Raw genomic sequence first — 109186 nt, forward strand, 5'->3', positions numbered from 1 at the left:
AAACGGTACGAAGAATAACTGATAGTAAATAAAACAAATAATATAAAGACAGCAAATAGAAATGAAGAAGATTCTAGTGATAGATAATACATTGAAAGTATAATTGAGAGGGGTGGGGTGGGGGCATCAATAAAAAGACAAAGAAGAAAAAGTATAATTGAATCAATGAAAGGTCCAATTAGTGGACTTGAAGACAAATCTGAATGCTAATCTGCCAGGGCAGTGGTTCTCAACCTTCCTAATGCTGCACCCTTTAATAACACCTCATGTGGTGACCTCCAACCATAAAATTATTTTCCTTGTTGCTTTATAACTAATTTTGCTACTGTTATGAATCGTAATGTAAATATCTGAGCTGCAGGCTGTATTAGGCGACCCTATGAAAGGGTCATTCTACCCCCAAAGGGGTCGCAACCCCCAGGTTGAGAACCACTGTGCTAGAAAAGCAGTCAATAAAAAGAACCAGAATATCCAAGGAAAGACGCAGAATTATCTGACGAATCATGAAGATTAACTTGGGTTTGGAATTCCAGTAAAGAAGCCTACCAAGGGGAAAAAATTCCGCTTGGGAGAGAAAACATCCCTGCCATCATAAAAGATGTGAAGATATGCATTCAAGAAGCTGAACAAGCCCCAAACAGGATAGGCCCCGAGAGAAACTCACCAAGACATATTAAAATCAAACTTCCTAAAACCAAAGAATCTTGAGAGCAACTCTGAGAAAAATGGAACGTTTCTTATTAAAGAGAACCAATAAGAGGAACTCATAATTTCACAGCAGAAAACGTGTGGTTAAGTCAATTGGTAACATTAAAAAACTTGGGGGCAGATCGGGGGCTTTTACAGCTCATCACAATGCATACATACATATATACATACATACATACATTGTGTCAAACACATTTGTACATCTGTTGCCATCATCATTTTCTAAGCATTTTCTTTCTACTTGAGCCCTTGATATCCGCTCCTCATTTTCCCCCTCCCTCTCTCATGAACCCTTGATAATTTATAAATTTATAATCCCCCCTCACCCCATGTCTTATGCCAACCACTGTCTCCCTTCACCCACACCAGCCAAGAATTTTATAACAAGCAGAGTTGTCCCTCAAATGTGACGGCAACATTAGGGCACTGCCAGATAAAAAAAGAAATTAAAGATGATTAGAAAATAGGCAGACCAACCTTACAAGGAATACTAAAGGGAGTTCTTTGGACAAAAAACCAACAGCAGACAACAAATTGTATGTGAATAGTGTACATGAAAACCATACCCACAAGTCAACCGAAATATAGACGTATTCATACTAAAATAAAAGTACAAGACTGAAAATAGGGAACCAGAGAGCTCATTTTTTAACATAGACAATTAGAAAGCAAAAAAAAAGGTAATAGCATAGAGAACTTCAAAGTGGAGAGAAAGGCAAGTTGATTTACAAGATAAAACACATTTAACCCTGGGAAGAAATTTCAAATTACAGTGTAGCCTTGAACTAACTTCATCAAAATGAGAAAAGAATATCATAAAGGGATTTAGCAATGAAGAAAATGGCAACCCACAAAAAATTAATTCAGAAAATTACGCAGAACAAGAAACCAACAGCACTGCAAAAAACCAGCACAAAATACAGCAGTAAGTTTATACCTGATCATTACACGGAACGTAAATAGATTAGCTGCACTGGGTAAGAGATACATGTTACCCATAAAGACAAAAACAAAGGATAGAAAGAAAGAAACCAAGCTAATGACAAAAAGAGCAGGAGCGGTGATAGTAAATTCTGATACCGAATTAAGGCAAAAACCGGAGAGACAAAGGAGGGCGCTAAGGATTAAAGGGTCAACAAAGACATCCAACAAAAGTTCTCCAAAGCACATCAAACCCTCACAGAACTGAAGCAAGTAAATTACACCACTCCCAGTGGAGGACCAGAGCCAAATGCATCAAACCCACTGCCACTGGGTCAGTACTGAGTAGTAGTGACTGCATAGGGTTCCCAAGGCTGTTCATTTTTACAGGATTAGATAGCCTCATCTTTGGCCTGTGTGGTGGCTGCTGGGTCCGAATCGCAGATCTTGTATGTAGTTACTAGTCTAATACCCACCCATCAGGGCCAACAGAGCTCCTTTCAATGAAGGACAGAAGAACTGAAAAATAGAACCAGAGCCTCTGGGAACAACAGGCTTCAGTGTAGACATGGCGCCACACCTTGCACAACTAATCCTGGAAATGGCACCAAGAAAACTGAGTCAATGCTAATAATCTCTTCTGAGGGTGGACTCCAAGTTCCTGAGGTGCATGTGCTTCGCCAAGAAGCACAAGAAGGGCCTGAAGAAAATGCAGGGCGATAACACCAAGGTGATGGATGCTCATGCCGAGGCGATCAAGGCTCTTGTGAAGCCCAAGAAGGTCAAGGCTAAGATCTGGATGGATGTTAACCACAAGCTCCGTTGACCAGCCGACATTGCCCGTCCCAAGTTTGGCAAGCAAGTTTGGGCACATATTGCCAAGGGTCTGAGGCTCTGCTGGCCAAAGCCCAAAGCCAAGGCACAAAGCAAGCCCAACACTTCAGCCAAGTCCTCAAGCTCAAGCTTCCAAAGGTGCCCAGACCCCTGGTCAAGCTCCGAAAAGCTCCCACAAAGTAGACTTCTCCATATGAAGATGAGAGACTGGTATGACCCCTTGGGCTGCCGATCTGCATGGAACTGATGTCTTCCTGTTCTGTTCGTACAAATAAAACCAAGGGGCTGGGGCAGTTCGGAACCACAGAACCAAACAAAACAATCATCTAACTTTTTGGATATAGATACAGAACACCACCCAACAGCACAATAAAAATTCTTTCTCAAAGTACATAAAACATTCTCCAGAATAGACCTTTTCCAGTGCACATGAAACATTTGCAAGGATAGGCCATGTGTTGACCACAAAGCAAACCTTGATAAATTTGAAAACATCAAAATAGTGCAAAACATCTCAGATCACAATGTTATAGAATTAGAAGTCAACACTAGGAAGGTCGGGGGGAAGGTCAGATGCATGGAAATTGAAAACTATTGGATGATAGAAAAAATATAATTCTTTGTATCAAACAAGAATGAAAACAATATACCAAAAACCTTTGGGACACAGCAAAATAGTGCTCAAAAGGCAAAATATAGCAACAAGTGCACACATCAGAAAAGAACAAAAGACCCAAATCAACACCTTAATCCAACATCTACAACATTTAGAAAAAGAGCAGCAAAGTAAGCCTTCAGTCACCAGAAAAATACTAAAGATTCGAGCAGAAAAAAACCAAAATAGAAATCAATAGAATCAGCAAGACAAGTTGGTTCTGTGACAGTATTAATAAAATTGACAGACCCCTGGTTAGAAATCAAACAAAAAGAGAACATGCAAGTAGCACAAATAAATGAAATTGGTGTCATAACAGGACCAATGAAAATTAAAAGGATAGTACCAGATTACTATAAAGAACTGTACTTCCAATAAATATGAAATTTAAAAGGATAGTAACATTACTATAAAGAAATGTACTTCCAATAAATATGAAATTGTAGGAGAAATGGACAATTTTTTAGAAACACACCTGCCTAAACACTGAATTAGAAAATCTCGACACAACAGCTGGAGCCAAAGTGGGTGAACAAGTAAATGTGGTGAAGAAAGCTGATGGTGCCCGGCTATCAAAAGAGATAGTGACTGGGGTCTTAAAGGCTTGAAGATAAACAAGCGGCCATCTAGCTCAGAAGCAACAAAGTCCACATGGAAGAACACACCAGCCTGTGTGATCGAGTGGTCCCAAAGGGATCAGTTACCAGGCATCAAAGAACAAAAAATCATATCATTGACTGCACACCTCCATGATAGGATCGCTGAAGACAGATGGGTGCATAAGCAAATGTGGTGAAGAAAGCTGATGGTGCCCGGCTATCAAAAGAGATAGTGTCTGGGGTCTTAAAGGCTTGAAGGTGAACAAGCGGCCATCTAGCTCAGAAACAAATAAGCCCACATGGAAGAAGCACACCGGCCAGTGCGATCACGAGGTGCCCAAGGGACCAGATATAAGGCATCATGCAAAAAAAAAAAAAAAGATATGTGTGTGTATGTATGTGTATATGTATATATGTATGTGTATATATATATATATTATATTAAATGAAGGGGGAAGTGCAGAGTGGAGACCCAAGGCCCAAGTGTCGGCCAATGGAGATCCCCTCATAGAGGGGCTTAGGAGAGGAGATGGGTTAATTAGGGTGTGAGGTAGTATCGATGAAGAACACAGCTTACCCCCAGATCCTGGATGCTTCCTCCCCCCAACTACCATGATCCGAATTCTACTTTGCAGGGCTGGATAGGACAGAGGCTGTACACTGGTACATATGAGGGTTGGAGGTACAGGGAATCCAGGGTGGATGATACCTTCAGGACCAAGGGCGTGAGGGACGATGCTGGGAGAGTGGAGGGTGAGTGGGTTGGAAAGGGGGAACTGATTACAAGGAGCCACATGTGACCTCTTCCCTGGGAGAGGGACAGCAGAGAAGGGGGGAAGGGAGACCCCGAATAGGGCAAGATATGACCAAATAACGAGGTATAAATTACCAAGGGCATATGAGGGAGGGGGGAAAGGGGAGGGAGGGGGGGGGGAAAAAGAGGACCTGATGCAAGGGGCTTAGGTGGAGAGCAAATGCCTTGAGAATGATTGGGGCAGGGAATGTATGGATGTGCTTTATACAATTGATGTATGTATATGTATGGATTGTGGTAAGAGTTGTTGGAGTCCCTAATAAAATGTAAAAGAAGAAAAGAGAAAAAAATGATTAGGGCAAAGACTGTACAGATGTGCTTTATACAATTGATGTATGTATATGTATGAACTGTGAAAAGAATTGTATCAGCCCCAATAAATTGTTAAAAAAAATTTTTTAAAAAAAGTTAAAAAAAAATAATAAAAAAAAAAAGAAAGAAAATCTCTACAGACCCATAACAAAAGTAATTGATCAGGTCATTAAAATGCTCCCAACAAAGATGTTTGGACTTCAACAGTTTCACTATTGGCTTCACTTGTAAATTCTACCAAACATTCAGCAAAGAACTGGCACCAAATCTACTCAAACAAACTCCCAAACCCATCTCATGAAGTAAGCATAACACTGATATCAAAACTAGGCAACGGCATCACTAGATTCATACCAGGTATGAAGAATGACTCAACCTTAGGAAACAATCAACATAACCCACAAAAAACAAAAGAAAATAAAATAATCCCATGATCATATCATCCATTTGCACAATAAAGGCATTTGACAAAATCCAGCGCCCACCACTCATGATAGCACTCAGCAAAATAGAAATAGGAGGGGCATTCCTGAACATAGTTAAGAACATATATAGAAAACCAAGAACCAACATCACCTTCAGTGGAGAGGAGAGACTTCCAAATGGAAACCACCAGTACCCTTTGTCACCATTCCTATGAAATACTGTGCTGGAAATCAGAGCTATAAGACAACAAAGGGAGGCGCAAATTGGCAAGGAATAAGTAAAATTCTGTTTGCAAATTATTTGATCCTATATGTCAAAATCCCAAGGATAATTATTGGAATTTTATTTTAAAATTCAGCAAAATGGCAGGGTACAAGATAAACATAAAAATCATTCTAATGTCTTTAACAAAGAGCTCTGAAGAGAAAATCAAACAATACCCATACAAGGAATGATTGTTACAAAATTTTATGTCAACTTGAAAATATATAACAGTGCAGGGGTGGGGTTGAACATGTCAATCAGGTTGTAGCCTGATGACCTCACTAGAAGGGGCAAATGAGTTACCTAGCTCTCTGAGGCCAGCCTCTCTGCCGTGATCTCCCTGCTTGAGAGCTGTCAAAGCCCTGTGATGATTCAGCCGCCATTGAATTCACACCACTTTGCTCACACTGGCCTGTGGTCTTCCTACATTCTGCCTCATTGCATGTGGTTACGGGAGTCTCCAGAGGGACTTATAGACTATGGACTTGAGTTGGATGGGACTGAGATGTTTTCATGAAATATGAAGGAGTATCCCCCCAAAATGGAATTTTCCCCCGCCAAAGCTATGTATTTTTTTTAACAAGAAAACACAACCGTATCACCTTCAGAGTAGTATCCATTACACTTAATACATTTGTCAAATCTGCTATTCCATTCTTGGAAACGTTTTCAAACTCATCTGTTTGGATGGCTAATGGCACCTCCCTTGTTTTTTCTTCACCTCTTCCACGTCATCAAATCGCTGTGCTTTAATGTCCCTCTTCATTTGTGGAAACAAAAAGAAGTCTCATGGAGGGAGGTCAGGTGAGTCAGGTGCATGGGGCAAGAGAGACATGCTGTTTTTTGCCCAAAACTGGTGCACTGAGATGGCTGTGTAAGCAAGTGCATTATCATGTTGGCAAAACCAGTCTCCTGTCTGCCACAGATGGGGCCTGTTTGTTGCACGTTGTTATGCAATCTTTTCAGAACCTCTAAATAGAAAGCTTGATGAACAATCTGATCTGGTGGAATGAAATCCCCTATCCCCCTCACGTCAAATAAAAACAAATGAGCATCATCTTGACCTTTGATTTCACTTAATGAGCTTTTTTGGGGTGAGGTGACAATGACGTCTTCCATTGGCTTAGTTGATGTTTGCTTTCAGGGTCGTAAGCATAGCTCTATGTTTCATCACCAGAAACGAACCTGGGGCGGGGAAAGTCAGGATCCCTTCAGAGCTGTTCTTTCAAAGCACAGCATGTTTCCACTTTACGTTCTTTTTCCTGGTCAGTCAGAAGCCAAGGCACAATTCTCATTTCCAAATTTTCCATTAAAATCCACTGATCCAAGCAAAAAGATAGTCCAGATAACTTCCCCATCTCTTCAGTGGTCCGTTGTCGGTCTTTGAGCCCGTGTACAAATTTTGTTGACATTTTCAACCATTTGGGAAGTTGATGGGCGTTCTGAACGAAGTTTATCATCAATTAACATTTCACCTTTTTTGAAATGAGAAAACCACTCATACTCGAGTTTTTCCCATAGGGCTGTCCTTGTAAGCTGTGTTCAACATCACAACAGTTTCTGTGGCATTTTTCCAGAGCAGGAAACAAAATTTCACAGCCGCACGCTGCTCTCTTAAATCAGCCATCACAAAATATGGAGTTCAAGAGAAACTACTTTTATGAAAAAAAAAACCAAAAAATCCACTGTGACCAGAGAGAACTTTCCCAGGCGATGCCACTGGGTGCACTAACTCAGCAAATGGGAAAAATGTGTACTACCAAAGCTCCACCCAGCACAGTTTTTTCTGTTTGTTTTTGGGGGAATACTCCCTCCTATAATTACTTAATATAAAGTTCTTTCTTACACATATATGAGTGTCAATGGATTTGTTTATCTTGTCAACCCAGTCTAACACCTATGCCAATAAAACTTTTCAAAACAAAATAAAAACCCCGTACAACCATTATGGAAATTTATATGGTGCTACCTAAAACAACTGAGACTAGAAATCCCATACAATCCAGCAATACTTCTGCTGGATATGTACCCTAAAGAAGTGAGAGACGTAACATGAACAGAAAGATGCACTCCCATGCTCACTGCAGTGCTGTTCACAATAGCAAGCAGTTGGAAATAGCTCAAATGCCCATCAGGAGGAGAATGGATAAAGAAACTTTGGTACATATACGCAATAGAATAGTATGCATAGCTTAAAAAAAACTAAGTGGTTAGTCATTCACACACAAAAAATAATATTATATGAGAACACTACAGACAAAACCAAGACAAAGACTTGCATACTAAAGGGAACAGGTTTTAGAAGTTCCCAAAGGAGGGAGTGCAAGGAAGGGAAGATGAACAAGTACACTAGAAGGTGGTCAGGCAGTGATTTGGGAGAAAGTGAGGATAGAGGTCTACAAGAGAGACCAGGGTGGGAGGTGGTACAAAATACTGGAATGGAGGATATTGAAAGGTTTGAACTGTTGAATGCGGAATTGATGGTCTGAAATGTCAACCTAATTCATAATTAAAAGTTTATTTAATAGAAAATATACCAAAAATCAAAGAAAGAAATATTTTGGAGTAAATTTAACCAGAGACAAAAAAAAAAAAAGATTAACTAGAGACATCAAATAAGCCAAAAACTGCAGGAAACCTACAAAAATGGAAGAATGTATAATGCTCTTGGATAGGGAGACTTAACATTCAAAATATTAATGCTAGTACCCAAAACAATCTAATGCAAGCCCAACTCAAATCAAACATTTCTTAAAGAGATGGAAAAGCTCATCACTAACTTGATACAGAAAGGAAAGAAATCCTGAATAAGCAAAACACAACTGACTAAGATGAATAAAGTAGGAAGCAGAGGATTCTAAACCTCAAGACCTACTTCTAAGCCACAGTGGTCAAGACAGTCTCGTACTGACACAACAACAAACAATCACACCAATGGAACAGAATTAAGAACCCAGATATAAATCTATTGATCTTCAGTGAGATCTTTGATAAAAGGCTAAAACACAAAAAATAAGGAAAAGGTAGTCTCCTTAACCAATGGTGCTGGCAGAATTGGCTGTCCATTTGCAGACGAATACAAAAACATAGATCGTTCAAAGACCTAAATGTAAAACCTACAGTTAAACCACCATTCATCTGTCAGTTTGTCATGCTGGGGTGGCTTGTGTGTTGCTGTGATGCTGGCAGCTATGTCCCTGGTGTTTCAAATGCAGTAGGGTCACACAAAGTTACTCATATGTAACTACATAGACCAGGAAATTTGGGAGACAGTTGCTTAGCCAACTGACTGGGAGAGATCCATATTTGTACCCATTCCAAAGAAACATGACCCAAATGAATGCTATAATTATAGAATATTATCACTCATAGCACATGCCAACAAAATTTTGATGAAGATCAGCCAACAACGGTTGTAGCAGTACATTGACAGGAAGCTAACAGAGGTTGAGGCCATATGCAGAACAGGACGTGGAACATCGGTGCTGTCAGCTAGATCTTGGCTGAAAGTAGAGAATACTAGAAATGTGTTTACTTGTGTTCTATGATTATACTGTGTTCTATGACTATACCAAGGTACTAGACTGTGTGGATCATCAACTATGAACAGCCTTGAGAAGAATGGGAATTCCAGGCCACATTGCTGTGTTCATGTGGAACATCTACATGGATCAAGAGGCAGTGGGGTGAACAGAACGTGGTTTAAAATCTGGAAAGGTGTGCGTCAGGGTGGTTGTATCCCCTCACCATTAATATTCAATCTGTATGTAGAGCAACAATCAGAGAGGTTGAATTATCTGAAGAAGAATGCAGTATCAGGATGGAAGGATGGCTTATGAACCTATGATATTCAGATGACACGAATTTGCTCGCTGGAAGTGAGGACTTGAAGCACTTGCTGATGAAGATCAAAGATTGCAGGCTTCGGTGTGGATCGCAACACAATGAAAAGAAGACCCAAATCCTCACATCTGGATTTTGGTAACAATAGGCAACATCATGATAAATGGAGAAAAGATTGACGTTGTCAAGGATTTCATTTTGCGTAGCTACACAAATCAGGGCTCGTGGAAGGAATGGTCAAGAGATCAAACAACACACTGCATTGGGTAAATCTGCTGCACAGGCCCTCTTTAGAGTATTGAAAAGCAAGGCTGTCCTTTTCGAGGACTGCTGTGCCATGGTATTTTCGGTTGCCTCGTGTGCATGTGAAAGTTGGACATGGAACAGGGAAGAAGACCATAGAAGAACAGCTGCATTTGAACTGTGGTGCCGGCAAAGAACTACCGGGAGTGCCAGGGACTTCCAAAAGGACAGACAAATCTGTCTTGAGAGCAGTACAAGGATGTACTGAAGCAAGGATGGCAAGGTTTTGTCTTACATACTTTGGACATGGTGTCAGGAGAGGCAGTCCCTGGAGAAGGACATCCTGCTTGGCAAAGTAGAGGGGCAGCGAAAAAGATGGCCCTCAGCAAGATGGATTGACACAAGTGTCTGCAACTAAGGGCTCAAGCATAGGGACGCATGTGAGGATGGCACAGGACCAGGCAGTGTTATGTTCTGTTGTCCATATGGTCACCATAGATCAGAACAGACTCAATAGGTATTGTTGGCACTTAACAACAACAGCTGTGAAGATCATCAGTGAAGAAATAAGAACAAGCTTAAAGGCCCTAATACATGATGTAAATACACTATCAAACATAACCGAAAACACTCAAATGACCGAGACCTCCTAAAAATTAGATATTTATGTGCAACAAAATATTTCCTCAAAAGAGTCAAAAGAATCCGCAGACTAGGAAAACATGTTGACAATGACATACTAGACAAGGATCTGGGTTCTAACTAAATCTGAAGGAAATGTTAACATCTCAACAAGAGAAAGTCAGTCCCATTTTAAAATGGTCAGAAGATGTAAGCAGACAATCCACTAAAGACATTCAGACTAAAATCACGAACCACTGCCTGTAATCGCTAGCATCATAAAGTGGACTTTAGCGGCGATACTTGTACTTAGGCTCTGGACCCAATGGGAATTTACTCTAGATCTTTACTATTCTCTTAGACAGATGTCTTTCTCAGTTTTGCGTGGTTGTCATTGCTGGGTCCTTGGGCTGATGCTCGCCCTTGTTTTGTGTGTTGATCTGCATAGGGAAACGGACAGGAGTAGATGTACAAAGAAAGTCGCTGGATCAATAATTATCTGGTGGCATGCAAGGAGAGGATAGGTGAAATCTGGGGTCAACATGGGTACAGGAGGAAGAAAAGTTTCCAAAGTTGGTGGTGGCCAAGATGGCACAACCTTTCTTGATATGATGTGAACCCTTGAATTGTATGATATGTGCATTACAACTCAATTAAAAATCACAAGGCTTACTTACTGGTTGGAGAGAGACTCGTCAAACCAGCGAGACGAAACCCCTTAATTACCCTGCAGGTATGGAACTAAACTCGCCCCAGTGGCTTCATTGACAGCCAAACAGCAGACAACTCTACAGTGGGAACGAAAACACCGGAGAGGTCTGCAGACCTTGGAATAAATGATTTGATATCAAAAGAGCAGCATTTCCCTAAGGACAATGTTCAGAAGGGTTAGGGCGGAAAGAAGCGGTGTACTATTAAATGGGGATAGTACTAGGAGGTAAAGACAAAGCAGGGTAGGAGTTGGGCCAAATTGGGAGAGTGCGATTGCCATTTTTTGAAAGGTGGTCGGGATGGACGTCATTGAGCAAAGACCTAGCGGTGAGGGAATGAATCCCGTGGATCTCTGAGGAGATCTGCCAGCTCAGCTGCTCATGCCAGAGGAAGGGTAAAGCCACGGCACTGCGGGGCTATGTAGACTGGGGGCAGATCCTTTGGGCTCTGGAGGCTGCTGTCACACTAAGGGAAGAACTAGTACAGGATTGAAGCCAAAGAGCAACGCAGTCTGATGAAGTTTAAACTCACCTACAGTTGATCACGACTTATCGTGGCTCTGTAGGACAGGGTAGTACTGCCCCGTGGGTTTACAAGACTGTAACTCTTCCTTTTTTTTCTTTTTTTTTAAATTTAAAGAGAAGACTTAAAGTCTCAAAAGAGATAAAGAACCTAAAGATACAGACACCACCTGGACGAGGGGGCCACCAGCACAAGGTTTAAATGGCTTCCGAGGATTCACAGTTGGGAAACAAGCTATGGCCATAACTCTTTCTGGGTGTAGAAAGCCTCATTTTTCTCCCTCAGAGTGGCTGGTAGTTTTGAACTACTGACCTTGTGGTTAGTAGCCCAATGTGAAACCCACTACACCATCAGGGCACCAGGATTTGATTTAAAGAGGTGGTTCTCAAGCTTCGTAATGCCACAACACTTTAATACAGCTCCTCATGTGGTGGTGACCCCCCCCCACCATAAAATTCTTTTTGTTGCTACTTAATAACCGTAATTTTGCTGCTGTTATGAGTCGAGCGACCCTGTGAAAGGGTTGTTTGACCCCCCCAAGGGGTCATGACCCACAACTTGAGAACCGCTGGTTTAAAGGATTGCTGCCAATGTGTGACAGGAGGAAAGCCTGGGAAGAGGGCCCGCAGAGCTGGGAAGAAGTGGTTCAGGGAACACCAATCTAAAGGGAGAGCCTCAGGGTTGACTGACAGGCTAGACATGACTCCAACCGCAAGGGCAGTTAGGGGATTCCAGGACTTGAGCCTTGGCCCCTGGAAGGTTGGGTTGTCACATGTTCATGAAGGTTATTGCAGCCATCACAGGAAGAAATCCCTATAGCAGTGACTTTCCCTAATAGAAACTAATTTCTCATGTTCATCAAGTCCAACTGACTCATAGTGAGATTGGAACTTGGGCTAACCAGGCTCCCAGGATTGCAGCTTCCCAGAGGACTTGGGCAGAACATTTAGCAGAGGACACCCACAATCCATTTAGAGGTAAACTAGGAAATGAGAACGTGGCCACCCAGGGCCTGTTCCACTCTACAAAAGTGGTTGCTGGAAGCACCTCTACAGAAGACCACCTTGCTCCTGCCTATCCTGGACCCACACCAGCAAGGAGCTTGGAAACATGACCTGGCAGGGACTGGATGGTTTGGACAGCAATCTTGGAACACAAACTGCTGGTGTCTCTTCCCTTGTTTAGAAGAGTGTTGAAAATCAACACAGGAAAACAATTAGTCATGGAGTGCATGCACAGTAGCTGCCATGACTCTAAGACCAGAATAGATGGTGGCTGGCTACCGCTACCTGAAAGGATCACATTAGAAGGTGCTGGGTAGAGCGGGAGGAAAAAATATAGAATAGAACTCAGGAAAAGACCAGGTTTGTGGGTCAAATAGAGTCTGATGGATCATTACCCACTTCCCCTCCAGATGATGGCCCTCAGTCACTCCTCAGGTGTGAAATGGAACCACCTCGTTAGTTCAATTTTCAGCCAAACAATAGCTCTCTATAAGGGGAGTGATAACGCTAGGTAGTCACGCAGACCTTAGAATCATCAACCATTTCCGATCAAAGGGGCACCATTTACACAATGACAAAGTCCAAAGCTTTTGGAAAGAAGAGGAGGTGGAAACAAGAAACACTGGAAGAAGTGGGATAAGCGGTGTTACATTGTGGGGACTTCAACCAATGACACGAGACAGAGTATGTATGGCTGGCTGAATGAAAAGCTGATTTGTGCTGTAAACCTTCACTTCACAATGAACTTAAAAAAACAAAAGCATCAGTGGGTAGGCCAGGGTGGAGGGGAAGAGCCGGAGTCTGGCTTTGGGCATGCCTGGCTTGAGATAAGTCTTCCACATCAGCATGCAGATGGCCGTATGAATCCAACATTCAGAAGGGTCTAGCTGGAGATAAAAATGTGGGAATTACCAGTATAGAGAGGGGTATTTAAAATCCTGAGACTTAGATGAGACTGCCAAGGTGTGAAGGGAGAGAGAGGAGGCGTCCAAGAATCTGACTCTGGGCCATGCAAAATTTGAGAGAAAGAAGACAGAAAGAGAGTAGCTGGGACAAGATATGGGGAAAGCCACTTGGTCCTAGCAGTGAAGTAGCAACCGTGTCTCCAGAGGGCGGCTGTGTCAGTTGTACTACCCCAATGGATCGCGCAGGAATGCTGGCTTCCATTGGATGCCAGGAAACCTGGAAGAGGAGGAAGAGTAGGAGTAGAAGGCTCAGAGGCGGTGATAATAGATGGTGTGCAGGATTTTGCTGCAGAAGGAAAGCAGTGGGGGAGGAGGAGCACTGTGGGGGCACGGTGGCTCCTGGTCAGCTACGATTCACGTGAGAAACCATCAGCTGCTCTGTGGGAGTCTGCTTCTGTACAGCTTACAGCCTTGGGAAAACCCTACAGGGAAGCTTGATTACACGTCAAAACCAATCCAACACTTACGAGGCTGGCTTTGGTTTTTGTGGTAGGAAGGGTTTATTGTTTGTTTGGGCAACTACTTGTGCCATTGTTTGTCCAGAGTTTCAAAATCACTGTTCGAGGTAATAAAAATAAACAGTCTCGTAGCCAAATGTTGACATTGTTGTCAGGACTATTGGGTCAATTTCTACTCATGGCCTCTTGTCAGAACTGCTCCATGGGGGTTTCCTAGGCTGTAATCTTTAGGGGAGCAGATTGCCAGGCCTTTCTTCCGCAGAGCCTCTGTGTGGGTTAGAACTACCAACCTTTCTGTTAACAGACACGGGTTTTACCATGGCACCGCCAGGGCTCCTTCTATAGTGGGAGTCTACTCAGCAACACGAAGGAATTAGCTGAAGGTACACACAGCAACATGGATGAATCTAAAAGCAGTATGTTGTCCTGAAGAATCCAGGCAGAAAGCTATATGGTATGTCCAAACAAATACACACACACATGCACACACACACACACACCGCAACCCACTACTGTTAATTCTGACTCATAGCAACCCTAGAGGACAGAGCAGAACTGCCCCCCAAAGTGTTTCCGAGGCTGTAAATCTTTCCGGAAGCAGAGTGTCACATCTTTCTCCTGCATTTCTTGGTTAGCAACCATGCTGTAGCACCAAGATGCTTTATATATGTCATGTGATTCCATCTCTCTTCCATTCTAGAAAAGATAAGTGTCATCGGTAGTGTCAGAGATGGGAAGTAGCCAGAGCCGGGTGGGTGGGGGCGCTTTCTGGAGGGATGGAAATGTTCTGTAGCTTAAATGTGGAGGGGGCTGGGCTGTATGTCACTGTCAGAATTCATAGTGCACTTAAGGGTACATCCATTGTGTAAAAGGAGCCCTGGTGGAAGAGGGGTGAAGTGCTCAGCTCCTGACTGAAAAGCCGTACATTTCACCCACCAGCTGCTCCCCAGGAGGATGCCGCGGCAGGCTGAGTAGGTGGGGAGATCTAGAGCCTGAGAAATCCAACGGGACAGTTCCACTCAGCCCTGGAAGGGTCACGATGAGCCTACGACCACGATGGATTTTTAGTCAATCATGAAAAGATAACCATTTATCAATTTAGATGCAATATAATGCATAGTAAAAAAACAAACCAAAAAACCTAGAAAATTCTGACAAGGACCTTTGCTAATCCTTTAAATGGGAGGAGTGGCAGCATGTTTGCACGTTGTTGGAGGGGATGCCGTAGCAGGGACCACTTGGCTTTCGGCTCAGAGTCTGTTCTCCCACGCTGCTCTCCAGGTCCCGGGGACCTACAGTTTAGGGCCCAGAGGAGCCTTCCCGCACTGCTCCCCCAGAGCACCTACGGCGCCCCGGTGGCACACAGAGGTTACCCATTGGGCTGTTCACTGCGAGGGCAGTTCGAAACCCAGCTGCTCTGCGGCAGAAAGCGGGGCTTTCTTTAGCCCCCTAAAGGCTTAACGTGTCCGCCCCTCACGGGGGCAGGTCCACCCGTCGCACAGGGTCCCGGGCACTCAGAAGGCCTGGCGCGCCGGCGCTCCCAGGACGCCTCCGCCAGGGGGCGGAACGGAGTGCGCCCGGCGTTGGCCGCACGCGGCCCGCCCGGACGCGGAACCCGGGAGCACCGGGCCGCCGGGACGCCGTTTCCGGAGGGCTTCCGGACGCATGCTGCTTCACCACCACCTTCCGGCCGGAATTAGCTGCGGCGCCGCCGTAGCTGGAGCCGCCGCCGCCGGTGGGCCCCCCCTGAGCCGCCGCCATGGGGATCCTGGAGAAGATCTCGGAGATCGAGAAGGAGATCGCTCGAACTCAGAAGAACAAGGGTGAGGGCCGGCCCCAGCGGGCCTGTCTTCCTTTGGGCCCGCCTCAGTTTTCCTGTCTGCAAAATGGGAGGGCAATTCCAGCTTGGGCCGGCCCCGAGGCCGGGAAGCGGTTCCAGAGAAGCGGCCTGAGGCAGGGCCAGGCGGGTCCGGTGCCCCGGGAAGAGCCCCGTGCTCACCGAGCAGGCAGCTAACCCGGTTCCAACCCAGTCGGGCCCCGGAAGAGGCCTGTGTCCGGAGCCGCTGGGAGCCCTGCAGGTAGTAAAGGGCGACAGGACGCCTTGACAGTCGCGAGGCGGACTCCCATCAGTGCAAGCACGGAGTCACTTGCCTCTTTAAGACTCCGATTTCTTGTCTGCAAGGGGGGCAGGGTCATAAGCCTTGTCCACCTTAGCGCACAGCACCGTCCATTTAGGGGGCAAGTGCTGGGTTCATGACAACCCCAATCCAGACTCACTGCCACCGAGTGACGCCAACTCACAGCGATCCTAGAGGACGCGGTGGGACTGACCCTGTGAATTTCCCAGCCTGTAGCCCTTCACTTGTCTTTCTCCTGCGGAGGAGCTGGCTGGTGATTTCGCACTGCGGGCCTTACGGTTAACCTGTCATCGCGGCACCACCAAGGCTTCTTGGTGTAATGAACACTCAATATTTAAAGTAGACACCCCAACAGAGAGCACAGCATACAGCCCCAAAAGTGGACTCCGCAGGTTCTAAAGACTACAGGAGTCCAGAGGAAAGAAATAAGAGGAGTGCACTGGAGCAATCCAGGAAGCCTTCTAGGAGGAGGCCAGACTTGAGCTGATTGAGGGGAGGATAAACCAGGTGGGGGTCCTGCTGAGGAAAGATATGGGAATCAGGTGTGTGTGATGTGTTTATGAGTCAGTGAGGGGAGCCATACCTCAGTAGAGCCATCTGTAGGTCCGGTGTGGAAGGTACCATGAAGCCCCATGTCTGACTAGCCCTTGCTATGAGGTTCAGCCTTATAGGGGCAGGGAGCCTGGCCTCAACGTCTGTCCTCCTGTTCAAAACCGAGGAGCTGAGAGACTGAAGTTTTGGTGTCTTCTTCAATCATTCATTCTTATATAAATATTTACCAAGGACCAGGCACCTTAGTGACAGCAGTGTGAGCACAGCCGGGCTGCCAGGGAACCGTCTGTTAACTAGGGACCAAATCCTAGATGATTTCACAGTGAGAGTAGAGTGAGGCGGTAGTGCAGACCTAGAGAGCCTCACAGACCCAGGGAAGATTCTAGGCTATGTTCCAAGAGCTGTGGGAGCCAGTTAAGGGTTTTGAGCAGGGGACCGGCAGGTCTGATATGTTTTCAATCTCCTTTGTGCCGTGTGGAGTGTCGTCTAGGGGGACTGCGGGTGGGGCGGGGCAGGGGCAGAGCTGCTGCAGCTTAGGTGTAGGTAGTGATGGTGGTAACAAGAGGGGATAGAGAGCTCATTAAGACCCAGTCATGTCCCTTAGAGATGCTTGGGCTCTTAGGAACTGAGATGAGAAGGGCACCGATGGCCTTTACTGTTGCCATAGCTGCCTTGGCATTCTCTTGCTAAAACATCTCCTGAGCTCAGCCCTGGGCCAGAGCAAACACTGGGAACACGACTCTAACTTCAACAGCCCCGACTCCTGCCGTGCTAAAGACAGCCACATAGAGAATAAGAGTAGTTCCGATAGTGACCGGTGCCTTGAAGACAGTAAGTGGGATCATGGTCCCAGAGGGGCAAGAATTATGGTGGCTGCCAGGTGGTTGTTAGCTGCCATCATGTGGGCATGTCCTTCGGTTGGCCCCTGAATAACAGAAGGAAACATTGCCCGGTCCAGTGTCATCATCACAGTTGTCCTTATGCTTCGGTCCTTTGTTGGGACCACCCTGTGAGAACACATCCAAAATAAGTCAGCCTAAGTCTCTCCATCATTTCTAGGGAGGTTTCTGGCTGTATTCTCCTGAGTGTTGGTGTGAGATGCTGTTGAGTTGGGTTGGACTCATAGCGACCCCATATGACAGAGTACAATTGCCCTATAGGGTTTTCTAGGCCATAATCTTTATAGGACCAGATCCCTAGGCTTTTCCCAGCAAACCATGGGGTGAATTCAAGCTACAAACCTTTTGGTTAGCAACCGAGTGCTTAATTGTTGAGCCTCTAGGGCTCCTTATTGATTACTGTAGGTAATCAATAGTCTATAAGGTACTGTTCTTATAAAAATTCAGAAAAGTAGAAACTACCCTTAGCATTTGAGTTTTATAGAAATGGAGGCACAGGGAAGTAAGTAGCTGTTCCGAAGGAAAGGGGCCAGCCATAGTCGGGTGGGATTCCAACAGGCTGATTGCAGAGCACAGGTTTTTAACCTGGCATGACACTATCTCCCCACAACCTCGAATTAGAAGGATCTAGGTTGAAATGGAAAGAAATGGGTTACCTGTTGGGCTGCTCACTGTAAGGTCAACAGTTGGACCCACCAGCCACTCTGAGAAGGGCTGTCTGCTTCCATGAAGATTGACGCCTTGGGGGCAACAAAGCCCACGTGGAAGAAGCACACCAGTCTCTATGATCATGAGGTGTAGATGGGAATAGGTATCAGAAGTTCAAAAACAAGCAATCAAATTGACATGAAGGAGCAGGGACAAAATGGAGACCCGAAGCACACCTGTAAGATAATTGGACAGTCCCTCCCAAAAGGGCCACACAGAAGGGATGATAAATCCAGGGTGCAGTATAGCATTGATGAAACACATAACTGTCCTCTAATTCTTTAATATTTCCTTCCCTTACTATTATGGTCATAGTTTTACCTCATTAATCTTGTTAGACCTGCGTATGTTCATTTGTATAATTCAGATCGCTCAATGAATGAAATCCGAGATAGATAAACCCTTCCGAAATAATAACCAGAGTAATGATTTCCTGAGGGTACAGGAAGCAGGGGGTGAGGGGGGGGTCAAGGGAACAAATGACAGAATTTCAAGTGAATGGATACATTGGATGGTATAAGATACAGAAAAATATTATATATACATATATATATATATATATAAGTGCTCCTGGAGTGTAGAGTGGGGAGGGAAGGGAGAAAGGGGAGCTGATATCAAAGAGTTCAAGAAGAAAGAAATGTTTTGAAACTGATGGTGGCAGAAATTGTACAATTATGCTTGATCTAATTGAATTATGGATTGTTATAATATCTGTAAAAGCTCCTAGTAAAATGATTTTTAAAAAGGTAACTCGGAAATCATGTGGAGGGTTAGAATCAACTCAGTGGCAGTGGGGTTGGTTTGGGTTTAGTTGGAATGGTTTGCAAAGGTCCCGAGGCAGTAATGGGGTTGGCATGTTCTGGGAAACGGGGCCACTGTGGCTGGAATGTAGTGGACCCAGTGAGATGGTAGGAGATGTGTGTGGAGAAGTTGGCAGTGGCTCACATAGGCCCTGCTTCTCAGTCTTGTCAGACCAGTGCCCATCCCCTTAAAGCGAAGATTTTCTAACACCTCTGCCCTTCTGAAATAAAATGCCCAATCAATAGTATAATTTGCACATACGGCTTTTTAAAAATCAATATAGTGCACTAATTGAAAAAGAGAATTTATAATAACATTTTGCTTCACACTGGGGCATATAATGAAGCTGTCAGATAATTCTTCCTGCAAGGAAAACCACTAGGTGGGTGGCAGCCCCCCAGCTGGCCTATGCCGGCGCTCAGGCTCCCTGCAGGAGCCTTCGCTGTCAGTGTGCTGGTCCATGCCGCTGAGCTGCCCGGGCCAAGTCTCAGACAACACCTAACAGGCTTCCCTGGGCATACTCCTGGAGGCAGCAGAATAGATTAAAACTAAATAATTTTTTTAAAAGTCCTGTGTTTACATGTAAAATACAGTTCGATTCTAGACTCTACTGATCTGAAACCAGGCCCTCCCGCTGTACTCGTGACTTGTTGGTTGCTGTTGAGTCGGCTCCCACGCCCACGAACCCCAGGTAATCCAGAACAAAGTAGTGCTCAGCCCGCCGCCATCCCCTCATCGTTGGTGTGCCTGGGTTCATTGTGACAACTGGCTCGGTCCACCTCGGCAAGGGCTTCCCTCGTTTTCTCTGCCCTTTTTCTACCGAGTGGCCTTTCCGGGTGACCTGTCCACCTCACATGTGAGCCATCCTCACGTGTACGGAGCATTCTGTCTGGATGTCTTGTCGTCGTCGTTAGTTGCCGTCAGGGTGGTTCCGACTCGTAGCGATCCAGTGTGCTAAGAGAATGAAACACCGCCCGGTCCTGCACCCTGCTCACTGTTACTACGGTGTTTGAGCCCATTGTTGCAGCCACTGTGCCAGTCCGTCTCGTCGAAGAGCTGCTTTTTTTACCGTCCCTCTGTTTTACCAAGCATAATGTCCTTTTCCAGGGACCAGTGTCGCCTGATAACATGTCCAAAGTCTGAGGTGAAGTCTTCCCGTCCTTACTTTTGAGGAGCATTCTGGCTGTCCTTCCAAGACAGACCGATTTGTCCGTTTGGCAGTCCATGAAACTCCCACTCTTCTCCGTTAGCACCGTCATTCTTCTCTGGTCTGCTTCATTCCCTGTCCAACTTCCACAGGCAATTGAAAATACCATGGCTCGTCGTAGGCACATCTTGGCCCTCAACGTAACAGCCTTGCTTCTCAACACTTTACCAGAGGTCTTGTGCAGCTGATTTACCCTAAGCAATGCATCGTGCATCGTTTGCTCTTGACTGCGGCTTCCCTGAGCATTGATTGGGGATCCCAGCAAGATGAAATCCTCGAGAGCTTCAATCTTTTTTCCATTTATCATGATGTTGCCTGGTCCTGTTGTGAGGATTTTGGTCCCCTTTACATTGAGTTGTAATCTATACTGAAGGCTGCAGTTCTTCATCTTCATCAGCACACGCTTCAAGTTCTCCTCACTCTCTGCAAGCAGAGTTGTGTCATCTGCATGTTGCAGGTTGTTAATAAGCCTTCCTCCAATCTCGATAACAAAATTCTTTATACAGTCCAGCTTTTCTGTTTGCTCAGCACACAGACTGAACAAGTCTGGTGAGAGGTTACGGTCCCAGCGCACACCTTTCTTGATTTTAAACCATGCACTATTTCCTTGATCTCTTCATATAACGGACTCCTGACAGGTTCAGCATGAGCAACAGCGAAGTGTTCTGGAATCCCCGTTCTTTCAAAGGCAATCCATAGTTTGGTATGGCCCACACAAACAACTGTGTTTCCATGTCATGGGAGACATGAAAAGTCATAAGGGATTTGGGATTTGGGTGTGCAGGACGGACTCAGACCTCGCAGGCAGCCTGCTTCCCTCTCCCCCTGCCTGGGAGACGTCACAGAAAACATACTCTGGTGTCTACAGCATGCCATGAGAATGGCGCTGCCCGGCCCAAGGACCAAGGATGTGGGACAGAAAGCCTGGGCTTACTCTGAAGGGGCGGTTCTCAACCTGTGAGCCGGGACCCCTTTGGGGATCGAATGACCCTTTCATGGGGGTCACCTGATTCATAACAGTAGCAAAATTAGTTATGAAGTAGCAATGAAAATGATTTTATGGTTGGGGGGGTCACCCCAACTTGAACTGTATTAAAGAGTCACGGCATTAGGAAGGTTGAGGACCACTGCTCTAAAGGAAATGAGAAATGAGGCTTTTTAAATCGAGTGTGTCACCTTGACATGATTGTTCCCTAGCTCCTGGCCAGACCCCGGCTCACATGTGGGCCTCATGTGCCATGAGGACACTGGGTGCTTATGTGCCTCTCTTGCTTTCTGCCCTTCAGCCACTGAGTATCATCTGGGCCTGCTGAAAGCCAAACTCGCCAAGTATCGGGCACAGCTCCTGGAACCTTCCAAATCAGCCTCATCCAAAGGAGAGGGCTTTGATGTGATGAAGTCAGGCGACGCCCGGGTGGCGCTGATTGGATTTCCCTCTGTGGGTAAGGTCAGTGATGGCTATTGACCCCTTAGTGTGGGCTCTGGGGGGGAAGGCAGGAGGGCATCCCTTCCACACAGTGACAGTGGGTTGGGCAGAGGGGTGGGATGAGCATGGAGCCTTACCATGTCCGTAAGCAGGTCCAGGAAGCTTCTCTGAGGTGGTGGAGAGGGGGCTGCAGGAGGTGAGGGGGTGGGGAACATGGCAGGCCGAGGGCAGAGGGAATGCAAAGACCCTGGACAACAGCTTCCCCTCATGCAGATAGGCGTTGGAGGCACAGGGAATCCAGGGTGGATGGAGGCCCAGAAACTTCAGAGAGTGGCGTTAGCGCCATACTGACTTCGCGTTCATCTAAGGGTCATTTTAGGGTTTTGAGCAGCAGCGGGCCATGAACTAACGTACAACAACGATGACTTTATTTTAGAGCAGTTTGAGCTTTATAGAAAGAAAAACCACTGATGGGAGGTGCATGAAAGGCAGAACCCATCACAAGGTTGGATATCTAGCCCACCCCCCAGGGAGACGAGTAACAGAACTGCGTGAGTGAAGGGAGACAAAGGACAGTGTAAGACACGAAATAACAACGATCAAGGATTCACAAGGGTGGGGGGAGGGGAAAAGAGCTGATATCAAGGGCTCAAGTATAAAGAAAACCTTTTGGAAATGTTGATGGAAGCACCTGTACAAGTGCGCTTAATACAATTGAAGGATGGATTGTCGTAAGATTTGTAAGAGCCCCCCAAGAAAATTATTAATAAAAAAGGAAAAGTTACAAAGTCCTTTTCTGTAAATCTAAGGCGGCTCTGATGATAGTTCAAGGGCATGCATTCTTCTCTGCTTTTCCTTATTCTTTGTCCAGCCCTCACATGTATAGGAGGCAATTAAAAAATTGCATGGCTTGGGCCCAGGTGCGTCTCAGGGAAACATCTCTGCTCTTGTAACCCTTTAAGAAGAAGTATTTTGCAGCAGATTTACCCAGTGAGATGCATCATTTCACTCCTTGCCCGCTTCCACAGTGTCATTGTACCAAAAAGAATTGTTTCCAAAAAAAAGAATTGTTTCACATTGAATCATTCTCAGGAGCGAGCATAGGAGCAAGAACCGGTGGCGTTGAAGGAGGGAATCTGAGCTTCGCTGAAGACATTGGCAAAAAATAATAAAATAAGGCTCCAGGAACAGACAGATTACGAACTAAATATTTCAGCAACCAGATGCTACACGGAGGTGCTCACCTTCTCCATGCCGAGCATGGTGTTGGAAGCTGCAACTAGCTGGCCAAGCCACTGGAAGAGGCCCATCTATTTATGCCCAGTCCACAGAATATGGAAATTATCCAACAATTTCATTAATATCACTTGGAAGTAAAATTTTGCTGAAGATCATTCAAAGATGATTGCAGAAGTACATTAATAAGAACTGCCAGAAACTCAAATCAGGTTTAGCTGGATCTTGACTAAGAGCAAGGAACACTGGCGAGACGTTTACCTGTGTTTTGTTACCTGTTCAAGAGCATTTACTTATGGATCACAACAAACTAGGGGCCACGTCGCAGAGAATGGGACTATCAGAACGTGAATTGTGCTCATGTACCTGTACATAGACCAAGAGGCAGGTGTTCAAACAAGGGGATACTCACATGGTGGACACTCAGGAAAGGTGTGCATCAGGGTCAAATTTTCGCAGTAATCTGGCAGGCTGAACCACACGACAAAGGACAGCATCTGATACACACCTGACACAGCGAGAGCCTTCACTGTTGACGGCACCTCAATGGAAGGAAAAGAAAGCTTCCCACAGGTGAGCCGGTATCATGTGTGGAGGCAGGACAGCGCTGGTCAGGGTTGGATTTCACTTGGATCCATCATCAGTGCCCATGGCGGCGGCAGCCTGGAACTCTAACTGTGTGCAGCATTGGGCAGCGCTCCTGTAACAAATCTGGAACTATTAAAGAGCAGACCACTTTGAGGACCAAAGCCTGCCTAAGCTCAAGGGCCCTCGATGCATGCAGAAGCGGAGCGGTGAATAAGGACGACTGGGGAAGCATGGGTGCGGTTGCTTTGTGGTATTGTTGACAATTCTGAAGATGCCAGGCCCTGCCAGAAGAATGAATGGATCTGTGTTGGGCGAAGTTCCCCTGGGGTGGGGTGGGGTGGGGTCATTGCGGTCTGGGGGCTGGTCCATCGTGGGTGCCATGGGTTCCTCTGGAAGGTGGAACAGAGACTTAGGTCCTCCCTAAAAGGCCCTACCTTCTGGTGCCTCCACCTCAGCGGGTGACAGGAGCTTTCCGTTTCTGTCAGTGCTGTTTTACTAGTTTGGCCTTTTCTTTAGGAACTTGCCTCCAGCCTGCACAGGCCTTTGCTCAGGTGAGAGGCCACCTGGAGGAAGCCTGTCTGGGTGCCGAGTGCTGCGAGGCAGGTGGGCCATGCGGTGAACGTGGCCGTGGCCGTGACCCACAGGGGGCCAGGACCTAGCCCACAGGGAAGGGACCTCAGTGCCTCTTCATGCCCTTCGACTGCAATGACACGTCATCGGTCTCAGGTGTCCAGAGTACTCAACTTCTGGGTTCTGGAACTGCGGGCGTGTGGCCTAGGAGCCCCCAGTCATGCTGGCCCGGTCCCAGCTCAGTATCTTGGACTTTTTGTACGAAGCCTGCCAACTAGGCCCTGGCCATGGCTCCTGTCTGTCTCCAACCTCTCAGTGTGCTCCTGGTCTTGACCACAGGGATGCTAGAGCCTGCCTGGATCTGCAGACGCTGAGACTCACAGGGTATCTTTCCAGCCCAGTGCACCTCCCCTCCTAGCCAGGCTATAGGCGTAGTCCTCCAGGAAGCCCAGCCATCGCCCAGTTCTCCCAGCCTCTTCCTCTGCCCTTGCCCACCTCACCTCCCTGCTCGAGGTGCCAGTGTCCTGAGGGCCGTCAGGCCGTGACCTCTCTGCGCCTGGGAGGGGTGGAGGTTCTCTGGAGTGAGAGAGAGGCCCTTGGAATCTCCTTTAGCAACCGGTTCCTGTCCACCAGGAAGGGCCCCAAGGCTGCGGAGAAGCGGGGGCCTGTGGTGCAGGGATGTCTGTCCTCTTCGTGCTCGCTCAGTTTGCTGGCCCAGAGTGAGGAGGGCACTTGTTGCCGCACCCCCCGGGCACCACCTGAAGGAGGCTGGAGCAAGAGTGCTAAAGGGCACCACCTCCTTCCTTCCTAGTCCACCTTCCTGAGCTTAATGACCTCCACCGCCAGCGAAGCGGCGTCCTATGAATTCACCACCCTGACGTGCATCCCCGGAGTCATTGAAGTAAGTCGGGGTTCCCCAGTGGGGGAGAGGGAGGGTTCCAGCACCCATAGCCAGTGACTATACAGCTAGCTGTCCCATGTGACTGGGGGTGGGGACATGTCTATGTAGGAGCAGCACTGAAGGCCACGCCTCACGTCCCCTGAGCTGGTCCATCAGGTGCGTGGGTTCTGACAGGCCCCTCCTGGGGGCCTCAGCCAGCGCTATCCTTCCCCTGCTCTCTGTGTCCCAGTACAAAGGAGCCAACATCCAGTTACTGGACCTGCCTGGAATCATCGAAGGAGCAGCACAAGGTACCAGTTGGGGGAGGGCAGGATGCCGGGAGGGCAGGGCCAGAGTTCAGCACCCAGGCCCTTCCCGCCCACCGCCCCCGGCTTGCGATGTGCGCATGTACTGGTGTCCACGTCGTCACAGCTGAGTGTGGCTGTTGAGGCCTGGCTGATAGTGAGCAGGGTGTCCTGACCCCACCTCACTCAGTTTCCACGTCCCAGAGAGGCCGGCCAAGGTAGGTGTGGCAGCCCACCTTATTCCGGACAGGAAAGCCCGGGCAGTGAAATGGCCCACTCAGGGCCCCACAGCTCCTAGCGCAGGCCGTCTCCGCTCCATCCATTGTGGCGAGCACCAGTGGATCCCAGCGAGGGGGGGAGGGGTGAACACGTTAGCCCTCCCCTCAGACTGTGCTCCCAGCCTTGTCATCCTGTCTGTCCTAACGTCAGCATGTGGCCGCAGTGGGTGAGAGACTTCGCAAAACAGCTTCTGGCAGCTTCCTGCTAGTTACTAGCACTCAATGGTCTCAGACCTGCCAAGTGGCCGGCCTAGTGCTGACCCTCCTGAGGGCCCAGTTTTGGTTCCCTCTCACTGTGGTACACCCTTGGGGCAGATGGGTAAGGGCTCGCCCCGCACCACGGATGCTCCGCTGAAGACGCTCAAATCCAGACTCTCGAGCTCCCGTCTTGTCTCCCTTCACGTGCTGCCCAGTGCCCGAGGCCTGGCATGTCCTTCTAGCCTGCACTGACCCCGCAAAGCAAGGCCACTAGGGCGGGCGTGGGGTGACACCGGTCTCAGTGACTTGGAACTGGTTGGGGCACCGTGGGGGTGGAGAACACGGCTGTCCCAGGCAAGCCAGACCCCTCATTCTCAGATGTGGAGAGTGGATCCTGGTTGAAAAGCAGAGCCTCAGGTTCTAGTGCCGCAGCTTCAGCCCCGGACTCACTGTGACCCTGGGCAGCTACTGACTTCTCTGGTTATCTCATAATAACCAGGCCTGACCTTTGTGCCATTTCCCAAAGCACCTTCGGAGTTGACTTGGGTGACTCAGTCCCTGGCCCTGGGTGCAGAGGTCTCTGCATTTCCCAGTAGAAGCAGGCTCTTGTTCGAGTCTCCGAATCACCCATCCTGCTTGGTGTGGTCAGGCCTCATCACGCCTGCCTTCCAGGAGGGAAGCACTGGGTGAGGGTGTGTCCCGGAAGCGCATGGTGCTCCAGAAGGCCGGTTACTGCTAGCCTGATCTCGGTGCCCATGTTGCATCTCCTTCTAAGCCAAGTCCCCATAAATGAGATGGGCAGTGGTTAAGAAAAACCCTTAGGAAATCACAGCCCCTGACAGCACACGGCAGAGACCCTGGCAGGCCTGCGAGGACAGATCCCCGGAGCTGTGAGTAAGGTGGGCGTGAGGTGTCCCGGCCTCCCCAGCATGTAATCACATCCCTTCTGCCTGTCCAGGGAAAGGCCGTGGCCGACAGGTGATTGCCGTGGCTCGAACCGCCGACGTCGTCATCATGATGTTAGATGCCACCAAAGGAGAGGTGCAGAGGTCAGCAGGGGGCCAGGCAGAGGTCACAGGGCTGACCACAGGCCGGACTTACCATGGTCTGGCCTCAACAACCTGCCCTTTCCACCAGGCATTTGGGTGGTTTTGGGCGCTGAGGCCCAGGCAGGAGCTCCTTGGCAGCCTGGGGCGGATGGGGACTGGCCAAGGGTGGGGGTGGCTGGGGATGGAGTATAGAGGAGGGCGCTGGTCTCCATCTGCGTCAGCAGGCAAGACCTTTGGTGAGGCCAGAGCAGGAGGGGCTCCTGTTCTGCATGGGAGCCAGCCCTGAGGGCGATAGCGAAGGGCTCGTGCGGGTCTCTGCTTAGGGCACTGCTGGAGAAGGAGCTGGAGTCGGTGGGCATCCGCCTCAACAAGCACAAGCCCAACATCTACTTCAAGGTGAGCCCCCGCCTGTGGGCCAGAGTTGCAGGGTAGTCGGCGGCCCCTCCGTCACCGGCTTCCTTCCTGCCTTCTCCTGCAGCCCAAGAAAGGCGGCGGCATCTCCTTCAACTCGACCGTCACGCTGACTCAGTGCTCTGAGAAGCTGGTGCAGCTCATCCTGCACGAGTACAGTATCCTCTGAGAGGAGGGCAGACACTGGCCAGACAGAGCGCGGGGTGGGGGGACATGACTCCCAAGCCTGCCCCAGAAGCAGAGCTCGGCTGCTCATTCCAGGATGGCTTCCCCGATGCCCCCACGCACTAAGCACTGTGGTGGCTGTTGAGGCAGTGACCACATCCCCGCCCTCAAAACTCAGCCTGGCTCAGAGGCACCTGCGGAGAGCCACAGAGCCATGTCAGCAACAGGTGGGTTGCCCTTAATCCCAGCCCTCAGAGATCTTCAACGCGGAAGTGCTTTTCCGGGAGGACTGCTCCCCAGACGAGTTCATTGATGTGATTGTGGGCAACCGCGTGTACATGCCCTGCTTGTATGTAAGTAGAGCCTGCAGGGGGGCGAGGGGAGCGGCTGGGCACAGATTTCAGACAAGTCCAGAGCATGGAGCCATGGTTCCAGTCTTGCCTACTATTCTGGGGAACTGGCACCCCAAGTCCCTCAGCCCTCCCTAAACTGTAAATCAGGCAGGGTGGCCTGGCCTGGCAGGTCCATGACTGTCAAGGGGCCTTTCTGACCACTCTGTCCCATTCCTCCATCACCTCACTTCTACCTTTGAAAAACTAGGTGTACAACAAAATTGACCAGATCTCCATGGAGGAAGTAGACCGCCTGGCCCGAAAACCCAACAGTGTGGTCATCAGGTAAGGGATGGCACCCTGCACACCAGCATCCTCAGCCACCAACAGACTGTCTCCGTGGCGGGACTCGAGCCTCCCCACGCTGTGGTGTGCCGGTGTGCTGTGGACGGTACAGTTGAGGGTGTGGGTCTGTCCAGCCCTACTCTGTGTGTGCCGGCGAGCCATCGGGCTGGGCTGGGTGATGTCTTCAACAAGGTTAGGGTGGTCCAAGGACCAGAAAATCCGGGACCACAAGTGCCCTTCAGGCATCTGGCTGAAGTTCAGGGTAGAGAGAGGGGTGCTCTTGGGCGGTGGCCCTACCAGGCTCAACTCCTTTCCTCTCCTTGCAAGGTGTGTGTGCACTGCAGCATGCTGCCCCGTCATGGGTTCCTCTCCAGGGGTACATTTTTCCTAGTCTCCTCTTGGCTGACATCTGGCCCACACAGTCTCTTTGCAGCTTCTCTGTGAGCTCTGCTGACAATTCCAAAAGGATAGCAGCTGCAAGAATTGATTTCCTGAAAAAAAAAAAAAAAAGAATTGACTTCCTGTAGCTTAGCATTTGTGGAGAGCAGCACTGTCCTGTGGGTGCCTCTGGCCCCGCCCTGCTGCATCCCAGGCCCGATGGGCTTCTGCAGGGCTGCCCAAGGGCATGGCTTCTCTGAACTGAGCTGGACATCCCAGCCCCTTACCTTGTTCTGCTGCTCTGCAGAAGAGAGACATCTGCTCGGTCCCAGCTGTAATAGTCAAGCCTGGAGCGCCTGCAGGGCCAGGCTCCTCTGCGTTGCACTGGCAGCACTGGAGCTTTGGGCAGCAGTGGCAGCGGTGTTGCCCAGCTTCTGCTTAGGGCACCTGCCACAGCCCTTTCCATTGTCCCCGGCAGGTGCCAGATAGCCTGTGCCAGTCACAGAGCCACGCCCCTGCCCCACTGGGGGAGAGATGGTGTGGAGGCATGATGGTGACTGGGGCCATCAAGCTGCCCTCACAGTAAGGGGCCACCTTCCCTGGGGTGCCCCGTGGGCCGTACTGCTCAGTTAAATGGCAGCTTGTCCTCTCGTCCTGAGAAAGGAGAGCCTCGGCCTCTGGTCCTCGCGTCTGTCTGCCTGAGCTGAGCCTTGCCTTGCCTTGCAGCTGCGGGATGAAGCTGAATCTGGACTACTTGCTGGAGATGCTATGGGAATACTTGGCCCTGACCTGCATCTACACCAAGAAAAGAGGACGTGAGTTGAGAGGGCAGGGGCCCTGACTCTCAGATCGTGCCCGAGGACCCCTGGCTCAGGCCACTTTGCACCTTGTAAGGAGACCTGGTGGCACCGTGGTTACGGTGCTAACTGTCCAGTAGCATTTTGAAATCACCAGGCACTCTGCAGGAGAAAGATGGGACTAGTCTGTTACTCTTTCCTGTAAAGAGTTGAAGTCTTGGAAACTGACAGGGGCAATTCTATCCTGGCCTTGGGGTCACCATGAGTCCATTGAGTGAGCTGTGCACTACTATGACCCCAGGCTGGAAGGAGCCTCTGCTCAAGTCCTTGGGGTTCGGAATTCAGTCTTCAGGGCTGCTGGTTTTCACGGTGCCTGGAGGGGACAGTGCAGAGGGCAGGTGACACAGCCTCCTCTGAGTTCCCCGCAAGGACAACAGTAACCCTCATTCGTGTTACCTACCAGCAGTCAGCCCCGGGCTGGAAGCTTTAGGGAGTGCAGTCCACAAGGACTCAGTTTCTTGGCTCAGCCTGCACCACGCCACTTCACAGCTGTGTTCTGCAGCCAGAGCCTTCTCTACACCCCTCTGCACATGCTGGATCACCCAGGGAGCCCGGGGGCCACGTGTTAGCCGTCTGCATCAGCCTCGACCTTGCTGACAAGGCTGGAGGACAGACTCCCCAGCTGGAGCAGCTGCTGGGGTGGTCTGGTTGGCACCACCATGGTTGCTAGAATGCCAGCAGCTTTAGTCCAAGATTTGGATCATCCGTTTCTGTGTTTGAGGTCAAGGTTGCAGGTGCTGGCCTAGGTAGACTCAAAGTGTCCTGAATAGCGGGGCAGCAGAAGGTGCAGGGGAAGGTTAGGTTGGAGCTCGGGGGCCCTGTATGGACCAAAAGAGCCTCTGCACCTTGGTAGCCTTGTCTAGAGCCGCTCACGAGTAACGGCCATGCACTTGACCCATCCCCGTGTCTCTTCCTCCCTTCCCCTCCCTCCGCACAGAGAGACCTGACTTCACAGACGCCATCATCCTCCGGAAAGGGGCTTCCGTGGAACACGTGGTGAGTGAGCATGTACCCTCTAGGCTTCGCAGGGCGCTGGCCACCTGTGGTCACCTGCTGAGGCTTGCTTCCCTCAGCTGGCCCTAGCTGGAACCCACTATGGTGGCATAGTAGCCAAGAGCCAGCGATGGACCTGGCTGTCGTCTGCAGGCCTCTCCTGTAAGCAAGAATAAAGCTTCCATCCTCAGGGGGTGGTTATGATGGCATTAGGATCAGAGAAATCACAGAAAGCGCTCAGCTGAGCCGAGTGTCAGTGACTGCAGACACTGGAGCTAGGGGTGAGATGAGGCTGGTGGGGTACAGGGGACTTGGGGTATTTGCTCTGGAGCCTGGACTTTGTCCCAGGGAAGCCTGGGTCTTCCAGTAGTCATCTCCTCCCAGGGAGCCCCCTCCCACAGTACCACCTGTGTCCCAGAAGACAAGCAAAAGGCCTGTCCTGCTTTGGGTCCTTTCTGCTGGTAGCAAGTGACCCAGACCCCAGCTCCTCCACCCTGTGTCTCAGCTTCCTCCTCTATGGGCAGGCGACCTCCAGGGCTGTGGGCATGTACCCAGTCCAGTGCTCGGCAGCTTGGTGGTGACCTTACCAGTGAGAAGGCATGAATGTAAGGGCAGCCGAGGTTGCTGCAGGGCTTGGCAAGGATGAGCATCACCGTGGACTGTCCCCAGAGGATGCACTCGTTCTTGGTATTGGAAAATGGCCTTGTAGGACGACCTCCCAATCGCCTTGCATTGCTGGAAATGTTAATCCTGGGGAATGTTCTCTCGAAGCATGATTGGCCTGGTTTCAAGGGAGCACCAGCTCAGTGCTCAAAAGGATTTAGGGCTTCCAGAGAAGCTGCAGACCCCTGTGACTGTGACCATTGGCAGTAGGAGATATATATGCACACATTACATTATCATTTGGGTATATTATATGTGTGTGCCTATGTATAGATATACACACACATAAACATACATAAATTATATTGGGCAAACGGAATAGAACCTCAGATCCATTTGCAGACTAAGACCTGACCCTTGGCCCCAAGTTTTCATTCTGTGATGTAGGGCAGGTGAGTGCTAGACTTGGATTTGTGGGTCTCTGGACTGGTGTGGGTAGCAGTACCCCCTTCTCAGGACCAGGCATTCTTGGTCGCCCAGCAGGGACTGACCCATCAGGGTGATTGGCCACGTGTGCTCGACATTCTCTGCCCCAGGGCAGCTGGGCTGGTGCTTTCTCTCTGGCACAGGGGGATGTGTTGTCCAGGGCCTGTACAGCTTGTGGGCACGTGGCAGGGAAAGCTGGTGGAACTGTCCACCCAGTCCGCTGCTCTCACCTACCACCATTATAAGCAGAGGTCGCCATTCTCTTGGGGCCTCTGAGGGTCCCCCTGGGATTCCTAGGACTTAGCCTTATCCAAGGAAACTGAGGAGCACCAGCTACCCTGTGGGGGCTGGGGGGTGGGCTTGGAAAGGTGAGCAAGCAGGCAGATGGCCAGTAGTAGCCAGGCTGCTGACCTCCCTCTTATGGGATGTAGAACACTCTTACCCAGGCAGGCCTGGGGGTGGTGTCCTTAGAACCACATGCAGCCACGGGCCAGGCTGTGCCTGAATCCAGCAAATGCCATGGCTGGGCCTGGCCACAGGCTGGGCCACCTTGCTCTCAGCAAGTCGTGTTTTTGAGCCCCTGCCTTGTGAATCAGTACCTCTTGGCAGGTTGTCAGGGCTTTGGGCCTGTGGCTGGGTTTGGGGTGGGGTTGGCCCATGCTACTTCTCCAGCTAACGCTCTTGTCCACCAGTGCCATCGGATCCACCGGTCGCTGGCCAGCCAGTTCAAATACGCCCTGGTGTGGGTGAGTCTGGGTGGGGAGCTGGGAGGGGTGGTTATGATGTTCCGGCCTGCACATGTTCCTGGGCTCTGCAGGGACTGGGGGGAGTTGTGGTCATACCTGAGTTAGAAAGGGAGAGAGGTACAGGGGAGGGAAGGTGTAGAGGTGACTATTGCCCTGGTGCGTGTGCCCCTTTCTATTGTATGTATATGCAGTCAGCCTCCCCCTGCTCTCCCCTACCCCCCCTCCCCTACCCATCATACCCACTCTCCTCTGGTGCTAATTCCCCAGGGTGGGGCCTGCCCAGGGCTCCTCATTGGTTCCCCTCCTCCCCCCACAGGGCACCAGCACCAAGTACAGCCCACAGCGGGTGGGGCTGTCCCACACCATGGAGCATGAGGACGTCATCCAGATCGTCAAGAAGTGAGGGCAGCGGTGTCCCCCCCATCTCCCGAGGGAGGCCCACCCCTGAGACACCAGCGCCCAAACAAGAAAATACAAATAAACACATCCCAGGAGGAGCCTCAGTCTCTGCTGTTTCCAGTAGCTGACTATGGGACAGAGAAGAGTGGAGGCCTTGGACTTGGCTTTTCCTGAGACTGACAGTCACATGAGGCAGCCCTGGGCTTGTTCCCAACTGCATGCCTCCCTCGGGCACTGAGGGAGCAAACTGCCCACTTGTCCTGTCTCCCCAGCGCTGGTCCTAATTCGGACGCTTGGAATAGGGGGCTGGGTCCCTGGAAATGGGTTGCTACTGTAGGTACTTCCTTCCTCATTCCTGTTAGCTTCTGTGGCTTCGGGGTATGGGGCTTCCCAGGACCAGACCCCTTCAAGACCCCCACCTCCATGGAGCTACAGAGGTAGAAACCAGGGCAGAGCTATGGCTTTGAAGGTTCAATTCACACCCTCCCTGGCTGAGAGGTATCCTGAAGTGCCTCCCCTCTGGGCTCCTCCAGGCCAGCCCCCACCCTTACCCTGCACCCAGGCCCTTGCTCTTCCCTCCTGTGACCTAGGCAGCCAATGGAAGACAGGACCCAGGGCAGGCTGCCTCCCCCTCGCCCGTGGCCCACTTCCTTTCTGCACGTGGTGACACAGGGCCGAGGACTGGCCCAGGAGCACAGCAGCTGTGGAGTTTGGGTTCTGTGTTTGCTCCTTCAGATTCCCCACCCCCACCTTGAAATAAAGGATGACTGACTCCTGTCCAGACTGAGGGGAAAGAGGCTGGTGCTTCTGTGGATCGATGGCCTTGCTGGTGGGATGAGCCTTGAGACCGGAGCAGGGGTGATCTGGGCCCATGGAAGCAGACCCCCGCCTGAAGTGACAGGAGAGTGTGGGACAGAAACCCCAGGGAACTGATCTCCAATGGCAGGCTGCAAACTGGAGGCTAGCACCTGAGGAGGCTAGGTGCTGCAAAGAAGGGCCTCGCAAACAAGGTGGTGTGGGTCATTCCCTGCCCGTCTCACGGTTGGGAGTTGGCATAGTGCCAGCACAGCCTGTAAGCCAGGGGTATACTGGGCTGCCTCTCCTGCCTGCAGGGTAGACCTCGGGGTGGATCAGAGCCTTTAAGCCCAACAAGTGGCAGGGCAGGCTTCATGAGGGACCCTCTGGGGCCAGTGGTAATGGGCTTTGGGAGTTGGGAATGGAGAGCTCCTTGGGACCCCTGGCCAGTCCAGCATGGAGCAGGCCCCCAGCTGTCCAAGCGATTTCCAGCTTCCCTGTCAGCTGCTGAAGCTCCTTTCTGGAGACAAAACAGGAATAATAGCATCATTAAATATACATGGGGCCCCAGGCGGTCGGCGTGGTGGGCTGGGCCTCCGTTCCTGCAACGCGGAGCTGCTCTGCTGGGCCGATGTGCTCCTAGGGCCAGTCCTCGGGCCCTCTGGTACTGGGATGCAGGCAAGGAGCAGGCCTCGAGAGCCAGGTAAGAGCAGCCCGGCCCCTGGGTGCTTAGTCCTAAAAAGGCTGCCTAGTTGGAACGGATGAGAAGGTGGCAGAGCTGGGGCCTGCACTTAACTCACTGCCAGGCCTGGGGTACAAAGTTTGTAGCCCACCCTTGGGTACAGGGCTATCAAGACTGGTAACTTCGGCCCACCAGGCCTGCTGGGGAAGGTCCCCATGTGAGCCTCTTCCTTTTCAGCCTTACACATGGGCCCTTGATTCAGTTACTGGGTGACTCCAGATCTCAGACTAGGCTGGGTCCAAAGTCTGGCTCGTGGCAGACAGCATCTGAGGCTCCAGTACTTGTGGGCTATAGGTTCCTGCAGTGTGAGTGTGTGTGTATCCATGCACTGTGTACATTGGTATGAAGTCAGCGTGCTGTGGGAGGAGACTATTGCTGGAGTGTGTGGAACTTGGGACTGGGAAAGCCTAAGGAAGGCCAGACTTCACCCCTCCAGGTGAACTTGGAGGCTCAGACTTTGGCCCCTCTTGGCTCTTCTGGCCACCCTTCACGAATGGGCCTCCGAGACCCTTCTGTGGAGGGAAGTGCTGACCTGCGGAGGTCACCAATATCTCCCTACTCAAGGATCCCGCACTGCAGGGTGGCAGAGAGCCCTGGCTGACAGACTGCACCCCACAGGCTGTCCACCAGCAATGTTGGTGGCCCGAAGAGCCAAGGAGCCATGAGTTGAGCATGTGTTCCTGTGTGCAGGCTTCTCCACACATCCCGCTTCATCCCACCAGCCTCATCCCCTTTGTCACCATAAGCCCAGCAGACCCAGTCCCCACCTGCTCGAGTGATACTGAGGGACACCCTCGCCCCCCAGCAGCTCTTCCCACCTGGTCCCCTCAAGCCCCACACCACCTACCTTGCCACAGGTGGAGGCCCAACTAGAAAACCTCTCCCAAGGCCCCACCTCCAAGCCACCCCTTCTTCCAAGATGGAGGATGCTGCAGGTGGGCCGCTCAGGTGGGTTCTTCCCACCACAGGTGACTGCTCTCTCCCCCTTCTGATTGGTGGTGTTCACCTGCCAACACAGGGCTTTCCCACTCAAGCTAACTCAAAGCCACCTTCCCTCACCCATCACCCCAAAAGACCAACCTGCACTCCTGCCAAAGCCTCCCTCCCTCCCTATTCTGTTGGTAACTGAGCAGCCTTGTCTACCCCACCTTCAATTGGCAAGATGACTCTCCTTGGCTCCTAAGGGGCTGCCCCCACCTCTGGCCTTCTTTTACTTCTCACGGGATTAAAAGCAGGGCCCCTCGGACCTTGGTCTGCAGCTGCTCACACCCTATCCAAGTTCCAGGCCTGTTGGTCTCAACACCCCGAATCTCCGAGCCCACCAGGCTGAATGTGTCACTTTTCTACCACCTTACCCCTTACCTCAGTGGGTCATTCACTCCCTGTCTTAGAACTGCATCAATCCCAACTCCACCCTCGCCCTCAGCCTACCAACCCCTCACAGGTCTTGCCATTTCACTTCAGACGTGTCCTGCTGTATCCAGTTAGTCTGGCCCCTCTCCTTTCTCTCCTCACCCCCATTCGGCACCCTTCCCCCGTACTCTACGCAACGGCCCACAAGAGCCTTGCGAGGCCACTTTCTGATCAATGATGTCATGGGCACTTTGGAACCCCAGCTTCCTCATCTGTAAAATAGGTCTGGCGATGGCCTCTTCTTCCCAAGGGGTAGGGACTGCATAGCGCAATGCGGTTCGGTAGTTGGGAACACAGGTGTTGTGGTGTGGAATCCGTCCTCTCCAAGCCAGCCCTTACTTGTAAACTGGGAATGACCACCCCTGCCTTAGGTGCTAGGAGAAAAAGCATTCTAGTACCAATCTGGCATGCAGCGAACACTTGATAGTGCTGGCTATTTGTATTATTTCCAACGCACCAATCTGGTGACAGTACTTCTGCCTGCTTCAAACCCTTCAATGACGCTCCACTTCTTGAGAGGCCAAACTCCTGTCCCAGCTTTAATGGCCACCACAGGTTGGTCCCCTGCCCTCACCACCATACAACTTCCCTTCGCCTCTTCCCATTCGGCCTTTGCACACACCCTTACAACTGCCAGGGTGCTGTCGTCTCCTGTGTTTGATGAACTCCATCCCCTCACGAACGTCCCCCGGGGGGCCTACAATGGTGCCTTGGCCTCTGCATCCCCTCAGCAGTTTTCCACCGACCGTCCTCCGTCTACGCTGTGACACTGGGAAGAGGTCTGTTGCTGACCACCGCCATCTCGGGGTGAGCATTGCACTGCTAACCGCAAGGTTGGCAGTTCTGGTTCAAACCCACCAACCGTTCTGCAGGAGAAGGCTATGGCTGTCTGCTCTTGTAATAATGATTTGTGGTCTTGGACACTAAAGACCAGTTCTGAGTCAACATCGACTTCATGCCAATGGGTGAGCACACAGTGAGCATACAAAAAATACTTAAGGAATGAACAAAAAAAACCAATTTGCTCGCAGACACCCACTCTGCTGGCCCCAGAGTGGGAGGCGGAACCCCACAGCAGCCATAGAAGGGACTGCCTGGATGACCTATGGGGGAATATGCTCCCCAAGGCCTGGGCCCCAGAAATGAGACCCTTGGCTGGGGAAGGTGGGCATGAGTGCCCTGACCAAAGTAGACACAGCAGCTGACAGAGGCATGGTCAGCAGCCAAGACAATAGAAGGCCTGCTGGAGGGTCCACACAGCTGGGCTCCACCCCTGCGCCCCTTCAAGTTTGAGTATGCCCCCGGGGCTCTAGTCCCAAATCTGCATCAGGGCAAAGGATGGACCCAGAGGGTAAGGTGGGTACTTTGTGATGGCTGATGACCGAGACCAGTCCTGTCCTGCCCAGAAGCCTTTGACCCTCTCTGGCCTCCATTTTCTGGTGCAGGGGAGGGGCAGCGTTAGACCCTGCAGTGGGGCCCTGCCATCCTGTGGGCTCCTGGAGAGGGGTTTTTCTGTCCCGGCACCTATTCCTTTCCTCCCAGTCTCGGGTTGGTCTTTGTAAATGTTAGATGTGTTTGTTAGCTTGAATCAGCCCCGTCCTCCCCGATGCATTATTCACATTCTGTGAGCGGGTCAGCTCCAGTTACATGGCCTGCAGCCTGCCCGCCCACTCCCCTTCCCAGGGGGCCCAAGACCTGGAAGGTCGAACGCTTTCCTCCAAGGCCATTGGGCTGGCTTTGAGCATCCAGGCTGGGGCTCCCCTGCATTCCAAGCTAGATATACGGGTGGCTGGGGCAGGTGGTTTCCCTCAGAGGGCCCAGCATCTTCCTGGGTGACAGGGCAGGTGCAAGCTCAGTTGACTTTACTGTTTGAACCACTTCACGCACATGACCCGTCCCGGCACACGTGGGCAGGCCACCACTGCCACCAGGAGGGACCCTGAGGCCGGAGCGCCTGCCCCACGGCGGGTCTGGGTCAGGTGTCCCTGCTCCTGGTAAACAATACCACCACACCTTCCACCACTGCTTGAAGGTGAAACCCAAGTCCACCTTGGGAGGAGATGAATTATGGATTTGCCCCCAGAAATCCCAGCCCCCCGCCAAACGGGCGTGCCTTTCCGTACCAGCCCCGGGCAGTGTCGGCTGTGCCACACCGGAGGAAGCAGGTCCCCACTGTTGTGTCTGCGGAGGCCTCGTGTCCAGCCGTGGACAGGAGACTGCGCGCTTCTCAAAGCCGTCCGGCCCCTGCGTGTGTGACCTCGGCCCTGCGCGGGGCGCACAGCCATCATGGCGAAGGATGAAGACGACGAGAAGAAAGCCAAGAAAGGGAAGAAGGGCAAGAAGGGCGCGGAGCCCGAGAAGCCCAAACGGAGCTTGAAGGGGACGTCCCGGCTGTTCATGGGCTTCCGGGACCGCACGCCCAAGATCTCCAAGAAGGGGCAGTTCCGGAGCGCGTCGGCTTTCTTCTGGGGTCTCCACACGGGCCCGCAGAAGACCAAGCGCAAGAAGAAGGCACGCGCCGTGCTGCAGTCCACGTCGAAGCTCATGACGCAGATGCGCATGGGCAAGAAGAAGCGCGCCATGAAGGGCAAGAAGCCGTCCTTCATGGTGATCCGCTTCCCCGGCCGCCGCGGCTACGGCCGGCTGCGGCCGCGCGCCCGGTCGCTCAGCAAGGCCTCCACGGCCATCAACTGGCTCACCAAGAAGTTCCTCCTCAAGAAGGCCGAGGAGGCTGGCAGCGAGCGGGCCGCGGTCGACGCCTGGCTCCACCGCTCGGGCTCGCGGGGCTCCCGCAAGCTGCCCTTCCCCTCGGGCGCCGAGATCCTGCGCCCCGGAGGCCGCCTGCGCCGCTTCCCGCGCAGCCGCAGCATCTACGAGGCCGGCGACGCCGTGGGCTTCCTGCCCTTGGAGGACGAGGCCTCCTTTAGGCCCTCGGGCTCGCGCAGGTCGCTGTACGGCCTCGAGGGCTTCCAGGACCTGGGCGAGTACTACGACTACTACCGCGAGGGAGACGACTACTACGACCGGCGGTCGCTCTACCAGTACGAGGCGCGGGAGCCCTACCTGGCTGCCCACGGCCCCTACGGCCCCGCCTGGCCCCCCTGCGGCAGCGACCCCTACTACGGATACCCGCCCGAGGACCCCTACGACTACGACGCTGCGGACTATTACGGGGACGTCTATCCCCCGTACCCCTTCGGCTACGGCTACGACGACTACCAGCCGCCCTACGCGCCCCCGTCCCCGTCGGGGTACACCTCCCCGCTGGGGTACGCCTCGCCCTACAGCTACGACGACGGGTACGAGGGCGAGGCGTACCCGGCCAGCCGCTACCTGGACCCGTACGCGCTTTACGACACGCCGTACCCACCCTACGACCTTCCTCACGACGCGCCCTATGAGGTGCCCTACCTCGATGCCTACGGGGTGCCCTACGGCCTCCCTTACGGCGCGCCCTACGCCCAAGGCGCCTACGGCGGCGCGGCCGGGGCCATCTACCCGCCCGAGGCGCCCTACCTGTACCCGGAGGAGCCGGCCTTCCTGTACCCCTGGGCGCCGCCACCCGTGACCTCTGCCCACAACCCGTACGCCCACCCCATGGACGACATCGCGGAGCTGGAGGAGCCCGAGGAGGCGGCGGGAGAGCGGCAGAGGACGTCCTTCCGCCTGCCCAGCGCCGCCTTCTTTGAGCAGCAAGGCATGGACAAGCCGGCCAGGTCCAAGCTGTCCCTCATCCGCAAGTTCCGGCTCTTCCCGCGGCCCCAGGTGAAGCTGTTTGGGAAGGAGAAGTTGGAGGTGCCCCTCCCGCCCTCCCTGGACATCCCCCTGCCCTTGGGGGAGGCGGACGACGACGAGGAGGACGAGGGGCTGCCCCGGGTGGCGCCCTACGACCACCTCTACTGGCGCTTCCTCACGCCACGCCAGCGCAACCTGCAGCGCGCCCTGTCGGCCTTCGGGGCCCACCGCGACCTGGGGCTGCGGGCCGAGCTCGGCCACCCGCCGGCACGACCGGCCACCTCGCTGGCGCGCTTTCTCAAGAAGACCCTGTCCGAGAAGAAGCCCACCCCGCGGCTTTGGGGCAGCCAGAAGGCGCGGGCGGGCGCGCCCGCGGTCCGGGAGGCGGCCTACAAGCGCTTCGGCTACAAGCTGGCGGGCATGGACCCCGAGCGGCCGAGCACGCCCATCGCGCTGCGGCGCGTGCAGCCGCGCACGCGCAACAACAACAACTCGCGCGCGCCGCCCGCGCACGCGCCCTGGGGCGCCCTCCTGTCCCCGCCCGCGGCGCGGCGCGCGCCCCCTCCGCCGCTCCCGCCCCTGGGCGCGCTGGGGCCCCTCTCGCCCCCGGGCTCCCTGCGCCGCCACCCGCCTCCCTGGGCCGCCCCGGCCCACGTGCCGCTGCCTCCGCAGGCCAGCTGGTGGAGCTTCGTGGAACCCCCGCCCATGTGCCCCGAGGACACCTCGGACGTGCTGGCCTTTCCTGGGCCCCGGCCCTCGCTCAGAGGGTCCCGCCGCCGGGGCTCGGCCTTTGGCTTCCCGGGCTGCTCGCCGCAGACCTCCCGCCGCCTAGGGTGGCCCCCACTGTCCTCCTCGCAGCCCTCCCTGCAGAGCCTGCGGGGCCCTGGCTATTGCTCGCCCCTGGGAGGCCTGTCCCCACAGCCATCCATCCGTTCAGGCCCCTTCCAGCCGCCCTTCCAGCCGCCCTTCTCGCCCCCGTCCCGCCGACGACCTCGCTCTCTTCGGGAGCCGCTAACTCCACACCTCGGCTCCAGGCACCTGGGCCCACCCCACTCCCAAGCCCTGGGCACCCCCCGGCTGCCCCCGAGAGCTTTCAGCCAGAGGCTGCCTGGGTCCCCACCTCTGCTGGGCCCTAGCCTTAGCCGCCGCTCCCTGAACCTCCCCCTGCGCCGCCTGCACTCTTGGAAACAGCTCAGCAAACAGCAGCCCACGAAAGGCGTCAAACCTCACGTGCGCTCCCCCTTCCAGTGGCCGAGGGCCACAGGGTCCTGGCCGGTAGGTCGTGCTGCCCCTAAGCCCCGGGAGCCAGAAAAGGAGGACTCAGAGACTCTCTGGACCGTGCCACCACTGGTCCCAGGCTGGGACTTGGACTCACCTCCCACCCAGCGTCCATCCTCCCCCTGGCCAGGAGGTGTAAGCACCCGAAGGGGCTTGTCCAGGCCACCCGTTGTCCCAGAAAACCCTTTCCTGGAGCAGATGGGCCCTGTATCATCTCCTTCGCCCCTGGTGGAGGACCCAGTCTCTGACTCAGCAGGTGTCTTCTTGAGCAGACACAGTGAACCAGGACCAGGACAGCTCCTCAAATCTGCAGGACCGAGCCCTGAGAAGCAAGAAGAGGGTGTTCTGGTTGACCCCCAGATACCAGCCAAGCTTGAACCTCCAAGCCCAACTCCCCCCAAGGATCTCAATACAAAGCAGAAGGCACTAAGGCCCAGTCTATCCTACCCTCTGGCGACATGTGACCAGAAAAAGGCTCTGTGGCCACCGTGGCGTCATTGGACAACAGGGCCCAGAGCCCTCACTCCTTTGGCACCAACTGGTGCCCCGGAGCCCCTTCCTGAGTTGGGTAAGCGGCGCCAGGTAGCACCTGGACGTTGTGCAGTGGTCATGCCTTGGGTGCAGAAGCTGAGCACCCTCCAGCGAGGGGGTCCTGCCACCACTGTGCAGCATGCTACCCGGCTAGCCCGGGAATGCCAGCCCGGCCAAGAGCCCAGAGCCTGGAGCCTGCGCTGGGCCCACCAGCCTGCAGAGACCCACCAGCCTTGGCCAAGAGCGAGCACCTGCCCTCCGTCCTGCCGTGTGGGCCCTGGAGCCTCCTGCCTATCCTTCAGGGGATGCTGGGAAAAGCTTGGCTCCCAAAGCTGGCAGAACAAGGTATGGGCCAAAGAGGGAGGGAGAGCAGAAGGGGAAATGGCACAGAACAGCTTCAGGAGACCCTGTGGGTCCTTGGTGAGCTGCTTCCTGCTTGGGCTGCAGTCAGCCCGTCTGTAACCTTGCGAGAACAGCCGTGGTCTCTCTGGCCCACTGGAGACATGAGGTGACCAAGGGGATGCCCCAGGCAGGACAGAGACATAGAAACTTCCAAGGCCCGCTATGGGAAGGGATTTTTTTGTCTGTGAGTCCCAGCCTGGGCTCTGGACAGCTACCAAGTGCCCCTGTTCCTACAGCTCTGTGCTAGTCAGCTGCCTAGTGTAAAACCCATGATGTCCCTGCTGTACTATGGTCTTCCTACTGACCCTCCCCCAGGGGGATGTTTTCACCGGCTCAGGTCCAGACTTCCTTCCTAGCCCCCTGGGCTGCGGGCCTCTGGCTTAGTTGAGGGCAAGGTGCTCCCTGCGGAGTGGGGATCCAAGATGTGTTTCTTGGTCCGTGTCACACAGGGAATCGGGCTGCCTGCGCCAGAGACGGCCTCCCTGTGGGGTATGGTGCAAGGCAGCCGGGCTGAGGGGTGCCTAGTTGAGCTTGGCCATCACATGCATGGCGGAATGTGAGCCTAGCACTGGGTGGCCTTCCAAAGAGGGGGGTAGTCACTGGAGACTCCCCCGGGACACAGAGTAGGCGGGGCAAGCAGGGGCGGTTGGTACCTCAGCCTCTGCAGACTGTGCCCGGAGGAGTGGGCAGTTGGCCGGCCTGGCCCAGCCATGGCGACCGGGGCGGCCTGGCTGTTGGGGGGGCCTAGGCCCCGCCGGCGGGTGCCCCATGCCGTGTGGGTTGCAGCATTGCAAGAGCGGGGTGCAAGGCGCCTAGGGGTGAGGGGCAAGGATGCCTGGGCCCTCCTCACCCTGGAATACGTGAGTGGCTGAATTATTTAGGGTCTGACTGCCAGTGAGCACTGGGGCAGGTGGTGGTGGGCAGGAAGCCAGGGTGATGGCCTACTTAGCGCCGGCGCCCCTGCCTGCCCAGGCTCACTCTTGGTGTCTCCTTTCCTGACTCTCGGGGGCTGGGGGTGGGGGTCTGGGATCTGGGCAGGCTGAAGGTGCCACAGTGGTGTTCAGCCACACGATCCGAGCAGGCTGAAGGTGCCACCATGTTCAGCCACATGGCCTGCATGCCAAATGAGGAAGGCCCTTGTGGAGGCGAACATACTTGATCAGGGCATGTGTGCACACAGGTGGGCATAGAGGACATCCTGCAGCACAGGTGGGAGCAGAAGGAGCTGCCTGGCAGCCACAGCGTGCACTGAGTAGCTCCGGCTGTGCACAGACCCCTGTGCCTGCTTGCCGATAGCCTGTCTCCAGCTGAGCACTGGGGCATCTTCTGAGACTGGATGCCCAGGGGAACAGTATGGGCTGTCAGTGCCATGTGTGACTGCACACGATGTTCCGCTGTCAGGACACAGATCTTCCTAGAGTTGTCATGCAAGCAGCCATGATGGACACGCAGGGTCAGCTGGGTGCCTGAATGTCCAGAACTGTGAGAACAGCACACGGACCTGAGGTTGGGAGAGCTTTCCTGTGGAGAGGGCTTCTAGGACCCTCAGGAGGATGATTACATGGGTGGGTGCTCACCCATCTAGACATTGGTGAGCACACGTTGCCACAGGGAGAAGAGCTCTCCGTGTCCACTCGGTGGACCCCCCAGCTTGGCCTTGGGTTTCCTCGACAATGAGAACAGGTCAGGAGCCACCCTCTAACCAGGCCAACTCAGTGTCCCATTTCTCTCGCAGATGCACTCCATCCGCAACCTGCCATCCACACCGTTCCGTGAACATCGAGGGGAGGATGGTGTGGAGGACATGACGCAGCTAGAGTGAGTGGGCCAGGGTGGGGGCACTGTGGGGTCATCATGGGGGTCACAATGGGGACACCACACTCTTCACCATAGAACCTCCTCCATTCATAGCAGGGATACCTTTTCCCTCCCAGGACATTTCCAAAGCCTCAGTTTCCCCATCTGAAAAATGGGTTGTCTTGAAGGCCAAATACGTATGCATCAAACTCCTGTGGGCCAGCCAAGCTTGAGTTCAAATTCCAGCCCCACAACTTGCCAGCTGGTTGACCTTTGGCAAATCACTTAGCCCCTCGTTGCCTCAGTTTCCTCCTGCCTAATATGGAGTGCTTATAGTCCCTCCCTTTGGCTGACGTCCTGTGAGTGCCGGCACATTGGAGGTGCCTCGGGGTGTCACCACAGGCCCCACAGGGGCAGTAGTACAATTATCATCATTACTATAGAGAAGCTAGCGGCTTGGCCAAAATCTCACAGGGATAGACCTTGAACTCAGGCCTGCCTGACCTAAAGCCAAAGCTCTTCCTTAGCCCCGGCTTATCACTGAGGTGGAAAGTGGACATGTTCCAGCTTGGGCCCAGGCCCTGACCATCCTTCCCCCTCCCCCGCCCCCACCTCTGCGCCCTCCAGAGACCTGCAGGAGGCCACTGTGCTGGCCAATATCAAGACTCGATTTGAGCGGAACCTCATCTATGTAAGTGGGGCTGGCCCTGCCTTCCTGCCTGCAGGAGCTCTTGGGGTGGGTGAGCGCACAGCTTCCTTCTGTGGCCACTGATGTGAACTTAGAGGTTTGAACCTTTTGAGCGCAGAACGCTGAGGTTCCGAGGACGTGGACTCAACAGTGGCAGTCAGAGGCGAGGCAGGGACCTGGAGTTGGGGGAACCCAGAAAAGTGTGCAATTGCCACTTCCTTGTGGACGCAGACTCTGCAATCCCAGAATCCCCAAACTGGGGAGGCCACTGTGGTAGGCCCCAAAAGATAAAATGGAAGACCAGGGGCCTACGGCCATCTGGGGGAAGGAAGGCCAGGACCATGGAGGGTTACTTGTCCCCATGCTGTCCTGGACTTCCTACATCCGCTCCACTAGAGGGGCAACCTCAGATGGTCCCGGAGCCCAGACCTGCCTTGGTGAGTGAAGGAATAAGGCAGTAGTTGATGCGGCACCAGGCCTGGTCCTCTCTCCAGAAGGATCGCTGTGGGGCCTTCTCCTTTCAATCCCTCCCCTCCTGCAGCCTGGCCAGTGCCTGATCACACTCGGCCCACGTCATCCTGGGACGTTGTTAGAGAGCCTTGGGTTTGAACACTGAAACCAGGCCACTAGAGCTTTGTCCTGATGGAAGGGGGACCCTGGTCTCCAGCAGCGGGGTGGTGGGACGCAGAGAATCAGGAGGTACATGGGCACTGAGGCCACCCACCCCCTGTTCTGCAGACGTACATTGGCAGCATCCTGGTATCGGTGAACCCGTACCAGATGTTTGAGATCTACGGGCCCGAGCAGGTGCAACAGTACAACGGGCGGGCTCTGGGAGAGAACCCACCGTGAGTGTCCTGGGGCCCAGAGGGTGGGGCTGGGTGAGGGGGTGAGGGTGCAGGGTGAGCAGCTGCCCTGAGCTCTCCTGTGTCCTCTTAGCTTGACAAGCACCCGAGGGTAGTGGTTACAAACCTACTCCACTGCGTTGGCCCTTCCCAGGCCTGGCAGCACCCTTGCTGCACCCAAGGCTCCTCCCCCAGGGCTTAGCAACTAAAGCAGGCTGGAGGGGTGGGGGTGGGGAGTCAGAGCAGGATTGACCAGCCCAGGAGGTGGTACCTAACAGCCTGTCTCCCCAGACACCTCTTTGCAATTGCGAATCTCGCCTTCGCCAAAATGCTCGATGCCAAACAGAACCAGTGTATAATCATCAGGTGAGCTGTGGGTCAGCTTGAGGGGTGTCCCTGTTCATTGGAGGAGGGGGCTGTCTTCGGGCAGCGAACTATACATCAGGCCAGACTTGGGGAAACCCCAGCATCTCTTGTGCAGCCCCTCCCTCCACCTGGCCCCATGGCAGGGCTGGGCGACCCGGGAGAGGCAGGAAGCAAGAAGAAGCTCACTCGGCCTCTTTGCCAACAGTGGAGAAAGCGGCTCCGGCAAAACCGAAGCCACCAAGCTGATTCTGCGCTACCTGGCTGCCATGAACCAGAGACGGGGCGTCCCACAGCAGGTGGGTCTGTCTGCCAGTCTGCCTGTCTCCCCAAGACCCTCAGGCAAGCTTCCTCATGAAACATGTCCAGTGTACTTCCTAAGCAGTCAGGACCCATGGCCCTACTTTGAGGATGGGGAACCTGGCCAGGATTTGCCCAGAGAGGGTCCATTGGACTCTGGGCTCCTTCTGATGTCCGCACTTGAGGGAAGTGCCTGAGGGTGGAGTCCCCTTCTGTCTGGTGGCCACTCTGGGTTCCAGGGTCAGAGTGGGGGTTAAATGGACAAGAGGCTTGCCTGCTGTCTTCCCGTGTGCAAATCAGAGGTGTCATCGTCTCCCTGTTTCCTTACCCAGGGGTAGCACAAGCTTGGGGGGGGGTGCTACCCCGAGAGCAGCCAGGGAGGCAGGAAATGCTACGGGGAGCCTCTGGGCACTAAGGCAGTGAGACAGGTTCTGGGCAGGCCGGGAGGCTTGCTATGTAAGTGAGTACTAAGTTCTCATTCCTGAGAGTGTTAGGGCTTCAGCCGTCTCCTAAGGATTGACTGCGCACCAGGCCTGTGTGCCAGGCACCAGGGAGGCCCGCCACAGCAACCGGGCAAGAAAAAGTGTCCACCATGTGGAGATGGCAGTCTGGCGAGGAGACGGAAAGGAAACAAAAGATCTAAGTAACTTCGCTGTGTGACAAGTGCGGTGAGCTGTGGAGGAAATGTAGGGCCTACAGAGAAGCCGAGGCAGTGGCCTTGAGGACATCTAGGGAAAAGGCGAGCCAGAAAGTGGGTAGAGCTAGTGCCAAGACCCTGCCTGGACTGGGAACAGGCCTGGTATGGCTGGGGTGGAGTCCAGGCTCAGACAGGGAGGTGGTCGTGGCAGGGCGCGGAGTGGTTGAAATCCACACTGACAGCTGGCAGGTGGGCCAGGTTGGGCTGTCAGAGAGGGCAAGGGAGAACCCAAGAACCAGGCCTGAAGCACCAGGGTGGAAAGGGCTGCAGGGTGAGCAGATCTGGAAAGAAGAGAGCAACCCGCCGTCACCACTGACCACATGCCAGGAGCTCAGGAGAAGGTGGTATTGGGAGCCGACTCCCACCGGCTCTGACTGCAGAACCACATTCTCAAGCTCCCCAGCACAGATGGCCACGGAGGCGTTGATGTGTCTGCAATGTCCCAGTCAATGGAGGCCTCACAGGGGTGGTCTTAGGGGGATCAAGGGTGTAGAGTTGGCTCAGGAGACTGCTTGGCAGGCCCAGTTGGATCCAGCCTTCTTGAATGCTTGCCTTGACCTGCCAGCATCTTCTGGGCCTCCAGGTTAGACTGGGGAAAGACTGCTGAGTGCTGCCAGAGTCCCCCAGCATTCTTGTGAGGGAGGTATCTTTGGATTGTATTATAAATGGGAAACTGGGCAGGGCTGGTAACTTGCCTAACACCCAACATAAGATGGGGATGGGGCTGGCCTGTGAAGTTCGTAGTCAGGGAGCAAAGATCTGGGTCTAGGCAAGTTTCTTACCAGCACAGAGCCAGGTTGAGGGCATGTCTGCCAGTGGGACTGAGCATGGGACTCCTTTCTCAGCTACGTCTCTGCTTCTGCGCATCAGGTCAAATAGTCCAGAGTTAGGGTCGGTTCTAGGCATGGCTGGATCACAGATCTTAGCCAACATCCCTTGTGGTGACTCCTCTCCAACCTGTAGAAGATGATCCTCATTCTCATCCTCCCTCCCATTGGTCAGCAAGCTAGCACCATAATGACAGGGCTCACACCTCCCAGTAGTTCAGAAGTCTCAGGACTCTCTCTCACTGGCCTGACTTTGCTTACGTGTCTTCACTCGAACCAACCATGTAGCAGAAAGTATGCCCTGCCCTGATTGGTTGAAAACCTGGGTTTCAGATTCTGTCCCTTGGGGTGGGTATGTGTGAGGGTGTTGGATGCTGGGCATTTCCTGACACAACATGGGGGTTCCGTTGGAGGCCTTGAGGTGCCAGGTGCACATTGAGTCTTTCCCCCAGCCCCTGGCTCTGTGCTCACCCGGTGCTTGGTACAAGAAGCAACCGGTCCACACTCCTATGCCCTGAAGGCCTTCCAGAGTAAAGATAGGACAGAGCAGCCTCAAGGCAGACCCTGTCCTTCATGACGCAATGTTAACCAGGCAAACCGTGGGTAAGGCTCAAAGGAGTCAGCTGGCATCGTCCCCGAGATACCACGTGCTATTTCTGTGGTGATAGAGCCCCCCTACTTCTGCCCTAAGTACGGGTCCTCGAGACTTGACTTAGCAAGTGAGAAGGCTGTGTGCACGGTGCTGCTTGCTGCCATTCTGGAACTCTCCTTGTTGATTCTGCAGCTGAGCTTGGGGCCCAAGCGTGGCTCTAAGCCTCCATTTCCTCAGCTGCAAAATAGATGAGATGATAGTACTGGCCTTAGAATTATTGAAACGTGATATAGAATCCCTCCACACGTGTCAATGACGTTGTGACCCAAAGACCAGGTCCTTAGGCGACAATCCGTGTTATATGAAAATGGAGAATGATTCTATCAGATCACAAGCAGGAGGCTGACTGCATCGTTACACTAAACGCCCAGATCAGTCATTCTGTAACCGCCGAGAATCACGGTCCACTCTACCTGACACATGACCTGAGCCATCACAGCCAGGGTCTCTAACCTCACACCTCGGAGCTCATTACTGCCAGATGTAGGTAGTTACCCACAAAAGAGCCAATCCGTGGAGTTTTTGCTCTTGTCGACATGTTGAATAGTGAGATAGTCCCTAAGTAAGGAGTGGGTGCACTAGGGTAAAATGTCTCGTTCGCATTGTGGTTCAGTGGCAGCGAGTCTGTTTTTCACTCTCAGTGGCTCCATGTGACGGAGTAGAATGCCCCTTAGGGTTTTCTGGGCGGTCATCTTTGAATGGCCGTGCGTGTCCAGGGTTTTCTCTAATGGACTCACTGGTGGGTTTGAACCACAGACCTTTGGGTTAGCAGCTAGGTGCTTCACCATCGTGTCACTGGGACTCCCTCTGTGATCCACAGGAGGTGTGACTAAGTGGCAGCTCTCATTAGCTAACTTGGAGTTAAAAAGCCCCAAAAAGAAGAATATGCCGCATTTCTCACACTGAAAGAACTGAAGAAAAACCTCAAGCCCCAAGTCAAAATCTTGACGGATCCTCTGGCAAGAATATTGACTGATGCAGAGAGCACCAGAAGACCAGGTGGAAGGAATGCTCAGTCGTGGACCACAAACAACTGGTGGACATTCGGGCTTTCCAAGATAGCACGTGACCCAGACTTGATGGCACTGAAGGAAGAAGTCCAGGCTGCCCTAAAGGCATCGTTAAAAAGATAAGAGTCCAGGAATTAACAAGACCAATTGAAATGTTTCCACAAACCGATGCAGCACTGGAGACACTCGCTAGTCCATGCCAATAAATGTGGCACCCTCGCCTACTGGCTGGAGATGTGTAACTGCGCCGTCAAAGAGAAGTGAGCCAACAGAATGCAGAGCTGAGTCTTCAATACCACTAATGGCGCCTGCAAGTAAGACTTTGCTGAAGGTGATTTAAAGGGGTTGCAGCACCTGGATCCAGAAGCGGGTGTAAAAGGAGGGCTGTCGGTGCAGACAGCAGATGAACCATAGCTGACAGCAGAGAGCACTAGCAAGATGTTTACCTGTGGTTTGTTGACCATGCAATGCATGTGACTGTGTGTCTCGGAACAAACTATGGATTATGTTGCTGGGAATTCACTGTATTCGTACAGAGCCTGGTCACAGACCACAAGGCAGGCAAGAACCAGGGGCCACCACATGACCTAAGATCCGCACGGTGTGTGTCAGGGTGTACGCTTGGACCGTACTTACTCAGTCTGCGTGCAGAGGGATCCGCCAGGCTAGGCTACCCGAAGGAGGACACTGACCCTGGGCAAAGGAGGCAAGGCGAAAGCTGCCGCATGCCCATGACAGTCCCTGGAGGGCTGGAGGCACTTGCTGGTGACGGTCAAGGATCACAGCCCTCAGTAGGGAGGACAACTCACTGTAAAGAGTGCCCAAACCCTCACAGCATGGTGAGTGGAGACCAAACTGAAATTGTCGAGGGTTTGCTTTTACCGGCAGCAGCAAGCAGCCAGCACGAACCCAAAGAACTTCGTGCCCTGAGCCGATCTGCTCTGAGCACAAGAGCTCGCTCCGTGTTGACGAGGAAGGGGGTGGCCAGGCCGGAACACTGCCACGGGCCTCCCAGCCTTGCGGAAGGTGGACATTGAACACGAAGACCGCGGAGCAATTGGGCCGTTCCACACTGGTGGGGGAAGAATAGTGAAAGGGCCACGGACTGCGGGAGGAACAACAGCTCCGTCCCAGAGGAAATACTCTCAGAGGCGGAATGCTGCTGAGCCAAGGGTGCTGAGCCTCCACCTCACGAACTGTGGACGTATTCTCGGGAGGGACGGGTCCCCTCGAGGAGAGCCCATCCCTGGTAAAGTGGAGTCTGCAGAAGGACAGGAAGACCCTCACCAAGATGGCTACACCATGGGGTCAAACAATTGTGAGGCTGGCGTGGGACCGGGCAGTCCGTCAGGCTGCTGTGAGTCAGACCGACTTGCTGGCACAATAACAACCCTACCGCCCGCTGTGAACCCCCTGGGTGGTGCCCTTTGTGTGCTTACCGCAAGGTTGGCAGTTTGCCGCCTCCTCAAGGCAGCTTGGGAGAGAGACTTGCCATTGACGTTCCTGTGGAGCCCAGTGCCGCCACACGAGAGAGCTCCTGTGTCACAGTCGGCTCCACAGCAAGTGGTCATGTGACTGTGAGCTGCTGCTTCCTTCATCACTGAGCAGATGTTTTCTTTCTTTTTAATCATTTTATTGGGGGCTTGCACAACTCATCACAATCCATACATCCATTGTGTCAAGCACATCTGTACATTTGTTGGATACATCATTCTCAACACATTTGCTCTCCACTTAAGCCTCTGGCATCAGCTCCTCGTTTTCCCCCTTCTTCTCCGCTCCCCCTCCCTAACGAACCCTTGATAATTTATATTATTATTTTGTCATATCCTACACTGTCTGACGTCTCCCTTCACCCAATTTTCTGTTGTCCGTCCCCCAGGGAGGAGGTTATCTGTAAATCCTTGTAATTGGTTCCCCCTTTCCACCCCACCCTCCCAGTATCACCACTCTCACCACTGGTCCTGAAGGGATCATCTGTCCTGGATTCCCTGTGTTTCCAGTTCCTATCCATACCAGTGTACACCCTCTGGTCTAGTCAGATTTGTAAGGTAGAATTGGGATCATGATAGTGTGGGGAGAGGAAGCATTTAGGAAATAGAGGAAAGTTGTATGTTTCATCGTTGCTATACTGTACCCTGACTGGCTCATCTCTTCCCCGTGACGCTTCTGTAAGGGGATGTCCAGTTGCCTACAGATGACCTTTGAGTCCCCACTCAACACTCCTCATTCACAATGATATGATTTTTTGTTCTTTGGTGTCTGATACCTGATCCCTTTGACACCTCCTGATTTCACAGGCTGGTGTGCTTCTTCCATGTGGGTTTTTTTGCTTCTGAGCAAGATGGCCGCCTGTTTGCCTTCAAGCCTTTAAGACCCCAGATGCTTTATCTTTTGATAGCTGGAAACTATCAGCTTTCTTCCCACATTTGCTTATGCATCCGCTTTGTCTTTAGCGATCGTGTCGGGAAGGTGAGCATCATGGGATGCCAGTTTAATAGAACAAAGTATTCTTACATTGAGGAAGTACTTGAGTGGAGGCCCAGTGTCCATTACTGAGCAGATGTTTTCTGAGTGATTACTCTGTACCAGGTCCTGGACAGGCTTTGGATGGGGAGGGGGCGGTGCCATTGTAGTGACGTAGAGAAGACGCACAAGTGAATCAAGGGACACAACATGTAGCCAGTGGTACAGAGGGCTGCTAGGAAGAGAAAGCTGGTGATAGCTGATCTAATCATCGTCAGGAAGGTGTCACCCGAGAGTAACAGGTGGACAGTTTTCTGAAGCAGATGGAGAGTATGAGCCAGGGCAGGTAGATGAGCACCTTAACTTCCAGTCAGAATAAAAGAACCAATATCCAGAGGTGTTCGGGGTGAACAGGGCAGTGGGGTGGTGAGAGGTGTGTATTCCCAGATGGTTCTGGCAGGTAGAGCCACCAGAACACCCTGGAAGCCTTGCTGCAGACCATATGGGGGCAATAACTGAAGCCCTGGGGGAGTGGGTGTCTATGAGGTTCCAGGTCTGTCCTCAGCTGTCAGCTCTGTTCTCTGCCCCCAGGAGTCAGACAGGTTCCCCTTGTCCCACCCCATTCTGAGACTCCCGATGGCCTGCTGCCCAGTCTGCTGGTGGCTCACTTCTGTTCTGAGTGCTCTCTTTCTCCTCCCTCTCTGTGCTCCTCAGCTGAAGGTACTTGGCGCATGTGTGCACCCATGCACGCCCCCCTGTGTCCACATAGACACTGGTGCGTGTGTGTGCACGCTGGTGTGTGGGTGCTGCTGTGGTAGGCAGATGCATCCAAAGGCTGCTTGGGGCTGGAACTATGGCTGGGGGATCTGTGCTGGGGGCTGCCCTGTGCGTGCACCGAGGGAGCTGGGAGATGTGTAATGTCCCACGAAGGGTGGGGTACAGTGTAAGAGAGGGCTTGAGGCAAGGCAGCAGGGGGCACTGTGGGGACCCAGGGTTTTATGGGGAGCTGGCCTCACAGGAGGGGCTTTAAGTGGTCTGTGGGAACCACTGGGGGAGGGGCAGGGCACACTCCCCACCCTAGGCCCCCACAATAGTGTGCAGCCCTCACACCCGTCCCTTCTGGATCCCAGATTCTAGAGGCAACACCGCTCTTGGAGTCCTTTGGGAACGCCAAAACCGTCAGGAACGACAACTCCAGCCGCTTTGGGAAGTTCATGGAGATCTTTCTGGAGGGGTAAGTAGGTAGGAGAGGGGTGCTCAGGGAGCTCTGGCCGTTCCTTGGACCCCAGGCCTAGTCCCAGAGCCAGCCCCCGCCCTCCCTTTCCCTCCTCCCACCCATTCCCACAGGAGCTGACCTGTGCTCCTCCCTCCAGGGGTGTGATCTCTGGTGCCATAACTTCCCAGTACCTGCTTGAGAAATCCAGGATCGTGTTCCAGGTGGGCCGGGGCCTCCTGGGTCCTGCATGTAGAAGGGGGTGGTGGTTGTAGCTGGTGCCACTCTGCAGAGTTGACACATGGGAGGCTTGGTAAATGCTGAGTTCATGGACAACCATGTATGTGTGCACGTATACATGTGAACACATGACTTCCTCCTCCCCCACCCCACACCACACACACATGCACATACACACTCCTCCCACCATACTGGGCTCCTTGAAGTCCCTGAAACAAACCTGCTCATCTGTCTTCCTGATGCTCAACGTAGCCACAATGACTTGCTGAGTGTCTCCCGCTAGCAGGTCACATTCTTGGTCCATGCATTCTTACACAATCCTGGCAGGTGCATGCTTTCTTGGGGCTCTTGCCTGTCTTGCTCCCTGCCGTGTCCAAGGACCCAGGAAGTGCTCCACCTACATGGCTGCGTGGCCCATGGGAGCTCTGTGTGCGCTGTTGGGCCTGTGAGCACATGGGTGTGTAGTAGGTATGTGTGGCCAGTGCGCCATTTTCCAAACAAAGTGAAGCCTCTTCCCTACCACTTAGTACTGGCACTTCCCCCACCCCCGTCTCCTGCCAACCTGTTGACCTCCAGCTGGTGCCACACAGGGTGCTCTGCTTCATTGGCAGCGTATGTCTGTGCACGTCTCTGTGTCTGAACGTGAGCATCCTCTCTTGACCCACTCACCATCCTGCAGGCCAAAAATGAACGGAACTATCACATCTTCTACGAGCTGCTGGCTGGGCTGCCTGCCCAGCTCTGCCAGACCTTCAGCCTGCAGGAGGCCGAGACCTACTACTACCTGAACCAGGTGGGTGCATCCAATGGCCTCATGGGGGTTTCGGGATTCACGGAATGCCAGGGAGGCAGGGCCAGGCTTCCAGGGGCAACAAGGAGCAGAATAAAGGCTGCCCTAGAGGTCTGGTCCTCCCACCCCCACTACCCCCTTGGACTGGCTGCGCAGCCGTGGCGTATTGTCCTCATGGCCAGCAAAGGGCATGGACATTGGAGGAGGGGGAGTCTGGAGTTAAGTGTCGCATGACGAGGGGACCAGAAGCCTGTGGTCCATCGTGGAGGGCACAGGAGGCCTGCTTGCGTTCTCTGTTGCCTGGAAGGGAACTAGCCAGCCGACTGCACTTGCCTTCTCTGTGCCTCCACCTCCTCGTCTGAAAACTGGGCACTGTGTAGTGGCAGCTGCCCAGGACCATCTTGAGCGTGAGCCTCAGAGCACGGCACACATGCGCTGACACACTAAGTGCTCAGTGAGCGTTGACTGCTGTGCTCCGTTGCCATTAGTGGCCTCTAGGCCAGCTCCAAGCGCAGTGCCCCCTGCTGTCCGAAGCCCCTCCTCACCCATGCTCGGAGCCTCCAGCGATGGGAATTGAAGGCCCTGTCAGTGCTGAGAGCTTGAGGTCCTGGCTCAGGGCAGAGCGGGGTCTTTGAGGGTCCAGGTTCCCCTCTTAGAGCCCCCACCCTGCACCCCTGTCCTCATCCAGGGTGGAAACTGCGAGATCGAGGGAAAGAGCGACGCAGATGACTTCCGGCGACTCTTGGACGCCATGGAGGTGCTGGGGTTCAGCGGGGAAGACCAAGACAGCATCTTCCGCATCTTGGCTTCCATCCTACACCTGGGCAATGTCTACTTTGAGAAGTACGAGGTGAGAAAAGGCCGCTCCGTGGCTCTCCAGGAGCGAAGGGCTAAGGCCGGCTGCTCGGGCTTAGCTGGTGCCTCCTTCGCTCCCAAGCTAAATGGTACTTAGATATTTGTCTGTTTTATGTTTGTTTTTCCTCTGGTGGTGGTTGACTTTTCCTTGCTACTGTGCAAAAGCTCTGTTATGTGTTAAGGACATCAGTCCTTTGTCTCTTATATGAATTATATAGCTTTTTTAAAAATGTACTTTATTATTTTTTAAAGTGTCATTGGGGTATACTGCACATGTATAATTTAATTGTTCGGTCATCTCAGGAAGATCTGTGTAATCAACACCACAATCAATTTGAGAGCTTTTTTTACGTAGCTGTCATCTTTAGCTCTCCACATCCCTCCATCCTCCCCTGCCAGACCCAGTGGCGTGTCTATTTTGCATTTCGTCATTGATATTTTTACTTTCTTTATAGTGTTTGTTTTGCGTTGTCATGCAGATTAAAAAGGGTTTTTTTAATTTTAACAATTTATTAGGGGCTCATACAATTCTTATCACAGTTCATACATATACATTAAAAAGGTTTTTTTAACAGTTCATTTCTTGATCTTGCATGAACTTTGAATCATTTTGAGAGAGGCTGCCTCATTTTGAAATTAGTAGTCTTCTCTTGTTTTTTTAAAAAAAGTTTTATGTGAAAGTAAGTGGGGGTGGACAGATCAGATCATCTTTGCACCCAACAACTTCTCAGACTTTCCATGGCATGCTGTCCCACCCCCTCGCCCGCCCACCTTCCCTTTATAGACGACTCCCTGCCCCTTTACAAACCCGGTGCAGGCTTGTTTGCCTCTCGTTCCCGTCTCATCCCTGGTAACCACCAACCATTTCTCTCTTCGTGATTTCTGTTTTGCATCAGTGTCTCATACCCTATTTACACTTCAGCTCTTGGCTACCTTCACTCAGTATCACGCCCTCCAAACCCATCCTTGTCAGGGCGGTTTCATGGCTCCATCACCATTGGCTAACACTAAGTAGTTTCCACTGTGTGCCGCATGGACCGCAGGTTAGCTACTTGTTGGTCCCCGGGTGCTCAGTCGGGTGTGTCCGTCCTCTCACTCTTGTGACTCATGCTACAGCCAACGCACGTGCGCCGGTGTCTCGTTCCGTGTGTCCCTTATTTCTGCGATTCTTAGTTTTCCTCAAGACCTTTTGTGGTCTTGTTTTACATGTAAATCTTTTTCAAAATTGTTTTATTTTTTTACATGAGGGGAATTTATATAGCAACATAAGAGTACCCATTGTAAAGTGAGCGCGTCAGTGGCATCTAGTGCGTGCACCATGTTATGCCACTGTGCCACCTCGACTTACCCCACGCCATCTCGTTATATCCGAAGGACACTCCATTCCCCTTTCCCCGCCCCAGACCCACTAACCACCAAGTTGCTTCTGTTTCTACAGATTTGCTTGTCCTGGGTATTTTGTCTAAAGGAATCATGCCATATGTGTCCCTTTGTATCTGAATTCTTTCACTTAGCATAATGTTTTCAAGGTCATCCAAGTTGTGGCATGTGTCAGGACTTTATTTATCTCTGTGGCTGAGTAATTCCCATTGAGTCAGTGCCTGCTCTTAGCGATCCTATAGGACAGATTAGAACTGTTCCTGTGAGCTTCAGAGTTGAAAACCTTTCTCCCGAGGGTAGGCTTGCAGTTGTTTCGAACAGCTGACCTTGCGGTTAGCAGCCCAACACATAACCATTACATCCACAGGACTCCTGCCTGTAGAACAGAGTTTGTTTATCCATTCATCCAGTGATGGGCATTTGGGTTGTGTCTACCTTGTGGCTGTGGTGTATAATGTCCTGTGAATACCCATGTATGTGTTTCTGTGTGGGCACAGGTTTTTATGCTTTGGGGGATGATTCATAGGAGTGGAATTGCTGGGTCACACGGTAGGTCTATGTTTAACTGTTTGAGGAACTGGCCAACGGTTTTCCGTAGCCGGTGTTACATTTTACATTCGTGCCAGCTTTCTCCCCATTAACACTTACTTTTGCTCCAGGCCTCATAAGGAAACTGAACCAAACCCACTGCTGCCCGGTGGGTCCCAGCTCATAGCAACCCACCCTGCAGGACAGAGTCGCAGTCCCCTTAGGGTCCCCAGGCACCTTTCTCCATTGGTGCCACGGGGTGGGTTCGACTTGCCAGCCTTTTGTTCAGCAGCCTGTGCTACCACAGATCCACTAGACATTTAAGTGGGTGTGGAATGACAATTCAGTGTGGTCTCAGTTTGCATCTCCCTGGTTACTGGTGATGTCTCATGCGCTGTTGGCTGTTTATCTTCTTTAGAAAAAGATCTATTTCACCAAGTAGTACTTAACTCCTTTGCCCTTTAAGAAAAAACTAGTTCCTTTGCTGCTGATTTATTCCCCCCCCCCAAGATTGTTATTGAATTGTTCTAATCTTCCATTTAAAAGTATCTCATCTACAAAATCCCTATATATGTGAGGCTTCAAAATATTCATAAAATAACAAAACTGGAATGAAGGATAATGGAATTGCTTCACAAACTTTTTTGAATCCTTCTTGGATGTATTTATGTCTAATTATAGAATGTATTGCGTGTGTCACATATAGATTTCTGTATTCCTATTGTACCATTCTAATTGTTGTGGCTTTTAATATGTTTAGTATCTAGGTGGGCGCTGTGAAATGGCAAGGAGCGCCAGTGACAGTGTGGCCTTGGCATTGGACCGCCGCCACAGGCCATTGGTTCAAACCCTCCGGTCACTCTGCAGGACAAAGACCAGGCTCTCAGTTCCCTTACAGATGTATAGACTTGGATCCCTTCAGGACCTTTTCTGCTCGGTCCTGTGCAGGGTTACTGCGAGGCAACATGGGCTCAACAGCTGTGGATTTGGGGTTTATAAAGTCATGGTGGTAGTAAGTCACATCAATAGTAGCATTAACCAAAAGCAGACTCACTGCCATCGAGCTGACACTGACCTATAGAGATCCTATGGGACAGAGTAGAACTGCCCTTATGGGTTTCTGGGAGTAGAAAGCCCCATCTCTCTCCCAAGGAGGGCCGGTAGTTTCAAACCACTGACCTTGCGGTTGGCGGCCCACAGTGTAACCACCACACCAGGAGGCCTTCAAGAGTAGCATTAGAACCGGAGTAACTTCATGGGTGGTAATGACAAGGATTAGCCCACAGCTAATCCCCTTGAGGTGAGGTCAGACACACCTTTCTCTAGACATTTCATCAATTCGGACACCAGCTGCCTGCTGAGTTCAGTGATCCATCGCAGTGTCCGTCTGCACACAACTGGCAGACCATGTTTCCAGGGAAGTGGTCTATGAAGGGAGTGCCAGGGCCCACGTCTACATCAGGATCAGCAGACTGCAACTCAAGATCAGAACCTGCAAGCATGTAGGCAAAATCTGACGGTTCCCCCACAGTGGAACGTGTGCCTCTCCTTTCTTAGTGTAGGAAGGTCTCTCAGCTCTTCTGGTCCCTGCAAGCAAGCAGCCCTTCTCTCGCCAAGACTCCGCTCTCCAAGCCTGTCTCTGAGGACAGGCTCCTCTGCCTGGTGGGAACAGACTCATTTTAACACTGCCACCTGGCGTCCCCAGCTCTGCTGCAGGGCCGCTTCCAGGTTGTCCCCATCGGCAGTGAGGGTGGTGCCCTTCCAGACCCGGCTCTGTTGTCACTATCAGCGCTTGACCCACGGCACCCTCTTTTAGGAGGTTCCTTGACTCCGTTCTGTCTGCTGCTTTTTACTTCTCATTTGCCTTTTCTCCCATCCCTTTCTTCCTGCTTCCCGTCTTCCTGCCTTTTTCTGTCGGAAACACTTTTGTCAGGTGGTCTGCCTCCATACACAAACCCCACGTCAATGCCAGGGCTTGGTGACCCATCAAAACCATGATCTGGCCAATTCCCTCACACTCCGGTTGCATAGTAGACTACAGGTGTTTGTTTACATAGTTTGTTGACCGTTGCCTGCAAAGTGCATCTCAATCAGAGGGCAGACTGCAGCCAGGACCAGACAAGAGCATCTAAGGGTACGGCATGGGAGTCATGTCTGTCCTCCTCTGGCTGTACAACAAGAGGCAGCCAACTCCACACCAGCCCAAGGTTGTTACCACGAGCAGAGGTCAGACACGCTCCACCCTTCACCCTTCTTTCTTCTGACCCCACCTCCCCTCCCTTGGCACTCTGCCCTGCTGGGTTCCGTAATTTGTTGCTATGGCCACACAGAACTCACAAACAAAACTCACGATGATGAGGTTTATTAACAGGTTACAAATGGTAAGATGAAGTTATGTGTCCGCACCACCTCTTTTCAGCCACGTCCGCAAGCATGCCTCTCTCTGGCCCTGAGTGGCTTTCGGCCTTAGTTCTACTTCTCCAGCGGTGTGGACCATACACAGCATGTTTTTTGATAACACTACACACAACACCTGCTTTTGCTAGCAAAGATCAAGGGCAATGTGATTGTCGAGGACCACCTCAGCGAGTGAGCTCAGTGAGCAATGTTGTGCGATGCAGGCTTCTCCAGTGCCCACAGATGCTAAATGGATGGTGTCAGATAAATTCTGGAGAGCAACTTTCCTATGGCAGGCATGTAATAGGCCCGGGATTATAGTTCTAAGGAAATACATTCCAAATCCTGATTTTTTTTTTTTTTGAGGTTAGATTAGTGTTTGTTCATGAAAAGCTTAAAGGAGTTGGGCTTTGGAGAACAGGTCTCTTTTTACTTTGGATGGGGGCTGAGAGCTTGTCTTCATTTGTTATTTTATGATATGTTGGGGTAGGAAATGTTTTTGTTTTTTTTTAAATCATTTTACTGGGGCTCATACGACTCGTATCACAATCCGCACAGACATCAGTTGTGTAAAGCACACTTAGACATTCGTTGCCCTCATCATTCTCAAAACACCCGCTTTCCATGTAAGCCCCTGGCATCAGCTCCTCATTTTCCCCTCCCTCCCTACTCCCCCTCCCTCATGAACCCTTGATAATTTTATACATTATTATTTTGTCATATCTTACACTGTCCAATGTCTCCCTTACTCACTTTTCTGTTGTCCGTCCCCCAAGAGAGGAGGTTATATGTAGATCCTTGTAATCGGTTCCCCCTTTCACCCCACCTTCTCTCCACCCTCCCAGTATTGCCCCTCTCACCACTGGTCCTGAAGGAAACATCTGTCTTGGATTCCCTGTGTTTCCAGTTCCTATCTGTACCAGTGTACATTCCCTGGTCTACCCAGATTTGTAAGGTAGAATTGGGATGATTATAGTGGGGGAGGAGGAAGCATTTAAGAACTAGAGGAAAGTTGTGTTTCATCGTTGCTACACTGCAATCTGACTGACTTGTCTCCTCCCCACGACCCTTCCATAAGGGGTTATCCAGTTGCCTACAGATGGGCTTTGGGTCTCCACTCTGCACTCCCCCATACTCACAATGATATGATTCCTTATTCTGATGATGCCTGATACCCGATCCCTTCAACACCTTGTGATCACACAGGCTTGTCTGCTTTTTCCCTGTGGGCTTTGTTGCTTCCGAGCTACATGGCCACTTGTTTACCTTCAAGCCTTTAAGACCCCAGACACTGTATCTTTTGATAGCTGGGCACCATCAGCTTTCTTCACCACATTTGCTTATGCACCCACTTTGTCTTCAGCGATCATGTCAGGAAGGTGAGGGTCATGGAATGCCAGTTTAATAGAATAAAGTATTCTTGAATTGAGGGAGTACTTGAGTGGAGGCTCAATGTCCATCTGCTACCTAAATACTAAACCTATAAATATATGCACATAGATCTATTTCCCCATCCTAATATCTAAATATATTTACATATATAAATGCCTCTATTTAAACCTCAATAAATGCCCTTTGCCTCCTAGCTCTTTCCTCTATTTCCTTTTACTTTCCTTTTGTCCCACTATCATGGTCAGCCTTCATTTGGGTTACAGTAATTCCTCTCAGTTACATTACCCTTGATCACACCCAACCAAGCCTCCTACACCCTCCTCACCACCAATTTGGATCACTTGTTGTTCCCTTGTCCCTGGGTTTGTTAACACCACTTCCTTTCTCCCCACCTCCCCCTTTCCCATGATCCCCTGGAACTGTCGGTCCTGTTGTTTTCTCCAGATTGTTCATCCAGCCTATTTTATTTAGACAGACCTGTGGAGATAATAACATGCAAAAAACAAGACAGAGCAAAACTAAGCAGCAAAAGAAAACAAAACAACAACAAGCCTATTTTTATGACAACAAAACAAAACAAGAAAAGCCTGTAGTTAGTTCAAGGACTGTTTGTTGGTCTTTATGAGTTTTCTGGTCAAGTCTGATGGGGTGCCAAGCCCTGGCCCCAAAGTCTATTTTTTATATTCCCTAAGGACTTCGTTGCTCTGTTCCCCTTGCTGTTCTGTTCCATGCCTTTAGTGTTTTGCCTTGGTGTGGTGGGGACAGATCGGGTGCAATTCCAACACTGTGTCTCCAATGTTGTCCATTGTAAGGCTGTGGGTCAGTGAGGGATGTTGTGTCATAGTGGGGCCGACCATATGGTCTTCTCTGGATTGGCTGCTCTGAGCGGAGTGGGGCTGTCTTTTAAACAAATATTTTAAATTTGAGAGACTTGCAAGTATGTGAGGCTAGACACTGACTGATGTCTGGTTCTGGGTGAGCTGCCTTTGCTCAGGTGTAATGAACTCAAGCTAACTTCGGAGAAGGATAAGTTATCAGGAAAACGTAGTAGGGTTCTTCCCACTATGTGGGGTCAGCTGGTCTTGTGGATGCTGATTCTACTTTGCAAACGTACCAAGCTGAAGTGGGATTGGAGGAAAAGTCAAATGAAGGGAAGCATATTATTTAGTGTAACTTAGACTTGGTCGAACTCTACTTCTTTAGGATTGGTTTCCCATACACAATTTTATGGGGGGGTAAATGAACCTGCTCGGGGGTGGGGCTTCATATTCTATGTAAGACAATGGGCAGGAGCTAGTTGAGGTTGGTCTCTTGGCAAGGCTTGGCGAATGCCCAGTTCGTTGGATGACTTGTCCTCCTGGTAAATCACAGTGTCCTGACTAATGTTAACTTCCAGGTGATGTCTAAAGCTTTGGTGCGTTCCTGGGTAATCCAGAGAGCTTAGCACTTTGGGCATGGGGAGGCAAACCTGCGTATGATTTCTTTTAATAAAGCTTCGACTACTTCTAACACTAGTCCAGTTCTACTAGAGAAGGCTTCTATCCATCAGAGTGTGTGTCCATGTGAACTGGTCAGTACTTGTCAGTTCCCGGGAGTTGGTGCCTTACTCGGAGGTTCACTTGCCAGCCTTCTCCTGAGTTGACTGCTTTGTACCGTGAGTTCTGTGGGGTGAGGTCTGGCTTTGGGGTTGTTCTCAGCTGTGGTAACTTCCGGGGTGGTTTGCAGTCACCTTTGACCTGCAGTCATTTGTTGAAGTCAGGTGAACATGGCCCGTTTTCCATCATGGGCGCCGTCATAGAAAGCAGGGACAATGTTCTGAACCCGTTCTTTTGCACTAGTATTATCCTGAGCAAGTTTACATTCCCCTTGGTCTCTTCTCTGTAGTCAACTACAACCCCCACTCTTTCAGGATTTATATCTTCTTTGGGTGCAATAGGGTCTCTAAGTCCTTTGTGAACTCGGGGGCATCAAGGCAGCCAAGCCTGCCAGGGTTGGGTTACAAACAGGAGATGGGGTAGCAGCCTGCTTGGCCTCAGTACCTGCCTTTTGGTTTCCCGGTATCTCAGAGGTATGATTTCTCTGGCATCCAGGACAGAATACTACTGGCTGAGGATCTTTGACTGCTTTGAAGAACTTAAGTATTTCAAGAGACTTTCTTATTTCTGTTAACTGAGGTTAAAAAGCTTTGTTCTTCCCAAATAGTTCTGAGTGAGTGACTAAGCACACGCACTTGCTGTTTGTGTGTCCAGTGACGTGCTTCCCAGTTCCATGTCAAGGGCCCTTCCTAAGGCAGTCGGTTCTGACTGGGAGCCGATATTCATGGAGGCATTACAACTGATTCCAGTGGGGACCAGCCCACCACCAAACTGGTCCTATGGAGTGCTTGTGTCATTGAAAGGGAAAATAGAGACACAGACAAGGCAAACAAAGGCTTGCTCTTCCATGGAGTCAGGGGAGAGAGAGAGAGAATTCTCCAGCTGATTTCTATAGGGGCTAGCAAGCCTCATCAATCACAGTCAGTCACGTATGTAACAAGGTGCGCAGTGTCTTAACCCTAGACATCCCTGGGCTCATTGGAGTGTTAGTACCACTAATACTAGTCCTGGGGCAGGCAGGTAGAAGGGCGTCGGCTGCCCCTTGAGCCGGGGGAACAAAAGAAACATGTCTGCTCCTGTAGATACTGGCCTCCTTCCGTCCAATAATCGGCCATGTGCTTCTGAGAGGGAACATGAAGGTAGCACTCTTGTGGGAGGACATTGTGGGGATGGTGTTTAGACAGGAGAATGTGACTGGGATTCTTCTCAAACTCACAAATGTGAAGGCCTCCCTCCACTAGAATCCTGGCCTCCCAGGCTTCTTAATTATGAGTGTGGAGAGTTTGTCCACAGGCACTCTCTTCCCGGTCCTCAGTTTCCCACATACTCACATTCCGGTGAGTGTCAGCTAGCATGTTGTTGTTAGGTTCTGTTGAGTCAGTTCCGATTCACAGTGGCCCTGGTGCTGTACCATCCTCACAATCGTTCCTCTGCCATCCATCTTGTCCAGGGCCCTCCCCTTCTCCCCTTCCAATGTACGAAGCAGGATGGCCTTTCCCAGGGACTGGTCTCTCCTGGGCGCGTGTCCAACACACACGGGACAAGCCTGGTCACCCTTGCTTCTAAGGAGCACTGTGGCTGCACTTCTTCTGAGATAATCTGTTCCTTCTTTTGGCAGTCCACAGTGCTTTCAGTGCTCCTCTCCAGCGCCACAGTTCAAATGCATTGATTCTTCTCTGGTCAGTGCCTGACTTTCCCATACATATGAGGAGACTGAAAAGACCATGGCTTGGGTCAGGCGCACCCTAGTCCCCAAAGTAACATCTTTACTTCTCAACACTTTAAAGAGATTTTGTAGCAGATTTACCCAGTGCAATAAATTATTTGATCTCTCTTATTTTTAAAATAATTTTATTAGGGGCTTATACAGCTCTTATCACAATCCATACATACATCAATTGTGTAAAACACATTTGTACATTCATTGCCCTCATCGTTCTCAAAACAATTGCTCTCCACTTAAGTCCCCAGCATCACCTCCCCATTTTCTCCCTACCTCCCCGCTCCACCTCCCTCATTAAACCTTGATAATTTATAAATCTTTATTTTGTCGTATCTTACACTGTCCGATGTCTCCCTTCAACCATTTTTCTGTTGTCCATCCCCCATGGAGGAGGTTATATGTAGATCCTTGTAGTCAGTTACACCTTTCCACCTTGCCCTCCCGTTATTGCCACTCTCACCACTGGTCCTGAAGGGATCATCTGTCCTTGATTCCCTGTGTTTCCAGTTCCTATCTGTACCAGTGTACATTCTCTGGTCTAGCCAGATTTGTAAGGTAGAATTAGGATCATGATAGTGGGGTGGAGGAAGCATTTAGGAACTAGAGGAAAGTTGTATGTTTCGTCGTTGCTACACTGCACCCGGAATGGCTTGTCTCTTCCCCATAACCCTTCCGTAACAGGATGTCCAATTGCCTACAGATGGGCTTTGGGTCTCCACTCTGCACTCCCCCTCATTCACAATGGTATGATTCCTTGTTCTGATGATGCCTGATACCCGATCCCTTCAACACCTCGTGGTCACACAGACTGGTGTGTTCTTCCATGTGGGCTTTGTTGCATCTGAGCTAGATGGCCGCTTGTTTACCTTCAAGCCTTTAAGACCCCAGACACTGTATCTTTTGATAGCTGGGCACCATCAGCTTTCTTCACCACATTTGCTTATGCACCCACTTTGTCTTCAGCGATTGTTTTGGGAAGGTAAGCATCATGGAATGCCAGTTTAATAAAACGAAGTATTCTTGCATTGAGGGAGTACTTGAGTGGAGGCCCAATGTCCATCTGCTACCTTAATACTAAACCTATACATATATACACATAGATCTATTTCCATATCCTCATATATAAATATATTTACATATGTACATGCCTTTATTTAGACCTCTATATATGCCTTTTGCCTCCTAGCTCTTTCCTCTATTTCCTTTTACTTTCCTCTTGTCCCACTATCATGCTCAGCCTTCATTTGGGTTACAGTAATTCCTCTCAGCTCCATTACCCTTGGTCACGCCCTACCAGGCCTCCCCTCCTCACCACAGATTTGGATCACTTGTTGTTCCCTTGACCTTTCCCCCCACCTCCCCCTCTCCCATGTCCCCCCGGAATTGTCGGTCCCAATGTTTTCTCCTCCAGATTGTTCATCCAGCCTATCTTATTTAGACAGACCTGCAGAGATAATAACATGCACAAAAACAAGAAAGAGCAAAACCAAGCAACAAAACAAAACAACAACAACAAACCAATGACAAAAAAACACAACAAGAAAGACAAGCTTTTAGTTAGTTCAAGGATTGATTGTTGGCCTTTAGGAGTGTTCTTCGGTCGAGTCTGATGGGGTGCCAAGCCCTGGCCCCAAAGTCTATTTTTGGTATTCCCTGGGGACTTCGTTGCTCTGTTTCCCTTGCTGTTCTGTTCCATGCCCTTAGTGTTTTGCCTCAGTGTGGTGGGATCAGACCAGGTGGAATTCCTACACTGTGTCTCCAGTGTTGTCCCCTGAAGGGCTATGTGTCATTGAGGGATATCCTGTCTCATAGTGGGGCCGGCCATGTGGTCTTCTCTGTGGATTGGCTGCTCTGAGCAGGACTATTGTCCTCAAGGCTTGGTGGGCCAGGATGTGCTCCACTCTCTCTTCCTCTCCCTTCATTTGTTCCTGTGATCAAATCTTAACAACTTCGATATTTTCTCCATTTATCATGATGTGATCAGTTGTGAAGGTTTTGGTTTTCTCTATATTGAGTTGGCTACTAATAAATCATCTACATATAAAAAGAGTCTCATTTTCTAAAAATTTTTTGTAAATTTCATGCTAAAATTTGTTCCAAAAATCATTGGTAATTTAAAAATTTCTGAGGGAGCACTTGACAGATTTAATGAGTCTTGGCCCTCAGATGTGTCCATCCAAATGTGAAACGTGTCGGGAGCCCAGCTGTGGTGGAACACAAACAAAACATAATCTAGTAAAATCTGCTGCCGATAACCACTTGTCCTCTTGAGGCAGTGTAACTAGGCAGGTCCAGGAGTTGGGGACCACTAGGTGAATGTCTTTTGTGATTTGGTTTATCTTCCAAGGGTCATGCATAAACTGATATTCCTTGGTCTCAAGTTTTACTGCAGGCAGCATGGGGTTGTTTTAAGGCAGTGGTTCTCAACCTGTGGGTCATGGCCCATTGGGGGGTCAAATGACCCTTTCACAGAGGTTATAGTAAAGTTATAGAGAGCATGATAGAAGTATTAAAATAAATGGAGTCAGACTCAATTCATGGTAGCATGCTCACCTCAGCCCCACTTGGTGGTTCACGTGGAGGAAGAGAGAGAGTCTTTAATGCTAGCCCAGGCTTTTATATTCTCTGGGGACGTGCAAGCCCCCTAATTACAGGTGAGGACATACGTCACAGGAAGGGGTTGTACTGTAGGTAATACAGTAATGGGAGGGGGTGACCTAGGGGTATCCACGTAATAGGAAGAGGAGGGATTGGGGGTATAAATGCGGCAAGATGGGATCCTAGATATAGGATGTCAGCCTAACTTTGGATGTCACAGAGCCGGTTTGGTCTGTTCCCTGACTCAAATGATAGAGACCATTAATCCATTGTCTCCAGCAGCAGGGAGCAGGCCCACCCCTGTGGTGTGTGGAGACAGCAGTCTGGCAGTGATTGCCTTCAGAGATGTCTGTAAATATCTGACCTCCCCCCACATTGCCCGATTCATAACAGTAGCAAAATGACAGTGATGAAGTCGCAACAAAAATCATTTTATGGTTGGGGGGTCACTGCAACATGAGGAGCTGTATGAAAGGGTCGCGGCCTTAGAAGGTTGAGAACCCCTGATTTAAGGGGACTAGTGGAAGTGCATAGTCCTGCCTTTCGATATCAGTGAATTCAGGGAGCTGCCCAATTCGTGCCTCTTTCCTCCCTGTTTCTGGCTGATAATTAGTTGCTCTTTTAGCGTAATCACCTACTGATTTGAAGTGGCTGAGCAGTTGAGGGGTTACTCCAGTTGTCATCTCCTTAGGAACTAGCCGCCCTTTGTGCCTATAGATGGCCTTGTCTGCAGCAGTGGGCATGGGCATTCTCCAATCTCTTCCCCAACAAAGGGACATGGCACTCGGGAAGGTGTGATGTAGCAACTTCTCTCCCACTTGGTAATCTGCAAGATATAGGAAACGCAGGACCTAGAAATGGTGAGGGGTGAAAGGGGCACAACTGCTGTGTGAAGCGCCACAGGAAGATCGATGGGGTGTCTTCCCGCTTTTGACATAATCCAGGGCTCATTGTGGGAGAATTTCCTAAATTGGTTTAGTGCCCCTGGGTCCCGTCAGTTCATCTTACATCATATAAACTTGCAATCAAGTATCTTTAAATCTTTTGTTTTCTTTTTCAAATACATACACAAACACACATACAAACACATATATGGCTTTATATAGTGAAAAAGAACATAACAGCAAATTTGTCCACACAGCAGTCCAGAGCTCCGTCTCTGTCACCAGTACAGAGAAGTCACGTTCATGGGACACTTAATATACTGAAGGTCCTTCCAACTCACGCAGCCGCTGGTCCAAGGCTGAGGATGCAGACAGTAGGAAGATGAAGTGGTGAGAGGAGCCCCGGTGGTGTAGTGGGATATGAGTTGTGTCCCTAACCACGAGATCAGCAGCCTGAAACCACCAGCAGCTCTGGAAGTGAAAAACGAGGCAGTCTGAACTCATCAGACCTTTATCTTAAAGAAAAAAAAAGATGAAGTGGTGAGGCAGACCAGAGGCTGGTAACGCAGCATCATGAAGCAGGTCAAGGTGGAGCCTCATGGTGGAGCAACGAGAAGTGGTGGGAGGTATGGCATCTGGCGTGGTGGCAGAATAAGCGGGGTCAGCCCGCAGGCAGCAGACACAACAAAGTGGGGCGGCACCCCCACCGCTGTGTGGAACAGCATAGCAGCGTGGCCCATGGGTTGGCTTGTCCCATAGGACGCGCAGTACACAGGTAGAGGCAGATAGCTCCAGCAGCACACTGATCCGACCGCCAGAGAGAAAGGGTTGGGCCCCTCTGTGGCAGCTAACAGGGCTAGTTTCTGCTGCTGCTCCTGCTACTTTTGTTGTTGTTTTCACTTTTCTTTTGCGTGCTCATGGTTGTGGGGTGTTTTAAAAGCAATTTTGAATAATTGTGTCACAGGCATGCCTAAACTTAATTGTAGCTTTTATGATTTTCTTCTACTGTTGGGGGCCCTCTGAGAAATTGATGTCATGTTAATCCACCGGGAGTTGCTCGGTCTGTGGTGGTATTCTCGCGGTACCGTCTCTGACTCTCAGGGAAGGAGGTGGGGTTTTAGTCTTTTGCCTGAATTTTTTTTGTTGTTGTTGGCGTTTTTGCAAGCCCTTGGGTCTCAGGGGCCATTTCCTTAATCCTGCAAGTACATGAGTTTTGTACAACTAGAGTTTCACGAAGTCTCTGGCCTGGTTAGGGTCCCCTGTCCAGTCGTGGGCCCAACTTGCCTCTGCTCCATGGCATCTGGTCGCTTCATTTGGGTTGAGTTGGCAGAGGTGCTCTGCCTCCTCCCTTCGGAGGCGAGAGGAGTTCTTAGTAAAGCCTGAGTGGCTACTCGGGTGGAGCCAGGAGTGTCCAAAGTGGAAGCGAGTTGCTCTCCCTTGGTGGAGGGGTCCCTGTTTTCAGCTGCACAATCTGGAGTGGCAAAGGGCATGTGCACCAGGAAAGTTCTGGGCCAGCCTCCTCTATCAAAGCACCCATGGAGACTTCTAGTAGCAGAATCAGGCTGCCTGGGCTCCGGTGGCCGCCTGCCTGGTTGAAAACAGTTCCTTGTCTGTTGTGAGGCAGTGCATATCCTTGGGGTCCCTGCCACTAATCCAGCAACAGCCTCCACTTCCCCTCTACATGAGAGTTTGTGGCTGGGAAACCCTAGAGAACCCGTGGATCCTTGAGAACTAGTTGAGTCCCGTAACCCCTTCCCCGGCTCATGAGCAGCAGTTTTCTGCAAGGGAGCTCTAAGGTACTGAGGAGAGGTGATATTTTGCTACGGGACATACGGGCGCGCGCATAGGGTGCTTCAGCCCACCTGCGGTTTCTTTCCCGTAGAAGTTGAGATTGCAGCCTTAGATGATAGTTGGCAGACCTGTTGATCACTTTGCTGGCTGTCTTAGGTCCTCTTTGTCCTCCCCCTTCATTGGCTCATAACGGCATCTTTTCCCATTAGCCGGCATCCACCCTGGAGGGGAGTTCTGTTGCAGACTGCCTCCCTGCCAGTGATCGTCAGAGAGCCCGGCGGCGGACAGAGGAAGGAAAAGGGAAACCTCCTTCCTGTGCTTGGCACGAGCTTAAGCAATGCAGCAGTGCTGTCTTTCCACTAGAGGTCACCCGTGCACTGAGCCTGGCTGCGCAGCTTCACCACGCCCGGGACCCCGCGCAGGCCCAGGGTTCTAAAATCCAGGTGAAAAACATGGACTCAGCTGAATGGGTAATCAAAGCAAAGGAACACAGAGGAGCTGGGGGACACAGAACCACACCCGCACAGGAACCATTCCCACACTGCACCCTGTAAACCAAAGAGCACACTCACGGCCAGCACCTCCATGCCGCGCCATGGCGGCCCTATAGGCCAGACAGAATGGGTATGTGCGTTTCAGAGCCTGCAACTCTTTATAGGGAAAGAAAGCCCTGGCCTTCTCCCGAGGAGTGGCTGGTGGTTTTGAACTGCTGACCTTGAAGTCAACAGCCCAATACAGCTCACCGTGCCACAAGGCCCTTTATCCAGACAATGAAACTGTCTACGTGTGGAACAGAACAGTGCGTGTTCCTCTCTGGCTGGTCAAGGGTGTGGGGGCGTCAACACCTTTGTCGAATCTGCCAGGACCGTGAGGTTTTGTTAGAGGAAACCAGCCTCCAACAACCCGAGGGCCACTAGGCGCCACTGTACAGCGATGCTGTATGAAAATTAAAATCAGAGAGGATGGGAAAGCGAGGAGAGAGAATAAAGTAGACACATTGTATGGTAGCATGCTCACGCTGCTCTTGAGGGACCACGTGGAACTTAGAGAAGAGAGAGGCCTTTACTATCTTGGGAGATTTATAGGTAGTCATAGGACGTGCATATTCAGTAATTACATGTGTCACAAGGCGGGCGGTATCTACATTAAGGTCCCTGAGCTCATAGGTGAGGAAGTCTAATACCTGCATTGGGGGAAGGTCTGAGGAGGCTGGGTGCCATGGGGGAAGAGACAGTAAAAGGATGTCTGCTTCTCTAGGGAGATAACATCAACCATGTGCTCACTTTAAGGCAGCATAGCTGTTACGAGAGAGTCTGTGGGAACGATATTTAAAGAGGGATAATGTACTTGGACTTTCCCTCTAACTTACGAAAGTGGAGGCTTTCCTGCTGTGGAATACCAGCTTTCCAGATTCCCTCTGTTATAAGTTAGGGAATGTAGTCCCACAAGGTGTCTCTACCATTAAATGACTCCCTCCCTCCCGCAATCTGTTCTGGCTTGAGGCACCAGAGAGGGGTCTGCTTACCTGCCCATCCTTTCCCTGGACAGCCTTTCCCTACCCGGGTTTGTCTGTTCACCACGCATTAGTGGGAGAGGGCCACGGGGCTGTAATGGCCCAGCTGTTCGTGTCTTCCCCCAGAGAAATCTCCAAGCCCTGGCCTAAGGAGACCAGCACTGACTTTCCCAGCCTCTGCCAGATCAGGGTGTCTCAGGCCACCCTACGAGGCCCACCCGGGACACCACGCCTGTGACCACAAAATCCCAGATCCAGCTGCCTGCTTGCTGCAAAAGGAACCGCCACATATTTCAAGACAGGGATGTGGTTAAATGAGCAAAGTTTAAGATGTATCTCAGTACATCGGCGTTGGGGAGAAATGTGCCCCCTAAAGGGGAAAGGAGTTTTGTGGGCCTCTGGGCCAAGGAGAAGGGGGTGTTCCGATATCTCGTGGTCTCTTGCTTAGTTCTTACCTCCCCTGGCGCTGATTCTCTTATAGCTCAGCTCTGGTCCCACTACTCTGCATACTTTGTCTCCAGCTCAGACACTGCGTGTGTCCTGACTGACGGCTTGCTCTTGACGAGGGTTTCCTGGTTTCTGTATCACACGGGGGTGCCACAAGAGATAGACCCATCGTCTTTTTGTCCCTCAGCAGTAGCCGGTGGTGATGGTGGTAGGTAGTATTGTTAGAAATGGAGTTGTCCCAGCTTTCCACCGGCATCAGGTGTACCTGCGGGCACACCTGAGAGGAGACTGTCCTGACTGGAGGGACCGTGTCCTGCGCGTTTCTGATCCTTCATTGTAACCTGGTAACGCCCTAATAAACTCTGTGACTGTGGGTCCTGTGTGGCATTGCAATGAATGATCAATCCCAGCCAAGAAGTAGCGAGTGCTTGGCGGCGGCGGGGGTCAGGGGGGCATTTGGTGTCAGAACTGGTCAAAGAGGGCGGAGGTATCTCACCTCAACCTCCTAGGAATCAGCTCTGAACTGATGTTGACTTTTATTCTCCTTTCTGCTTGTGACATTATGTGAGGTCAGACACTGCCCTCTCCCTGCCCCCCACCCCAATGACCCTTTTGTAATAGAAACCAACATTTATTAACAGACTGGGGGGTAAATAAAATATGGCACACATCTGCAATGGACTATTTGTCAGCCACAAGCAAAACAGAGCCCTGATACGCACTGCAGCCTGGAAACCATTATGCTCGGAGAAAGCATTTAATCACCAAGGCCCGCTATTGTCGCGTTCTCTCATGGTCTGCTTCCGGGACAAGCAAACACAGGAGACAGAAATAGATTAGTGGTACCCAGAGGGAGGTGCAGGGGGCGTGGGGAACAGTTACTTGATGGGTACATGGATTATTTCTCAGGGGTGATTTTAAAAAATTGAAACTAGATAGAGGTAGTGCTTGTACAACCTTGTGAATGCACTAAATGCCAGACCATTGTATGCTTTAAGATGATAGACGGCAGGTTCTGCGACCTTGACCTCACTTTTCCTGGAGCACACTCACGCACTCCAGCTGTGTTTGTCACAGACGGACGCCCAGGAGGTGGCCTCGGTGGTGAGTGCCCGGGAGATCCAGGCCGTGGCAGAGCTGCTGCAGGTCTCCCCCGAGGGCCTGCAGAAGGCCATCACCTTCAAAGCCACAGTGAGTCTGCGGATACTTGTATCGCCCACAGAACTTTCTGCTGGGCCCTGGACAGAGCTACTGCAAACCTCCCCCTTTCTGTGGGGCACCTCTCTGGGTCAGCCCACTTTGAGGTGACCTCACACTCTGAAGGCATCGGGTGGGTTCTCCTGTCTGGCAGCCTTGGCATAGGCAGTGCCCTCAGCCTGCAGTGCTCTCCCCTAGACCCAGCTCAGCCATCCCATCCCTCCTCCAGGGAGCCTCCTGTGCATCCGCCCAGTCCCTCCCCTCTCCCCAGCTTTGAGCTCACTGTGTTGCCATGGCTGCTTCTGCTTCTGCCCCTCCTTCTACCTGTCCCACCCATGGAGCTGGGTAGAAGGGGGTGGAGGGGGGCCCCATCTGTGCTATCTCAGGCCTGTCTTAACCTGTGCCCCCTTCCACCCTCTGGGGGCTTTCTGTAGGCAGTGGCTGCCCCATTCTTTCCCCAGGAGACACTGCGAGAGAAGATCTTCACACCTTTGACGGTGGAGAGCGCTGTGGATGCCAGGTGAGCCCAGCCCTGCCAGGCCAGACCCCTAGGCCCTCACCCCCCACTGTGCCTGGTACCCCACATAGCACTCTTTCCCCTGCAGGGACGCCATCGCCAAAGTCTTGTATGCACTGCTGTTTGGCTGGCTCATCGCTAGGGTGAATGCACTGGTGTCCCCACAGCAGGACACCATGTCCATCGCCATCCTGGACATCTATGGCTTCGAGGTGGGGGCCGTGTGTGGGCAGGGGCAGGGATGTACTGGCTTATGGCCACCCCACTCCCAACTCTATCGAATGTCCCCTCTCGCAGCACCCACCTTCATCCCTTGCTGGTCCCTCCCTCACCCTCACACCTGGCCCAGGAGGGTGGGGGGCATTTGTGGCAGGCAGCCTGCCGTGGGGCTCCCAAAGGGAGGGGTCAGGAAGGCTTCCTGGGAGAAAAGGAGACCTCTTGAGCTGTTGCCCAAAGAGCCAGTGTTGGCAGCGTGAACCGAGGCCCGGAGGTGGGCTGGGCAGATGTCTAAGGAGTTGGCAATCAGTGACAGCTGGGTGGCATGCATGGCAGGGGACTGTCAGGCACAAGGCAGGGTTGGAAGACTGGAGATGGAAGCTAACCGGTGGCACCTACTGTGAGCCCAGGTCTGTTCTGTGCACTCTGTGCTGATGGATTTCTCAATGCTGAGAATAGTTACCCCGAATGTGGGCTTTCAGGATCCCCTTTTCACAGAGCGGAAACTGAGGCACAAAGTCGTTGCCCAAGACCACACAACTCAAAAGGGGCAGAAACCAGAACTGGATTTTGGGCAGCCCCTCTTTCCTGCTTGGGCCATTGAGATGTTTCTACAGGGTTCTCGGGGCGTACCGGTGGCCATGCACTTCATTCTCTCACCCTGCATGTGCGGGCCGGGCCGGCTCTGCTGCCCTTGGGTGAGGCGGCCTCAGACAGCCCGAGGGCTGGGCATTCCTCACCCTCGACTTAACCAACCGCTCTGTGCCCTTGGGTATCCAGCTGTGCTCCTCCGGGTGCCGAATGCTGGGTCTGTGGACAGGCAGGAAGGTCGTTGGCTGGGCCGGCGCAGGAGGAGGTGGACAGAGAGCCCGAGGCTGCCAGCCTGCCGAGGTGGGACCAGCCGACTCTCACTTCCCTCCTGACAGGACCTGACCTTCAACAGCTTCGAACAGCTGTGCATCAACTATGCAAATGAGAACCTTCAGTATCTTTTCAACAAGATTGTCTTCCAGGAGGAGCAGGTGTGCAGGCCCGAGCCCTCCCATCCCCATCCTGACGGGCCACATTGGAGATAGATGGGGTGTGCTAGTTCCCAGAGGGAAATTGGAGGTGTCGGCAGGCCAGGGGAGGAGGGCATTCGTTCTAGGCTGTGGGACCAGCCCACGTGAAGGCGTGTGATCCAGAGGATAGCCACCTGGGGGGGGGGGGTCCTCCCCACGCTCTGCAGGGCTGTCCGAGGTGGAGGGAGAAGAGGGGCCCGGAGATGGTTCCTGTTCTCTTGCTAGGGCATGAGCTCCGGGTTCTAGGAGGCATGCAAGCTGAGGTGGCCTGACAAGGCTCCCCCGGATGTCTTCAGCCTGGGTCATCAGGCGGGTTGGTGGCTGCGGGTGGGCAGGGAGGCAGGGCAGGGGGCTGAGTGGCTGCTGCTGCTGCTGGCGCCCTGCAGGAGGAATACATCCGGGAGAAGATCGACTGGCAGGAGATCACCTTTGCCGACAACCAGCTGTGCATCAACCTCATCTCCCTGAAGCCCTATGGCATCCTGCGCATCCTCGACGACCAGTGCTGCTTCCCGCAGGTGCGCCTGGCCAGACGCCCCTGCCCCGCGGAGCCCTCCTTTCTCTCTGCTCAGACCTGCGGCCGCCCCCCTGCCACTCACCCACCACTCACCGCCCAGGGCACTGAGAGTGCAGTGCACCAGCCTGGGAAGTCAGAGAGGTCTTCCTGGAGGAAATGACCTTGGGGGTGGACCTCCGATCCTGATCAGAAACCATGACAGCCACCAGGGTCATGGGATTAGAGAAGGCAAGGGCAGAGGCTGCCAAGGGCTGAGTCTTGAGTGTCTCTCTGCAGGGTCCACTTAGGCCCCAGGCTCACTTGCTCCCACCCTCCCTGCAAAGGGTCACCTCAGGAAGGTGTGATTTGCTCCTCCCTAATGCCTGCTTGGTCCCTTGCCACCAGGCCAGGAGCAGGGAATCCCCACTTAGTGCCCAGCCCCGCCCCCCACCCCCACTGTCCTTTGCCCGCCCCAGGCCACCGACCACACGTTCCTGCAGAAATGCAACTACCACCATGGCGCCAACCCACTCTACTCCAAGCCCAAGATGCCATTGCCTGAGTTCACGGTCAAGCACTATGCAGGCAAGGTCACCTACCAGGTGAGTCCCAAGAGGCTGCTCACTTGGCCTTCCAGCACCTCAGTTCTGTCTGTTGGAGACATAGCAGCACAGCATGGACCCCAGATACTAAGGTGTGAATTCTAATTCCGGCCCTGCCACTCCCTAGCAGTGTGACCTTGGACCTATCTTAACCCATCTGGGCCTCTCTTTCCTCATCTCATCCAGAAAAGAGAAATAATAGTGCCTTCTGGTTATGCTCTGGTCTGCTAACCACAGGCCAGCAGTTCGAAACCACTAGTCTCTCTGCAGATGAAAGACAGGGCTTTCTATTTCTGTAAAGAGTTACAGTCTTGAAATCTCACAGGGACAGTTCTACCCAGACCTATAGGGCCCCTTTGAGTTGGCATCAAATTTAGGGGTTTTTTTTCCCCTAATGAAAGCCTCTGGTGGGATTGAAAGTGTGCTTGTTTTCCATCAGTAGTGTCACTGAGGTCACCCTCGTCCCTGTGATCTGAAGTACATCCCTGCCCTGGAGTGGTCTGGGGCCAGGATTCTCAGCCTTTGTTCCCCCTCTGGGCTTCATTATCTTCACCCATAGAAGGGACACAGAGCAGACTCCTCCACTGAGGATGGGGCCGAGACGCAGGCTATTCATGGATGGGAATCCCTGGTTAATGCCCACTGGGAGTGGGCAGATGGGTGGGGAAGGGATCCTGCTAGTAGGGAGCATCCAGCCCCTCCTGGAACAGACAGGGAGACAGAGACCCAGAGGGGGGGTCTCCTCCCCACCCCACTCCATGAACCTCTGACCCTCTAGAGGGTCAGAGGCTGAGAGGAAGCCAGCTGATGACAACTGGGGTGGAGAGTCCCCTGAGGCTGCTTGGTTGGAGGTTGTGGTCTGAGCCCCTGCACTGCCATCCCCCTGTTGAGGTGCACAAGTTCCTGGATAAGAACCACGACCAGGTGCGGCAGGATGTGCTTGACCTGTTTGTAAGGAGCCGGACACGGGTGAGCCCCCCACCATACACACAGGCCCCTCCCCCAGACCCTACCACCTGGGGCTCCCCGGGCCCTGCTCTTCCTGGCTTCTCTTTCACCCTGGAAAATGGTCAGGCACTCCAGCTATGGCCCCCCAGCCTTGGCTCAGCCCTTTGCCAATTCTGCCCTCTGCCTGCCCTGTCCACCTTGCTGCAGCCCTGCCCTCTCTCCCTCACCATCCAGCAGGGATGCTGTGAGGGCCCAGTCCAGGGTGGCGTCCGGACCCCCTGCCCCCTGACATGTGCTCTGAGGACAGCCCTCCACTCTTGGGGCCTCATGCCCCTCTGTCGGATGTGTGTCCCTCTGACCATGTGCCCGACCGGACTGCCTCAGGGCCGGGCACTCACTCAGTGCCAGGGCGCAGCCCCCCGGGGAAGGAGGGCAGGTGTCCAAGCCAGGAGGCCTCAGACCGGGCATATGGCGGGCCAGCCTTCAGGCCCCTGGTCTGGGAATCCCTTTGTTGACAGCATTTCCCCCTCTGCTTCTGCCTTCTCTACTGCCTGCCGCTTGCCCGACCCCCACCTGTGTCTCCGTGGCCTCGTGCTCTGACTGCCCCCTGCCCAGGTGGTGGCACACCTTTTTGCCAGCCATGCTCCACAGGCGGCCCCCCAGCGGGTGGGCAAGAGCAGCTCAGTCACCCGGCTCTACAAGGCACACACAGTAGCTGCCAAGTTCCAGCAGTCTCTGCTGGATCTGGTGGAAAAGATGGAGAGGTGGGTGTGGCTGGGGGGGAGTGGGGCCCCCCCACTCTAGTTCAGCATGCCGCATCAGCCGGGATGCTCCTTTTGCGGAGGTCTCACGCCGCTGCCTCCCACCCCTGCGCAGGTGTAGCCCCTTGTTTGTGCGCTGCCTGAAGCCCAACCATAAGAAGGTGGGTGAAGACTGAGGTCCCAGGGAGTCAAGGCCCCTCCCAGGCTGGGCGACCACAAGCAGGGCGTGGCCCTCACTGGCCCTCCCTCTGACGTGCACGCCCACAGGAGCCAGGCCTCTTTGAGCCCGAGGTGGTGATGAACCAGCTGCGCTACTCGGGGGTACTGGAGACCGTGCGCATCCGGAAGGAGGGCTTCCCCGTTCGACTGCCCTTCCAGGTGTTCATTGACAGGTACTTCCATCAGGCATCCCTGGACGCCACAGACTCTACCTGGCCCCCATGCTTCTGGAGCACGGGCTGGGCAGAACCACGCTGGGCTCCGACAGTGCCCTTCCTGTGAACATCACCCAAGCTGTCCCTTGGCCAGCCATTGCTGTTCTGTGTTTTTAAAAGAATTTGGGGAGGGGGACTGTGGAGGGAGGGGGAAAATAAGTAGCTGATGCTAAGGGCTTACGTGGAGAGCAAATGTTTTGAGAATGATGATGGCAACGAATGTACAAATGTGCTTGACACAATGGATGGATAGATGGATTGTGATAAGAGTTGTATGAGCCCCCAATAAAATGATTTTTAAAAAAAGAATTTTGACTTCAAGGAGGTGGGTTTTTGGTAGTTTTTGATGACAAGTGTCCAGCAGAAAGTGCCTTGTCCTTCAGACGTCCATGTTAGGACAACTCTCCACACCCAGAAGGGTCTGTGGACTGGGCATGTTTTCGTTGTTTTCTGATTAGGAGACAGTGGGGCTACGGCAGGAAGACCGGTAGGTCCTGTGGTCTTTCAGAGCCAAGTTTGGTCTCTCTCTACAGGTACCGCTGTCTAGTGGCCCTCAAACACAACCTGCCAGCAAGCGGGGACATGTGTGTTTCCGTGCTGAGCCGCCTGTGCACCGTGATGCCGAACATGTACCGTGTCGGAGTCAGCAAGGTGACCCCACCCTTTCATCCCTGGCAGGTCCCGAGCTAAGGCATCCGGACCAGCTGGGTGGCGGGCAAGCTGATCCCACCTCAGAGCTCTGCCCAGAGGTGCTCAGCTCCCACGGCCTGGCTTGCCATCGCCCTCTTTCCCAGCTCCAAACCCCAGAGACCATCCAAGCTAATCTGTCTCCATGCGCTTCTGTCTCCCACCCGGCCCCCTGGCTCTGACCGGCCTGGCTTTGGGCCTCCTGTCCCCAGCTGTTCCTTAAGGAGCACCTGTACCAGCTGCTGGAGAGCATGCGGGAGCGGGTCCTGCACGCGGCAGCCCTCACCCTGCAGCGCTGCCTCCGCGGCTTCTTCATCCAGCGCCGGTTCCGCTCGCTGCGCTGTAAGATCATCCTGCTGCAGAGCCGGGCCCGTGGCTACCTGGCCAGGTGGGGCCCTAGAGCCGGGCATAGGAGGGGCTGTGCTGAAGTTAGGAAGTGAGCTCCCTGCCCCTGCAGGTTTGCAGATGGAGGCGTCCGAAGGCCAGATGACCAGATTCCCTGTGCCTCTGCTTCTGAATGCCCTTGTGGCATTCCTTCAGCTCAAGGGTCCTGGGCCTATTTCTCTCAGAACCCTGACGGAGATCCCAAACCATAACCACACTCATGCTATCACGTGGAGCCCCACACGTAGAACTGCCCCTGTGGGTTTCCAAGACAAACTCTACGGGAGTAGAAAGCCTCAGCTTGCACCTTCAGAGCAGCTGGTGGTTTCAAACTGCTGACTGCACCCTACGCTCTCGGTCACCTGCGACCCCAATCCCTGGCCTCCCTGCCACCCACAGGCAGCGCTATCAACAGATGAGGCGAAGCCTAGTGAAGTTCCGGTCCCTGGTACACACGTATATTAACCGCCGGCGCTACCTCAAGGTAGGAGCCTCCTCTTGCTCCTCAACCAGGAGCCAGGAGGGAGGCACAGCACCTAGCACCCAGATTTTAAGCCCTCCCACGGCTTCCCTTTCCTCGGTTTCCCCACCTAGCCGCGGGGTTCTAGAGAGGCTTAAGAGTCATGTTGCATTTCCCAGTGGAGTCTCCAGTAATTGGAAGTTATTAGACAAGGGGACTTCTGCCCCTGCCAGGGTGGGGGTGTGGGGGGGGGGTGAGCCACCAGGAGAGAAGACACCATTTTGAGGTCCACAGCTCTGAGGCACCATATAGCTTTCACAGAAGCTTCACGGCGTCACTCAGCCACCTCTAGAAATCTCCAGAGCTTTCCTCCCTCCTCCCTTGCCGCCTATGTTTCCCCCTGGTTCTGTCTTTCCCTCACTGTTGTCTCTAAACACACATCACCTGCCCTGCCCTGCCCTGCCTAGAAAGAGGTGCCATGGCTGCAGCCCCATGAGCAGGGCTCCAGCCAACAGGCCTGCAGCCCCTTCACCCTTATCCCAGCTACCTGTGAATACTGGTCTGGGCCTGCCCAGCTTGGGGGCTGCCATCGCCCCTCCTGCCATGCCTGCCCTGACCCCCTCTGCTCTCCTGCAGCTGAGGGCAGAGCAGAGGCACCAGGTGGAGGAGGTGTGGCTGCGGGAGCAGGAGGTGGGTGCAGGGGCTGGGTGGTAGCAAGGGATGGGGTGGGGAGGCAGGCGGGTGAGGCTGGGGCAGGCCTGCCCCTGACCAACATTCTCTCTAGGAGCTGAGAAAGCGGGAGGTGGTGGCCGTGGGACACCTGGAGGTGCCCGCTGAGCTGGCTGGGCTCCTGCGAGTGGCAACAGGTAGGGCTGTACTGGATGGGGAGGGCAGGCTGTGGACAGGGCAGGCTGGGTGTGGGTGGTCACCATCACCAGGCCCTAATCTCCTCTGCAGGGATCAGACTGGCCCCAGTGGGCCCCGTGCGGCCTCCTCGCCTGCAGGCTGAACCCCGAGTCACCTTGCCCCTGGACATCAACAACTACCCTATGGCCAAGTTTGTGCGGTGCCATTTCACGGTGCGGGCTCTCAGGGACACATGGGGCCTGGCTGGCGAGCACCGACCTGTCTGAGCTGATGGGCCCTTACCCTGGGCCAACATCCCGGCAGCACCTGTGGTGTTAGGGGTGGTCCCTGGGTTGATAGATGGCAGAGTGCTCCTTGGCACCCAGCTCTCGAGGAGCTTAGACAGCTGGGGGAACACAGCACCTCGCCCAGGCTGCCTGCCCTCCAGGAAAAGGCCTATCTCTACCACAGCCTCATGGAGGCCCCTCTCCTAGCCTCAGTCTTCCTCTCCATACACTGGGGACAGCCTCAGCCACACAGCCCTGTGTTTCCCCCTGGCTGAGAGTCATGGATCAAACTGCCCGCCCTGTGCCCCCAGGAACCTGCCTTTGGGATGCTGACAGTGCCCCTGCAAGCGCCTCTGACATGGCTTCCGGCCGAGCACCACAGGGAAGCATTGAGCATCTTCAAGCTGGTATGGTACCACCATCACACCTCGAGTCCCAACCCTTGAGGCCATGCCACAGAGACCCAGGCCAGCCCTCCACTACCCCAGTCCACAAGACCGGGAGTTCTCTTTGGGAGAGAGATTCTTATGTTTTTAGTGTGGGGCTCTAGCCTCCTCTCTGGGCTGCGGTGTGTGGGTTCGTAGTCTTTATTCAGCTACCTTCCTGACCAAGAAAAGCTTGCCTCCTGGGAACATGGAAATTAGGACACAGGGCCTCTCTCAAGGACTTCCAGTCTGAATGGCGAAGGCAGAGCAGACTCCTGTAGACAGAAGTTAAACACAGAGGCTGGGGGTGTGCAGACAAGACCCCAGGCCAGCCCTGAGCACATCAGAGAGGGCTTCCTGGAGGAGGTGTCATTTGTGCTACAGTACGGGGAGGAGTCAGAATTTGACAGGCTGGAAGAGTGGAAAAGGTACAGAGAAAACAGGATAGAATCAAGTCAGGTGCATGAGGTGAAAGGGGTCCTGTATTAGTCTGGGTAGACTAGAAAAACAAATTCATAGAAACCCATATGTATATAAAAAAGAGGTTTCTATACAAGAGCAATTGAATATTGAGAAAACATCCCAGCCCAGTCCAGATCAAGTCCATAAGTCCGATATTAGCTCATATGTCCAACACCAATCTATAAAGTCCTCTTCAGACTCATGAAACACATGCAATGATACCGAAGGCAGGAGGATCACAGGCCAGTGGGTTGGAAGTCTTGTGGATCCAGTGGCGTTGTAAGCATCTCAGTGCTGGCAGGGTCTCCACATGGCTTCTCCAGCTCCAGAGGTCTGGTTGCATCAGGGTAGGTCATGTGGCTTCTCAAGTTCCCGAGGCGTAACGCCATGTGTTTTGTCAGTAGAGTGTCTCTCAGGTAGTGAGCAGAGAGAGAGTCAGTCTTTGGTATCCACGGAGGAAAAATACAGGAGTTCCCAGAATTCTCAGAAGGCCACGCCCACACAAAGGCCTCACTGGTTATATCTTGATCGACAGGCCAGACTCCACCCCTTCACTCCTAATCCTCTCAGATTGACACTAGATTATGTAATTACCACAGGTCTGCAAGGCCTTGAACAGACCCAGAGCTCAGGTTTTATCCCAAGTTCACTAGGTGGCCTTGCAAAATGCTTGGCACGGCAGGTGTGTGGTCAGATCTGGATATTAGAAAGGACCTCGAGGGCCTGATTCGAGCAGGTGATGAAGGGCTAGCAGGAGGCCGGGGCTGCAGGGAGGGGCTGGCCCTGCAGGGGACCCAGAGAAGGCTCGTGAGCAGGAGAGAATGGATGCTTTATAGCCGGCCCTCCTCTGCAGGTGGGCTAACCTGGTCATCTGGCATGGAGTGTGGCAATGCCATTGTACTTTATAGGTAGCTTGATGTGGTTATGGGGACACAAGTGAAGGCCACACATGAGGGACACCAGCAGGCCTCCTATAGCTTGGGTGAGACCTGGCAGGAGCTCCTTTCCAGCAACCCAGAAGAATCTGTCTGTGTCCCAGGTCCTGCGCTTCATGGGCGACCCCCACCTGCACAATGCCCAGGAGTGGGTCTTTGGGAACTACATTGTGCAGAAGGGGCTGGCCTCACCTGAGCTTCGTGATGAGATTCTGGCACAGCTGGCCAACCAGGTGTGGCACAACCCCAATACCCACAATGCCGAGCGCGGCTGGCTACTGCTGGCCACTTGCCTCAGCGGCTTCGCACCCTCCTCGCGCCTCAACAAGTACCTCCTCAAGTGAGTGGGTCCGGGTGGGGTCAGGACTGTGCAGGACAGTGACACTGGCAGGAGAGCCCATTGTATGCTCTTAGAGGTCAAGTCAGGAGTGAGGTCTCTGTGCTTGGAAACTCAGGCCTGGCTGCGGGCCTTGGTTTCTCCACCCTCCACTGGACATGGAGCAAAAGAGAAGGGGAAGGGTACTGACATGTCATAGGAGTATAGAAGAGTAGTTAAGAACATGGACTCTGGACTCAGACAGTCTGAGTTCAAATTCCAGGTCAGCCATGTAGGAGCTGGGCTGCCCTGGACAGATTACTTAACCTCTCTAGGCCTCAACACCCTTGTTCCGCAGTGATGATAGTGCAGAATCGACAAGCCTTACCAACTCTGAGGACTAGATATATAAACCCAAGAAGCTTGTAGAACAGATCTGCGTACTGGGTGAGGGCATGGGCTGCCATCGCCACCTTCGCCACCATTGGTTACTGGGTCACCCTTTGGTGAGATGCATGAGTTACAACAAAGGCATATTGGTGGGCCACGGGTTCAAACCCCAGCTGTGTACGTTTCTCATCTGTAAATGAAGGACGTGAGGTGGCCTGAGCGAGCTACTGCCGTTCTCTGTGCACAGCTCCTCGTCTGTAAATTGGGTATGTGTGGCATAGTTAGTATGCAGAGCCTCACTGGGGGAGTCTGCTGATTGCGGTGGCAGCTGCGGTCAGCAGAGTAGAGACACCTGCCTGCCAGTTTCTGGTCTTCCTGTGGGCATGGTCTCCTGACCAGGCCCTGCTGCAGGTGGGATGGAAGCAGAGGGACAGGCCTAGCTCGGGCTCCCCAGTTCGGGGTTTAGAGCTGAGCCCTTATGACCTGGCTCAGGAAGGAGGGCAGGTAACCCAGCCAGAGCTGCCTGGTGGAATCGTGGAGAGCAGAGGTGCAGGCCCAGGTGACTGTGGCTCCAGAGTCCAGCTCCTGCCCACCCCCAGTTGCAAACCCCACACCAGCAATGACATTTGCCTCCTACAAGCTTAGGTGGGCCCACCTGCCTCCTCTTTGGTTTGGGTTAACTTGGGGAGCTTTTAGCCTACCTTGAAGCTCAGTGTTGTCCTATCGCACTACAGCCTAGTTTCTGACCTAGCTTGAGAGCCTAGTGAATTAGACCAGAGTGCTTACAGCTGCACCTGATAGCTTTAGGCTAGCCTGCTGCTGCTCCCTGTTCCCCCCACCCCCCACCACCATCAAGACCCCTCTTGATCCTGGCTTCAACCCCTCCCACCAGGTTTGTGTCTGATTACGGCCAGAATGGCTTCCAGGCCGTGTGTCAGCAGCGCCTCATGCAGGCCATGGGCCAGGCCCAGCAGCAGGGCTCCTGGGTCGCCCGTACCTTCCCCCCAACCCAGCTTGAGTGGCGAGCCCTCCAGGAGAAGGCCAGCATGGTGCTGGATGTGGGCTGCTTCAATGGTGAGCTTCCCTCCCTACCCTGGGCACTGCCTGCCCGCAGCTTGGGAGAAGCTGCTCGGGCTCGTGAGCTGGGGAGGAACACACCCAAGTGTGGCTTTAGCCCTGGGTTCGCAGGTGGGAGGCTCTGGACCTGGGCTCCAGGAACTTTAGACATGGCCAGACTGAGCCGAGCACCTGCTCCCCACCCCCACCCCCACCCTCACCCAGGGGACCAGTTTTCCTGCCCGGTACACTCCTGGAGTACAGGGGAAGAGGTGGCTGGAGACATCCTAAGACACAGGTGGGCTCTTGGGTACTCCTCTCAGCACCTCTTGTACACCTGGGAGGGGTGGACCAGGAGGCCAGAACTCCTAGGGCCCCATCACATCCTCTTTGGTCCTGCCTGGGGGTCTGTCTGTCTCCTGGGGGGGGGGGGAGCCCAAGGCAGTGCCTGACGACTCCTTCCCTCACTCCCATCTCTCCTGCATGGTGTCACCAGAGGACTGACAGACGGCTGGCGGGGCTGGTCAGTGGCCATGAAGAATGGGGTCCATTGGGCAGAGCTGGCTGGCCACGACTATGTGATGGACCTGGTGTCGCACCTTGAGCTACTCAGGGGCTTCCCTCGACAGAAGTCCTACTTCATCCTCAGCGCCGAAGGGCCTGTGGCTGGCCGGGGCGGCCCCAGAGTGTACGCAGGTCCCTGGGCACTCCCTCAGAGAGGTCTTCCCTAGGCAGAAAGAAGGCTCCACCCTGGCCAGCTCCGGGCTGAGGCTTCTGGTGGAGGCGGCGCTCCCCAGCGAGGCCTTCCTTTTAAAGATCGTTATGCCGGCACTTCAGAGAGACCCCTGGCAGACGCGGTCCTGGTGCTGCCCAGGCCCTGCTGATAGCGTCACCTGGCTGCCCCCACTGCTGAGGACAGCTTGCTCTGAGCCCCACCGTGGGCCCCATGTGCCACATCCATCCTGCCTGTCCCTGTGCAGCCGAGACGCTGCGTGCTCACTGGAACCCACCTGCTGCTAGTGTGCCCACCGTCCCCTGCACCCTATTTAAGGACGCACAGCGTCCAGCCTGAAACCCCAATAAACATGAGAATGGCAAAAAAAAAAAAATCGTTATGCATGCTCCAGGCACCAGGGAGACTTTGGGGGCGGGTGCCGTCTGTGAGCAGTGGACTTCTCTGGGGTCAGCTGCTCCTTGTCCCCTTTCCCACAGTGTATTTGGGAGCAGCTGGGACTCAGATGAGGACTCGCCCACGGGACCCCAGCCCCAGGAGCACGTGTCCCAAGGGCCTGACTCCTACGGGGACTACAGCCACAATGAGGAAGGTACAAATGGGGAGACTGAGGCCCAGGAAGGGACAGAGGCCCACTCAGGTCAACCAGCAATGGCTGTTGTCTCTGGTGGGGAGGCAGTGGGGGACATGGGCTGGAGACCAGCAGAGAAAGGAGCTTGATTTTCTTGTGCCCTTACTGCCAGCAGACTGGGACGGTCATGAAAAACCTGCTGTGCCCACCAGGGGGCTGGACTGCTACCTTGACAGCCTCTTCGACCCTGTGCTGTCCTATGGGGATGTGGTATGGAAATGTGTGCCTGAAACCAGCCTGGCCTGGCAGGCCAGGACCACAGGGTAGGGATGGGGGGTGGGGGAGAACAGGGGAAGCATGCCCTTGCTGGTCTCTGCTAAGAGGGGGGCAAAAGATGGGATGTTCTTCCGGTTAGAGCTGCTCCTGGCTAACCTCACAGCCCTTCAGACCCCTGCCTTGCTATTGGGAGAGCTAGCCCTGTGTGGCTACTGAGAGCTTTACTGTCTGGGTGGGAGTGACCTTGGGCCTGGGTCCTCCCTCCTGCCCCGGGCTCCTCATGCACCCTGGCTTGCTCTGGGAGCTTCCAGGAGCCCCAGCCGTGCTGTGCCACACTGATCAGGGCACAGCCTCTCTGCAGCACCAAAAGGGGAGTCGGGGTCAGGAGCTGACAGGGTTGTGGGCAGACTAACTAGTGTCCCCGTGGGCAAAGGCTGGGTGCACAACAGACACTTGGCCAGTGGAAAAGGCAGAGGGAGTGCTGGTGTCGGGTGCCCGTTGTCATGGAGCAGGGACGTGCAGCATTGAGGCAGTCACCCTAGCCACCTGCTCCCCCAGGACCTTGAGAAACCCACAGCCATCGCCTACCGCATGAAGGGTGGTGGTCAGCCTGATGGAGGTGGCGGCAGCAGCAGCAGTGCTGAAGACACCCCTGGGAGACCCCCAGAGCCAAAACCAAGTCAGTGTCTGCCCGGGAGTGGCTCTAGGATGGGGTGGGCTGGGGCTACCCACTGCCTCTTGCTGGGAGGGGGACAGCGCCAGGGAGGCAGGAGTGAGGCGCTGGACAGGGGCATTGTTGGGAACCCCTGTCTCTCTCTCTGCCCCATTCCTTTCCCTGCCTCTGTATGTATATCCCTTGCCTGACCCACAGTTCCAGGCCTGGACACTTCCACGCTGGCCCTGCAGCAAGCCTTCATCCGAAAACAGGCTGTGCTACTGGTGAGGAGGGAGGGAGGGAGGGAAGGAGAGCAGGCCCGCTGGGGGGAGGAGGAGGGGACGGGGGTGGCAGGGCTGATGGTCCCAGCCATCCCTCTTTCCCAGGCTCGGGAGATGACTCTGCAAGCCCTGGCACTCCAGCAGCAGCCCCCGGGCCCAGCCCCCCGAGCCCTGCCCCCTGAGGTGAGCTGTCTCCAGGGAGGGGGGCTGTGCCTGCCCTCCCTGCGCATCACTGCCTGCCCCTTCCTGGGCATCACTGCCTGCCCTTCTCTGAGCCCAGCAGCTTGTCTGGGACAGAGCTGGGGTTCTTGAGAGCAGGTAAGCTGCTGGAAGGTCCCCAATAGTCCGCTTCCCACCCCGATTTCTGCAGAAACCTTTCACTCCAGAGGCGTGGCCGAAGGCTGTGGGCATTGGGCCCCCTGCCAAACCTGTGCTCCTGCGTGCTGCTCCGAGGCCTGGGACCCCGACCCCCCGTGCCCAGGCCCCAAGCCCCCCCACCAAGCCCGTGGCGGTGCCTATCCTTTCCCAGGCCCAGGCTTTCCCAGAAACCAGTGAGTCTCCTTCCTCTGGGCAGGGGGCTCCCCATAATAGGACTGGGTGTGACCAAGCCTCAGTGATCAGCTCCCTACTCTGCACCCGCAGCCTCCCAAGAGCTGGTCCGGCATTCAACACTCAACTCGGAGCACATCCTCCAGCCTACACAGCAGATCAAGAACATTGTGCAGCAGTACCGGACACCCCGAGGAGGGGGGCCCAAGGCCCTCAGGTCAGGACCTCCGCCCCCAGATCTCAGGCTCCCGGACCAGGGCCTTGGGCTACTGCCCCCATGGCCATCCTCAGTCCGCCGTCTAGTAGGCTAGGCTGTGCCAGGCCCCACTCCCGTAGGAGAGGTGTGTTCGTGCAGGTGGTCTCGGTGAGCTCTGTGGCCATCAGCTGTAGTGTGCTGGCTGACCCCAGTCCAGTCCTCGGGTATCACCTAGAACCATGAAGTGGCAGGAAGAGGAGGAGGTTCCCCATTGTAGGTGGTTATGGTGGGGAAGGGGAGACTTGGGTGAGAGTCCCCATAATAGTGTACCAACACCCCCAGGAAGGATGGTGGGAAAGTGTTTGTGAAGCGGCCAGACCCCCACGAGGAGGCCCTGCTGCTCCTGAAGGAGCAGATGACTCCCCCGACGGTGCCAGCCAGCACCCAGGTGAGTGAGCGGGCAGGTGGGTGGGTGGTCTGGCTGGGGAGCAGCATTACCAGGTCTTGTGAAGCATCACCCTTCACAGGTCTGGGGTCATGCTGGTGCCCCCCTCCTCTCCTGTCCCTTGAGCATTCTCTCTGGGGGGCGGGGACAGGTGCCCAGAGAAGCCGTGGCTTTGGTGAAGCCAGTGACCTGTGTGCCGGGGCTATGTGTGGGGCCCAGCCCAGGTGAGGGGGCTGACGGGGGTGGGTGTTGCACGGGCAGAGGGCAGGTATTCACACGCATGTGTAAGTGTTCATCAGCCCAGGCGAGTTTCAGTCTGTATGTTTTGAGGTGTGGACGTACTTTGTGGACGTCGGTGTGGTGACACTGGTCAAAAGCCCTGAACTGCTGCCCAGTGGCGTCCATGCAGAGACCTGCTCAGGCCTCGCTGCGGCCATGCAGCACAGCACTGTTTCTGTCCACATGGGCAGTGGAGGCACAGAGGTCAAATGACTTGCTCAGTGACTGGGTCACACTGCTCAGAGGTATCAGAGGAGAGACAGAAACCCATCTCCCCTGGCATCAGAACTGGAGCACTTTCATGCCCTCCAAGTCACAAGCAGCCACCCAAACGCCAACGGAACTCAGGGCCATTGAGTGGCTTCCAGTTACTCACAGCCCAATATAGAGAGGGCTTCCTATTTGCCTGTAAGTCTTCACGGGAGCATGCAGCCTCAGCTTTCTCCCTCAGGGTGGATGGTGGGTTTGAACCATCAACCTTGCAGTTAGCTGCCCACTGCCTAGCCCCCAGGACCACCAGGACTCCTCCACGGCAGCAATGAAACCACCCACCCTGGGCTGGAGAGTTGGTCCCAACTCACAGCGACCCTGGAAGATGAAGTAGAACTGCCCTCTGGGTTTCTGAGACGCAGCTCCTTCGAGGAGCAGGGAGGCTTGTCTCTCCCACAGAGTGGCCGGTGGTTTTGAACTGCTGGCCCAGTATGTAACCACAACGCCACAGCAGCAAGAGTAGTCTTAAAGATACAGACTTGCCAAATGCCCTCTGTTGCTGGGGTAAACTCGTCTCTCTCGCCAGGACCCACGAGCCCTGCCTGCTCTGTCTGCCTCTCCAACTTCATCTCCTCTCGCTCTAGTCCCCCAAACCCGCCTCGGGGCCTTTGCTCATACTGGTCCCCTGCCCAGAACACTCTCAGGCACATCTGCCTGCCTGCCCTTCTCATGGGCGTAGGTCTCGGCCTCAGAAATGGCCCCCAGACTCCTTCATCCCCATTTTATTTCCACCCCAGCTCTTAGCACTGTTTTGTTTCTGCACGAGGCCAGGCTCCTGTCGACCCTGTTCACCAGGGTATTCGGGCCCCTGGCCGCGGCCTGTGCACTGTGCATACTGCACATGTGTGTTCAGTGAGGGCCAGGGTGGTGGCAGTGTACGCCCTCATGGGGTAGTGCTTCTGAGCCTGTGCCTGCCTGCGGGCCTGCCCCTAGCGCTGCCCGCCCGGTCACTGGAGGCCCTGGAGGAGCCTGTGCAGACGAGACTGCACCGCCTCACCAACCCCAACTTCTACGGCTACCGGGACGCGCCCTGGCGGGTCTTCCTGAGGAAAGAGGTACCCAGCCCAGGGCAGCCAGGAGATGGGGACAGGGCACACAGTCTGGTACCAGTGGGCAGAGCTCGGGGCACCAGAGGGTGGGGCCTATGGTGAGGGGGAAGGGTGGCCTGAAGGGCCCCACTGAAGCCCTGCTCCACAGGTGTTTTACCCCAAGGACAGCTACAACCACCCTGTGCAGCTCGACCTCCTGTTCCGGCAGGTGAGGCCCTCTCTCCCTCTGGGCTTCCGTCTCCTCCAACGCAGAGGGCACACCCCTCGGGGGACGGGGAGGTCCTTTGCAAACTTTGCTCCCCATATCTGGGATTGGGATGCTGGGCCAGGTGGGGGTTGTTCTCTGGAATCCCCCCTCGGTGGGCAGGGTCAGAGAGCCCACAATCTGCTTTAACCAGATCTGTAGCTTGTCCTCGCTGCCCAGGGCCAGAGGGAGGGATGGGGAAGGGAGCTCAGCCCAAGTGGGCTTCCCCAAGCTGCTCCCAGAGTGAGGCCCTCCAGTCCACACAGAGGACTCCCCACTGCCAGAGGGGAGCCATGGTCCCACCATGGCTCCCCTACACAACAGGTCCTGCATGACACACTCTCTGAGGCCTGCCTGCGCATCTCCCAGGACGAGCGGCTCAGGATGAAGGCCCTGTTTGGTACTGCAGGGGAGGGGAGGGAGAGAGCAGCCTAGGCCACTGCCTGCCCTGGCCCTGCCCACCTGCCTCCCAAGCACCTGCTCCCTGCTCAGCATGGCTGGGCCCTACCCCTCAACCCCACCCCCATCCAGGCTCTGGGTTTCCGATTCCCAGTGTTCCCATGAGGACTCGTTGGGCTGATACCTTCTTGCTGGGTGTCAGCTTCCCTGATGACAGGGGTGAAAGCTACTGGGGGGGAAGGATGGGCTTCATCTCTCTGCCTGGCCTCCCTTAGCCCAGAACCAGCTGGACACACAGCGGCCCCTGGTGACGGAGAGGGTGAAGCGGGCCGTGGTGAGCACAGCCCGGGACAGCTGGGAGGTCTACTTCTCCCGCCTCTTCCCCGCCACGGTGCGAGCCCTACCTGCACCCATCCCACTCAGGGTTTCCGCCACCGCTGCGAGGCAAAAAGACCCTCACACACCTCTCACCCTGTGCAGGGCAGCGTGGGCACTGGCGTGCAGGGCCTCGCTGTGTCGCATGTGGGCATCAAGCTGCTGCGGATGGTCAAGGGCAGCCGAGATGCTGGTGGGCAGCTTCGGGTCCTCCGCTCATACAGGTGACCGGCAGGCAGCAGGAGTGGCCAGGCTGGAGCTGGGGCACAGACTGCCTCCTGTAGTAACCGTTTACAAGTACCTCTGATGTGCGGGGTCTTTCAGTTATGTCCGTTTTAGAGATGGGGAAACTGAGGCTCAGGGAGATAGATTTTCCTTTCCTTAGGTCACACGGCCAGGAAGTAGGCGGACTAGGCACCAACCACTCCTTCCCACCTCTCAGGCTACCCGCCATTCTGTGCGGCCAGAGTGCATGGGGCTGTGGGGTGACTGCCCTATGGACTGCGTGCTTCAAGTCATCCAAAAACAGAAAGGGGTGCTGGCCCTGGGGCCGCGCTTAGGCCCGCAGCCCCTCCCTGCAGCTGCCCCTGTGTCCTCTATCACATGAGGACAGAGCATGGCCTGCTCTCCAGGAAGCTCCTTCCCCAAACCAGCCAAGCTCCCCACCATCGAATCTGTGCCGACTCCCAGTGACCCTAGGGGACAGGGTGAATGGCCCCTGTGTTTCCTAGACTGTACCTCTTTGCAGGAGTAGAAAGCCCAGTCTTCCTCCCCTGGAGCCACTGGTGGTTACTTAGCAGCCCAGTGTGTCCCCACTACCCTGCGAGGGGTGCAGCGATGGGGGGCCGTAGGTACAGGAGCCAGGCCTGCACAATAGCAACTGAGAGCTTGAGTCCCGGGGCAAGGACTCACATGTGGGGTTCAGACCACGGCAGGGAATGGGGCTGGAGTCACAGGCAGGCTGGGGCAGTTACTCGGAGTCTCCTGGGGGCTGGCACGATGAGGCTGAGAGCATCCGGGAGGTTGGCGTTGGGGCTGGGCTGGAAGGACAGGAGCAGCAGCCCCCTCATGCTGACCTCCCAATCCCCAGCTTTGCCGATATCCTGTTTGTGACCATCCCTTCCCGAAACATGCTGGAGTTCAACCTGGCCAGCGAAAAGGTCATCCTCTTCTCAGCCCGTGCTCACCAGGTCAAGACCCTGGTAGACGACTTCATCCTGGAGCTAAAGAAGGTCAAGACCCTCCCGCGGGCTCCACCCCCAAGATCAGGAAACCCCTCCCCCCCAACACACATGGCAGCCACACCTCCCTGAGGACACTCGATGATTGTGTGTAAGGGACTCTGAGGACACACCCATGACCTCTGGCTGCCCTCTGCACTGGCTGGGCCACTGGCCTAGACGCCCCTTCGGCCTTCTGCCTGCTCCTTCAGCAACCCTTGCCTCATGGCGTCCTCGGGCTGGCCTGGGCCATCATGGCTTCCTCCCCGCTGCCCTGACCACCTTGCCTGGACACTGCAGCTCTGGCCATATCCCATCCTCCCTCTGCCAGGCTGCAGCCCCCAGACCTAGAGTGGGTCCCCTGGTGCCTGGCCCAGGGAAGCCACCGCAGTGCTGGGCCTATTGCCATCTGCCTTCATCCAGCTCACCCCTCTCAGCCCATGCCACACTGCTTTCCGTGTTTCTGTCTTTCTGTCCCTGCTGTCCCCTGGCTTAGTTTTCCCAAAGTGGGCAGTACCGCCTTAGGGGTGCTGGAATGGCCCAGGGGCGCTGCAAAAGCAGATGCCTGCACTTTTCCCTGATTGCCACTGTAGTGAGTTTTTCATTGCTAGTGGGTCATTGAGTGGGGGAAAAAAACCACACATTTTTCACCCCTTACAATGGGGCAGTAGGCCAAATAAAGAAGCCTCGGTGGCGTAGTGGGTTATGCATTTGGGCTGATGACCTCAAGGTCCCCAGTTCAAAACCACTAGCTGCCCATGGGAGAAGGATGAGGCTCTCTGCTCCCGTAACAATGTACAATCTCAGAAACCCACAGGGGCAGTTCCGCTCTGCCGGATAGGGTCACTATGAGTCGGATTCGATTTGATGACAGTGAGTGAGAAGTCAAATACATTTGGGACTTTATTACCTGGCAATGCTTACTTTCCTGTCGCGGCCAGGGGCAGGGGGTGGGCCTCCAGCGCCTCACCCTGGCTCTGCTGACCCAGGATTCGGACTATGTGGTGGCCGTGAGAAACTTCCTACCTGAGGACCCGGCCCTGCTGGCCTTCCACAAGGGTGACATCATCCATTTGCAGCCCCTGGAGCCACCCCGAGTGGGTCAGCACCATGTGGGTTGGGTGGGTGCAGGAGCGGGGCTGGGCAAGGTGCACCGGAACGTGCTGACCTAGCTTGGCCCACAGGCTACAGCGCTGGCTGCGTGGTCCGCAGGAAGGTCGTGTACCTGGAGGAGCTGCGGCGTGGAGGCCCCGACTTTGGTGGGGAGATGGGGATACCCCTGTCCAGTCTCCCACCCCCAGATATGAACCCTTCCCCCAAACAGGGCTGGTGCTGGTTTGGTTTTATGCACTCACACTGTAGTACAAAAAGGGGAGTTTCTTGGTGCCCCAAAGAAGCCCCCTTTGGCTCTGCCACCTGCCCATCTGTCTCCACCTCCCACCACCACTTTTGGCTTCAATCCAATCCTGGCCCCTCCCTGAGCCTGGAGCTTTAGGGAGGGATCCATATACAAATGGTCCCACTGCAAATGGTCCACTGCATTCCCTGGGCACCGCTTGCTTCCTGGTTGCCTCAGACCCCTCGTCTGCCCCTAGGCTGGAGGTTCGGGACCAGCCATGGGCATGTGGGCCGCTTCCCCTCAGAGCTGGTGCAGCCCGCAGCCGCCCCAGACTTCTTGCAGCTGCCCGCTGAGCCAGGCAGGGGACGGGCCGCCGCTGTGGCTGCTGCCGTGGCCTCCTCCGTGGCTGCTCAGGAGGTGGGCCGCTGGAGAGAGGTGAGGCCAGCTAGGAGGACCTGGCCTGTGGTAGGGTGGGGTCCCCCTGACCTTCAGGCCCGCAGGGTGAGATCAGAGAGTGGGCAGGGCAGGGCCAAGGTCGGTCGGCCCGTGGGCTGGCTGAGATCCAGGTGGTTGTTACTTGGTTGATGGAAAGCCTGGAGGAGGCTAGGCCGGCCAGCAGGTAGAGTCAATGGGGTGACCAGGCCCAGGTCTGTGGAAGGGAGCCCAGGTGGAGTGGTTATGCATCGGGCTCCTATCTGCAAAGGTCAGTGTTCAAAACCACCAGCTGCTCCGCGGAAGAGAGACGGGCTTTCCACTCCTGCTTACAGCTGGAAACTCACAGGGGCAGCTGGTAGCCTGAGAGGGGCATCAACTGGATGGCAGTGAGGAATGAGGAAGAGAAGGGCCAGGTGGTGCAGTGACTATGATATGGGCTGCTCACCTCAAGGTCAGCAGTTCAAAACCACCAGGTACCCCTCAGGAGAACAACAAGGCTTTCTGCTCCCATAGCAACAGCCTCATCCGTTGTGTCTGAGGCTCTCAAGGCTTGTATTCAAACAAGCACCTATGGAAGTGAGGTGTCCACTGAGTCCACATGGAAGAAGTGCTAGTAGCCTGTGTGATCCAAAGAGGACAAAAGCAAAACCCAAATATGATGTAGGGAAAGTATCAGAGCTTGAGTTGGGAACACTGAATTTGTAGCAGACTCTGGAGGACGGTGGGAGCCCAGAGACCATTGCAGAGTACCCAATCGGATCCCTGTGGCCACAGTTGGGGGGTGGGAAAAGTTTTGCCATCAGATTATTGTAAACTCGATTATGGTGGCACCCCTCATAACACTGAATTTGCTCTAGGTTTAAATATTTCTCCCTTGTTCCACAACAGAAATTTTTTCCTTGGAGTATCTTAATATTACTGGCAGTCTCTTCTTTCTTTTTATTTTCCTCTGCCTTGTTTTCATTGTTTCTATTATGTTTCCTAGTTTATGAAATGGAGGAGTGGATGCAAAGGTGTATCGAGGATTGGGGGGTGGGGTGAGCATAGTTGGGGGAATATATAATAAATGCGGGAGTGGGGAGGATGCCCTAGAACTGATTGATGATGTACAGGCCAACTCCTTTTGAAAGTGACAGCATTGGGAGTGTATGACGTGAATTTTGTATCAAAACGATTGGGAGGTAAGACAGAAAGAGATGTCTCAGAAACCCACAGGGGCAGTTCTACCCTGCCCTATAGGGTCGCTGTGAGTCGGAATCCACTTGATGGTAGTGAGCAAATGGGACAGAGAAGGACCAGGTGGGGTGTGGCCAAGATGGGCAGAGGGCAGAGCAGACTTGGTGAGGGCAGGGCTAGCCAGGGTCAGGGATGGTTTGTGGGGACAGCCTGGGTGTGGTGGGAAGAGGGCCTGCTAGAGAGGGTGGGAGTAGCCAGTGTAGGAGCAGTTTGGGGCGAGCCTTGATGGTGGGGGCTTTGCAAGCTGGGCAGCCCGGGTGCCAGAGTAGCAGCTACTCCCCTCCTGCAGGGCCCTCCACCCAGAGTGGGCTCCCCTAAGCGCCAGGAGGACGCCCTGGCTCCCCCACAGCATACTATGCTCGAGTTTGCCCAGAAGTACTTCCGAGACCCGCAGAGGAGACCGCAGTGAGTGTAGACCCCACCCGCCCTGCACCCTCTGCCTGCCCTAGGGGGAGTCTCTGGGGCTCTGGCAGCTGCCCACGCTACAGACTCCAGATCTCAGACCCTGCTTCTGGTGGGCGGCTGAGGCTGCAATTCGGCCAGAGCCTTAGAGGATAGAAATGGATTTAAGATGGGGTCCTCATGTCTTGTGTGGGAAGGGGGGGGTGGTGCCAAAAATCTTGAACAGGCCTGGCCACCCAGCCCCCTCACCCCTTCTCTGTTGCAGGAATAGCCTCAAGCCGAAATGCAAGGAGGGTCGGGAGTCCAGAACCTTGGAGGATATGCTTTGCTTCACTAAGGTGTCCAGCCCTGGGCCTCAGTTTTCCCATCTGTAAAATGGTCACATGGGAGGCCCCAAGAGCAAACAGCCTGGTCTTCCACAAGACTCCCGGCCCTCAGACCCCGCCCTCCAAACTTGCAAGAGACCCAGTGTCTTCCCTGGGGCAACGTCTGTCCCCAGGGCTGGGCCTCCTCCCCCTCTTGTAATGTCGTCCAAGTCTGACGTGTCCCTCTCCCATCATGACACAGCCCCTTCCTGCCCTCGCAGACCCCGCTCCAGGAATCCCTCATCGAATTTAGTGACAGCAGCCTCGACACGATGGCCACGGACATGTTCTTAGGTGTGAGGATGGGACTGTGGCCAGGGCCCCGGGCAGGGTGGGCCTCAGCTTGTTGGTCATCACCACTTCTCTCTGGTCCTCAGAGCCTCCCCACTGGAATTCAGGCAATGGGACCCCCTTTCAGACTGTTGAAGTCCCCTGTTCCTGCCTGAAGTGTCCCTGGCCTGGGAGGGGTCCAACGCTGAGGCCCCCTGGAGTGGGATGTTCAGTGGGGGTCTGTGGGCCTGAGTGGGCTAGGTCTTCCTTCAGCTGTGATGAGGTTCATGGGAGATGCCCCACTGAAGGGCCAGAGTGAGTTGGACGTGCTGCGCACCCTCCTGAAGGTCAGTCTGATCAGGGACTTGGCTTCCTCATTGGTCACTCAGAGTTCCCAGCCATTGAGGTGGGAAGCTTTTCTGTGGTCCCCACTGGTGAGGGAGGGGTTGCCCATCCTGACTCCAGGTGCACACCATATCCTCGTGTGCCTGGTATGTAGTATGGCCCCTGGCATGTGTCCTGCCCCCTCACCCCTCCTTCAGCTGTGTGGGGACCACGAGGTCATGCGGGACGAGTGCTACTGCCAAATTGTGAAGCAGATCACGGACAACGCCAGCACCAAGCAGTGAGTGAGCTGGACCTTTAATCCTCCCTGCTCCCCCCACCTCACCCGGGCCCCAGCCCCAGCCCCAGTCCCAGCCCTGTGTCCACCAGCTCGGGAGAAAAAGTTCAGCAAGAATGTCTGGTCTGATATCTGCAGGCAGCACCCCAGATGGATTGTCATTGGTTTGCTTGGTCACATGTTTATCTCTGAACCAATCACAGTGGTTGGAGGCTGCAGAGCTGATTGGCTGGACTTTGCAGCACATGTCTCTCTACCTAAGCTAATCAATCACCATCCAGACCCCACAGGTTCCCACCCATGACTCCTCACACCCAGGGTGGTGTGAGTACACTGCATATGGCAGGTGCCCTCTGCTCTTGATCCCTGGTAACTGTTGGGTGACTGATGGACTGCTAACCACAAGGTCAGTGGTTCCAACCCAGCAGCCATTGCACAGGAAAAAGATGAGACTGTCTGCCCCTGTAAAGACCCATAGATTCAGAAACCCTCTGTAGGAACTGGCTCCACCGCAGGGAGGTTTGCTTCCTCGGCTGGTTCTTGGTCCCAGGGGGCTGCCCTCCTCCTCCTCGTCAACCACCCCCACTGCCCTGGGGGGTCCTCTGCCTCTTCCCTTCTTCTCCTCCCCTCTGGAACTTTAGTGCTGCTGAGCACACTCTCCAGGTCTCCATTACAAGGTCTTCCAACTGGGATGTCTTTACAAGCCCAGCAGGTGTCCCCCTCCAAGGGCCTTGTCCTAGAAGCTTCCCCTGCAGAGCCCCCCTGCCTAGGAAGGCTGTGTGCTATGTTGTAGGCACGTCCAAGGGCTTACCCCTTCTCCCCTGGTTCCCAAATAGAATGTGCCTTTTGTACAGCTTTGGGCAGGGAGGAATGTCCTAGGAAGACTGGAGAGCCGGAGAGCTAGAAACCCACAGACCGATCCCAAGAGCCCCTCGCAGGGCACTCCAGGGTGATGTGGCTCTGGGGTGCTCCCACAGGGACAGCTGTCAGCGAGGCTGGAGGCTGCTGTCCATCCTGGCTGCCTACCACAGCTGCTCTGAGGTCTTCCAGCCACACCTCCTCCACTTCCTGCACAACACGAGCCAGACCCCAGGCCTGCCCTTCCAAGGTAGGCAGCAAGGGGACCCTCAGGGTGGTGGGTTCTCCCCAGGGGGGTGTGGGGCGTTGCAGGAAGAAGGAAAGCCTAGAGGGCCCAGCCCTGGACTGGGACCTTGGCCACATTCATGCCCGTGAGAAATGGCAGAAAGCAGGGAGGGGCAATGTGTCATAGGTGGCGGGCACAGGGGTCGCGTGTCAGGAGCAGAGAGCCTAGAGGTCAAGGGAGTATGGTAGGAGGGAGGGGAGGGGAGTAAGGTAGGCATGAGCCTGAGGTGCCGGGTGAGCCTAATCTCTGGCCTTGGGAGCATCAATCTGCAAGGCTTTCATGTGGGTCTGGGCAGGTGGGACCCAAGCCAGTGGTAGAGTCTCAACCCTGCCCCAGTATGAAATGTGGAGGAAGGAGCTACTCCCCAAGCCTCCACCCCAGCTGTTGTTTCCACAGCAACGGTTGGGTCCCCTAGAGAAGCCAGCCGGGACCCCTGTGATCACATGAAATACTCGTCTTTGATTTGGTTAACAAGCCTCCCCAGGCTCAGGAGGAACAGGCAGCTCCCCAGAGAGGGGATCCCAGCTCCTTGAAGGCAGCAGAATGAGAACTCTTGACTCACCCCCTCCCTGGAGGACCCTCTGGGCCAGCATAGTGATTAGGGGAAGGCATGCTCACCTTTGCCTCCTGGCACGTCTGGGGGATAGGGCTGCTGGGCCAGGGAACTCCCGATCTGAAGCGCCAGAGTCCCATTGTCACCAGAGCCATGGGGCCACTGCAGCTATGCAGCTTCTGGGGCAAGGCCTCCGTACAGCGGCTTGGGGTCCTGTGTACCCAGGGGTCTTAGATCACCGAAGGATTTACTGGGAAGTGGAGCCAGGTGCCTCTCTGAATCCAACTCCCACTCCAGACCGCAGGCAAATCTCTCTGCCTTTCACACAAACCTATTCCCGAATTCTAAAACCGGGGAGAATATGGCCGGCTTAGGCTGGTGACCAAGAGACTTGATCTGGGTCTCTCAGGGATTGCCAAGGCCTGTGAGCAGAACCTGCAGAAGACCGTGCGGTTCGGCGGCCGCTTGGAGCCCCCCAGCAGCATGGAGCTCCGGGCCATGTTGGTGAGTTGGGGTGAGGTTGTGGGGGGGCAGTGAGCGTGAGATGTACCCTGCTCGACTGCCCCTATGTACACGATCCACTCGGGCCCCTCATGCTTCTCCAACCCTTAGGCTGGCAGGAGTTCTAAGAGACAACTCTTTCTTCTTCCCGGAGGCCTGGAGCGCCACCTCAAAATCAGAACGTGCACCGTACGTGAGGGCGTGCCAGGGGCCTGGGCAGGCAGGTGCTGGGAGGACTCCTGGGGAGGGGGCGGCAGCCTCCTGGGGCGGGAACGATTGCTCCAAAGAGCAGCACAGCCTGGAGAGGTCACACCTCCAGGTCAAGGACAAAGGCAGACCCAAAAGGACCCCCAAAGCTTGTCTGCTTGAGGCTGGTGCCCAGCTCTCAGAGGTGAGGCACTCCATGCTCAGCCTCCCGGGAAGACAGTGGTCAGGCCCACCCTGTGATCTGGCCACTCCCTCCCACCCACCCCACCCCAGGTGGCCCTGGATGTGGTAGAGGAGATCTGCGCTGAGATGGCTCTGACCCGCCCCGAGGCCTTCGACGAGTACGTCATCTTCATTGTCACCAACCGAGGTGGGTGGCCAGGAGGACTTGGCACACTACGCTCATTCCCACCAGCCTGGTCAAGGACTACCTCCAGGAAGCCCCTGTTGCCTGCGTTAGTAGCCCAGGGCTGCTGTCACAACCAGGTAGCCTTAAGGGACAGAAAAGCATGACGTCCCAGTTCAGGAAGCCAGCAGTCCGAACTCAGGGTGTTTGTTGGCAGGTATTGCTTTATCTGACGTCTCAGGGAGAACCTTCTGTTTTGACTTTTTATTGTCACTTGTTGCAGGTCAGTTTTTACAGTCAGCAGTTCAAACCCACTTTGTTTTAGCTCCTCCACTGCAGGTCCTCCTGGGCTGCGTCTTTCCATCCCTCCTCCCCGCCCAACCCTCTGCTCCAGGAGGAATACGGCCCCTTTGATCTTAGATGGGTGGCTCTTCGAACCCAGACCCGAAGGGTGACCAGGGCATAGTGGGGGGAACCGTCTTGGCCTCTTCTGGTGTCTGGTAGACACCTGTACGGCTCCAACTCCACCTCCTTCTACAGAGCAGTCTCCCTTTCATCCCTTTTGATGTCTCTTTTGCTATAGGACATCTCTTATCTTGAGCTAGAACCTCCCTTACTCTGATAGGACCTCCGACTCAATGAGAAAAGCCGTCAGAGACCCTGCTGCCCGACGGGGACTTCAACCTCAAATCTCTCCCCTGCCCCCTGAGCACTGCCAGCCCTGGTGTGCCCTCCGCTTTGCTGGATGTGACAGTCTGTTTCCCTAACAGACTGGCAGGGACTAGTTCTGGTGCCCCTCCTGTTCCTCAGGCCTGCTCCGTGCTCTTTGGGATGGAGGCCATGTGGGAGGACAGCAGTTCCCAAAGACAGCGGTTCAAACCCACCGGCCGCTCTGCAGAGAAGGGCGAGGTTCCTGTAGAGTTTTACAGCCGAGGAAACCCCAAAGGGGCAGATCTGCTCTGTCCTATAGGGTCACGTGGAGTCCGAATCAGATGGGTGGCAGTGAGGTTTTTATTTTCAAATTAGTCACATCCACAAAATCTCTTTCGTCGTGTGACATCACATCTGCTCAGGTCCCAGGGGCTAGAGCAGGATGTGGACACCTCTGAGGGCCAATATTCAGCCTGACAGAAGTCCGGTGACTTTTCCAAGGTCACATCAGGGGGCATTTGAGCCCAGACCCTGTGGTTGCCAGTCTGACTCTCATCATCATACCCCAGCCCCTCGCTTTAGTGAAGTTTTCCTGGAAGTGTGGAGTGCTTGGCCGAACTACCAGTGCAGGAAAGAAAGCCTTAAGCCTCCTTAACAAGCTTCCTCATTGCCAGGCCCCAGCCCTCCTCTTCCTCCATTCCCCCCACGGTCCCAGGGGTCCTGCAAGGGGTCTCGCCTGAAAGATTCTGCAGAAAGGCATTCACAGGTCTTTTGTGCATTCCCTCAACCCCAGTCTCCTCTGGGAAGGGCTAAGCTCTCTCTGAGCCAAACCCAGCGCTGCTCTCCTAGGTAGGGGCAGGCCGTCCTCAAAGGCATTATTCAGACTGCTCCCTCGAGAGAAAAGGCCTGTTACTTTGTGCCTTTGAATTGAAGCTATTCCCATCCGGGTCATTGGCATTTCAATAAAATATCCCAGGCCTGTACTCTCTTAAACCCCCGTTTCTTTCATCAGAAACGGAGCAAGGGATGGTGGCATGCCTGGGCAATGGTTTGCTGTGTGGCTGGTTGGAGTCTGCACGCATGCTCAGCACAGGGCTGGGTGTGCCCGGCCTGCCTGCCCAGCCCTGCCTCCCTCCCTCCACTCTGCAGGCCAGCACGTGTGCCCCCTCAGCCGCAGCGCCTACATCCTGGATGTGGCCTCAGTGATGGAGCAGGTGGACGGGGGCTACATGCTCTGGTTCCGGCGCGTGCTTTGGGATCAGCCACTCAAGTTTGAGAATGAGCTGTATGTAACAATGCACTACAACCAGGTCAGTATGTGCCAGCCGCTCTGTTCTCTAGAACCGGTGCGGTGCCCCCCTCCCTGGCCCCGGTGATTGAAACCTTCATGGTCTAGTCCTCAGTGACATTCTTAACCCGATTCCCCCTGCTCCCCGGCACCATCTTCTCAGGGCAGCCAGCACTGTCTCCCTTCATACTGGCAACCTAGGGCCTGGGCTTCTGCACATGCTGCCACCTGCTGGCTGCTCCTTTCTGCATTTCTGCTCACGTAAGCTGGACCCACCACGTCCGACTGCACCTCTTCCACGCAGCTCTCTCTGAGGGCCTCCTTCCTCCTGAGCAGTGTTTCACTAGTATTGTTACTTGGTCTTGGTGCTGTTTCCCTGTGCGACTTGGAAGTCCCCTCAGTCAGAGTCTCCCTCCTATGCCACTGTGTGTGGGAAGCACGTGGACACAGAGCAAGTGGTTTTGCACGTTAGTGGCACCACTTGCTACAATTCCAAGTACTATACAGTCACTTGGGTTTTATGGTCATGTGGTGGTAGTGGTGGAGACTGAGGTCGTGCCGCTTGGTGCTGCCTGATGCTTCGTGGACATTGTTGTTCCAAGCCGCATCCCCTGGGAACTGGTGAAGGTGTACATTTTTCAAGACCAAATTTGCTGACTTCGTCTCTGGTGGTCCAGTGGTTAAAGTGCTCAGCCATTAGCCAAAAGGTCTGTGGTTTGAACCGACTCGCCACTCCACAGGAAGATGTGTCTGTTTGCTTCCATTAAGATTCCAGCCTTGGAAACGGAAGCCTGGGGAGCAGTTCTACTCTGTCCTAGAGGGTCCTTACGAGTTACCAATGACCTGACAACGGTGGACGGGGTTGGGTTTGGGGATCTATCCCAGCAATTTGGCTGTTTTGTTTTGTTCTTGAGTTGAAATTCACATAACATAAAATTAACTCTCTTTTTTAAAGCGTATAATTCAGTGGTATTTGCTACGTTCAAAATGTTCTGCAACCATCGCCCCCCCTCTACCTAGTTCCAAAAGAGTCTCATCACCCCAAAAGGAAGCTCCCACCCTGGAACATTCACGCCCATGTGCCCCACCCCCCGACACCCAGGAAGTCATGGCATTCGGCAGCAGTCAGTCCTAAGGAACCCTCTGGGTGACTTTGGGGCATGCTCAAGTTCAAGAGCCCCTGACCTATGGGCACTTCTCCACCCTGCACTGATGCTGCTCTGCCTTGACCGCCCCGGTCCTACCCAGGGCATTGGGGGGCTCTGGCTCTTGCTGCTCTCTCCACTCCCTCTGCCATCATTCCCCAAAGCCCTGAGAAGTGACAAGCATCTCGCCAGAAGTGCATGGGGTGGCATAACTAGGTCCCCAACAGTGGAATAACTCGGGGTGTCTGCCTGACAACCTCTCATCAGTGTCTCCCACAGGTCCTGCCTGACTACCTGAAGGGCCTGTTCAACAGCGTGGTGCCCGGCCAGCCCAGCGAGCAACAGCTGCAGCAAGTGTCCAAGCTGGCCTCCCTGCAGCACCGGACCAAGGACCGTTTCTGCCTGCCCAGTGTGTAAGCACTCCCCACTCCCTGTCAGCTGGATGGACAGGAAGCCCTGCCTCCGCCCCTAACATTCTCCAACCTGCCGGTCCCCAGGTCTCTCGTCCTCCCTTCTGGTAACAATGAGGCTAGGGGGGCAGGGGCTGTCCTGGCCTTAGGGTTAAAGTCCCCAAACTCAGATATGATCTGGGACATGCCCCTCCCACCTCCCTCATCATGACCGATTGCTTATGGCCTGTATTGACAGCACAGAGCAAATTTAATGGTGAAAAAAAAAGCTTTCAGAACATGCACGATACCTGGTGCCTACGCAGCAAGATTTCGCCCGAGTAGAGTTCAGGGTAGCATTGCATCAACAGTGCCACCCTGGAGCCCATCCCAGAGATGCCCCACCATAGACGTTAGTGAAGTGACCTCAGGCAGCCTCATATGCAGCCTGATGTTCTTGAAGATGTGCTAACTACCAATGATGCCAAAGCAGCAGGCATTCACACACTTTTGGTCTGGAGAGCAAACGCGTTTATCTCTTAGAAATATGACTGCAAAGATTTCTTTGCGTGTGTGGATGAAGCCTATCAATCGTTATCCTGTTTAAAAGTAAAACAGGAAATAGCATTGAAAAAGTAATTTTTTATTCATTAAAAAATAATACACCCATTACATTGAACATGCATAACATCTTATGAAAAAATAGCTGCTCTTTTAAAAGCCACCTGAGAAGTGCACTGTTTGCATGCTGCTTTGTGTGTGCTTGCTGGCTTATTGGAAGGCAGCTTGATTCACACAGCTCTTCTCGGTGCAGCCCCTTGGGGGACCACCTGTCCTGGGACTGTCAGAAAACTCCACTCGCTACTCGAGAGAAAGGGAAAGGCAAATCGCATTTCTTCGCCTTGTTGGGGAAAGGGCTCTGAGTGGTCAGCCCCAGCCCACACTTTGAGGACCACTGGTGAAATGATGACAAATGGACTGACGGGTGGATTAAATGTATGTCCCAGGGCCGGTAACCCAGGACGGGCTCCGTGTGTAGATCTTTTCTGCGTTTTCATGTTCAGGGAAAAGATGAGACCAAAACCCTGCATCAAATGACTCATGAGGCTCTTGCTTGTTTCAGGGCATCCCGCATGCCTGAACTCAGCTCAGTTTCCCAACCACACGCGGTTTTTCTCTTTTTCGGACTGGGGGCATGAGGCTCAGAGAGGTTACCTGGCTCTCCCAAGTTTACCCAGCTCACTCCTTGAGGAGCGAAACAGCACCCAAACCTGGGAAGGCCAGACTTTACCTGCCTATGGACCAGAGGAAAGCTGCTGCCTGGGGAGGGGTCTCGTTTGGTGTGGGGCCGGGCTGGGCTCTCTGAGTTTCTGTGGTCCAGGGCGGCCACCAGGACAAACTGCGCTGCTGTGGCTAGCCTCCCAATGCCCCAAGAGAGAAAGAAGCTGCCCAAGAGGCCAGCCAGCCGGGCGTGTATCAGAGAGGAGGCTGTGGCTGGGCCCCCACCGTCCCCAACCCCCATGAGTGCCTCTGGCTGCTGCTCCCACCAGCCCCCAGGCTGGTTTCCCCAGCTTGTGCTCACACTCATCCTCAACTCGAGCTTCCCCTGGAGAGCAGAAGCCACCAAAAGGCAAGGCCGCCTCAGGGTCAGGGCTGGGCTTGCCTCACTCAGCAGCTGCATGCATGGCTTTGGGCTGGGCAGTCTTTACTGCCCTCAGTTTCTTCATCTGCGACTCAGGGACATGAGTCGTACTGCCAGCAGCCTGGAGCACCCGCTGTGTGTGAGAGCCTAACTACGCTGGTCTTCAGTCTGTCTGCACCCCACATTGATTCTTCCAGGGAGGTTGGTGGGTTGCTCAGAGAAGGTTTTCCCTCCTCGCCCAGGCGGGAAATCCAGGAGTACATCCCGGCCCAGCTCTACCACACAAAAGCCGGCTCCGCCTGGCTCAGCCTGATCAACCAGCACTGGCAGCAGACGCAGGCACTCAGCCCGCACCAGGCCCGTGCCCAATTTCTGGGTAAGGATCCGGGGCCGGGAGCAGAGGGTCCCAGGGCTTGTTGAGGTCCTAGAAGATGGTGATGTGACAGGCCTGCCATGGGAGAGTTGAGTCAACATGTAGTCTGGAGGGCTGGGCTGGAGCTAGCGAGAGCAGCGGTTCTCAACCTGTGGGTCTCGACCCCTTTGGGGGTCAAATGACCCTTTCACAGGAGTCGCCTGATAACAGTAACAAAATGTCAGTGATGAAGTAGCAATGAAAATAATTGTATGAAAAAGAAAAGAAAAGAATTGTATGGTTGGGGGGGGAGGCACCACAACAGGAGGAACTGTATTAAAGGGCCGTGGCATTAGGAAGGTTGAGAACCACTGAGCTAGAGGAATATGACTGAACCTAACAGAGAACTTGATGCAAGCCTGGGTCTTTACTCAGAGGCACCGGGGAGCCAGTAGCAATGGGCGGTTGGGTTTACACTTGGAGGGCTAGGCCCAAGCACCAGGGTAGAGGCTGCTGCGGGCTTCCAGGGCAGAGATGATGGAAGCTGGACTTGGGATGTGGTCCAGAAGCATAAAACATAGATGGGTCGATAGCCACCTCTTGGTGAGCTCAAGGGTCAGGGAGGGAGGAGATAGAAGAAGACCCCACTAACCAGCTGGAGCTTCTTCCAGGGTAGCACAGGATCACCACACAGAGGATGCGGGGAAGAAGCAGGTGTTGGGGCAGATGAGGGCTTGTAGTTCTCTGGAGAGGCTGGATTAGAGCTCGGCACACCATCTGGGCTGTAGTGCATGCAGCCCTCAGAGACATGGAGCTCTTGGTAGCGCTGGGGGGCGGTGGGGAGGGCCACCAAACCAGTGTATAGGCAGAGCATTGCACAAGGGTACCCCTGGCTGAGCAGCAAGGTAGCTTGGGTTCAGTGCCTCGAGGGCTGGGACTGCTCCAGGGAGGGTATCCCGCCCCCTTCCCCATCCACAGTGCCTTTTCCTTTGCACGAAGGCATTTTAAGTGCCAGATGAGGCCCTGCTTCTGGATAGACCTGGGTGTAGAGAGCTGGAAGCTACAGAGAGGAGCAGGGATGGAAGAACAGGCCAAATGGGAGGCCGGAGAAGTGGGAGGAACCACACTGAGGGTTCCTGGGCCAGACACAGCCAAAGGCAGAGGTGGCCGTGGCTGTGCCCAGTGAGCCCTGCCAGCCTGGTAACCAGCCTCCTTCTCCCTACCCCAGGCCTCCTCAGCGCCTTGCCCATGTTTGGCTCCTCCTTCTTCTTCGTCCAGAGCTGCAGTAACATGACTGTGCCAGCCCCCTGCATACTTGCTGTCAACCACAATGGCCTCAACTTCCTCAGCACCGAGACCCACGTGAGTGGCCCTCAGCTCTGTACCTCCTAGCAGCACCCCGAGGGACCCAAATCACCGATTTCCACCTGCGTGACATTGGGCCAGCCTCTTGCCCTCTCCGAGCCTCACTGTCCTCCGGCCAGTGTGGATGACTGGCAGGCAGGTGCCCTCAGCGGGACTGTGTCTTAGGTGTATCCCCAGCAGCAGACCCAGAAACAAGGGTGGCAGGGGCAAGTGGTTTCTGTAGAGGCGACCCTGGGATGAACTGGCAGGGCAGGCATGGCGCCAACAGAGGATGGGAGTACAAGCGAGTAAGCAAGTTGCCACTGTTGCTTGGGCAACAGGAGTGCCATCTGGCTGTGGCCCTCTGGGAGACAGTGTGGAATCCCAGCTCTCTGCTGTTCCGGACTCGGACACAATCATCTCACAGTGGGCCGGGACCCACCGCTTCCCTGGTTCCTCCAGTGGAGGGATCCTTCCCGTGGGGAGTCCAGTTTGTGGCCTGAGACCTGAAGGAGAGCTGAGTGACAACTGCTCACAAGAGGCAAGCTTTGGTGTGTCCTGAAGATCGGCAACGACAGCACCCCGCACGCCCCTGGACCCCCTGCATTCAGGGCAGGGCGTGGGGGTAGAGCGCTAAGGCATGGCCATTGTTTGCACTGTCCATGTCACAGGTGAGGGACCAGAGGCCAGGAAGAGTAGAGGGGCATGTTCAGGGTCACAGAACAAGTAACCAGGGAATGGTTCCTTGGACCAGGGTCCCTGCCTTCTACCGAACTGCTTTGTAGGAAGGCGGGAAGAATGGTTCAAGGCACTGGGCCACAGAGGAAAAGTCGTCAGGTCACAGCCCATCTCGCCCTCCCTCACCACTCCCAGGAGCTGATGGTGAAGTTCCCCCTGAAGGACATCCAGTCCACCCGGACCCAGCGGCCCACAGCCAACTCCAGCTACCCCTACGTGGAGATCGCCCTGGGGGACGTGGCGGCTCAGCGGCCCATGCAGCTGCAGCTGGAGCAGGTGCACCTGTCCTTGAGGCTTTACTGCCCAGCCCCTCCCCTGTGACTCATTCAACTCACCCGGTCAGCCCTGGCCATGACCTCAAAGACAGCCCAGTGCAGGAAAACCAAATCCAGCACCCCACATCCCATCTGTTCTTCTGGGACTCTTCCGGGAAAGCACCTTGTTCACAGAACCGTAGAGAATGTCCCAGTCGCTTGCTGGGTAGTGAGGAGTGCGGAGCCCTGGGGATGCCCCGGCCAGGGCAAGGCAGACCTCAAAGGACCTAGGACTTTCCCCTGGGCTACAGAGAGCTGATGAGAGGAAGGCATATAGCTGTCTTGAGGAGATGGACCTGGGCTAGGGCATGGAAGTTAGCTTGTAGGTACTGAGACTAGGGGCTGGGAATGGTGGGGTCGCTCATGTGACAGATAGGAAAACTGAAGTCCACTGGCGCTGTCTATCCTCATCCTCTGGGGCTATGCCTTACATGGCATGCATCCCCCTCTGGGATCCTGTCCAGGCCCCCCAGACCAGGGAAGGTGGCGGTAGAACCCATTTTACCCCATTTTAGAGATGGGGTTGAGGCCCACAGAATTGAACCTGGAAGGGATTGGGTTCCAAGAGGGAGAGGCTTTAATTTCTCCATCCCTGAGCCTGGGATAGGGCCATAACGAAATCCCCTTGCTGCTCTGGCAGCCTGCGATGGGGGTTGGGGGGTGTCCCACTCCTCGAGGCTGAAGTCCTGCTTCCTCTGAGGACCTCCCAGACCCTGTGCTCACTCTTCTGACTCCCCCCTCCAACCTCCCATGCCCCATGTCATCCTCTCACCCCCGTCTGGGACTCTGTTCCCTGAATCTTTGCCTGGATGGTCTCTAAACGTTGCAGAGTCTGGGCTCTGCCTGGTCTCCCCCAGGGCACCTTGGTTCTAGGGCTTCAGATATATCTAACTCTTGCTTGAACCCTGAACCACCCCCCCAGAGAGCAAGCTTCTCCATCTTACCTCCTGATCCCCAAGTTTCCAGCCACTCACACTCCAAATCCACAAGTCCTTCTCAACCGTTGCCCCCCTCTTGTTACCTCTTGCCTCCCTCTCGTCTCTCTGTTCCAGCTCCTGGCTTCTTGGAATTGCCTGAGGTCAAGCTTGCCCTCCCCTCCCCAGCCTCACCCTGGCCCCTCTTTCCCTCACCCCAGCATCTCCCCTCATCATATCCCCCAGGCTCCCTCTCTTCCTTAATTCAGTTTTCAGCACCACGATCCCCCCTTGGTCCCCCTCTCCAGTCAGTCTCTGTCTACTTACACAGTGCCCTCCCCAGAGTGTCAGTCCCAAAGGGCAGGGTATGGCCTCCCACTCCCCTGTATCCATGGCACACAGCTGGGGTGGTGGGGTGGGGCAGACACCTGGTGGATGGGTGGATGGAGGCCTTTCTGGTTCCTCTTGTTCCTGGTGGCTTCCTGCCTTCTTTCTGCTGCCCCCCACCCCGCCCCCCGCCCTCCATGTGAGGCATTCACGCACGCACTCATTTAACTCAGAATCCTGGAACATCTCCAGGCAGCAGGCTTTGCACCAGCTGCAGCAGTGGGACCTTTGACTTTACCCCCTCCCAGAGCCCTGCGTCTCCTGGGGGAGATGAACGTGAAGGGATCTCTGGAGAGAGATCATCAGGAGGTCATCAGGTATGGCTCCCAGGAGGAGGCAGTGTCCAAGTGCAGTGGCCATTGCAGCTGACAAACCTGAGTTTCCATCCTGGCTGCCTCTAACAATCTGTATCAGGAGATTTTGAACCATCCCTGAGCCGCGCTGCCCTTTCTACACCTGCCACACCTCTAGTGGATGCACTCCTCCCTACCCCCCTCCCCCACCACGTGCTGCTGCTCCTAGTCTGTGGATGCGTAGTGGCACAGGTGGGGATTCTCACTGTATCTCCTGTAGGGTCTGGAGCTGTGTCGCGTGGTGGCCGCCCATGTGGAGAACCTGCTCAGTGCTCGTGAGAAGCGACTCACACTGCCCCCGAGTGAAATCACCCTGCTCTGACCGGTCCTAGGCTCCAGCTGTCCTCTGCTAGAAGACTGTGTCTGTAAGGGACCAGGGCTTTGGGGGAGGCCAAGAGGAGGCAGGAGGAGCCACTCAAGAGCCCTGAAGGACCAGTCCAGAGCTGAGATGAAACTGAGCAGAAGACAGGACCACGGAATGGGGCCTCCTGCTACCAAACATATCCACAGCAGGCTCTGCGAAGACTGCCTGCCACCCAGGGCCTCAGTGAGCTGGACTTAAGACTATGATGGACGAATCTGTCTGGACTCCACATCCCAGCTCCCCATGTCCTCAGGTCATCCCCTTGGGCTTCCTTTCTATCTGGATATGTGACCTTTGGTCATTTCTGTGTAAATAAAAGGTATCCATCAGTCATTTCCTTCATGACATTACCAAGTGGCTAGGAAGCAAGACAGAAGAGAGAGGCAGGAGTTGGGGCCTCAGTTATGCTCCTGATTTCCTGCCCATGAACAGAATTACCAGCAGAGCCCTTACCTCTCCCTGAGGACCCCAACTTTCTATCCCTGTATGGCCCCCATCACTGATGGACTGGCCACAGGAGGTTCAAGAGTGGGGTCATGAAGGGAGGCAGTCTAGGAAATGGCATCCTAGAGAATGGGATATTGGAGCTGGGTTTTAAAGGATGAGTAGGAGTTGGCTACGTTTAGAGGAGAGAGGGATGGACATTCCAAACAGAGATTTGGACCACTGCTCAAAAAGGCAAGATCTTAGGCGAGTATGTGAGACTCAGAGCATGGGTAACCAGCTCTCAGGGTGGCTGGCCTGTGATGAGGGTAAACAGTAGAGGAGGAACGACTGACTGGTTGTCATTTTCACTTGTGAAGGTCTGGCATCCCAGATGGGTATGGTGGTACTTGGGCACTCAGAAGTAACCAGAAGGACCTCATTGCTACCCCAAGTGAGACACTGGGCTGGAGCCATGTAGATCCCATCATCCCACATACCCCACTGGTCTCCCCGTCAGGGACACCTACCTTATCCTACTCAGGAACCACACTCTTAAGGTAACCTTGGTCCAGTGGTTGAAGGCCCAGGCTACTGAACCAAAGAAGTCTGCATTCAAATTTACCATTTCTTGATGAACTGTGTGGCCTTGTGTGTAAATGGCATGGCACAAGTAGATTATGACCTTTACTCACAGGGGACAGAGGAGGATCTCATCAGCCCAGTGTGGATTCTTATGAGGCTAATGTAGATCAGCTTTCACCCTCCAACATTTTGACCGATTCTGACACCAGCTGTCCCTCTTGTGGCACTCGCTACTTCTCTGCTAGGTCGCACAGAACTCACAGACAATGCAATTGGGTTACTAGGAAAGTAACTGGTTCTGTTTATAACTCAAGATCAGGAACACTTGGGATACAGTTCTTTCATTAGAACTTTCTCTCGTCAGGAATGCTTGCCGGCATGCCTCCAGCCTTTGGAGGCAAGTATGAAAAAAGCGTTGTTTTTTTCTTAGATTTTGCTCATTGTGTGCCCTGAGGCATTCCCTCCATCAGTAAATTTCTGCTGATGGCACTTAACTTCAGCTCCATGGGTTGGCAAAC

General features: G+C 53.9%; 2 protein-coding genes across 2 annotated transcripts; both read left to right on the forward strand.

Annotated features, from left to right (window-relative positions):
- The first annotated feature begins 15557 nt into the window (after positions 1 to 15557).
- DRG2 (developmentally regulated GTP binding protein 2) lies at positions 15558 to 33236 on the forward strand. Its single transcript, XM_075560968.1, has 13 exons — positions 15558 to 15723; positions 21492 to 21652; positions 24837 to 24926; positions 25156 to 25216; positions 26645 to 26735; positions 27059 to 27131; positions 27214 to 27304; positions 27567 to 27664; positions 27912 to 27988; positions 29093 to 29181; positions 30161 to 30219; positions 31998 to 32051; positions 32368 to 33236. The coding sequence occupies exons 1-13, from the start codon at positions 15660 to 15662 to the stop codon at positions 32452 to 32454; spliced, it is 1095 nt and encodes a 364-aa protein (XP_075417083.1). The 5' UTR covers positions 15558 to 15659; the 3' UTR covers positions 32455 to 33236.
- A 4450-nt stretch (positions 33237 to 37686) lies between these two features.
- Positions 37687 to 107940, forward strand: MYO15A (myosin XVA). Its single transcript, XM_075559142.1, has 65 exons — positions 37687 to 41289; positions 43082 to 43164; positions 43771 to 43834; positions 44570 to 44679; positions 44968 to 45042; positions 45248 to 45338; positions 51706 to 51711; positions 52122 to 52225; positions 52365 to 52428; positions 53124 to 53237; positions 53923 to 54084; positions 71415 to 71528; positions 71996 to 72054; positions 72140 to 72263; positions 73194 to 73289; positions 73715 to 73846; positions 74301 to 74426; positions 75318 to 75395; positions 75990 to 76138; positions 76251 to 76296; positions 76403 to 76527; positions 77103 to 77220; positions 77469 to 77644; positions 78040 to 78124; positions 78737 to 78790; positions 78885 to 78966; positions 79058 to 79179; positions 79545 to 79640; positions 81160 to 81395; positions 82654 to 82835; positions 83043 to 83115; positions 83314 to 83505; positions 84030 to 84190; positions 84297 to 84391; positions 84956 to 85076; positions 85269 to 85336; positions 85439 to 85516; positions 85704 to 85884; positions 85976 to 86099; positions 86421 to 86526; positions 86675 to 86747; positions 88006 to 88127; positions 88270 to 88329; positions 88690 to 88765; positions 89040 to 89155; positions 89245 to 89363; positions 90230 to 90371; positions 91349 to 91460; positions 91544 to 91618; positions 91955 to 92133; positions 93659 to 93774; positions 94037 to 94109; positions 94358 to 94430; positions 94680 to 94753; positions 94949 to 95031; positions 96006 to 96136; positions 97135 to 97229; positions 97338 to 97415; positions 97707 to 97803; positions 99580 to 99740; positions 101143 to 101276; positions 103137 to 103270; positions 104475 to 104608; positions 105464 to 105604; positions 107517 to 107940. Exons 1-65 carry the CDS (start codon positions 37687 to 37689, stop codon positions 107616 to 107618), a joined length of 10575 nt encoding a protein of 3524 aa, XP_075415257.1. The 3' UTR covers positions 107619 to 107940.
- The last annotated feature ends 1246 nt before the right edge of the window (positions 107941 to 109186 follow it).

The sequence above is a fragment of the Tenrec ecaudatus genome, chromosome 10, assembly GCF_050624435.1.
Source record: "Tenrec ecaudatus isolate mTenEca1 chromosome 10, mTenEca1.hap1, whole genome shotgun sequence".
NCBI classification, from domain to species: domain Eukaryota; kingdom Metazoa; phylum Chordata; class Mammalia; order Afrosoricida; family Tenrecidae; genus Tenrec; species Tenrec ecaudatus.

What these genes read in the sequence shown, in the direction of transcription:
- DRG2 (XM_075560968.1), top strand. Translation starts at nt 15,660, where the DNA reads ATGGGGATCCTGGAGAAGATCTCGGAGATCGAGAAGGAGATCGCTCGA. An exon ending in GCATCCCCGGAGTCATTGAA is followed by an intron (nt 24,927 to 25,155) that starts GTAAGTCGGGGT and finishes TCTGTGTCCCAG; the next exon opens with TACAAAGGAGCCAACATCCA. An exon ending in TCAAATACGCCCTGGTGTGG is followed by an intron (nt 32,052 to 32,367) that starts GTGAGTCTGGGT and finishes CTCCCCCCACAG; the next exon opens with GGCACCAGCACCAAGTACAG.
- MYO15A (XM_075559142.1), top strand. Translation starts at nt 37,687, where the DNA reads ATGGCGAAGGATGAAGACGACGAGAAGAAAGCCAAGAAAGGGAAGAAG. An exon ending in TTCCAGGTGTTCATTGACAG is followed by an intron (nt 76,528 to 77,102) that starts GTACTTCCATCA and finishes CTCTCTCTACAG; the next exon opens with GTACCGCTGTCTAGTGGCCC. An exon ending in TGCAGCTGCAGCTGGAGCAG is followed by an intron (nt 105,605 to 107,516) that starts GTGCACCTGTCC and finishes TATCTCCTGTAG; the next exon opens with GGTCTGGAGCTGTGTCGCGT.